At 46.6% G+C, this 144,179-nt stretch overlaps 2 protein-coding genes, 2 long non-coding RNA genes and 1 pseudogene across 5 annotated transcripts; 3 read left to right on the forward strand and 2 right to left on the reverse strand.

The window, feature by feature from the left end:
* The first annotated feature begins 7,930 nt into the window (after positions 1–7,930).
* Positions 7,931–8,982, forward strand: LOC140720271 (uncharacterized; annotated as a pseudogene).
* Positions 8,983–27,245: 18,263 nt separating this feature from the next.
* On the forward strand, positions 27,246–49,759 carry LOC140720285 (uncharacterized). Its single transcript, XM_073035152.1, has 3 exons — positions 27,246–27,274; positions 46,587–48,427; positions 49,641–49,759. Exons 2-3 carry the CDS (start codon positions 47,376–47,378, stop codon positions 49,675–49,677), a joined length of 1,089 nt encoding a protein of 362 aa, XP_072891253.1. The 5' UTR covers positions 27,246–27,274; positions 46,587–47,375; the 3' UTR covers positions 49,678–49,759.
* Positions 49,760–61,261: 11,502 nt separating this feature from the next.
* On the reverse strand, positions 61,262–66,175 carry LOC140720286 (uncharacterized). The gene is made up of 2 exons (XR_012097154.1): positions 65,987–66,175; positions 61,262–61,717 (listed from the first exon to the last, which is right to left on the reverse strand). It is a non-coding gene; the product is annotated as an uncharacterized lncRNA (long non-coding RNA).
* A 44,873-nt stretch (positions 66,176–111,048) lies between these two features.
* On the reverse strand, positions 111,049–120,299 carry LOC140720283 (uncharacterized). The gene is made up of 2 exons (XM_073035151.1): positions 120,275–120,299; positions 111,049–113,325 (listed from the first exon to the last, which is right to left on the reverse strand). Exon 2 carries the CDS (start codon positions 112,577–112,579, stop codon positions 111,404–111,406), a length of 1,176 nt encoding a protein of 391 aa, XP_072891252.1. The 5' UTR covers positions 112,580–113,325; positions 120,275–120,299; the 3' UTR covers positions 111,049–111,403.
* Positions 120,294–123,409, forward strand: LOC140720284 (uncharacterized). 2 transcript variants are annotated; one of them, XR_012097153.1, is made up of 3 exons: positions 120,303–120,505; positions 122,649–122,796; positions 122,895–123,409. It is a non-coding gene; the product is annotated as an uncharacterized lncRNA (long non-coding RNA). The 2 variants fall into 2 exon arrangements; XR_012097152.1 differs by having other exon boundaries at positions 120,294–120,505; positions 122,649–123,409.
* The last annotated feature ends 20,770 nt before the right edge of the window (positions 123,410–144,179 follow it).

The following is a 144,179-nucleotide window of genomic DNA, read 5'->3' on the forward strand; positions in this document are numbered from 1 at the left end:
AGCCGGAGAGACTACATCTGCTGACCCGTCTGACAGTGACCGCAGGTCAGGGTAGGAGACAGCCGGAGAGACTACATCTGCTGACCCGTCTGACAGTGACTGGTCAGGGTAGGAGACAGCCGGAGAGACTACATCTGCTGACCCGTCTGACAGTGACTGGTCAGGGTAGGAGACAGCCGGAGAGACTACACCTGCTGACCCGTCTGACAGTGACTGGTCAGGGTAGGAGACAGCCGGAGAGACTACACCTGCTGACCCGTCTGACAGTGACTGGTCAGGGTAGGAGACAGCCGGAGAGACTACACCTGCTGACCCGTCTGACAGTGACTGCAGGTCAGGGTAGGAGACAGCCGGAGAGACTACATCTGCTGACCCGTCTGACAGTGACTGCAGGTCAGGGTAGGAGACAGCCGGAGAGACTACATCTGCTGACCCGTCTGACAGTGACTTGTCAGGGTAGGAGACAGCCAGAGAGGCTACATCTGCTGACCCGTCAGACAGTGACCGCAGGTCAGGGTAGGAGACAGCCGGAGAGACTACATCTGCTGACCCGTCTGACAGTGACTGGTCAGGGTAGGAGACAGCCGGAGAGACTACACCTGCTGACCCGTCTGACAGTGACTGCAGGTCAGGGTAGGAGACAGCCAGAGAGGCTACATCTGCTGACCCGTCTGACAGTGACTGCAGGTCAGGGTAGGGGACAGCCGGAGAGACTACATCTGCTTACCCGTCCGACAGTGACTGCAGGTCAGGGTAGGGGACAGCCGGAGAGACTACACCTGCTGACCCGTCTGACAGTGACTGGTCAGGGTAGGAGACAGCCGGAGAGACTACACCTGCTGACCCGTCTGACAGTGACTGCAGGTCAGGGTAGGAGACAGCCGGAGAGACTACACCTGCTGACCCGTCTGACAGTGACTGGTCAGGGTAGGAGACAGCCGGAGAGACTACACCTGCTGACCCGTCTGACAGTGACTGCAGGTCAGGGTAGGAGACAGCCGGAGAGACTACATCTGCTGACCCGTCTGACAGTGACTGCAGGTCAGGGTAGGAGACAGCCGGAGAGACTACATCTGCTGACCCGTCTGACAGTGACTTGTCAGGGTAGGAGACAGCCAGAGAGGCTACATCTGCTGACCCGTCAGACAGTGACCGCAGGTCAGGGTAGGAGACAGCCGGAGAGACTACATCTGCTGACCCGTCTGACAGTGACTGGTCAGGGTAGGAGACAGCCGGAGAGACTACACCTGCTGACCCGTCTGACAGTGACTGCAGGTCAGGGTAGGAGACAGCCAGAGAGGCTACATCTGCTGACCCGTCTGACAGTGACTGCAGGTCAGGGTAGGGGACAGCCGGAGAGACTACATCTGCTTACCCGTCCGACAGTGACTGCAGGTCAGGGTAGGGGACAGCCGGAGAGACTACATCTGCTGTCCCGTCTGACAGTGACTGGTCAGGGTAGGAGACAGCCGGAGAGACTACATCTGCTGACCCGTCCGACAGTGACTGCAGGTCAGGGTAGGGGACAGCCGGAGAGACTACATCTGCTGACCCGTCTGACGGTCACTGCAGGTCAGGGTAGGAGACAGCCGGAGAGACTACATCTGCTGACCCGTCTGACGGTCACTGCAGGTCAGGGTAGGAGACAGCCGGAGAGACTACATCTGCTGACCCGTCCGACAGTGACTGCAGGTCAGGGTAGGGGACAGCCGGAGAGACTACATCTGCTGACCCGTCTGACGGTCACTGCAGGTCAGGGTAGGAGACAGCCGGAGAGACTACATCTGCTGACCCGTCTGACAGTGACTGGTCAGGATAGGAGACAGCCGGAGAGACTACATCTGCTGACCCGTCAGACAGCGACTGCAGGTCAGGGTAGGAGACAGCCGGAGAGACTACATCTGCTGACTCGTCTGACAGTGACCGCAGGTCAGGGTAGGAGACAGCCGGGGAGACTACATCTATTGACCCGTCTGACAGTGACTTCAGGTCAGGGTAGGAGACAGCCGGAGAGACTACATCTGCTGACCCGTCTGACAGTGACTTCAGGTCAGGGTAGGAGACAGCCGGAGAGACTACACCTGCTGACCCGTCTGACAGTGACTGCAGGTCAGGGTAGGAGACAGCCGGAGAGACTACACCTGCTGACCCGTCTGACAGTGATTGGTCAGGGTAGGAGACAGCCGGAGAGACTACATCTGCTGACCCGTCTGACAGTGACTGGTCAGGGTAGGAGACAGCCGGAGAGACTACATCTGCTGTCCCGTCTGACAGTGACTGGTCAGGGTAGGAGACAGCCGGAGAGACTACATCTGCTGTCCCGTCTGACAGTGACTGGTCAGGGTAGGAGACAGCCAGAGAGACTACATCTGCTGACCCGTCTGACAGTGACTGGTCAGGGTAGGAGACAGCCGGAGAGACTACATCTGCTGACCCGTCTGACAGTGACTGGTCAGGGTAGGAGACAGCCGGAGAGACTAAATCTGCTGACCCGTCTGACAGTGACTGCAGGTCAGGGTAGGAGACAGCCGGAGAGACTACATTTGCTGACCCGTCTGACAGTGACAGGTCAGGGTAGGAGACAGCCGGAGAGACTACATCTGCTGACCCGTCTGACAGTGACTGGTCAGGGTAGGAGACAGCCGGAGAGACTAAATCTGCTGACCCGTCAGACAGTGACTGCAGGTCAGGGTAGGAGACAGCCGGAGAGACTACATCTGCTGACCCGTCTGACAGTGACCGCAGGTCAGGGAAGAAGACAGCTGGAGAGACTACATCTGCAGACCCGTCTGACAGTGACTTGTCAGGGTAGGAGACAGCCGGAGAGACTACTTCTGCTGACCCATCTGACAGTGACTGCAGGTCAGGGTAGGAGACAGCCGGAGAGACTACATCTGCTGACCCGTCTGACAGTGACTGGTCAGGGTAGAAGACAGCCGGAGAGACTACATTTGCTTACCCGTCAGACAGTGACTGCAGGTCAGGGTAGGAGACAGCCGGAGAGACTACATCTGCTGACCCGTCTGACAGTGACTGCAGGTCAGGATAGGAGTCAGCCGGAGAGACTACATCTGCTGACCCGTCTGACAGTGACTGCAGATCAGGGTAGGAGACAGCCGGAGAGATCACATCTCCCGACCTGGGCGGTATCAGCCCCAGGGTACAGAGGGCCTGTGTGAGACTGCTCTCTGGTATTTTGTCGCACCTTTACAATCTCAGACCGAGTAATGGAAAGATGCCGGTGCTGTGTGCGACTTCCGGCCTGGTTCCTTTACCCTATTATGCGACTCCATCTGGACTCAATTACTACAGAACACTTGCCCTCACATCTCATGTGATGAAGGTGATGGAGAGGCTGGTCCTGACTTACTTTGAATCCTCTACAGTTTGCCTACCAACCTCATGAGATGTGAATGATGTCATCATCTACCTGTTGCAGCGAGCACACCACACGATCAAGTTTATCTGTGCTGCTCACGGTGTGTCTATGCCTGATGCGAGAGCCTACACACCAGATAGAAGCTTCCTTTACTGTGCTATCAGAATTTGGAACAGGCTTCCAGATGGTGTGGTTGGAAACATCTGAGACGATGGGGTCCAAGCCTTCAAGAGTCGAGTGCACAAACACGTATCATCTCTGGGAGGGGAGTCACATGCTTCTTCATAAGCTATCATGAAAGGGGCCAGGATGCCAATGCTTGGTTGTTGGTAGGTAGGGGTTAATACTTGACTTTCAAGAGCACTTGTGAGTTATGTTTCGGCTGGACTCAGTCCTGAAACTGCCGGAGAACAGTGCGGAAAGATCAGGTTCCCGGCAGGGATTGAGTAGTTTTTAGTTCCAAGTGCTCCTTCCACGTTTTGTCAGCCTGCAACCTTATCCTTCAATCTCTTTGAATTATGAAGGACAGCATGTGTATAAATATCTCTGTCCAGCAGACTTCATCATGGTCATCATGACTCCAGTATTTTTACTATTTTTTAATGTTTCTTAATTGTACATATGATTTTTTTTTTTATGTTCAATCGCCGAGCAGCAGTGAACCATCTGATTGGCCTATCAGAGTTCCCTTTGGGAACTAATTGACTTGATCAGCATTTCTGATCCAGCTATTGTTCACGACTGCACTTAAAAAAAAAGACAAATGCACTATCTGCTGGAGTACTGCCTTCCTGACAGACAGACCCCTGTTTGAACTGCTGGGTATTTTTCTGCCCGATGTGTTGGTGAGTGACCCTGAAGTCCCACCAGGGACTGTCCTGACTCCGTTTCTGTTCACACTGTACATCTCAGACTTTCAGTACCACTCTGAGTCTGGCCACTTGCAGAAGTTCTCTGATGACTCTGCGGTAGTTGGGTGCATCAGAGATGGGCAGGAGTTGGAGTACAGAGGACTGGTGGACAGGATTGTGGAATAGTGTGGGAGGAATCGCCTGCTCCTGAATGTGGCCGAAACCAGGGAAATGGTGATTGATATTTTAGGAGGAAGGGGATTGTGTAGGGGATTATTATTCTGTATTTTATTTTTTCTTAAAGTCTGCACACTGCTAAGTGTATTTTTCAATATTGCTGCGAATGAATTCCCCATTCGTGATCAATAAAGTAGTTGTTGTTATTATTATTATTATTATTATTATTATTATTATTATTATTATTATTATTATTATTATTATTATTATTATTATTGTTGTTGTTATTATTATCATCATCATCCTCCAGCCCTTTATCTCTCTCACCAATCAACTTCCCAGCTCTCCGTCACCCACTTGGTTTCACTTATCACCTCTCCCCCCACATTCCCCCCCCCCCCCCACAAAGATCTTGCTCCCTCCCTTCCTTTCCAGTCCTGAAGGACGGTCTTGGTCTGAAACGCCGACTGTTCACCGCTCTCGACAGTTGCTGCCGGACCCTCTGATTTTCCTGCAGCATTTTGTGTGTGCTGCTTCGGATTTCCGCAACTGAGATTTTCTCCCTTTTACCCCTTTTGACCCGTTTTGACATTTGACACCCTAAACGCCATTTTTAGCCGAAATGTGATGACTTTTCCTAAAGTGACCCAAGATGGCAAAAATGAAAATATTTAAAAATGTTATACTTTTCTACAGGTGCTAGAAATTTTTGTACATTGAGGCTGTTCCGGGTCAAATTTAACCCGCATCTATTGAAATAGATTTTAGATCTCTGAAACATTAATTAAAGATTAATCATCCATTTATTTCTGTGAGATAGGCTATTTATACATTCTAAATACTGTAGACTTGTGGTTCAAAATTTGGTACAGACACTTACTATGAGGGGATTCTTGGGGCGGGTCAAAATTGACCCGGACCATACTGCGAAGGTATAGCATATGAATAGTATGTAAGGGTTAAACAAATGCGCAGGCTTGGATATTGCCCCCTCCCCGGTCCCAAATATCGCGCATGCGCTCAGTGGACGTGACGCTCAGCAGGATCGGCCGCAGGTAGGAACTGGGTTCCGGGCGGGACTTTAATCACCGGCGTTTGAACCGCGACTGAAGATTGCTTTGAGATTGCTTTGAGCTCCGACATTGGAGATGCACCCGGACAATCGTTATCCTTTCACTCTCTCTCAGCCCCACGATCCGTACCCGGGCCTGAGAGAGCTTTTAGCTCATGTGCGAGGGCTCAGCCGCCTTTTCCGCGGTGCATGCGCATCGCTAGATTCTTGGATCGCGGATAGTTCGGTTTCTCCTCCGTGGGAACTTCTGGGTGAAGAGGTAGCCATAGATGATACTCCCGGCATTGTCCCTGTGTAGTGGAAGAAAACGGGAACGGGACGTATCTCCCAAACACTGCCGAGTTCCAGCTATGTAAATCCGAGAATTAGGAACTCGGAACAAAAATATAGTTCCTAGTTAATATCGGATGAAGAGTCTACCCTCCAGTCAGTAACAATATCAAAAAAAAAAACCTTATGACAGCTTTAGTTGTCTCTGGGTAAATTAACGATATGAAACAGTTTTGTCCTCAATGGCAAATGACTTGTGGCTTTCACATCACAAGAGTGCCGCCCTCCAATGAGAATAACCAGTGCCCTCCCCTTCATATTCATTGGCATTGCCATTGATGGGTTCAGCTGTGGGAAGGGAATCAGAGTAATTAGAAAATTTCCAGGATCATACTTGTAGTAACAAGTGCGCCTTGTAGTGTTGTGGAACATAGCCAGAACTTGAAATATTACCAAAAGACGGGAATAAATTAAGCCCAGTCACACGTTGAGTGAAGACAGAAATAGCCTGTTCTCATACAGACAGGAATACAGTCAGAGAATTTGGTGGCATTGTCAGAGGATGAGGAGTTCATATATAAACATAGAAATCTACAATACATTACAGTCCCTTCGGCCTACAGTGTTGTGCCAAACACGTAATCTGTTCTACAGAGCTGCCTCGGATCTCCCGACTGCACAGCCCTTGATTTTCCTGAGCACCATTTACATATCTAAGGGTCTCTTAAAAGACTATTGTATCTGCCTCTACCATCGTCACTGGCAGTGCATTCCATACACCTACCACCCTCTATGTGAAAAACGTACCTCTGACATCCCACCTTGTACCAACTTCCAAGCTATAGATGGTGCAAAGATCATCGCCAGGGGCTCAGCAATGCCCCTCACTTCCCACAGTATCCTGGGGTATATCTCAACTTGAGTACCTCCAACCTGTGTTGAACTTGGTAAAATTGTGATGCCAGAGCTCACATTGAGAAGAGATCTTATAGAAACATGTAAAATTATGAAAGGGATAGCTGAGATAGAGGCAGGAAAGTTGTTTTCTCTGGTAGGTGAGACTAGAACTAGAGAATATCACCTCAAGATTTGGGGCTTTTGGGATGGAGATGAGGAGGAACTGATTTTCCCAGAGGGTGGTGAATCTGTAGATTTCTCTGCCCAGTGTAAATGTAAAATACATTTACCTCAGTAAATGTATTTAAGACAAGGCTGGATAGATTTTTACATAGTAGGGGAATTAAAGGTTATGGGGAAAAGGCAGGTGGGTGGAGATGAGTCCATGGCCAGATCAGCCATGATCTTATTAAATGGCGGAGCAGGCTCAACGGGCTAGTTGCCGACTCCTGCTCCTACTTCTCATGTTCTTATGTTCTCACCTCAGGGTAAAATCTCACCTCAAATATTCTCCTTCACCCATTGATGTCTTTCACAAATATTTTTTCCAGGTTTGAAATGGCAGAACACTTGTGTACGGGAATCTCAAACACAACAGCATGTCAGTTTTGCTGTCTCTGTCTGGATATTTAAGGAGTGAGCAAGTATTTTCCTTGAAACACCAACACATCTGTTCTCGATAATTGGAGGTGAAGAAGTATCTCATCCCAGCTGGTAATGTATTCTGTGTCTGAAATGATGTTTCCTGCTGTATCTCAGTGTTATCTACTGGAACCAGAGTGCTGAGAACACACCAGCATTTATTCACTAGAGATCGGTTCTTCAACTGCATTGATTGTACAAGGGATTCAATACCTTTCTGAATTGCCAGACAATTGTTTGGAGCAAGATATTCTCCTTCTCTCAGTGTGGGAAGGGATTCACTCAAAGCTGAACCACAGACACACCAGTCAGTTCACAATGGAGAAAGACAATTCACCTTTTCTGTGTGTGAAAGGGGAACTATTTAGTCATCCAGCCTGAAGATACATCAGCAAGTTCACACCATCATGAGACGCTCCACCTGTTCTGACTGCAGGAAGCAATTAATTCTGTTATCAATGCTAACGATATTTCTGAAAATTCACCAGTGAGAGGACATTAACCTGCTCGGACACACTCAACCATGCCCAGTGACATCTGCGAGTTAACACTGGGGAGAAGCCGTTCAGTTGCTATGAATGTGGGAAAGGATTAACTTAATCATCTCAACTGTATGAACATCAGCGAGTTCACACTGAGACTATGCCATTGTACTGCTCAGAATGTGGGAAGGGATTCATTCACTCATCCACACTGCAGATACATCAGCAAATTCACACCGGGGAGAGGCCATTCACCTGCTCAGAGTGTGGGAAGGGATTCACCCAGTCATCTTCCCTATTGACACACCAGTTAGTTCACACCAAGGACAGGCCATTCACATGCTCTGAATGTGGGAAGGGATTCACTCAATCATCCACCCTTGTGACACACTCCAGAATTCACACTGTTGAGAGGCCATTCAAATGCTCCGAATGTGGGAAGGGATTCACTCAGTCAACTGAACTGAAGAAACATCGGATAATTCACACTGGGGAGTGGCCATTCACCTGCTGTGAATGTGGGAAGGGATTCACTTGATCATCGCAACTGAAGATGCATCAGAGAGTTCACACTGGGGAGTGGCCATTCACATGCTCTGAATGTGGGAAGGGATTCACTCAGTCATCCCACCTTGTGAAGCACTGCCAAGTTCTCAGTGGGGAGAGGCCGATTACATGCTCTGTGGGAAAGGATTTATGCAGTCATTTCAAATGAAGCTACATCAGCCAATTCACACTGGGGAGAAGCCATTCAGCTGCTCTGAATATGGGAAGGGATTCACTAAGTCAGACACCCTTGTTAAACACAACCGAATTCACACTGGGGAGAAGCCATTCATATTCTCTGAATGTGGGAAGCGATTCACTTGGTCATCTAACCTTGTGAACCACTGCCAAGTTCACACTGGGGAGAGGCCATTCACCTGCTCTGACTGTGGGAAGGGATTCACTGAGTCATCTCAACTGAAGGAACATCAGTTTGTTCACACTGGGGTGAAACCGTTCACCTGCTCAGACTGTGGGAACGAATTTACACGGTTATCTGTCCTTAATGTGCATCAGCGAGTTCACGCCGGGGACAAACCATACACCTGCTCAGTCTGTGGGAAGGAATTTGCACAGTCATCTACCTTGAAAATACATCATCAGGTTTACACTGGGGAGAGGCCTTTTGCTTTCTTAGATTGTGGGAAGAATTCACTCGGTCACTGAACTGAAATCACATCAGTTAGCCCTCATTGGGGCAAAACCATTCAGCTGCTCTGAATGTGGGAAGAGATTCACTCAGTCAAGCACCCTTGTGAAGCATTACCGAATTCACAGTGGGGAGAGGCTGTTCACTTGCTCAGATGGTGGGAAGGAATTCACTCAGTCACCTCAACTGAATGAACATCAGCAAGCTCACACTGTGTAGAAGCCCTTCATCTGTTCTGACTGCGGGAATGAATTCACACATTCATCTCACCGACCGACACACCAGACTGTTTTCGGCAGTGAGAGGATGTTGACCTGCTCAGACTGTGCGCAAGCATTCACACACTGATCCACACTGCAGAGACAGTGGTGGGTTCACACTGTGGGGAGGGTGGTCACCTGCTCTGACTGTGGGAAGGCATTCACACACTGATCCACACTGCAGAGACAGTGGTGGGTTCACACTGTGGTGAGGGTGGTCACCTGCTCAGACTGTGGGAAGGCATTCACACACTGATCCACACTGCAGAGACGGTGGTGGGTTCACACTGTGGGGAGGGTGGTCACCTGCTCAGACTGTGGGAAGGCATTCACACACTGATCCACACTGCAGAGACAGTGGTGGGTTCACACTGTGGGGAGGGTGGTCACCTGCTCAGACTGTGGGAAGGCATTCACACACTGATCCACACTGCAGAGACGGTGGTGGGTTCACAGTGTGGGGAGGGTGGTCACCTGCTCAGACTGTGGGATGGCATTCACACACTGATCCACACTGCAGAGACAGTGGTGGGTTCACACTGTGGGGAGGGTGGTCACCTGCTCAGACTGTGGGAAGGCATTCACACACTGATCCACACTGCAGAGACAGTGGTGGGTTCACACTGTGGGGAGGGTGGTCACCTGCTCAGACTGTGGGACGTCATTCACACACTGATCCACACTGCAGAGACAGTGGTGGGTTCACACTGTGGGGAGGATGGTCACCTGCTCAGACTGTGGGAAGGTATTCACACACTGATCCACACTGCAGAGACAGTGGTGGGTTCACACTGTGGGGAGGGTGGTCACCTGCTCAGACTGTGGGAAGGCATTCACACACTGATCCACACTGCAGAGACAGTGGTGGGTTCACACTGTGGGGAGGGTGGTCACCTGCTCAGACTGTGGGAAGGGATTCACACACTGATCCACACTGCAGAGACGGTGGTGGGTTCACACTGTGGGGAGGGTGGTCACCTGCTCAGACTGTGGGAAGGCATTCACACACTGATCCACACTGCAGAGACAGTGGTGGGTTCACACTGTGGGGAGGGTGGTCACCTGCTCAGACTGTGGGAAGGCATTCACACACTGATCCACACTGCAGAGACGGTGGTGGGTTCACAGTGTGGGGAGGGTGGTCACCTGCTCAGACTGTGGGATGGCATTCACACACTGATCCACACTGCAGAGACAGTGGTGGGTTCACACTGTGGGGAGGGTGGTCACCTGCTCAGACTGTGGGAAGGCATTCACACACTGATCCACACTGCAGAGACAGTGGTGGGTTCACACTGTGGGGAGGGTGGTCACCTGCTCAGACTGTGGGACGTCATTCACACACTGATCCACACTGCAGAGACAGTGGTGGGTTCACACTGTGGGGAGGATGGTCACCTGCTCAGACTGTGGGAAGGTATTCACACACTGATCCACACTGCAGAGACAGTGGTGGGTTCACACTGTGGGGAGGGTGGTCACCTGCTCAGACTGTGGGAAGGCATTCACACACTGATCCACACTGCAGAGACAGTGGTGGGTTCACACTGTGGGGAGGGTGGTCACCTGCTCAGACTGTGGGAAGGGATTCACACACTGATCCACACTGCAGAGACGGCGGTGGGTTCACACTGTGGGGAGAGTGGTCACCTGCTCAGACTGTGGGAAGGCATTCACACACTGATCCACACTGCAGAGACAGTGATGGGTTCACACTGTGGGGAGTGTGGTCACCTGCTCAGACTGTGGGAAGGCATTCACACACTGATCCACACTGCAGAGACAGTGGTGGGTTCACACTGTGGGGAGAGTGGTCACCTGCTCAGACTGTGGGATGGGTTTCAGTCAGTCATTCATCCTGTGGCACTCTACTGAGCTTTGACCCATTGCTAATCGGAGAGATCAGAAGTTTGAGAGAACGTAATTCACTTAGGTCCACCAATCCATTAACGGCAGTGGTTCAGAGCAGGTTATTTTTGAGCTTTCGGCAGTGGCCAATCAGCATTCAGGGTTGATTATCAAGAGAAACTTAGTCAGGTAGGAGCAGGTGGAGCGGTCATCATTGGAGTGGAGACATTGAGACTTTATCTCTTTGAGGTTTCAATGAGGAGAACCTTCAATCAGAGAATGCAAAATTATGCCAGAGGTATAATTTTATGTGCCCCCTTCTTTACATTTGCTCAGTTAGAACAGTCGAGATGCCAGGCAGGATAGTGGAAAGCGCCTCTTGCGGGATGTGGGAAGGCTGGGACCATCCTGTGTCCTTGATAACTACACCTGTGAGAAGGGCATCCAGCTGCGGGTCCAAACAATCCGCATTGAGTTGGACCTGGAACCTGATGAACTCCAGATCATCCGAGAGGCTGGAGTGGTGATAGGCAGGACATGTAGAGAGGTAGATGCACGGCACAGGAAACTGAGTGACAGTCAGAAAGGAGTAAGGGAGAAAGAGTCAGTGCAGTTCCATCCCCCGAAACAACAGGTATCACTTTAGGTACAGTCGGGGATGGTGGGATGACCTGGCAAAGGAAAGTCACAGCAACAGGGTCTCTGGCACTTAGTCTGGCTCTGAGACTGAGAAGGGAAGGGAGGAGACGAGGTGAGCTGTGATCAGAGGTGATTCAGCAACAGGGTCTCTGGCACTTAGTCTGGCTCTGAGACTGAGAAGGGAAGGGAGGAGAAGAGGTGAGCTGTGGTCAGAGGTGATTCAGCAACAGGGTCTCTGGCACTTAGTCTGGCTCCGAGACTGAGAAGGGAAGGGAGGAGACGAGGTGAGCTGTGGTCAGAGGTGATTCAGCAACAGGGTCTCTGACACTTAGTCTGGCTCTGAGACTGAGAAGGGAAGGGAGGAGACGAGGTGAGCTGTGGTCAGAGGTGATTCAGCAACAGGGTCTCTGGCACTTAGTCTGGCTCTGAGACTGAGAAGGGAAGGGAGGAGACGAGGTGAGCTGTGGTCAGAGGTGATTCAGCAACAGGGTCTCTGGCACTGAGACTGAGAAGGGAAGGGAGGAGACGAGGTGAGCTGTGGTCAGAGGTGATTCAGCAACAGGGTCTCTGGCACAGTCTGGCTCTGAGACTGAGAAGGGAAGGGAGGAGATGAGGTGAGCTGTGGTCAGAGGTGATTCAGCAACAGGGTCTCTGGCACTTAGTCTGGCTCAGACTGAGAAGGGAAGGGAGGAGACGAGGTGAGCTGTGGTCAGAGGTGATTCAGCAACAGGGTCTCTGGCACTTAGTCTGGCTCCGAGACTGAGAAGGGAAGGGAGGAGACGAGGTGAGCTGTGGTCAGAGGTGATTCAGCAACAGGGTCTCTGGCACTGAGACTGAGAAGGGAAGGGTGGAGATGAGGTGAGCTGTGGTCAGAGGTGATTCAGCAACAGGGTCTCTGGCACTTAGTCTGGCTCTGAGACTGAGAAGGGAAGGGAGGAGACGAGGTGAGCTGTGGTCAGAGGTGATTCAGCAACAGGGTCTCTGGCACTTAGTCTGGCTCTGAGACTGAGAAGGGAAGGGAGGAGACGAGGTGAGCTGTGGTCAGAGGTGATTCAGCAACAGGGTCTCTGGCACTTAGTCTGGCTCTGAGACTGAGAAGGGAAGGGAGGAGACGAGGTGAGCTGTGGTCAGAGGTGATTCAGCAACAGGGTCTCTGGCACTGAGACTGAGAAGGGAAGGGTGGAGATGAGGTGAGCTGTGGTCAGAGGTGATTCAGCAACAGGGTCTCTGGCACTTAGTCTGGCTCTGAGACTGAGAAGGGAAGGGAGGAGACGAGGTGAGCTGTGGTCAGAGGTGATTCAGCAACAGGGTCTCTGGCACTTAGTCTGGCTCTGAGACTGAGAAGGGAAGGGAGGAGACGAGGTGAGCTGTGGTCAGAGGTGATTCAGCAGCTCAGGGAACTGACTGGATGTTCTGTTGGTGAGAATGAGATTCAAGGAGGGTATGTTGACTCCTGCGTGCGAGGGTCTGGGACATCTCGGGTTGAGTGCTCAGCAGTCCTAAGGAGGGTAAACAGTAAAGGTCGTGGTCCATGGGGGTGACAATGATACGGGCTGGTACAGTAACGTGGTTCTACAAGGAGAGTGCAGGGATTGAGGTGATAAGTTAAAGGGCAGCTTATCCAGGGCCGCGATCTCAGGACTGTCATCTGTGCCATGTGCCAAGAATAGGAAGGATGAACTGTTGCACATGTGGCTAAGAAGTTGGCGCAGAGAGAGTGCATAACATTTTTGGATCATTTGAGCCCATGAGGATTGCTTTGTGCACAGGAGTATCTGTGCACTGGGGGAGAGGGGACATTGTTGTTGGAGGGTGAAGTGGGCAGACAGGTCTCTCTCACACACAAACACATGCAGTGGAGTGTGAGGGAGGGAACAAGAAGGGAAAATGGGAATGAGGAAGACAGAGTTAGAGCTCCTTCATAAGCTCCCAGACTCACCCATTCCCCCCTCCCTCTGGAAATTGTCCCATTCCCTACCCCAGGCTTGGGGTGAGCATTGAGTTGCCCTGTCAAGAAGAAAAGGATTTGCTTGATAGCATCTGGTTAACAAACTTCGGTAATAAATTTACGTTGAACTTGAACTTTGAAATGTATTGTTTGTAAAACATGTACTGATGAGAAATGGTCTCAGTGAAGGTCCGAGAGTGGGAAATGAACCGGTGTTCAGCCCCACTACTCCGTGCCCAAAAAAAACCCATCGAACTCTGTCCGATCTGTCTGTGGTTGACATGGCTCACTCTAGAGTTTCCTCTTTCTGTGCCTGTCCCAGTGTCTTTTATTTTCCTTCTCAACCCCATTCTCCTGCCTCTCCCCATAACCTTTGACGACTTTACTAATCAAGCACTGATCGACCTCTGGTTTAAATAAACCCGATGACTTCGTGTCTGAGCCATCTGTGGCAATGAATTCCACAGCTCCCTCATCTCTCCAAACCAGTGATTCCCAACCTTTTTTTGGCCATGCCCCACTTAATCACCTCTAAAATCCTGATGCCCCCTGAGATGATATATAATTCTTATTATTCAAAAAGTTAACTCCTATTCACCTGGAGGAAGCCCAAAAGACCATTAACTTGGTTTAAACAAGCTTCCAAAGAACATGGCATTCATGAAAGAGAAAAATAAAAGAACCAAAGGACTGTAAATTGTAAAAAAAAAGAACATTAAGTGATATTAAAATAATAATAATAATAATAAATAAATAAAACAATGCCGATTCGTTTCTACAGCATACAAAGACAGATACACCGTTTAAAAGAGATGATGCAATGTACACACCTTCACACCACCAAGAACCGAAAGCTCCTGCAAAAAGCAGCATTGGCGCGACCTCGTACGAGTTTCTTACGCGTTTGGACTTGTTCATTCGATGGTTGTAATGATGGTGATACACTATATATACAGTACATACGCAATTACACATGTACATACACACAAATATTTTTATGTATGCATACTGTATATACACATATGTATTAACTCGCACACACTCATACTCACACAGACTTACTAGAAAAAATTCACTGTTAATAACTCATTCTCGAATTGCCCCCCTTAAAAATCAAATTACCCCCCTGTGGGGCGTATGCCCCACATTGGGAACCATTGCTCTAAATGCATGCTGTCTGGTATTAGACAATGTGATCCGGAAGGTTAAAAATGGCAGCTATCTAGACTATCGAAATCTTTCATAAACTTATCAAGTTCTATCAGGTCACACTAATCCTTCTCCACTCCAGAGAAAACAGCCCAAGTTTGTCTGAACTCTCTTTACACAGCTCAAGCCTCTAATCCAGACAACATCCTGGTGAACCTCTTCGTTGCCCTAAACACCAGCGGCGTAACGGGCTTTAAGTAAGTAAGTGTGGGTTGTTGATTAATAAGCGTGTCAAAGGTGACGGGTGGAAGGCAGCAGTATGGATGCAAACACGAGGAAATCTGCAGATGCTGGAAATTCAAGCAACACACTCAAAATGCTGGTGGAACACAGCAGGCCAGGCAGCATCTATAGGAAGAAGCACAGTCGACGTTTCGGGCCGAGACCATTACAAGGATAAGTGCCAGGAGGGAAATCTCCAACGGGATCCCACTACCAAGCACATCTTTCCCTACTCCCCTTTATGCTTTCCACAGGGATCGCTCCCTACGCGACTCCCTTGTCCATTCATCCCACCCCCCCCCCCATCCCTTCCCACCGATCTCCCTCCTGGCACTTATCCTTGTAAGCGGAACAAGTGCTACACCTGCCCTTACACTTCCTCCCTCACCACCATTCAGGGCCCCAGACAGTCCAGCTAGTGTGCTATACTGCGTCCGTTACTCCCGGTGCAGCCTTTTATTTATTGGTGTGAACCGTCGCAGACTGGGAGACCATTTCACTGAACACCTACATTCTGTCCGCCAGAGAAAGCAGGATCTCCCAGTGGCCACACATTTTAATTCCATGTCCCATTCCCATTCCGACATGTCTATCCATGGCTTCCTCCACTGTCAAGATGAAGCCACACTCAGATTGGAGGAACAACACCGTATATTCCATCTGGGTAGCCTCCAACCTGATGGCATGAACATTGATTTCTCTAACTTAAGTTAATGCCCCTCCTCCCCTTCTTACCCCATCTTATTTGTTTATTTATTCCCTCCCCCTCCTTTTTTTCTGTCTCTCTGCCCCTCTCACAATCACTCCTTGCCTGCTCTCAATCTCCCTCCGGTGCTCCCCTCCCCCTTTCTCCCTGGGCCTGCCGTCCCATGATCCTTTCCCTTCTCCACCTCTGTATCCCTTTTGCCAATCAACTTTCCAGCTCTTATCTTCGCCCCTCCCCCTCCTGACTTCTATCATTTCGGATTTTCCCCTCCCCCTCCTACTTTCAAATCTCTCACTACCTTTTCTTTCAGTTAGTCCTGATGAGGTGTCTCGGCCTGAAACGTCGACTGTGTTTCTTCCTATAGATGTTGCCTGCCCACAGCATTTTGTGTGGGCAGCAGTATGGAATTTAGAGGTAAATCCAATAGCTATGATCGAATGGTGAAGTCTCAATGGACGGAGTGGGTCTTCTGGTTCCTATCACTAGTCATATAGTGGTGAGATGGAAAAGCAGTGGGGGGAGTAAGATGTGGGTGCAGGTAAGAGTGGGTGTCCGGGTAGGAGGTGGTTTCACACACCTTTTCACAACCGTCTCACAACCAACAATAATTTAATCAGAATTGATGAGTCATAAGAGCGTTTATCTTTGCTTGAAGCAAGGGAAGGATAACACTGTCCAAGAACTGGTAAGAACTTTGTCAAAAAGAAACAGTACTATCACCCCTTTAGACACAAGTTCAAGGACAGGATGCATTCTGTTTGTCTGCTGAATCAGTGTATTTGACATTCTTCCAGTAACACAGCTGCGGGTCTGCACTCAAGTTCTCAGGTACCATCAGCATCATGTTGCATGAACATTATTAGCAAAGCTCTCTGATACAACACAGGTTCCAGCTTCTTACAGACAGGAATGGTTTTCGGTACTACAAATGAAGTATATTTCCACAGTGGTGCAGAATCATTACACCTCGCCCTCTGTGCAAGCCCTTCTAGCCCCTGCACCACTCCCCATTTCTGTTCACACCTCCGATCCTTGCAGTGCCCACCATCTGTGAAAACTCTTCTAACCCTACACCCATCACCATTCTGCGCACCCGCCTTCCACTTTCTATATAAAACTCTCCACCATCCACCCAGGTGCATTCAGGTGACAGCTGACCCGAGAAAGGTCGACCGTGGTAGGTGGCAGGGCTCACAAAACACATTCAATCAAGCTGACATTTTTTATAAACCTACCGATTTGTACGGTTGTCTTGACTAAACCACTTCCTACTTTCCTATCTTTACCTCCCCATTCCCACCCTCAATATTCTGCTTTCCATTCCTACTAATCTCCGTCCTGGAACGTGTCCTTGCAAACGAGGGAAGCTCTACTACACGCTCCCATTTTCTTCCTCCCTCAGCTCCATTCGTCCTTCCAGGTGAGGCAACACTTCACCTGCGAGTCTGTCAGGTTGATTTCCTGTGTCTGAATGCCCAGTGCAGCCTCCTCTACATCAGTAAGACACAATGTAGATCAGGAGTCCACTTTCTCAATACATTCACTCCATCCATGACAAAACGGTATTTCCCGGTCATAAACAAGCATAAATCTGCAGAAGCTGGAAATCCAAAAAACACACACAAACTCATTACAATGATTCAAGTTCCCTTGCCCCAATCATCTTATTTTCACTGTGGATATTCAGTCCATATACACATCCATACACACCCATATACACATCCCCCTCCCACCAGGAAAGCCACAGAGCACTCCATTTCCCTCTGGACATCAAACCCAACGAGTTCCCCTCCACCACCACTCTCCTGTTCTTTGGTTCACTTGTCTTCTTGTTTGAGCTGAGCTCTACTGTCACTTCTTCCTGTCATCTTGCAGTAAATTAGTGTTGGTCACGTGTGTTAATACTTGGAGGAGAATGTAGGTCGAACTATTAGGAAGGGTGTGGATGACACCAAAATTGGTCTGTGGTGAAAGTGAGGGTTGTCCGAGGTTACAATGGGATGGAGACCAGCTGGGAACGTTGTCCAAGGGATGGCAGGTGTTACTCAAAACAGGTTTTCAGGAGCTCTAAAAAGACGATTATCCAGATGAAGAGACAGCATCCCTTGGGGCTCTGGATTCCAAAAACAAGACTGGTGCTATGGTCCAGCTCATCAGGTTGGACGGTACCAAGACCAGAATATAAGGTGTTGCCCCTCCATCCTGAGCGTGACGTCATCGATTAATGAAGCACTTTGTCGAGCAGCGTCACACCATCCGTCATGAATAGAACTTCACAGCACCAAACATTTTAATCCTGATTCCCATTCATTGTTGTCAGAGGTTACAGTGGGATCTCAGTAGCACACAGAACCAGGTTGAGAAGTAGCAAATGGAGTTCAACCCAGTTAAATGTCAATGGTTCATTTTGGTATGTCAAATTTGCAGACAAAACTTAGTATTAATGGTAAAATAGTGTGGAGAATCAGTGAGATCTTGGGGTCTGCATCCCAGGACACTCAAAGCTACAGCACGGGTTGACATGTTGCTAGGAAGGCATTTGGTGTGATGGCATTCATCAACCATGGGATTGAATTCAAGGGCCGTGAGGTAACATTAAATCTATATAGACATTGCTAAGAACCCACTTGGATTACTGTTTTCAGTTCTGGTCACCTCACTGCAGGAAGAACGTGGATGCTACAGACAGAGTGCAGAGGAGATTTACAAGGATGTTGCCTGTATCGGAGAACATGCCGGAAGAAAATAAGTTTAGTAAACTTGGCCTTTTCTCCGTAAAGCGACAGATAATGAAAGGTGTCCTGATCGACGTGTATAAGACAATGAGAGGCATTGATCGTATGGATAGCCAGAGGCTGTTTCCCAGGGCTGAAATGGCTATCGCAAGGGGCCATAGTTTTAAGGTGCTTGGAAGTAGGCTCATGGGGAATGTCAAAGGTAAATTTTCACACAGTGGTGGAGGTGTGGAATGTACTGCCAGCGACAGTGGTAGAGGCAGGTACAATAGGGTCCTTTAAGATACTCTTAGATAGGTACATGAGGCTTAGAAAAATAGTGGGCTATGCGGTTTGGAAATTTCTTGGAAGTTTCTAGAGTGGGTTAAATGGTCGGCAAAAGATTGTGGGCTCTTAAAAGACACCGCTGTATCAGCTTCCATAATCACTGCAGGATTTCCATTAGCAGGACACGTCTTTGGAATGTGACTACCTTCACATTTTCTGCATCTGCTGTTCAAATGTTTCCGTTTATTATCACCGGGTGTATACAGTGGGATAACTCGAAATACTTGTCCTCGCAGACATCTGCGAAAAACAGAACCCTAATAGAATGAACGAGAGAAAAACATGAGAACCACAAAGCTTCCTCTCTCCCCCTCCCCCGCGCAAGCAGCAGCGAGCATCAACGCGTCAGACTGTCCTCTCCTCCACCGCCCGTTTCGGCAAAAAGCGTCAGCGCCCCCCACCACCAAGCGACAGCAAACACCAGAGAGAGACCATAGCAACACACACAGAATGTCAGCTCCTCCCCACCACCAAGCAACAGCAAACACCAGAGAGAGACCATAGCAACACACACAGAATGTCAGCTCCCCCCACCACCAAGCGACAGCAAACACCAGAGAGAGACCATAGCAACACACTCGGAATGTCAGCTCCCCCCACCACCAAGCAACAGGAAACACCAGAGAGAAACCATAGCAACACACACAGAATGTCAGCGCCCCCCCACCACCAAGCAACAGGAAACACCAGAGAGAGACCATAGCAACACACACAGAATGTCAGCGCCCCCCACCACCAAGCAACAGGAAACACCAGAGAGAGACCACAGCAACACGCACAGAATGTCAGCGCCCCCCACCACCAAGCGACAGGAAACACCAGAGAGAGACCACAGCAACACACACAGAATGTCAGCGCCCCCCACCACCAAGAAACAGGAAACACCAGAGAGAGACCACAGCAACACGCACAGAATGTCAGCGCCCCCCACCACCAAGCAACAGGAAACACCAGAGAGAGACCACAGCAACACACACAGAATGTCAGCTCCCCCCACCACCAAGCAACAGGAAACACCAGAGAGAGACCACAGCAACACACACAGAATGTCAGCGCCCCCCACCACCAAGAAACAGGAAACACCAGAGAGAGACCACAGCAACACGCACAGAATGTCAGCGCCCCCCACCACCAAGCGACAGCAAACACCAGAGAGAGACCATAGCAACACACACAGAATGTCAGCTCCTCCCCACCACCAAGCAACAGGAAACACCAGAGAGAGACCATAGCAACACGCACAGAATGTCAGCGCCCCCCACCACCAAGCAACAGGAAACACCAGAGAGAGACCATAGCAACACGCACAGAATGTCAGCGCCCCCCACCACCAAGCGACAGCAAACACCAGAGAGTGACCATAGCAACACACTCAGAATGTCAGCTCCCCCCACCACCAAGCGACAGCAAACACCAGAGAGAGACCATAGCAACACACACAGAATGTCAGCTCCCCCCACCACCAAGCAACAGGAAACACCAGAGAGAGACCATAGCAACACACACAGAATGTCAGCGCCCCCCACCACCAAGCGACAGCAAACACCAGAGAGAGACCATAGCAACACGCACAGAATGTCAGCTCCCCCCACCACCAAGCAACAGGAAACACCAGAGAGAAACCATAGCAACACGCACAGAATGTCAGCGCCCCCCACCACCAAGCGACAGCAAACACCAGAGAGAGACCATAGCAACACGCACAGAATGTCAGCGCCCCCCACCACCAAGAAACAGGAAACACCAGAGAGAGACCACAGCAACACACACAGAATGTCAGCGCCCCCCACCACCAAGCGACAGGAAACACCAGAGAGAGACCACAGCAACACGCACAGAATGTCAGCGCCCCCCACCACCAAGCAACAGGAAACACCAGAGAGTGACCATAGCAACACGCACAGAATGTCAGCGCCCCCCACCACCAAGAAACAGGAAACACCAGAGAGAAACCATAGCAACACGCACAGAATGTCAGCGCCCCCCACCACCAAGCAACAGGAAACACCAGAGAGTGACCATAGCAACACGCACAGAATGTCAGCGCCCCCCACCACCAAGAAACAGGAAACACCAGAGAGAGACCACAGCAACACACACAGAATGTCAGCGCCCCCCACCACCAAGCAACAGGAAACACCAGAGAGAGACCACAGCAACACACACAGAATGTCAGCGCCCCCCACCACCAAGAAACAGGAAACACCAGAGAGAGACCACAGCAACACACACAGAATGTCAGCGCCCCCCACCACCAAGCGACAGGAAACACCAGAGAGAGACCACAGCAACACGCACAGAATGTCAGCGCCCCCCACCACCAAGCAACAGGAAACACCAGAGAGTGACCATAGCAACACGCACAGAATGTCAGCGCCCCCCACCACCAAGCGGCAGCAAACACCAGAGAGAGACCATAGCAACACGCACAGAATGTCAGCGCCCCCCACCACCAAGAAACAGGAAACACCAGAGAGAGACCACAGCAACACACACAGAATGTCAGCGCCCCCCACCACCAAGCAACAGGAAACACCAGAGAGAAACCATAGCAACACACACAGAATGTCAGCGCCCCCCACCACCAAGCAACAGCAAACACCAGAGAGAGACCATAGCAACACACACAGAATGTCAGCGCCCCCCACCACCAAGCGACAGCAAACACCAGAGAGAGACCATAGCAACACGCACAGAATGTCAGCGCCCCCCACCACCAAGCGACAGCAAACACCAGAGAGAGACCATAGCAACACACTCGGAATGTCAGCTCCCCCCACCACCAAGCAACAGGAAACACCAGAGAGAAACCATAGCAACACACACAGAATGTCAGCGCCCCCCACCACCAAGCAACAGGAAACACCAGAGAGAGACCATAGCAACACACACAGAATGTCAGCGCCCCCCACCACCAAGCAACAGGAAACACCAGAGAGAGACCACAGCAACACGCACAGAATGTCAGCGCCCCCCACCACCAAGCGACAGGAAACACCAGAGAGAGACCACAGCAACACACACAGAATGTCAGCGCCCCCCACCACCAAGAAACAGGAAACACCAGAGAGAGACCACAGCAACACGCACAGAATGTCAGCGCCCCCCACCACCAAGCAACAGGAAACACCAGAGAGAGACCACAGCAACACACACAGAATGTCAGCTCCCCCCACCACCAAGCAACAGGAAACACCAGAGAGAGACCACAGCAACACACACAGAATGTCAGCGCCCCCCACCACCAAGAAACAGGAAACACCAGAGAGAGACCACAGCAACACGCACAGAATGTCAGCGCCCCCCACCACCAAGCGACAGCAAACACCAGAGAGAGACCATAGCAACACGCACAGAATGTCAGCGCCCCCCACCACCAAGCAACAGGAAACACCAGAGAGAAACCATAGCAACACACACAGAATGTCAGCGCCCCCCACCACCAAGCAACAGGAATCACCAGAGAGAGACCATAGCAACACACACAGAATGTCAGCTCCCCCCCACCACCAAGCAACAGGAAACACCAGAGAGAGACCATAGCAACACGCACAGAATGTCAGCGCCCCCCACCACCAAGCGACAGCAAACACCAGAGAGAGACCATAGCAACACACACAGAATGTCAGCGCCCCCCACCACCAAGCGACAGCAAACACCAGAGAGAGACCATAGCAACACGCACAGAATGTCAGCGCCCCCCACCACCAAGCGACAGCAAACACCAGAGAGAGAGACCAAAGCAACACACACAGAATGTCAGCTCCCCCCACCACCAAGCAACAGGAAACACCAGAGAGAAACCATAGCAACACACACAGAATGTCAGTGCCCCCCACCACCAAGCAACAGGAAACACCAGAGAGTGACCATAGCAACACGCACAGAATGTCAGCGCCCACCACCACCAAGCAACAGGAAACACCAGAGAGAGACCACAGCAACACACACAGAATGTCAGCTCCCCCCACCACCAAGCAACAGGAAACACCAGAGAGAGACCACAGCAACACACACAGAATGTCAGCGCCCCCCACCACCAAGAAACAGGAAACACCAGAGAGAGACCACAGCAACACGCACAGAATGTCAGCGCCCCCCACCACCAAGCGACAGCAAACACCAGAGAGAGACCATAGCAACACACACAGAATGTCAGCGCCCACCACCACCAAGCGACAGGAAACACCAGAGAGAGACCACAGCAACACACACAGAATGTCAGCTCCCCCCACCACCAAGCAACAGGAAACACCAGAGAGAGACCATAGCAACACACACAGAATGTCAGCGCCCCCCACCACCAAGCAACAGGAAACACCAGAGAGAAACCATAGCAACACGCACAGAATGTCAGCGCCCCCCACCACCAAGCAACAGGAAACACCAGAGAGTGATCATAGCAACACACACAGAATGTCAGCGCCCCCCACCACCAAGCAACAGGAAACACCAGAGAGAGACCATAGCAACACACACAGAATGTCAGCGCCCCCCACCACCAAGCAACAGGAAACACCAGAGAGTGACCATAGCAACACACACAGAATGTCAGCGCCCCCCACCACCAAGCAACAGGAAACACCAGAGAGAGACCATAGCAACACACACAGAATGTCAGCGCCCCCCACCACCAAGCAACAGGAAACACCAGAGAGTGACCATAGCAACACACACAGAATGTCAGCGCCCCCCACCACCAAGCAACAGGAAACACCAGAGAGAGACCATAGCAACACACACAGAATGTCAGCGCCCACCACCACCAAGCAACAGGAAACACCAGAGAGAAACCATAGCAACACACACAGAATGTCAGCGCCCCCCACCACCAAGCAACAGGAAACACCAGAGAGACACCATAGCAACACACACAGAATGTCAGCGCCCACCACCACCAAGCGACAGGAAACACCAGAGAGAAACCATAGCAACACACACTAAATGCTGAAGGATCTCAGCAAGTCAGGCGGCAGTCATCTGCAGTCAACAAAAACTGTTGTTTACCCGACAGGTCGACATGTCAAAGGCTCCCTCTCTCACGAACAAGGCACAGAGAGATATCACACATTTTCACAGCGAATGGGAAACAGACAGTCGTTGTCACGATATTACAGTCTCCCGAGACAATTCTCCGTACATCCGCTGTAGCAAAATCCACAGGGCCACACCCCGGAAGCGCCAACTTCCCAGCCACGCCCGGAGAATGTCAAAAATCGGGCGGCCAACGAGCTCCAGAAACGGGAACTCATCCTGTAAAATCGACCACGATAAACCGGAGCCGCCCTGAAAAGGGAAAAGAGATATTAAAGAGAGGAATTAAGCTGTTTTCGCAGATGATCTCGAAGTGGCAGCCACTTGGCCCCATCTTAATGACGCCCTTTTTTTTCTCTTTTCTGCTGCTTTGGGAAACGCCGTGTGTCCTGTCCCCCTGCTTTCAGAGCATACACTGGTGTGTCGGCCTGTGCAGTGGACGGTGTCGGCCCCGGGATACTGAAGGGCCGTACGAGCCAGCTGTCTCGTACTTTGCAGCACATTCACAGTCTGAGTCTGAGTCAGGAAAAGATACCGGTGCGGTGGAAGACTTCCTGCTTGGTTCCTGTACCCAAGAAGGAGATTACTTTGGGACATAATGACTACAGACCAATTGCTCCAGCATCTCATGGGATGAAGGTGCTGGAGAGGCTGGTGCTGACCGACCTTGGACCGCATTTGAGATCTTCATTGGCCCCTCTGCAGTTGGCCAAGCAGCCTCTTGTGGGAGTGGATGACGTCATCGTCAGCGAGCTGACTCTCACCCGGATGACGCTGCTGGCAGAGTGAGCATCACACTTTTTAACTTCTCTGGTGCCTTCATTACGATTCAGCCGCTTCTTCTGAGCGAGAATCTGCAAAGGACGGGCGTAGAACATTCCACTAGCTCCTGGATTACTGACTACCTGACATATGGACCCGAGTTTGTAAAGCTGGGTGGTTCTCTGCCTGAGGTGGTGGTGAGTGGCAATGGAGCCCCACAAGGGACTGTCCTGTCACCGTTTCTGTTCACACTGTACACCTCAGACTTTCAGTGCAACTCTGACTCTCGTCTCTTGCAGAAGTTCTCTATGACTCTACGATAGTTGGGTGTATCTGAGATGGACAGGTTTGTGGGAGGAATCACCTGCTCCTGAACGTGGCCAAAACCAGGGAGGTGGTGATTGATTTTGGAGGAAGAGGACGGTGACGAGTCCTGTATATATTCTGGGAGAAGAAGTGGCGGAGGTGGAGGAGTACAACTACCTGGGTGTTCACCTCAACAACAGACCTGGCTGGAAAACCAAGACCAAGGCTGTTTATAAGAAGCGAATGAGCACAATCCATTTTCTAAGGAAGCCGTGATATTTGAATGTGTGCATCAGGATGATGGAAATCTTTTACCAGTCTGTTGCAGAGTCTGCAGTCTTCTTTACGCCTTTTTGTTGGGAGAGCAGGATCAGTGCTGGTGGTGGTGTTATGTACCCCTAGGGTTCATATTTTCTGTGGACAATCACTTTAAACTGTCGGGAGAATGAGACTGGCTTTTGGACACCGTTTGAGTTGTTATTAAGAGAGAGAGAGGCGAAGAATGCTCAGAAGATTGATGTTATGGTTTCTCGGTTGTTTGTTTACATTTCCACAAGGACTGCCTACTTGTGAGTTGAGAGAGCGAGAGAGAGAGAGAGAGAGAGAGAGAGAGAGAGAGAGAGAGAGAGAGAGAGAGAGAAGGGCGGAGCTGGTGTTCAGCATATGCTGAAATAAATACCAGGTCAGCTGCTGGACCCGGACACACAAGTTTTGGACACCGGATGAGCTTGTTGTGCCCACAGGAAGGTGAGGTTTTGGAAGATTGATTCGGGGAAATCGATCAGTGGCTCTCGCAGTGCAGAAAAGGTGTGACCGGTGGGGAGTTATTTGTGTGCCCAACCCTGGCCTGGGTTGATAATTCCACCACGGAAGAATGGTCGCCTTTGTTTTGTGGTCACATTCGGTGAGTTTAAAGGTAGAGAAAAGGGGAGAGGAAGGTTTGAAACAGAAGAAACCTAGTAACAAAGAGGTCACTGTTTGGACTCTCTCCTCTGTAGCCTGTAAGGGTGAGTTTGAGTTCTATTCGAATACGAGGGTGTGACCGTCACGTAGTCAATCCACAGGAGTGGGTTCTCTGATGAGGGGGAAACCTTTGTGATTACCACTTGTGCTTTTCCCTTGTTTGTTTGTGGTAGCTCACTGAAGAAAGGCACCCCTGTGGCAAATCACTGTAGGAGTTACTTCGTATGTCGTGGAACTGGATAAGTAACTATCACAGTTGTGTGTTTGGGGTAACCTTGTGTAGAAACTACCTGTGTGTGATAATCCTGGCCAGGTTTGGTAGTTTCACCACTTGAACACGGTACCTCAGTGATGAGCTACTGTTGGTGATAATCCATACGTGGATTCTGTTTAAGTATCCTGTAGCCACCACTTTGGGATGACCCGGAGCTGAATTTGGGTGTGGTACCACTTGTGTTGAAAGGATATTCGTTGAAGATCACTGTCGGTGATACTTGTGTATGGAGTGGAACAACTTCGGAAGATAAAACCCACTGTTGTTGTTATTTTGGAATATCGACATAATTGCTTTCTCACAACATACGCCTTTGGATTACAAAGCGCTCTCTCTCTCTCCAACGCGACTCAAATAACTACCTCGAACTGAACTGAATTCACTTAATCATCGTAAGACTCTATTCATTCACCCCTAGGTTTGAAAGAGTCTAGTCTTGTTCCTATTTCCACACTTATGTACAGATATATATCATTGCTAACCTGTTTGATATATTTGCATTTATTGTACTTGTAATGTGTAGTTTACTCTTAAACGTTATTAGTTTATAGCAATACCAGACTCCAATGCGTTTCCCATTTCTGCTGGTTCTTTAACCCGTCACGGGGTACGTGATAATGGAAAAGACTAAATAAACTCATCGAAAAGGCTGGATCCATTAGTAGCTACAACCCGGAGTTAGTGCCGGAGCATACCGTTTTCCATTACGGATAATCTGGCACATCCTCGATATGACCAACTGAATCAGCAACGGAGCGTCTTTTTGAGCAGACTACGCTGTCATAATGATCATTACAGAATAAGTGTATACAACAGTACATACACACATCACAGTACAATGGTCTCTGCTTTATTACTTCTTTTATTTCCTATATTATTATTGCAAATTGCTACATTATTATAGTTCTATATTTTATTTTTCGTAAAGTCTGCACACTTCTAAGTGAGTTTTTAAATATTGCTGCCGTCACGTATTTTCCTCTCGGGATCAAATGCGCATGCGTACAAGTCTGAGCTGATTCCCGGATATCGCGCATGCGCTCAGTAGACGAGAGGTTCAGAACGATCGGCCGCAGGTAGGACGGGGCTCTGGGCGGGACTTTAATCACCGTTGTTTGAACCGCGACTGAAGTACAATTACTTTGAGCTCCGGCTACACTGGTCCTACACCCCGGAGCAGCCCCGATGCTTTCCCTTTCTCAGCCCCTCCATCTGTACCCGGGCCCCAAGGACCTCTCGGCTGATGAGCGCTGGAGCCGCAGCCTGCTCTGCCGCGCGTGCGCATTACTGATCCTTGGACAGCGAGTAGATAGGTTTCTGAATCGTCGGGCATTCTGGGTAAAGAGGCAGCCATGGGTGCAACTGCCAGCCTTCTCCCTGTACTGTTGGAACAAATGGGGGGAGCGGATGCATCTCCCAAACACTGCTGAGCCCCAGCTGTGTAAATCCGAGGATTAGGAACTCGGAACTCAACAAGGCCTTTGACAAGGTTCCGCACGAAAGGTTAGTTAGGAAGGTCAAACACGAGGTAATCTGCAGATGCTAGAAATTGAAACAACACACACAAAATGCAGGCCAGGCAGCATCTTTAAGGAGAAGCACTGTCGACGTTCTGGGCTGACCTTCGTCAGGACTAACTGAAAGGAGAGATACTAAGAGATTTGAAAGTAGTGGGGGGAGGGGGAAATGCGAAATGATAGGAGAAGACGGGCGGGGGGGGGGGGGGGGATAAAGCCAAGAGCTGGAAAGGTGATTGGCGAAAGTGATACAGAGCTGGAGAAGGGAAAGGATCATGGGACGGGAGGCCTTGGGAGAAAGTAAGGGGGACGGGGGAGCACCAGAGGGAGATGGAGAACAGGCAGGGTGATGGGCAGAGAGAGAGAAAAAAAAGAACAAACAACTAAATGTGTCAGGGATGGGGGAGGAGGGGCATAAACGGAAGTTAGATAAATCAATATTCATGCCATCAGATTGGAAGCTACCCAGCCGGTATATAAGCTGTTATTCCTCCAACCTGAGTGTGGATTCATCTTTACAGTAGAGGAGGCCATGGATAGACATATCAGAATGGGAATGGGACTTGGAATTAAAATGTGTGGCCACTGGGAGATCCTGCTTTCTCTGGCAGACCGAGCGTAGGTGTTCAGCGAAACGGTCTCCCAGTCTGCGTCGGGTCTCACCAATATTTAAAAGGCCACACCAGGAGCACCGGACGCAGTGTACAACACCAGTATACTTCACAGGTGAAGTGTCGCCTCACCTGGAAGGACTGTCTGGGGCCCTGAATGTTAGTGAGGGAGGAAGTGTAAGGGCAGGTGTAGCACTTGTTCCGCTTACAAGGATAAGTGCCAGGAGGGAGATCGGTGGGAAGGGATGGGGGGGATGAGTGGACAAGAGAGTCGCGTAGGGAGCGATCCCTGTGGAAAGCAGAAGGGGGGGAGGGAAATGTGCTTGGTAGTGGGATCCCGTTGGAGGTGGTGGAAGTTACGGAGAATTATACGTTGGATCTGGAGGCTGGTGGGGTGGTAAGTGAGGACAAGGGGAACTCTATCCTGAGTGGGGTGGCGTGCGGATGGGGTGAGGGCAGATGTACGGGAAATGGGAGAGATGCATTTGAGAGCAGAGTTGATGGTGGAAGAAGGGAAGCCCCTTTGTTTAAAAAAGGAAGACATCTCCTTTGTCCTGGAATGAAAAGCCTCATCCTGCGAGCAGATGCGGCAGAGACAGAGGAATTTTGAGAAGGGGATAGCATTTTTGCAAGAGACAGGGTGGGAAGAGGAATAGTCCAGGTAGCTGTGAGAGTCTGTAGGCTTATAGTAGATATCAGTAGATAGGCCTTCTCCAGAGATGGAGACAGAAAGATCAAGAAAGGAGAGGGAGGTGTCAGAAATGGACCAGGTAAATTTGAGGGCAGGGTGAAAGTTGGAGGCAAAGTTAATGAAATCAACGAGCTCAGCATGCGTGCAGGAGGCAGCGCCAATGCAGTCGTCGATGTAGCGAAGGAAAAGAAGGGGACGGATACCCGTGTAGGCTTGGAACATGGACTGTTCCACAAAGCCAACAAAAAGGCAGGGAACATTCCCTAACATTCTTGCAGGGAAGTTTGCTAGTGCTTCTTGGGGGGGTTTAAACTAAATTTACATGGGGGTGGGGATCCAGAATGTGAGAGAGGATAGCAAGAGGAAGAATAAAGGACAGGTGGGGACTACACGGTTCCGGTATATTAAGTGTGTAGTCGAGGGGTGGAACAAGTGATAAGGAGGACTCGTGTACAGAGGGATGGTCTGACGAAACATGGAGTTAAATGTGTTGAAAGAATAAGTACATTTAGGAAGGACAACAAAATTCTAGGGGCGTATAGCCCAATGGGAGTTCGGGGAGCTGGGTTAAGCACAATAGGCAGCGATTCAAACAGAGAGAGGAGAAATGGGCTAAAAATTCTATTTCTGAATGCACGAAGTGTTAGAAATAAGGCGGATGAGCTTGAAGCTCAGGTGCAAATGGGTAACTATGATGTTGTTGGGATAACGGAGACATGGCTGCAGAGAGATCAGACCTGGGAAATGAATGTACAAGGGTATACGTGCTATCGTAGGGACAGAAATGTGGGCAGAGAGGGTGGGGTGGCCCTGTTGGTGAGGAATGAGATTCAGTCCTTTGCAAGGGGGGACATAGGGTCAGGAGAAGTAGAGTCTGTGTAGATAGAACTGAGGCACAGTGAGGGCAAAAGGACCCAAATGGGTGTTGTCTACAGGCCACCAAACAGTAGCATGGATATTGGGTGCAAGTTGAATAGGGAGTTAACATTGGCATGTGGCAAAGGTAATGTCGCAGTAGTTATGGGGGATTTCAACATGCAGGTAAACTGGGAGAATCAGGTTGGTGCTGGACCACAGGATAGGGAGTTTGTAGAGTGCCTACGGGATGCATTCTTGGAACAGCTTGTACGAGAGCCGACCAGGGACAAGACTATTTTGGATTTAGTGTTATGTAATGAACAGGAATTGATAAGCGATCTTGCAGTAAAGGAGCCATTAGGAGGTAGTGATCATAATATGATAAGCTTTTATCTGCAATTTGAGAAGGATAAGGGCAGCTCGGAGTTGTCAGTGTTGCAGTTGAACAGGGGAAACTATGGAGCCATGAGGGAGGAGCTGGCCAAAGTTGACTGGACGGATAGCCTAGCAGAAAAGACAGTGGAACAGCAATGGCAGGTATTCTTGGGAATAATGCGCAAGGTGCAAAATCAGTTCATCCCCCAGAGAAGGAAGGATTCAAAGCGGGGAAAGGGGCCACAGTGGTTGACAAAGGAAGTCAGAGATTGCATAGCATTAAAAAAAAAGGAAATATGACAGAGCTAAGGTGAGTGGGAGGACAGATGATTGGGAAGTGTTTAAGGAACAACAGAACTTAACTAAAAAGACAATACGGGGAGAAAAAAGGAGGTACGATCGCAAGCTAGCCAGGAATATAAAGGAAGATAGCAAAAGCTTTTTTAGGTATGTGAAGAGAAAGAAGATAGTTAAGAACAATGTTGGGCCCTTGAAGAATGAATTGGGTGAAATTGTTATGGGAAACAGAGAAATGGCAGAAGAATTTAATGAGTACTTTAGATCTGTTTTCACTAAGGAAGACACAAGCAATCTCCCAGATGTATGGATGGGCCAAGGACATAGGGTAACAGAGGAAATGAAACAGATTGACATTTGGAAGGAAACGGTGATGAGAAGACTGATGGGACTGAAAGCTGACAAATCCCCAGGTCCGGATGGTCTGCACCCTAGGGTACTAGAGGAGGTGGCCCTGGAAAGTGCGGATGCATTGATAATCATTTTCCAATGTTCCTTAGATTCAGGATCAGTTCCTGAGGATTGGAGAATGGCTAATGTTATCCCACTTTTTAAGAAAGGAGGGAGGGAGAAAACAGAGAACTATTGACCTGTCAGCCTGGCGTCGGTGGTGGGAAAGATGCTAGAGTCCATTATTAAGGATGAAATAGTGGCATATCTAGATAGCAGTGATAGGATTGGGCTGAGCCAGCATGGATTTACCAAGGGTAAATCATGCTTGACTAATCTGTTGGAGTTTTTCGAGGATGTAACCAGGAAGTTAGACGGGGGAGATCCAGTGGATGTAGTATACCTCAAATTTCAGAAGGCATTTGATAAGGTCCCACATAGAAGATTGGTGGGTAAAATCAAAGCTCAGGGCATTGGGGGGGGGGGGGGGGGAGGCATTGACATGGATAGAAAACTGGTTGGCAGATAGAAAGCAAAGGGTGTCGTGGTTTTTCGTGCCCCACAAATGACCAGGAGACGCAGAAGATTCTTCAAGAAGGGTTAAACTTTAATTTGCAAATCAAAGCTGAGACAGTCATTGAGCTAGTCGCTGATTGGCCACCGTTGGACACAGCATTTTTTATAGCAATCTCCTGGTCCAGTTGCATTAGCATATGTAATCGATCTATAGTTGCGTATTACGTACATCATTTTCCCTATTGTTTCTATCAATTGACTTAATTATGTTCTCTTAGCTACTTCTCATTAACACATTGTCTTCTACATTTTTAGGATATATGCATAGCAAATAGCAAGCTCTTTCTGTAGCTACCTCTCATTAACACACCACTGTCATCTTACGACTTCAGTCTCCTACCAAATTGGGTACATGCATAGCAAATAGCAAACTCAGAACTGAGCAATGTTCTAATCTACATTTCTTTAGCTTTAGCTACCTCTCATTAACACACCATTGTCTTCTACATTCCTAAGATTTCATTCTACTAAATTGAGTACATGCATAGCAAATAACTGACTTCATAGTTAAAATTTATACTTTTATACTCCAATATATCCCCCCTTTACAGAGAAAGAAGACGAAAAGTCTGTGCACAAAAGCCTCGGGTTAAACTATAATTTTCTGCGCCAAGACCTCAAAGTATTCTCTCCCTGTTACCCTGGGCCGCTGAGCTAAAAACCTGTCCCTTTGTAGCTGAGACAGGGAAAAAGACTCGGAAATGGCCAACTGGGTGAGTCCCCACCCGCATGAAACATTCATAATTCAGCTGGTCCTGCATTATAAGCTGTTGCAGTGTAGGTGTCTGGCTTCTTTTGTTTATAGCCCAGGGTCTGCTATAATTACAGTGATAGGCAAGCTTATTTTGGCCAAACTGCAAGGAAGCCTGATGTAACATACACCAATAGGGGCACATTGGTGCATTGTTCAGACAGTTTCGATAACAAGGATCCGTGTTAACACAAATCCTCTCGTGACAAGATAGATAGATAGATACTTTATTCATCCCCATGGGGAAATTCAACATTTTTTCCAATGTCCCATACACTTGTTGTAGCAAAACTAATTACATACAATACTTAACTCAGTAAAAATATGATATGCATCTAAATCACTCTCTCAAAAAGCATTAATAATAGCTTTTAAAAAGTTCTTAAGTAGTTTACTTAAATACATTAAATACAATCAACCCTGGCACTTTAACATATCTTACTCCTGGCGGTAGAATTGTAAAGCCTAATGGCATTGGGGAGTATTGACCTCTTCATCCTGTCTGAGGAGCATTGCATCGATAGTAACCTGTCGCTGAAACTGCTTCTCTGTCTCTGGATGGTGCTATGTAGAGGATGTTCAGGGTTTTCCATAATTGACCGTAGCCTACTCAGCGCCCTTCGCTCAGCTACCGATGTTATACTCTCCAGTACTTTGCCCACGACAGAGCCCGCCTTCCTTACCAGCTTATTAAGACGTGAGGCGTCCCTCTTCTTAATGCTGCCTCCCCAACACGCCGCCACAAAGAAGAAGGCGCTCTCCACAACTGACCTATAGAACATCTTCAGCATCTCCCTACAGACATTGAATGATGCCAACCTTCTAAGGAAGTACAGTCGACTCTGTGCCTTCCTGCACAAGGCATCTGTGTTGGCAGTCCAGTCTAGCTTCTCGTCTAACTGTACTCCCAGTTACTTGTAGGTCTTAACCTGCTCCACACATTCTCCATTAATGATCACTGGCTCCATATGAGGCCTAGATCTCCTAAAGTCCACCACCATCTCCTTGGTCTTGGTGATATTGAGACGCAGGTAGTTTGAGTTGCACCATATCACAAAGTCCTGTATCAGTTTCCTATACTCCTCCTCCTGTCCATTCCTGACACACCCCACTATGGCCGTGTCATCAGCGAACTTCTGCACATGGCAGGACTCCGAGTTATATTGGAAGTCTGATGTGTACAGGGTGAACAAGCCCTAACTGGAACTGAACATCGTTGCTCACATTGTTCCCTGTGCTCTCTTCGCCACCGCGTGGAAGTGGAGGAGTTATAAGGCCTGGGAACTACGTGCTGAGTGGGGCTTTCCCTTGAGCACAGATAACAACTTTGTCTCTTCATCATTCCTGCCGTGTAAGCTGCCCATTGATACCACTGATTAGTATGTGTCTTTAACCATGGCGAGGAGGTAATTGTTGTGCTCTTCTTACTTCTTTTCTGCAGGTTACCAGTCCCATTCCATATCTGCCCCACTAATGGTACCCAAGTCTGCACTGGAGTATGTGGGTGCTTTGTCCCCGGGGGCACAACTGGTCGTTCCCAGCTCATCCCCATTATCTGGAGAAGCCCTATTATCCACCACCACATCCTGAGGGTCTTGAGGCCCATCCTCAAAATCAAAAATTTCCCTTACCAATTGATCAAACTCCTGTGGTGCAGTGTCAGCTTCTTGTTCCCTGTCTGTCTCCTGCTAATTGCTCTTCCACATCACTTACCTCGGACACTTCACCTGATTGCCCTTGCAGGACTGCCCTCGTGCAATGGTTCAGGTGGTACCAGGTGGAGCGTCCTTCTACCTGAACTGCGGTGGGTGATGCCTTGGTCACCGTAAAGGGTCCCTCCCTTCTTGGCTCATTCCACTTTCTCCGAAAAACTCGCAGGTAAACCTGGTCTCCTGGTTTAATCGGTCCTTCCCCTTGTACGGTCTCCGGTTCTTTCTGTTTTTCCTGGGCATAAATAGACCTATGTATCATGGTTAGCTGCTGCATGTATTGTTTCAATTCTATTTCCAATTGTTCCAAGCTAGGTCCCTTATACGGCCCTCTCCACTGGGGCACTGGCATGGGCCTCCCAGTGAGCATCTCATGCGGTGTCAGGCATGTCATTCGATTAGTTTGCATGCGGTAACTCACCAATGCTAACGGTAAAGCATCGACCCAATTAAGTTTAGTGTCTGCACAAATTTTGTTTAGTTTGGCTTTCAGGGTTCCATTAATTCTCTCTACCATGCCCTGCGACTGAGGGTGGTATACACATCCAAATCTTTGCTTTATCCTCAGCGCCTGTAGTACCAGTTTGACCACTTTCTGGATAAAAGCTGAACCATTGTCTGAGCTAACTTCTGTAGGTATTCCAAACCTTGGGATCACTTCATTTGTCAGGAATTTTACCCCTGTCTTTGCCCCTTGATCTCTTGAAGGTACCGCCTCCACCCATCTGCTAAATCGATCAATTACTACCAGCATGTATCTTTTCCCTCTCACTGTCTTTATCATGTCTATGTAATCGATCACTAAATGTTTAAATGGTCCTTCAGGTACAGGAATGTGACCTATTGGGGTTGTAATTCCCTTCCGAACATTATTCTGTGCGCATACCTCGCACTGTGACAAGACAAAGTCCACCAAGTCTGTAAATAAGGTGACCAAAAACCATCCTTCTTTATTTTCCTTATCACTTCCCCCCTTGCACAATGGTCCATCCCATGCGCTTCAGAAATCAGAATCGTCAGTAGAGGGGTGGGTGCTACCAACAAACCGTCTTCCGTACTCCACAAGCCTTCCGGGTTCTGCTTGGCCCCCCTTTTTCTCCACATTGTCTGTTCTGCCAAAGTTGCCTTACCTTGTATTTCAATTAGGTCCTCTACGTCAGGTTCTGGAGTTAGGCTTACCTGGGGGGCAATGACAGCTGACGTACATCCAGACGCTTTTCTGGCTGCCTCGTCTGCAGCTTGATTTCCCTTTGTTATTACATCATTTCCCTTTTTGTGTGCCTGGCATTTTACTATAGCCAATGCTTTAGGTTTCATTAAGGCTTTTATTAAGTCTAGAATTTGCTGACAATGTTGTATGGGATCTCCATTGCCTTTTTTAAAACCTCTCTGCTTCCACACTGCCCTGAACAAAGGGCATACTCCGTGAGCATATGCTGAATCAGTATAGATGTCTACTTTCTCACCTTCCATCATTTCACACGCAACTGTCAGGGCTTTGAGTTCTGCTAGTTGGGCGGAACACGGTTGGGGACTGGACTCCATCCTAATAATCTTATAGCTCGACTGATCCTGCTGCACTACTGAGAATCCTGCGTGATTTCCATCATAATCCCTATAACAAGAGCCATCTACGAACAGAACCTTTTTATCTATCTCCTCCAGTGGTTCTGACCGTAAATCTGCTCTCAATTTGGCAAATGCCATCGTCTTCCCTACACAATCATGGGGTTCTCCTTCATAGTCTAAAGGGACAAAATCGGCTATATTACTGGTAGTGCATCTCTGTATAGTTATGTCAGGAAATGTCAATAGCATCTGATACGCTGCTATCCTGGCTGGCGTCAGCACAAATTTCCCTTTTTCCAGCAATTCTGCTACTTTGTGGTGTGTGTACAGAGTTACAGGATAGCCCAGGGTTACCGATGATGCCTTTTCATATGCATAGTACAGCGCCGCCAATCCCTGATAACAGGGTGGGTACCCCTGAGCCACCTCATCTAGTCTCGTACTGTAGTATGCTATCGGCTGCTTTGCTTTTCCTGTGCCCGTCTCTTGTGTTAGAATCGCTGTGACATAACCCTCCTGTCGATTGGATACATACAAATAAAAAACCTTCTCGTAGTCAGGCAAAGCTAATGCTGGTGCTGACTGCAATTCCTGCTTAATAGTATTGAAAGCTATCTCCGCCTCTCCATTCCACTGTAAGCCGTTCTTCAAATTTGTATGTCCTGCTTCTTTCATTATCTTTCTCAAAGGTGCCACAATCTCAGCATATTCTCCTATCCAATCTGAGCTGTACCCTGCCATTCCCAGAAACGTCATCATCTGCCCTACAGTCTGGGGTTTTGGGGCCTTAGTTATTGCCTCAATCTGATCTGGTGCTATCGCCTTCACTCCCTTGGATATTACCCTGCCTAAGTACTCCACTTGCTGCGTGCAGAATTGCAGTTTCTTTTTGGATACTTTATGTCCTCCGCGCGCTAATTTCTCTAACAGAGTTATAGTGTCCTGCTCACACTGTTCCTTACTGTGGGAGCAAATCAACAGGTCATCCACATACTGTAACAATGTACTTTCCAATGGTATGCCCTCTAGGTCTGCCTTCAATACCTGATTAAAAATGTGTGGTGAATGTTTAAATCCTTGCGGCATTCTGGTATAGGTATACTGAGCACCTCTGTAAGTAAATGCAAACAGATACTGACACAGGTCGGCCAGAGGGGTCACTGAAAAGTAACTTGCTTCTGGTGAAACATTAGTCAAAAGCGTGTGTGGGTTGGGGACTACCGCTGGCCAGTCCTCTACCACATCATTTACCGCTCGCAAATCATGCACCAATCTCCACTTAGATTTATCTGCTTTTAAGACCGGCAACAACGGGGTATTGCATGGACTGTTTGTTCTTTTAAGCACTCCTATTTCAAGCAACCCCTGCACTGTCAACGCTATTCCCTCTTCTGCTTCTGGTCTTAGTGGGTATTGTGGTCTCCTGGGTGGAATTGCTCCCCTTTTCAGCCTTATTTCCACCGGACTAGCTGTTTTTATTTTCCCTACGTCCGTGTCATGCTGTGACCACAGAATAGACGGCAACTCATCTAACCTTTTATCTTTCTGCTGGCCTCTTTCCTTTCCCAGCACGGGCAGGTGTGGTTGGGGATTTATTTCGACCTCTCTCACTGTCCCTACCATATCTACACTTACCATTACTTTAATACAATTGTTGTCTTCTGATATCCACACCTTTGGCGTAATTTTCCTCCACACTGTTACGGTTTCAGCACTCTTAACTAAAGGTCCTAAGTCTTTAGACTGATATCCCTTATTTACCAACAATGTTACGTGGGGCGCAGCCTCCGGTATCCTGTACCATTTTTCTAAAAAGGTGTTCCACTTAACTTGTAAAGCTGCCCCTTGCTTTCCAATTATCACAGCCTCCCCTTCCAGGTGCTGTTGGGTACATGCCTCCAGGTGCCATTTCTCCTCTAACTCCCTGTTCTGAGTCTCGTCAAAAATCACTGTACAATGTAGCTCAGATTTGGGCATTACAGCCCTGGGTAATATAGCCTGCACGCCCTTTTTCCATTTTTCCCAGGCTTCCTGAATCTGATCTGCGATGTCTCCTATCCAAAAGACATTAGCCTTCTTGTCTTCTCGCACTATCAATTGAGCCCCTGCTCTTTCCACACTCAGCCCATTTCTGGTGCATTCTACTTTTAATTCCAGTTTCAACAAAGCATCTCTGCCTAACAAATTAATCGGAGTTCCTTTAAATACTAGCACCAGCAAAACAATTTCTTTATTTCCCATTCTCAACCGCACTGGAGCCGTGTACTGTGTCAACTGTGTTTTCCCCGAGAACCCTACTGTCTTAATAAACTTTCCTGACATGGGAAGGTGAAGGGCATACCGTGGCTGTACACAAGTGTACGTGGCTCCAGTATCTATCATCATTGGTGTCAGTTGCCCTTCTAACATAACCTGAACAATGGGTTCCTCGTCTGCCTCCCTTGTTATCATTGGGTAATGTCCCTTCCCACTCAAGTTCTCGGGGCACCCCTAATACCTCGCATAGGGGTTCACAGGTCCGCTTGGGCCTGTGGGGGCTGGTCCTTGGCTAAACTCTGGTTCCCTTCTTATCGGTTCCTGCTGGTGTGTGACAGGCCATAGTATAAACGGACAATCTCTTCTCATGTGACCTGGCTGATTACATTCCCTGCACAATCTCTCTACCTCTCTTTCCCACTGTTTCCTCACTGGTCCCCTCTGCCCATAGCTCCTCTGTCCCCCTCCTTGGGACTTCCAGTCCTGTCTGGGCTGTTTGAATTTAGTCTGTTCCTGATAGAGCATTTGTGGGAATGCTCCCTCAAAGTCAATTATTGGCATGGGTTTTGCAGCCCTTGTCTTACAGTATGATCGGTCCCTCCATATAGCAGTGCTTTGTCCAGTTTGATGGCTGTACTCAGACCGGTGGTTGTTGGCAGCATCTTTTTGTTTTTCTCTTTTTCCTTCTTTTTGAGTTCTTCGAGCTGCATTTGTATTAACTTTCTTTGCACCTCTCCCTGCTGCTCAGCCAACCTTTGTTTGTCTTTCCAGTATTTCTCAACCGCATGGACTACGTGGTCTCTAAATTCTTGTGGGGTCTTTGACGTTAGCCCAACCACTTCCTCCAGTCTGGATTTTACTTGTGGTTGGCATTGCATCCAAAATGCTATGTCAGAACAGTGAGGTCATAAATAAGCTATTCTCCACCTCTTGCTCAGTCTCCAGTCTCCACCTTTTCAACTGGTTTTCTACGTAGGCTGCTGGGTTTTCAGTGTCTCCCAGTGGATCCCCTTTTAAAGCTTTGGGGTCCACTTTGGGTGGATAAAGCTTCCTGAGGGCCTGCCATACCCTCTGCCTCACTCTGTCAAACCCGTCTCCATCAGTTCTTGGGTCGTTCGAGTTTACTATGCCAGCCATTTCCATTAGTTTGTTAAATTTGGAGGTTCCCATCGACCTTATCAACAGTGCCTTCAAATCTCCCATAGCCAATAATCGTCCCGCTGTTTCTTCTTCAAAGGCTCTAATCCATTTCCCTGCTCCTTCATGTAAATTGGGCAGAGTGTTTTTCAGCCCTTCTAGGTCCTGGGATCCCCAAGGGATATACTGCACTTGTCCTGATCCTTTAACTAACGACGGCATCATTCTTCCTCCTCCTTCCCACCTGCCCTGGCTTTCCTCCTCACCTGACTCCCCATCTGTCTCAGGGTATGTCTTTACTGCCTCCCACACAAATGTCTCCGGGGTCCTCTTCTTCCCTCGGTCTCCCTGTGGAGTCCTTCCTTTCTGTCCTGATTCAATATTTGGTTGGCCCCTGGAGTATTTTTCGCATCTCCTCTGGCAATCCCCTCTCAGTAACTTATCTTGCTCTCTCTCTACTTCCGCAAGTCGCTTCCCTACCGCCTCCTTCTGCTCTTCTAGGCTTCTGCCTCCTACCTCTTCCCCACAAATTCTCGCATCCTCTCTCTCTCCACTGAACTCTTGCTCCTCCAATGAGTCACCTTCTCTTTCTTCCTGTCCGTGTCTGTACACCTGTGGCAGGGACTCCTCATGATCCTTACTCATGCTTGATTCCCTTCTCTCTTGTGTTTCTCCAAGACTCTCATCTCCTATCATGGGAATATGCACAAGGACTCCCATGTCCCTTTGCGTAAATGATTTTTGAATTATCTCATTTATAAAATAGTCCACGCCTTTATTCCTTATGCCAAAGTGCATGACCATGTATTTCCATACACTATATTCTATATTCTATATTCTATATTCTATCTGCCACTTCTTTGCCCGTTCCCCCAATCTGTCCAAGTCCTTCTGCAGACTCACTGTTTCCTCAACACTACCTGCCCCTCCACTTAACTTTCTATCGTCCACAAACTTGGCCACAAAGCCATCAATTCCTTCATCTAAATTATTGACAAATAACGGGAAAAGAAGCAATTCCAATGCCAAACCCTGCGGCACACCACTGGTCACGGGCAGCCAACCAGAAAAGTCACCCTTTATTCCCACTCTTTGCCTCCAGCCAGTCAGTCAACCTTCTATCCATGTTAGTATCTTTCCTGTAATACCATGGGCTCTTATCTTGTTAAGCAGCTTCAGTTGTGGCACCTTGTCAAAGGTCATCTGAAAATTCAAGTACACAACATTCACTGACTCTCCTTTGTCTATTCTGCCTGTTATTTCCTCAAAGAATTCCAATAGATGGGTCAGGGAAGTATCCACTCAGATATCCACTCTTGCCTCTCTTTTATTGTATCTGAAAAAAAAATTGCATCCTCTTTTATATTATTGGCTAGTTTACCTTCATATTTCATCTTTTTTCTATTTATGCTTTTTTAGTCGCCTTCTATTGGTTTTTAAAAGCTTCCCAGTCCTCTACCTTTCCACTAATCTTGTTTGTATATGCCCTCTCTTTAGCTTTTATGCTGTCTTTGACTTCCCTTGTCAGCCATAGTTGCCTCATTGCCCTTCCTTTAGGATACTTCTTCACCTTTGGGTTGCATCTTCCGAATTTCTCCCAGAAACACCAGCCATTGCTTTTCTGCCATCACCCCTTCTTGAATGCCTCATCTCTTCCTGCCCTGATGAGTCACCTTCTTTTCTAGTCTGTTTATGTCTATGGTATAACCGATACTCCTCATACTCCTTTACCTCTCTCACGTATTTCATCCGTTCAATCTCTTCTCCCATTTCTCTCTGTACCCGTTCTATCTTTATCCTTTCTGCCTGTATCTCCTTCCATATCGCCGCTTTTTCCTTCTCGTATTGTTTTTTCTCCTCCTCATTATCCCAAACTTGTACTTCTCCCTACATGTTTACTGTTCCCGTCAGCAGGGGGCACTGCTTAGGGGTTCCTTCCTCATTATAGGAAGGGGGTTTTTCTGTTTCTTTCGCATCCGGGTACGGAGCCGAAGCCAGCTTCTCACCGTACCCTCCTCTCTCTTTAACAGGCTGTTTCTCCAGCACCTTAGTGTCTTCCTCGCTTGTAATCAATATTCTACCTGTCCTCCTCAGCCTTTCCCCCTCTGTTCTGAAGAGTTTTAGCACTTCCATTTCTTGTTCTCTTTTTTGCCCTCTTCTTAGATTTATCTTTTGGTTTGTAATTTTTAATTAGTCCCTCCATTTCTTCACACAAACTTATATCAAACATTCCTTCTCTTGGCCACTTTGTGACCAGGTTGTTGGTTCTTTTTTCCCATTTTTCTGAAGTTTTTGTGATCTCATTTTGAATTAACGGGAATTTTTTGCTCGGAATCTCTACTGCCGTTCCTTTACCTGTCATGTTATTCTCTCTTTTAAGGTATTTCAGAGATTCACAGTTTGTTTACTGGATAATATTATTTACTCCAATTCTACACCTAGTCCGAGTCTAACACCACGTGGACTGTTTCTTCCTATAACACCACGTGGACTGTTTCTAACTAAACTTACTCTAATTCTACGCCTAGTCTAACACCTCGCCCGTTCAGACCCTTATCTCTCAAGGCGGTATCAACGAGGATTTTCTACTCTTTAATTCTATTCTACTTTCCCTGCCCGTTCAGCCCTTCGTTTCATACGAAGCGGTACCCACAGGGATTTACCAACACCACGTGGAATTTTTCTTAACGTCTTATTAACTTATTTGTACTTACCCTCACTGCAGTGTTCTTGAGCAATCCTTTGAGCCTCCTTTGTTAACCCCCAATTCTGCCAATTTCTTTGGACCGGAGAGGCTCAGTGGTTCCACACTCCTGAGACTCCAAGACCTCCCCAAAGCCAACAGAATTCTTAGTCCAAATTGTCGCAAAAAGCGCTTTCCTTTTGTTTGGGTGCACCCTTAATTCTGTTAGCCTTATGGGGGTCCCTAGAGGACTGGGAAGCATTCCCAAGCTGCCGTTTCCTTTCCGCAGGTCTCTATCCGGTCCTGCCGCGGTCGCCAATTTCGATTACATATGCTAATGCAACTGGACCAGGAGATTGCTATAAAAAATGCTGTGTCCGGGGATCGGTGGGCAATCAGTGACTAGCTGAATGACTGTTTCAGCTTTGATTTGCAAATTAAAGTTTAACCTTTCTTGAAGAATCTTCTGCGTCTCCTGGTCATTTGTGGGGCACGAAAAACCACGACAAGGGTAGAGGTGAATGGGTGTTTCTCGGAATGGCAGGTGGTGACTAGTGGGGTGCCACAGGGCTCGGTATTGGGACCACACCTGTTTACCATTTACGTTAACGATTTGGATGACGGCATTGAGATTAACATCAGCAAATTTGCTGATGATCCTAAGCTGGGTGGCAGTGTGACATGTGATGAGGATGTTGGGAGAATTCAGGGTGACTTGGATAGGCTGGGTGAGTGGGCAGATACTTGGCAGATGGTGTTTAATGTGAATAAGTGTGAGGTTATCCACTTTGGGAGTAAGAACAGGAAGGCAGATTATTATCTGAGCGGTGTAGTGTTAGGAAAGGGAGAAATACAAAGAGATCTACGAGTCCTTGTTCATCAGTCACTGAAGGTGAATGAGCAAGTGCAGCAGGCAGTGAAGAAGGCTAATGCAATGTTGGCCATTATTACAAAGGGAATTGTGTACAAGAGCAAGGAAATCCTTTTCCATTTGTACAGGGCCCTGGTGAGACCGCACCTGGAGTATTGTGTACAGTTTTGGTCTCCAGGGTTAAGGAAGGACATCCTGGCTGTAGAGGAAGTGCAGCGTAGATTCACGAGGTTAATTCCTGGGATGTCTGGACTGTCTTACGCAGAGAGGTTAGAGAGACTGGGCTTGTACACGCTGGAATTAAGGAGATTGAGAGGGGACCTGATTGAAACATATAAGATTATTAAGGGATTGGACAAGATAGAGGCAGGAAATATGTTCCAGATGCTGGGGGAGTCCAGTACCAGAGGGCATGGTTTGAGAATGAGGGGTAGGTCATTTAGGACAGAGTTAAGGAAAAACTTTTTCTCCCAGAGAGTTGTGGGGGTCTAGAATGCACTGCCTCGGAAGGTAGTGGAGGCCAATTCTCTGGATGCTTTCAAGAAGGAGCTAGATAGGTATCTTATGGATAGGGGAATCAAGGGATATGGGGACAAGGCAGGAACCGGGTATTGATAGTAATTGATCAGCCATGATCTCAAAATGGCGGTGCAGACTCGAAGGGCCGAATGGTCTACTTCTGCACCTATTGTCTATTGTCTATAACTGGGACCCATGCGGGTGCCCATGGCTGCACCCTTGGTTTGGAGGAAGTGGGAGGAGCCAAAGGAGAAATTATTGAGAGTAAGAACTAATTCCGCTAGACGGAGGAGAGTGGTGGTAGAGGGGAATTGGTTAGGTCTGGAATCCAAAAAGAAACGAAGAGCTTTGAGACCATCTCGGTGGGGGATGGAGGTATATAGGGACTGGACGTCCAGGGTGAAAATAAGGTGGTGGGGGCCAGGGAACTTAAAATCATTGAAAAAATTCAAAGCATGAGAAGTGTCACATAGGTGGGAAGAGATTGAACAAGGGGGGATAAGACAGTGTCAAGGTATGCAGAAATGAGTTCAGTGGGGCAGGAACAAGCTGAGACAATAGGTCTGCATGGAAAGGCAGGTTTGTGGATCTTGGGTAGGAGGTAGAAACGGGAAGTGCGGGGTGTGGGAACTATGAGGTTGGTGGCAGTGGATGGGAGATCCCCAGAGCTGATAAGGTTGGTGATGGTATAGGAGACAGTGGCCTGGTGCTCCTGGAGATCCACAGGAGGCAGAAGACCAGAGCGGGGTGTCCATGAAGAGAAGGAGGGTTGAAGACGGGAGAAGGGGTCATCGGTGGGGGTAGAGGAGTCCTTGACAAAGAAGTAAGCTCGGAGACGGAGCCGGCGGAAGATGAGTTCGGCGTCATGGCGTACGCGGAACTCGCTGAGGTGTGGGTGAAGAGGGATAAAGCTGAGGCCCTTACTGAGGACAGAGCGCTCTGCCTCAGAGAGCTGAAGGTCGGAGGGAATGGTAAAGACCCGGCACGGATGAGAGATGAGATCAGAGGAGGGAGGGAGGCTGGTAGTGTCAGTGGAGAGGGACGGGTTGGGGTGAGAGGAAGATGGAGCCTCTGACCTCCCTCCCCCCAGACAGTCCTTCCAGGTGAGGCGACACTTCACCTGTGAGTCGGCTGGTGTGGTATACTGCGTCCGGTGCTCCCGGTGCGGCCTTTTATATATTGGTGAGACCCGACGCAGACTGGGAGACCGTTTCACTGAACACCTATGCTTGGTCCGCCAGAGAAAGCAGGATCTCCTAGTGGCCACGCATTTTAATTCCAAGTCCCAGTCCCATTCTGATATGTCTATCCATGGCCTCCTCTACTATCAAGATGAATCCACACTCAGGTTGGAGGAACAACACCTTATATACCGGCTGGGTAGCCTCCAACCTGATGGCATGAACATTGACTTCTCTAACTTCTGTTAATGCCCCTCCTCCCCTTCTTACCCCATCCCTGACATATTTAGTTGTTTGTTCTTTTTTTTCTCTCTCTCTGCCCATCACTCTGCCTGTTCTCCATCTCCCTCTGGTGCTCCCCCCCCCCCTCCTTTCTTTCTCCTATGTCCCATGATCCTTTCCTTTCTCCAGCTCTGAATCACTTTCGCCAATCACCTTTCCAGCTCTTAGCTTCATCCCACCCCCCTGGTCTTCTCCTATCATTTCGCATTTCCCCCTCCCCCACTACTTTCAAATCTCTTAGTATCTCTCAGTTAGTCCTGACGAAGGGGCTCGGCCCGAAATGTCGACAGTGCTTCTCCTTATAGATGCTGCCTGGCCTGCTGTGTTCCACCAGCATTTTGTGTTAGTTAGGAAGGTTCAATCTTTATGTGTTAATATTGAAGTGGTAAAATGGATTCGACAGTGGCTGGATGGGAGATGTCAGAGAGTAGTGGTGGATAACTGTTTGTCAGGTTGGAGGCCGGTGACTAATGGTGTGCCTCGGGGATCTGTACTGGGTCCAATGTTGTTCGTCATATACATTAATGAACTGGATGATGGGGTGGTAAATTGGATTAGTAAGTATGCAGATGATACTAAGAAATGTGGCGTTGTGGATAATGAAGTAGGTTTTCAAAGCTTGCAGAGAGATTTAGGCCAGTTAATAGAGTGGGCTGAAAGATGACAGAAGGAGATTAATGCTGATAAGTGTGAGGTGTTACATTTTTGTAGGACTAATCAAAATAGGACATACATGGTAAATGGTAGGGCATTGAGAAATGCAGTAGAACAGAGTGATCTAGGAATAATGATGCATAGTTCCCTGAAGGTGGAATCTCATGTGGATAGGGTGGTGAAGAAAGCTTTTGGTATGCTGGCCTTTATAAATCAGAGCATTGAGTATAGGAGTTGGGATGTAATGTTAAAATTGTTCAAGGCATTGGTGAGGCCAAATTTGGAGTATTGTGTACAGTTCTGGTCACTGAATTATAGGAAAGATGTCAACAAAATAGAGTACAGAGAGATTTACTAGAATGTTACCTGGGTTTCAGCAGCTAAGTTAAAGAGAAAGGTTGAACAAGTTAGGTCTTTATTCTTTGGAGCATAGAAGGTTGAGGTGGGACTTAATAGAGGTATTTAAAAAGATGAGGGGGATAGATAGAGTTGACGTGGATAGGCTTTATCCATTGAGAGTAGGGGAGAATCAAACAAGTGGACATGAGTTGAGAATTAGGGGGCAAAAGTTTAGGGGTAACACGAGGGCGAATTTCTTTACTAAGAGAGTGGTAGCTGTGTGGAACGAGCTTCCAGTAGAAGTGGTAGAGGCAGGTTCGATATTGTCATTTAAAGTAAAATTGGATAGGTATATGGACAGGAAAGGAATGGAGGGTTATGGGCTGAGTCGGGTCGGTGGGACTAGGTGAGAGTAAGCGTTTGGCACGGACTAGAAGGGCCGAGATGCCTGTTTCCGTGCTGTAATTGTTATATGGTTATAATAAACAAAAATATAGTCCCCAGTTAATCTCGATGAAGAGTCTACCCTCGTCGGTGAAAATGTCATTTAGTGCTTTATGGAAATAAAACCTACCGTGGCTTTAGTTCTCTCTGAGTAAATAAGGAAATGAAACCCCTTTGTCCTCGATGACAAGTGACTTGTGGCTTTCACCTCACAAGAGTGCCAACCCGAATAACTGCAGCCCTCCCCTGGCGTTACCATCGATGGGTTCATCACAGCTCGGTAGAGGGGTTCCAGGAATTAGAAACCCTCCAGCATCAGACATGCAGCAACAAAGGCTCTTTGTCGTGTTGTGGAACATGACCAGAACTTGAAATAATTCCAAAGGACAGGGACAAATTGAGCAAAGTCACGTTGATTGAAGGCAGAAGTACCCCATTTCCATACAGACAGGAATACAGTCAGAGTATTTTCTGATCAGTTAGGATGCCTGATCCTTACCCGGTTAGAAGATGAGGAGTTCATAGATATACATAGGAATCTACAGTACATCACTAACCCTTCGGCTCCAACTTGAGATGAACTTTCTAACGTTGTGATGCCAGAGCTCATGACAGACTGAAATCTCACCTGAAATATTGTCCTTCACCCACTGATATCTTTTGCAAATATTTTTACAGGTTTAAAATGCCAGAACACTTGTGCACGGGAATCTCAAACACATCAGCACGTCAGTTTCACTGTCTCTGAACGGATATTTAAGGAGTGAGCATATATTCCCTTTGCAACAACAACACATCTATTGTCGATCCTTGGAGATGAAGAAGTATCTCATCCCAGCTGGAAATGTATTTTGTCTCTGAAGTGAAATTTTCTGCTGTAACTCAGTGTTATTTACTGGAAGCAGGGTGCTGAGAACACACCAGCATTTGTTCACTGGAGATCAGTTCTTCAACTGCATTGATCCTACAAGCGATTCAAATGTTTCACATTCACCTGCTCTGTGTGAGGGAAGGGAACTACTCAGTCATCCAACCTGAAGATACATCAGCAAGTTCACACCATAGTGAGATGCTCCACCTGTTCTGACTGTGAGAAGCAATTCATTCTGCAATTGATGCTAAAGATAGATCTGAAAATTCACCAGCTCAGATGGTGAGAAGACACTCACACACTCAACCACAGCACAGTGACATCAGCGAGTTCACACCGGGGAGAAGCCAGTCACCTGCTCTGAATAGGAGATCGGGTTCACACACTCAACCACAGCACAGTGACATCAGCGAGTTCACACCGGGGAGAAGCCAGTCACCTGCTCTGAATAGGGGGCCGGGTTCACACACTCAACCACAGCACAGTGACATCAGCGAGTTCACACCGGGGAGAAGCCAGTCACCTGCTCTGAATAGGGGGCAGGGTTCACACACTCATCTCAACTGAATGAACGCCAGCGAGTTCACACTGAGAAGATGCCGTTTATCTGCTCAGACTGTGGGAAGGGATTCACTCACTTTTCAACACTACAACGACACCAGCAAGTTCACACTGGGGAGAAGCCGTTCAGCTGCTCAGACTGTGGGGAGGGATTCACTCAGTCATCTCACATACTGACTCACAAGTTAGTTCACACCTGGAACAGGCCATTCACATGCTCTGAATTTGGAAAGGGATTCATTCGGTCAAATCAGCTACTGAGTCACCATTTTGTTCATACTGGGGAGTGGCCATTCACCTGCTCTAAATGTGGGAAGGGATTCACTCAATCACCTGCCCTTTTGAAGGACTACGGAATTCACACTGGGAAGAGGCCATTCACCTGCTCAGACTGTGGGAAGGGATTCACTCGGCCATCTCACCTACTGACACATCAGTTAGTTCACACTGGAGAGAAACCATTCACCTGCTCAGATTGTGGGAAAGAATTCACACGGTCATATAACTTGAAAGTTCATCAGCGAATTCACACTGGGGAGAAGCCGTACACCTGCTCAGACTGTGGGAAAGAATTCACGCGCTCATATGATTTAAAAATACATCAACGAGTTCACACGGGGGAGAAACCATTCACCTGCTCAGATTGTGGGAAGGAATTTGCACGGTCATCTGACTTGAAAGTTCATCAACGACTCCATCGCGGGGAGAAGCCATTTACCTGCTCCGAATGTGGGAAGAGATTCACTCGATCATCTCACCTACTGACACACCAGTTAGTTCACACTGGGGAGAAACCATTCACCTGCTCAGACTGTGGGAAGGAATTCATTTGGTCATCTGACTTGAAAGTTCATCAGCGAGTTCACACTGGGGAGAGGCCATTCATCTGTTTTGAATGTGGGAAGGGATTTACTCGGTCTTCTCAACTGAAGGAACATCGGCGAATTCACACTGGGGAGAAACCGTTCAAATGCTCAGACTGTGGGAAGGAATTCAGTCGGTCATCTCAACTGAACAAACATCAGCGAGTTCACACTGAGGAGAGGCCTTTCACGTCACCCTCCACCATCCACCCCAGCACATTCAGGTGACAGCTGACCCCAGAAAGACACCGACCGTGGCAGGTGGCGGGGCTCACAAAACCCTCCACAATCCACCTTGAGACATTCAGGTGACAGCTGACCCCAGAAAGACACCGACTGTGGCAGGTGGCGGGGCTCACAAAACACATTCACCCTGGCTGACTTTTCTTATAACCTCCCGATTTGCACAGTTATCTTGACTAAACCGCTTCCTACCTTCCTATCTTTACCCCCCCCCTCCCCATTAATCTCCCCCGTTTAATATTCCTTGCCAACAAGGGAAGTTCTACGAGCTCCCATTTACTTCCATCCTCAGCTCCATTCTGGATCACAAGTGAAGCAACACTTCACCTGGGAGTCTGTCAGGTTGATCTACTCTATCTGATGCTCCCAGTGCAGCCTCCTCTACATCAGGGAGACCCAATCCAGACCCGGAGTCCACTTTGCAATTACATTCGCTCTGTCTGCAACAAACGGTCACAGACGAGCGAAAGTCTGCAGATGCTGGAAATCCAGTCAACACTCACAAAAACTTCTCAATGATTTAAAGTTCCCTGCCCCAATCATCTTATTTTCACAGAGGGTACCCAGTCCATATACACATCCATATACACCTCCATATACCCAGTCCATGTACACCTCCCCCTCCCACCAGGAAAGTCACAGAGCTCTCCATTTCCCTCTGGACACCAGACCCAACGAGTTCCTCTCCACCACCACTCTCCTGCTCTTTGTTTCGCTTGTCTTCTTTGTTTGAGCTGAGCTGTACTGTCACTTCTTTCTGTCATCTTGCAGTGAACTGGTGTTAATCACATTAGTGAAAGATTTGGAGAGAACGTAGGTCGGGCAGTACGTGAGGTTGTGGCTGACACCGAAACAGGTGTGTGGGGAAAGTGAGGGCTGTCTACAATGGGACAGAGACCAGCTGGCAAAGTGGGCTCAGGAACGGCAGGTGGAACTTAACTGGGACAAGCAAAATGTGATTGACTTTGGGAAGTTATAACAGAGCAGAACACACAGAGTGAATGACAGGGCCCAGGGAGAGGGGCAGAGGGATACAAGTCCAGAGTTCCCTGAAAGTGGTGACACATGTGGACAGGGTGGTGACGAAGGTGTGGACGGGTTCTTGTGCTGTGTAAATCTGTGACTCTTAGTGTAAATGGTCTTGTCATTGTCCAGTTGTAAGCTGGTGAATTTACTTCCTCCTTCTTCTCTTAGAGAGACAAGAGTACTGGAAACCGTGCCATCTGGGTGAGCGCAGGGAAACGCAGCATTTCACTGTACGAGCCAGCGGTGAAGCTGTGAGTGACCAGTCCACAATACAAGCCCGAGACAGCAGATGGTATTGTGAAGGTCAAATGCTTACGGCAATTAGTCGACACTGATAAGGAAGCCCATTATGTCGCAGACCATAACTTGGGAGAGAAAATACAGCAGAGTAAAGCTGATTTTGACAGCAAACAAAACCTTGGAGGTTGGAAAGATGACAGAAGGTTATGTTCTCAATACATTAACCGGGGCCTATCACATCTCTGAGATTTGCAAGGGCATGTCATGGCAGGTCAGAGCCAGTCTATCAAATCCAGACTGCTCCAGAGTCTTTAGGTTGGCATCATACGAACCCACTTGTAGATAGTTAATGTCCTCTGGAAGCTGAGGTCCACAGGCACGTTGTCAATGGGAAGCTCTGGGTGGAGATAGCTGAGGTCCACAGGCACGTTGTCAATGGGATGCTCTGGGTGGAGATAGCTGAGGTCCACAGGCACATTGTCAATGGGAAGCTCTGGGTGGAGATAGCTGAGGTCCACAGGCACGTTGTCAATGGGATGCTGTGGGTGGAGATAGCTGAGGTCCACAGGCACGTTGTCAATGGGAAGCTCTGGGTGGAGATAGCTGAGGTCCACAGGCACGTTGTCAATGGGATGCTGTGGGTGGAGATAGCTGAGGTCCACAGGCACGTTGTCAATGGGATGCTGTGGGTGGAGATAGCTGAGGTCCACAGGCACGTTGTCAATGGGATGCTGTGGGTGGAGATAGCTGAGGTCCACAGGCACGTTGTCAATGGGATGCTGTGGGTGGAGATAGCTGAGGTCCACAGGCACGTTGTCAATGGGAAGCTCTGGGTGGAGATAGCTGAGGTCCACAGGCACGTTGTCAATGGGATGCTCTGGGTGGAGATAGCTGAGGTCCACAGGCACGTTGTCAATGGGAAGCTCTGGGTGGAGATGATGAACCTCTCAGATTTATCTCTCAGACAATCGACAATGGTGACGATGAAGGAGCATTTGACCCCTCAGTCAGTTGGGCAAACACTTTCACTTTGCACTCAGAGCTGAAGGGTAGTTCATTCATAGTCAGCATCCACGAGGGTGGGTTAAGGCAAGGCAATCTTTCCCATCCTCTCAGTCAAGGCAGAGACTGGGGGGAGAGAAACAGATACGTTCATCACCCAGTGTTCTGGGAATGAAGAGAGAGATAGAGAAGATGAATTTCGAGGAGGTATCTGGTAATCAGATAAGTACAGAAATTGCTCTTGCTGGTTTTACTAACAGATATTCGGAAATGATTGAATCTGAAATAATACCGATGAGTGTCCTCATAATGGTCAAATGCTAGATTGAAGGAGACGTTCTCCAATACAGTATATTATTTTCCAATTGTATATTCATTATTCATCAAGTCTATTGGTAGTTAACAGTGTCATTCCCCTGTCACTCAGTTAGCCACGCCCACATGGGAGGAGTACACACACCGTACAAGCAGGGTTGTCAATAAAGATCCTGCAAGCAGATGTCCTGGTGCGCCCTGCACTGTCCCTCAATAACACACACAACATGGTGTCAGAAGCGGTTCATCAATACAAAATCAATGGGTGAACTCCCATGGGTGACTCCCTGTGAACAAATGCGGGTGTGTTCTCAGCACCCCAGTTCCAGTGGATTTCACTAAGTTAGAACGGAAAATTTATTTTCAGACAAAACTTTTTGACGGTATTTCGGGAAGTGTGTCACCATGCAGTTCGTTATATCAAAAGCGCAGGCCACTTTCAAACATCTGAGTTGCAAAGACACTTGGGAGCCCTCGTGCTGAATTCCCTGAGGGTTAATTTGTCGGCTGAGTCGCTGGCAAGGAAGGCAAATACTATGTGTGCATTCATTTCAAGAGGACTAGAATATGCACGCAAGGATGGATTGTTCAATCTTTATAAAGCACAGGCGAGGGCTCACTTGGAATATTGGGTGATCGGCAAATAGCAGTGGGTCCAGGTGCTTGCTGAAGCAGGAGTTGATTTCAGCCACAACCCAAATCTTAAAGCATTTCAGCACTTAAGAGTACTAGTGAACAGTATTCATTAAGACAGCTCCCCCTGCTTGTAAACCCTGGTATAATTGTAAACCTTTTGAAGCAGATGAGAACTTCTGTAGCAATGATTGAAAATGTCATTTAATACCCCCGCTAATTAGTTAGCTCTGATTTTCAGAACATTACCTTTGTAGGAAGTAATGGTCTGCAAACCCGGCCAGAATTGACATTCATTCGATGTCGCCTGCAGCCTCGCTTGGAATTATTTCTTAGCTCTTGAATTATCCCTCAGCAAGTCATGCCTCGTTTATTTGTACGGACCTGGGTGGCCAGACTTAAATATCATAGTCCTAATGAGCCTCCTGTTCATCCACAGCTTTTGATCTGGGGTGTGTATAGTAAATTCTGGTTGGCACACACACACTCATCCACAGCTTTTGATCTGGGGTGTGTATAGTAAATTCTGGTTGGCACACACACACTCATCCACACAGGTTTTGATCTGGGGTGTGTATAGTAAATTCTGGTTGGCACACACACACTCATCCACACAGGTTTTGATCTGGGGTGTGTATAGTAAATTCTGGTTGGCACACACACACTCATCCACACAGGTTTTGATCTGGGGTGTGTATAGTAAATTCTGGTTGGCACACACACACTCATCCACACAGGTTTTAATGAAGTCTCTAATCTGTAGATAACTTTCTGAGTGCTTCTTTACCTACCTTTCCGATATCACATCCAATCAAAGTTACAGAAAAAAAATTTGGGTTTAAACCCCTTTCAGAAGGGGTTCTGATAAAATTAAGAATGAGTGGGAAAGAGAACTTCAAGTATCTTTATCTACAGAGGAATGGGAGAAAATTCTTAAACTAGTCAATACTCATCAATATGTACCAGACATGCTTTGATACAATTTAAGGTGGTTCATAGGGCTCATATATCCAAGGATAATTTAACACGTTTTTACGGTCATATAAACCCTGTTTGTGATAGATGTAATTCTGAAGTAGCTTCTTTGACACATATGTTCTGGTCGTGCCCTCTGTTAAGAAAATATTGGAAAGATACTTTTGATATTATTTCAGCAGTTCTGTGTGTTGATTTAAAACCTCATCCTATTACTGCAATCTTTGGACTACCAGTGATAGACTCCAGTCATTTATCCTCATCAGGTTGTCGTTTAATTGCTTTTGTGACATTAATAGCCAGAAGATCGATTTTATTTAAATGGAAAGATTCCAATCTTCCATGTTTTTTTCATCTTTCATGGTTTTCCCAAACGATTGCATGTTTAAATTTGGAAAAGATTAGGAGCAGTACGATGGAGCCCTCGGTTAAATTTGAAGAAACTTGGAAGCCATTTATTCAATATTTTCATATGATGTAAGTTGACCCTTTCTGAAGGCAACACGTGAATCTGCAGATGCTGGAAATAAATAAAAACACAAAATGCTGGCAGATCTCAGCAGGCCAGACAGCATCTATGGGAGGAGGTAGTGACGACGTTTTGGGCAGAAACCCTTCATCAGGAGGGTGATGAAGACTCCTGATGAAGGGTTTCGGCCCAAAACGTCGTCACTACCTCCTCCCATAGATGCTGTCTGGCCTGCTGAGTTCTGCCAGCATTTTGTGTTTTTATTGACCCTTTCTGAATCCTTTTTTCAGTATTTTTTTAATGGATAAAAGAGTGGAGTTAAATGACAAAATATAATTTTAACCGATGAATTATGGCAACCCAATCTTTGTTTTTTTTTAGGTTAGTTTGTTTTAGTTTGTTTTTTTTTCTCTTTTTTTATAATTATAATTATCTTTTTCATGGTTGGTTACTAAGCGAGTGGGAGGTTAGACTCCATTTTTTACTTGGAATATGTGTTTCTAGATGTTAACTGTTATTAATGTATTCCTGATCTCTATGTATTAGTATTAATATTGTTTATTGGAAACTTAATAAAAAGATTGAAAAAGAAAGGTTTTAATGAAGTCGGTGTCAGGCGTACTCATTCATACTCGAAGATGAGTCATTGAATACACCAAATCAAAGTTGTCCTGTAAGTGCTCCTGCACCTCACTTATCCATATCTTCTTGGTCCTCACTGCTGCTGTTGCAGTATTCGGTGTCTGCTGATCCTCCAGGAGAAGATGTACAACTAGGTGATGAAACATTCCAGACTGTGGACATGGGATAGCACGGTAAGCACCTTTAATGGTGGTGTAACAGTGGTCCAGTGTGTCGTTTAACATAGAACATAGAATAGTACAGCACATTACAGGCCCTTCAGCCCACAATGTTGTGCTAACCCTCAAACCCTGCCTCCCATATAACCCCCCCCCCCTTAAATTCCTCCATATACCTGTCTAGTAGTCTCTTAAACTTCACTAGTGTATCTGCCTCCACCACTGACTCGGGCAGTGCATTCCACACACCAACCACTCTCTGAGTATAAAATCTTCCTCTAATATCCCCCTTGAACTTCCCTCCCCTTACCTTAAAGTCATGTCCTCTTGTACTGAGCAGTGGTGCCCTGGGGAAGAGGTGCTGGCTGTCCACTCTGTCTATTCCTCTTAATATCTTGTACACCTCTATCAGGTCTCCTCTCATCCTCCTTCTCTCCAGAGAGTAAAGCCCTAGCTCCCTTAATCTCTGATCATAATCCATACTCTCTAAACCAGGCAGCATCCTGGTTCTGGTAAATCTCCTCTGTACCCTTTCCAATACTTCCACATCCTTCCTATACTGAGGCGACCAGAACCGGACACAGTACTCTAAGTGTGGCTTAACTAGAGTTTTATAGAGCTGCATCATTACATCGCGTCTCTTAAACTCTATCCCTCGACTTATGAAAGCTAACACCCCCAGATCCCTCTGCTCCTCCACACTACCAAGTATCCAGCCATTTACTTTATACTTTGCCTTGGAGTTTGTCCTTCCAAAGTGTACCACCTCACACTTAGGGTTGAACTCGATCTGCCACTTCTGCATCCTATCAATGTCTCTCTGCAATCTTTGACAATCCTCTACACTATCTACAACACCACCAACCTTTGTGTCGTCTGCAAACTTGCCAACCCACTCTTCTACCCCCACATACCGGTCGTTGATAAAAATCACAAAAAGTAGAGGTCCCAGAACAGATCCTTGTGGGACACCACTAGTCACAACCCTCCAATCTGAATGTACTCCCTCCACCACGACCCTCTGCATTCTGCAGGCAAGCCAATTCTGAATCTACCTGGCCAAACTTCCCTGGATCCCATGCCTTCTGACTTTCTGAATAAGCCTACCATGTGGAACCTTGTCAAATACATTGCTAAAATCCATGTAGATCACATCCACTGCACTACCCTCATCTATATGCTGGTCACCTCCTCAAATAACTCTATCAGGCTTGTTAGACAGAATCTGCCCTTCACAGAGCCATTCTGACTGTCACTGATCAGACCATGATTCTCTAAATGCCTATAGATCCTATCTCTAAGAATCTTTTCCAACAGCTTTCCCACCACAGACATAAGGCTCACTGGTCTATAATTACCTGGACTATCCCTACTACCTTTTTTGAACAAGGGCACAACATTCACCTCTCTCCGGTACCATTCCTGTGGACAATGAGGACATAAAGATCCGAGCCAGAGGCTCAGCAATCTCTTCCCTTGCCTCGTGGAGCAGCCTGGGAAATATTCCATCAGGCTCCGGGCACTTATACGTCCTAATGTATTTTAACAACTCCAACACCTCCTCTCCCTTAACATCAACATGCTCCAGAACATCAACCTCACTCATATTGTCCTCACCGTCATCAAGTTCCCTCTCAGTGGTGAATACCGAAGAGAAGTATTCATTGAGGACCTCGCTCACTTCCACAGCCTCCAGGCACATCTTCCCACTTTTATCTCTAATCGGTCCTACCTTCACTCCTGTCATCCTTTTGCTCTTCACATAATTGAAGAATGCCTTGGGGTTTCCCTTTACCCTACTCGCCAAGGCCTTCTCATGCCCCCTTCTTGCTCTTCTCAGCCCCTTCTTAAGCTCCTTTCTTGCTACCCTATATTCCTCAATAGACCCATCTGTTCCTTGCTTCCTAAACCTCATGTATGCTGCCCTCTTCCACCTGACTAGATTTTCCACCTCACTTGTCACCCATGGTTCCTTCACCCTACCATTCTTTATCTTCCTCACCGGGACAAATTTATCCCTAACGTCCTGCAAGAGATCCTTAAACATCCTTAAATGTCCATAGTACATTTCCCTGCAAAAACATCATCCCAATTCACACCCGCAAGTTCTAGCCTTATAGCCTCATAATTTGCCCTTCCCCAATTAAAAATTTTCCTGTCCTCTCTGATTCTATCCTTTTCCATGATAATGCTAAAGGTCAGAGAGCGGTGATCACTGTCCCCCAGATGCTCACCCACTGAGAGATCTGTGACCTGACCCAGTTTGTTACCTAATACTAGATCTAGTATGGCATTCCCCCTAGTCGGTCTGTCAACATACTGTGACAGGAATCCATCCTGGACACACTTAACAAACTCTGCCCCATCTAAACCCTTGGAACTAATCAAGTGCCAATCAATATTCGGGAAGTTTCCTCTGGTACTACAGGTGATTTGTTGGTAATAATTATTGTGAGGCTTTTTCCAAGCTGGCCTGGATCAAATCTCCCCGAGAATGATGGGAATGGCATCAGAGTGTACTATTCGTGCCTGTTGATCACATGGCAGAGTTCGTCTGGAGCCTGAGGTGGAATGTACACCTCCACCAAAATGATGGCTGAAATCTCCCGCGGCAGGTGAAATGGCCGGCGCTTCACCACGTGGTGTTCCGGGAGTGATCCGGAGTACCGTGCGCAGTTCTGGTTGCCTACCTGCAGGAAAGATGTGAATAAGGTTGGCAGAGCAGAGAGAAATTTGACAAGGATGTTGCCGGGTCTAGAGGACCTGAGGTCAGGGAAAGGATTGAAGAGGTTAGGACTTGATTCATGGAGGATTGAGAGGAGATTTGATGGAGGTGTACAAATTATGAGTGGTTCAGATCGGGTGAATGCAAGCAGGTTTTTTCAACTGAGATTAGGTGCGACTGAAAGCTGAGGTCGTGGGTTACGGGTGAAAGACAAAATCTTTCAGAGGAACGGTTGGGGGGGTGGGTGGGTGGGGGTTCTTCACTCAGAGGACCGTGAGAGTTTGGGAAGAGCAGCCAGCAGCGGTGGTTCGGATGATCTCGATTTCAATGTTTAAGCAAAGTTTGGACAGCCAGAGAGGACTATGGTCCGGAGCAGGTCGCTGAGATTGGGCTGTTTATATGGTTTTGGCTTGGACTAGATTGGGCCGAAGGGCCAGTTTTTGCGCTGTACTTTTCAAAGGCTCTGTGACTTCAATTAGATCCTCAAACACTCATCCTTTAGAAAAGCTTTTTTTTTAAATCCCTTGTATTGGTTTTCTTTTCACTGACTGTTTTCCACAATCTATCCCCCAGGGTCCCTGCCACTCCGCCCAATGCCCCAGTTGGAGCAGAAGTTGGATGCCCTGAGGATCATTTAGGAGGCTGAAAATATTATAGACGAGCCTTTTGAAGAGGCGGCTTCAGACAGTAGGTGGGAGACCAGCAGGAGAGGTGAAGAGATTGAGAAGTCAGTTCAGTATTCCCCTCAGCAACAAATATACCCCTCTCGATATTGCCGGTGGGGAATGACCGATCAGCTGACAGCAGCAGCAGCCAGGCCGGCTCTGAGCCTGACACGGAAGGGCGAAGGAGGCAGTGCAGTAGGTATAGGGGACACGGTAGTGCGGGGGAAAGAAAGGAGATTCTGAGGCCGCCAAAGAGTCACCAGGATGGTGTGCTACCGCCCGGGTGCTGGGATCCAAGATGGATAAAAGCAGCGGCAGGATAAGCCGCAAAATGGCTTCTTCCCCTCGGCCATCCGATTCCGAAATGGAATTTGAAGCTTTGGACACTACCTCATATTTTTAATATACAGCATTTCTGTCTTTGCACATTTTAAATAATCTATTCAATATACGTAATTTATTTACTTGCTTATCTAATAATACGCTTTATTTTATTAATTATTTAAAAGAGCTACTGCCAACCGGAGACCAGGGTCCTGGGGCTGGGTTACTGCCACTAGAGAGCATGATGTGTGCCCCCTTTGAATGACACACCAACCGCATCTGTCGACGATTCTGTTACGGATGGGCAGAGCCTGCTGGTGTCGGACAAGGAATCTTCCTTTACTCTGGGACGTCTCTGTACCAGTGTGTACCGGGGTTTAGCATGCCGTGGGGCCTGGAACGTCAGTGACTGGGTCCTCCCCAAGGTCAGTACAGTAACGCTCAGCTGGCCCACCCGGGGAAAACCCACTGGTCAGACCATACAATTTCAGACAGAACTGCTCCGGAAGACAAACACCCACCGGCACACAGAAATGGCAACTTTTAGAATTAGAAAGAAATCAATGTGAAAACAAATTTAGAGGTTGAATGGTGACCCCTCTGACCTCAGGATGGAAGGGATAGAAAGGGTCCTGAGGTGAGAGAGTTGGTTACACACCGTCTCCACGACTCAGTCGACCCATGAGGGGGAACAGGAGCATCTATTGTGTCAGCACCGAGAGGTGGATGGGACACAGACGGACTGACCTCGGGGTGGGGGGGGGGTCAGTTCGATTACATCTGGGATCTACTGTCTTGGGCTGGAGTTCTCGACTGGTCATCCATGGCTTCATGACTGGCTCATACAGTGAAAGCCCGCGATGGCACCGTTCCCGGCGGTCTTGTCCCCATGAAATTCATCGGCTTACAACTGGACAATGACGGCTGTTAATGACTTGGAGGAGAATGTAGGTCGGACAATTAGTGAAAGTTGTGGATGTCACCAAAGCTCGTGTGTTGTCTAAGGTTACAACGGGATGGAGACCAGCTGAGAAGGTGTGCAAAGGAATTGCACTCAACAACAGTTGCTCAGGAGCTGAAAGGCGACCGTTATTCAGATGAAGATGTAGCTTTCCTTGGGTCTCACTCTATTAAAATAGAGAAGACTGGTGCACGGTGGTTCAGTTCATCAGGTTGGAGGATCCCAAGAGGATTTCCTCCATCCTGATCGTGATCTCATCAATTAGGGGAACAGTTCATCGGGCAGAATTTCCCCGTCGGCCAGCATTTCAATACTGATTCCCATTCCCGTTCTGACACGTCAATCGATGGCCTCCTCTTGTGCCGCGATGAGATTCCTGTCAGGTTGGAACCCTATATTCGGTCTGAGTCCCCTCCAGCCTGATGGCATGAATAGTGATCTCTCCTTCCGATAAACAAGTCCCCCCAACCCGCCATCCTCCATTCCCCACTCTGACCCAACCCGGGTCCCCTCCTCCTTCCTCCTCTATTATGACCCACTCCCCTCTCCTATCAAATATTTATTCTACAACCCCAGACCTTTCCCACCCACCTGTCACATTCCAGCTAGCCTCTTTCCCCTCCCCATTTTTTTTATCCTGGCATCTTTCCCCCATCCTGCTCAGCGCAAGACGCAGACAGTTTTTTTTTCTTTTCTATAGACGCTGCCTGAGCTTCTCAGTTCCTGCAGCGTTTTGTGTGAGTTGCTTTGGATTTCCAGCATTTGCAGACTTTTGCGAGTCTGTTCCAGAAATCGCCGACCGTGACCAGTAAATTAAATACGCATGCGTGAAAGTCAGAACAGCGCATGCGCTCAGTGGTCAAAATCCTGGCGGATGCTCGGCGGCGGGTAGGGATGGGGATCGTATCGGCACCGGTGAACCGCGACTGAGGGACAGTTATTGTGAGCTCCGGAAATACCGTGGCTCCGCACCCTGGGACAGTCTCGGTCCTTTCCCTCTCTCTTGGCCCCACGACGCATGCGCATTGCTGTGACCGGAGCAGATAAAAAGGGTCTTTCGTTTGTAGGGGCTTTTAGGTAAAGAGTAAGCCATAGGTGACAGTACCTGACTAAAGACTTGTTTCGAAGTGCAGGTGTAGGGAATTGGAAGGGATGGGTTTTGTAAACATTGCTGAGGTTTAGCTATCTAATAATATTTTTTTAAATAATTTCTTACAACCAAAGGAGTGAAAGTCGTTATTCAGATTCAGTTTATTGTCATCTAGAAACCACAAATGCAATGCAGTTAAAAAATGAGACAACGCTCCTCCAGAATGATATCACAAAAACATATGACAAAACAGACTACACCAGAAAATCCACATAACGTTTGGCAATCCCCAATCCAGAGTCCGGAGAGGCTGCTGCGTATTAATATCGCGCTACCGTCTTAGCGCAATGTACATGCAATAAAGAGTGGAAATGTGGGAAGATATTGCCCAAACACTGAGATTGTATACATAATTGCTTTTATACATGTTTGTACCAGATAAACTCAGATCAAAGGATCCAAGGATTAGGATCTTGGAACAAAAATTTAAGTTCCCAGTTAAAACTTACCTTCCAGTCAGTGAAAATGCCAATTTGTGCTGTATGAAAGACAACATAAAATCCTTCCATCAACTTTAGTTCTACCTCCTCTTGTTCCAGAAATTTCTACCCGTGAGAACATGTTTTGTACTATTCTCACTGAGTACACAATGATATCAGACACCTTTGTTCTGGGTAACAAATGTCCTGTAGATTTCACATATCAAAATGTGACACAGCGCTGGAAAAAGCTACTGCCCTCCCCTTCATATTCATTGGCACTGTCATCGATGGGTTCACCAGCGTCAATCACCTGGGGGGTGGGTCAGAGTAATTGGAAAGTCTCAGGTAATATCACGGGCTCGTTGTAGCGCTGTTGGAGCAGCCATTGGTCTGAGCAGGAATGTTTTACACAGCGTTAAAGCTGCACGACACTTTCAATTAACATTATGTGAAAGAAAATTCTATCAGTGCAGCACCAAATGCGATCCGTCCGGGAGCTTTTCAGTTATTGTGCAGCCAGACACGTGCAGCTTAGAGAGAACAGTGAATTAAACCAATGGAGAGGGTCAAACTGAGCCAAGTCACGGGCTGTAGACGGGCGGAAATGTCCCATTTTTGGCCAGAGAGGAAGACTGTCAGAGAAGCTGATGATCAGTCCCGATGCCGGCACTGTGCCACTGTGCCCAGTTAGAGGTTGACTTCTTCTCCCAAGTCAGGCTGAATCTCACTGTAACCCTGTGATGTCAGAGCTTAAGAGAGAGACTAACACTACCTCATCTAAAATACAACCATAAGATAAATGGGCAGAATTAGGCCATTTGGTTCATCAAATTTTTGACTCGCCCACCACAGGAAACATCCTCTGCACATCCATTCTATTGAGACCTTTCAATACTTGATAGGTTTTCAATGAGGTCTCCCTGATTCTTCTGAATTCCAGTGAGAGAGGCCCAGAGCCATCGAATGCTCCTCATATGACAAGACTTTCATTCCTGGGATAATTTCTGTGAGCCTGCTCTGAGGCCTTTCCAATGTCAGTACATTCTTTCTGAAATATGGGGCTAAAAACTGCTCCCAGTATTGCAAGTGAGGTATTGCCAGTTAGATAGATAGATAGATACTTTATTCATCCCCATGGGGAAATTCAACTTTTTTTTTCCAATGTCCCATACACTTGTTGTAGCAAAACTAATTACATACAATATGATATGCATCAAAATCACTATCTCAAAAAGCATTTATAATAGCTTTTAAAAAGTTCTTAAGTCCTGGCGGTTGAATTGTAAAGCCTAATGGCATTGGGGAGTATTAACCTCTTCATCCTGTTCTTTGTAAAACATCAGCAATGTGTCCTTGTTTTATGTTTTCATCGTCTGGAAATGAATGCTAATCGGCCTTGCTCACCACCAACTCAACTTTCATGAGGATTCAGAAATCTCTGACATTTTTGAAATTTCTCTCCAGTTAGAAAATAGTCTACGCTTTTATTTCTTTTACCAATGTTCATGACATTACACTTCCGGAAATTCAGTCCTTCATCCATTGATTCCTTTTGTAAATCTTTCTACAGGTGAGAAACAGCAAAAATAATTTGTGTCCAGGAATCTCAAACACAGCGACATGTCACGTTTCTCTATCCAGATGTTTAAGGAGTGACCAGATATTCACATTGTGACACCAATATATCCGTCCTGATCCTTGAAGATGAAGAAATATCTCATCCCAGCTTGTCTCTGACATGACATTTTCTGTTTTAATTTGGTGAACTCCTGGGGAAACAAGGTACTGAGAACACACCAGCATTTATTCACGGGAGATCAATTCTTCAACAGGATAGAATTTACGGGGGATTCACTTTGTCTGACATCTGATTCGATGACAGAAAATTGATGAAGAAATGTCGGAAGTGACTCACTCATTCATCTCATCCCAGCTACAGACAGACCAGTGAGTTCACACGGGGAGATGCCGTTCACCTGCTCAGACTGTCGGAAGGGATTTACTGGGTCATCCAAACTAGGGAGACACCAACAAGCTCACACTGGGGCAAAGCCATTCACCTGCTCTGACTGTGGGAAGGGATTCACTTGGTTATCTAACCTGCCGAAACACCAGTCAGTTCACACTGGGGCAAAGCCATTCACCTGCTCAGACTGTGGGAAGGGATTCACTCGGTCATCTGAAATGAAGGTCCATCACCTGCTCAGACTGTGGCAAGGGTTTTACTCGGTCTTCTAATCTGAAAGTACATCAGCGAGTTCACACTGGACAGAGGCTGTTCACTGGTTTTGTATATGGAAAGGGACTCAATCATCTGACCTACTGCTACATCAGCGAGTTCACACTGGGAAAAGGCTTGCTTGGATTGTGGGAAGAAATTCACTCGCTCATCCAACCTACAGACACGCCAGCGAGTTTGTGCTGGCGGGAAAAGAAAGATGCAATCTTTTCAATAATTTCATGTTCTCTGGCCTCAACCATCTTATTTTCACCATCAATGTCAAGTCCCTACACACCTCCATCCCCCACCAAGATGGCCTCAAAGCTCTCCATTTCTTTCCGGACACGAGTTACCCTCCACCACCACTCTCCTCCACCTCACAGAATGTGTCACCTCTGTCAATTATTACTCCATGGCTCCTCCCACATCCTTCAAACAAAAGGTGTATCCATGGGTCCCAGCTATGCCCGCCTGTTTGTCGGCTGTAGGGAACAGTCTGTGTTCCAAGCCTAAACTGATGTCACTTCCCCACTTCTCCTATGCTACACTGAGGATTGCATTGATGCAAAACTAGTCAATTTCATGAACTTTACCTCCAACTTCCACCCTTCCCTTAAATTTACCTGGTCCATTCCTGACACATCCCTCCCCTTTTTCAATCTCTCTGTCTCTGGAGACAGTTTATCCATTGATGTCTATTACAAACCCAGTAGCTCTCACGGTTACCTGGACTAAACCTCTTCCCACTCTGTTACTTGTAAAATCAGCGTCCTTTTCTCTCAATTCCTCCGTCTCTGCCACATCTGCTGTCGAATGAGGCTTTTCATTCCAAAATGAAGGAGATTCCGCTCTCCTGTGGGACATCTCCCCGATGTGCCATGGATGTGGTGAGACGATCAGCCTCCCCTGTGAGATACCTCCCCACTGAACCTAGGTGGACTGGATCCACCACCCTCCCCTGTGAGATACCACCGCATTGAACCTAGGTGGACTAGATCCACCACCCTCCCCTGTGAGATTCCTCCCCATTGAACATAGGTGGACTGGATCCACCACCCTCCCCTGTGAGATACCACCGCATTGAACCTAGGTGGACTAGATCCACCACCCTCCCTGTGAGATACCTCCCCATTGAACCTAGGTGGACTGGATCCACCACCCTCCCCTGTGAGATACCTCCCCATTGAACATAGGTGGACTGGATCCACCACCCTCCCCTGTGAGATTCCTCCCCATTGAACCTGGGTGGACTGGATCCACCACCCTCCCCTGTGAGATACCTCCGCATTAAACCTAGGTGGACTGGATCCACCACCCTCCCCTGTGAGATACCTCCCCATTGAACCTAGGTGGACTGGATCCACCACCCTCCCCTGTGAGATACCTCCCCACTGAACCTAGGTGGACTGGATCCACCACCCTCCCCTGTGAGATACCTCCCCATTGAACATAGGTGGACTGGATCCACCACCCTCCCCTGTGAGATACCTCCGCATTGAACCTAGGTTGACCTAATCCACCACCCTCCCCTGTGAGATACCTCCCCATTGAACCTAGGTGGACTGGATCCACCACCCTCCCCTGTGAGATACCTCCCCATTGAACCTAGGTGGACTGGATCCACCACCCTCCCCTGTGAGATACCTCCCCATTGAACATAGGTGGACTTGATCCACCACCCTCCCCTGTGAGATACCTCCCCATTGAACCTAGGTGGACTGGATCCACCACCCTCCCCTGTGAGATACCTCCCCATTGAACCTAGGTGGACTGGATCCACCACCCTCCCCTGTGAGATACCTCCCCATTGAACATAGGTGGACTGGATCGACCACCCTCCCCTGTGAGATACCTCCCCATTGAACATAGGTGGACTGGATCCACCACCCTCCCGTGAGATACCTCCCCATTGAACCTGGGTGGACTGGATCCACCACCCTCCCCTGTGAGATACCTCCCCATTGAACCTGGGTGGACTGGATCCACCACCCTCCCCTGTGAGATTCCTCCCCATTGAACCTGGGTGAACTGGATCCACCACCCTCCCCTGTGAGATACCTCCCCATTGAACCTGGGTGGATTGGATCCACCACCCTCCCCTGTGAGATACCTCCCCATTGAACCTAGGTGGACTGGATCCACCACCCTCCCTTGTGAGATACCTCCCCATTGAACCTAGGTGGACTGGATCCACCACCCTCCCCTGTGAGATACCTCCCCATTGAACCTAGGTGGACTGGATCCACCACCCTCCCCTGTGAGATACCTCCCCATTGAACCTGGGTGGACTGGATCCACCACCCTCCCCTGTGAGATACCTGCCCATTGAACCTGGGTGGACTGGATCCACCACCCTCCCCTGTGAGATACCTCCCCACTGAACCTAGGTGGACTGGATCCACCACCCTCCCCTGTGAGATACCTCCCCACTGAACCTAGGTGGACTGGATCCACCACCCTCCCCTGTGAGATACCTCCCCACTGAACCTGGATGGACTGAATCCACCACCCTCCCCTGTGAGATACCTCCCCATTGAACCTAGGTGGACTGGATCCACCACCCTCCCCTGTGAGATACCTCCCCACTGAACCTAGGTGGACTGGATCCACCACCCTCCCCTGTGAGATACCTCCCCACTGAACCTGGATGGACTGAATCCACCACCCTCCCCTGTGAGATACCTCCCCATTGAACCTAGGTGGACTGGATCCACCACCCTCCCCTGTGAGATACCTCCCCACTGAACCTGGATGGACTGAATCCACCACCCTCCCCTGTGAGATACCTCCCCATTGAACCTAGGTGGACTGGATCCACCACCCTCCCCTGTGAGAAACCTCCCCACTGAACCTGGATGGACTGAATCCACCACCCTCCCCTGTGAGATACCTCCCCACTGAACCTAGGTGGACTGGATCCACCACCCTCCCCTGTGAGATACCTCTCCATTGAATATAGGTGGACTTGATCCACCACCCTCCCCTGTGAGATACCTCCCCACTGAGCCTAGGTGGACTGGATCCACAACCCTCCCCTGTGAGATACCTCCCCATTGAACCTAGGTGGACTGGATCCACCACCCTCCCCTGTGAGATACCTCCCCACTGAACCTGGGTGGACTGGATCCACCACCCTCCCGTGAGATACCTCCCCATTGAACCTAGGTGGACTGGATCCACCACCCTCCCCTGTGAGATACCTCCCCACTGAACCTGGATGGACTGGATCCACCACCCTCCCCTGTGAGATACCTCCCCACTGAACCTGGATGGACTGGATCCACCACCCTCCCCTGTGAGATACCTCCCCACTGAACCTGGATGGACTGAATCCACCACCCTCCCCTGTGAGATACCTCCCCATTGAACCTAGGTGGACTGGATCCACCACCCTCCCCTGTGAGATACCTCCCCACTGAACCTGGATGGACTGAATCTACCACCCTCCCCTGTGAGATACCTCCCCATTGAACCTAGGTGGACTGGATCCACCACCCTCCCCTGTGAGATACCTCCCCACTGAACCTGGATGGACTGAATCCACAAACATCTCCTGTGAGAAACCTCCCTCACTGACTGTACACGGGTAGTACATCCCCCACTGTACATCACCTTTCCCTCCACATCGGACATCCATGGGAGAAATGGGAACATTCTGGGAGGGACTGAGTGGGAACTGGAATCACATCGGAAAGGCTGTGGACCAGGCCATTCTGTCCCACCGTCCCAGGCTGGTAGCTGGAGCTTAGCCAGTCCTCCTGCTGAGCCACTCAGCTCCATCGATCAGCACTGGCTCTCTGAACCCACCCCGACCACATGTCCTGGTGAAATAAAAACAGAAAATGATGGGAAAATCAGCAGGGATGAGACCTGGGAGAGATTGGTGATGGGACATTCAATCTGGGAGAGACTGGGGATGGGACATTCAGTCAGGGTGAGACTAGGTCTGGGATCTTCAGTCCAGGAGAGACCCGGTGTGAGAACGTCAGTCTGGGAAAGACTGGGTGTGAGACCTTCAGTCTGGGAAAGACTGGGTGTGAGACCTTCAATCTAGCAGTGACTAAGGATGCGACTTTCAGACTGAGAGAGACCTGGTGTGAGACCTTCAGTCTGTCAGAGACTGGAGATGAGACCTTCAGTCCAGGAGAGACTGGGGATGACAGCTTCAGGTCTTGATGTAAGACCTTTAGTCCGACAGACACCAGCGATGAGCCCTTCAGCCTGGGAGAGATCGGGGATGAGACCATCAATGTCAGTGGTTTGCTTTCACACCCTGTCAACCCTGTAGCGACAGGTTACTATCGATGCAATGCTCCTCAGACAGGATGAAGAGGTCAATACTCCCCAATGCCATTAGGCTTTACAATTCTACCGCCAGGACTTAAGAACTTTTTAAAAGCTATTATTAATGCTTTTTGAGATAGTGATTTAGATGCATATCATATTTTTTACTGAGTTAAGTATTGTATGTAATTAGTTTTGCTACAACAAGTGTATGGGACATTGGAAAAAAAGTTGAATTTCCCCATGGAGATGAATAAAGTATCTATCTATCTATCTATCCTGCCAGATTGAAGATATCATCCCCTGTCTCTACTGGAATGAATTCTAATCCCGTCTCTATCAAACTGCTGCGATTCACTGGGTCATCTGATCTGCTGACTCACCAGCGAGTTCACACTGGGCAGACACCATTCACCTGCTCCGACTCTTGTAAGAGATTCACTCTCATCTGGCATACAGAGACACCAGTGAGTTTACACCAGAGAGAAGCCATTCACCCGTTCCACTCGTGCAAAGAGATTCACTTGATCATCTCACCAGTATTGGTACACCAGTCAGTTCACACCGGGGACAGGCCATTCACCTAGACAGACTGTGGGAAGGGATTCACTCAGTCATCCACCCTTGTGAGGCACTACCAAGCTCACACTGGCAAATAACTTTAAATAAGTTGCTGAGCATGATGAACAGCAGCAATATTTGCTGAGTTTGACATCAACAGTCAATTTTGAACTTGCCCCTGGATTCAGCGACTGCCAATGGAGAAATATCCAGCATGCAGCTGATTTAAAATGTTTCCCCCAGTGTGAACTCGGTTGTGCACAATAAGGTTGGATGACCAGGTGAATCTCTTCCCACATTCAGATCAGGTGAACAGCTTCTCCCTGGTGTGAACTGACTGGTGTGCCAGTAGGTTGTATGATTGAATGAATGCCTTCCAACAAATAGAACAGGTGAATGGTCTCTCTACAGTGTGAACTCACTGATGTTTCCTCAGACTGAATAAGTGTCTGAATCCCTTCCCACAGTGAGCAGATAAACAGCTTCTCCCCAGTGTGAACTCAATGATGTTCCTTCAGACGAGATGAAAGAACAATGTCCACTCAGGAATACATTGGGACAGTCAAACTCAGTGATGACCAAAACACAAGTTAAAGTTTCAGAAAAATAAAACTCATTGTAAAGGGCACAATAAGTTTTCTTAGCAACAGGATGATATCCATTCTGAAACTTTAATTGTGTCACTGGTGTTTAAGAATACTCTGGTTTTCTCGGAGACGATTGCCAAAGAGAAGGATGCAATCCCGGGGAGCATGGTAATATCACAGTTAACTTCACACTTCACAGCTCCAGCAATCGGAAGTCTGGGTTACAATTCATGCCGCTGTTCTCCCCGTGAGGACATGGGTTTCCTCTGGATGACCCGGTTTCCTCCCACATTCCAAAAGACAGACGGGTTCGGGTTAGTAAACTGTGGGCATGTTATGTTGGCGCTGGAAACATGGCAGCACTGGTTCGGTGCCCACAGCTCATCTACGGGCTGTGTCGGTCATTGACTCAAACGACGCGTTTCACTGTCATTCAATGTTCCGATGTACTTGTGACAAATGAAGCTCAGCTCCCTTTCATCATTCCTGTTACTGGTTTGGTAGGCTGTTGAATGGAATAGGCAGATTGTCTTATGGGGAATGCTGGACAATCCAGACTTGTATCTTTTGGATTTAGAAGAGCAAGAGGAGATGACAGAGTGTAAATGTAGAAATGACATGATATTCCACAAAGGTTACTGTATAAGGGTCAGTCGTTTGAAACAAATTAGTCAATGTTTTCTCTCTCAGAGAGTTGTTAGTCCTTGTGACTTCCTTCCTTCACGGGTGTTTGAAGCAGTCTTTGAATAACTTTAAGCCAAAATTAACATTCATAATAAGCAACAGAGCCATGGGGAACAGAATATTGAGTTTACGTCTGGAGCACTGTTTATGTTAATAACTGGCAGAGAAGACATCTCACCCCTGCTTCCAATTTGTATTTATGCTTCTACGTTATCAGGCAGTGGAGAAGTAAGCAGGAACTAAAGTCAATTCTTGTTCATTAAACTGAAAACAATGCAGTGAGATAAAAATGCATCAAAATCACAAATTAATTAGATGTTAGCAAATATATCTGAAAATATTAAGTCAGAGCTAGAAATGATAAAATAAGTTCATTTCTGAAGCCTTTAAAAACTATGAATATAATTTTATTGGGATAAAAAGAGTAAAGCTAAATTGGTGCTTGAAGGACATGGTTAATTATAGAAAGCATTGCTGTGAACTGACTGGTGTGCCAGTCGGTCAAATGATCCAAAGAATTGATCCCACAAATGGAACAGGTGAACGATCTCTCTCCAGTGTGAACTTTCTGGTGCCTCTGTAAGCCAGATGACCAAATAAACCCCTTCTCGCATTCTGATCAGGTGATTGGTCTCTCCACAGTGTGAACTCGGTAGTGCTTCACAAGGTTAGATGTCAGACATAGTCAATCCCTCATACAATAAATGCAGTTGAAGAACAGTCTCTGGTGAACAAATGCTGGTGTGTTCTCAGCACCCCGGTTCCAGTGGATTTCACTGAGTTACAACATTTCAGACACAAAGCACGTTTCCAGCTGGGATGAGCTACTTCTTCATCTCCAAGGATCAACTGCTGACATATTGGTGTCACAAAGGAAGTATCTGGTCACTCCTTAAATATCTAGACAGAGTCTCCATAGTGAGCGCTGACATCTCACCATTGTAGTGAATTTAAACCCATGTTGGAGAAACCGTGATCTTTGTGTTGTTCATGTGGGTGGTAGGGTGATGGGAACCGGAGTGATTGTGCTGAAGATGAGGTAGTTGGTTTACAATTAGAGGCAATGTGTAGTGAGATTCCGAGTGAGGGGAGGCCGATGACAGGGCAACACTGCAATCAACAGAAAGAACTGCCAATGTAAAAGCTGGACAAAATCAAAAAGGTGAATACAGGACTAAAGGTGTTATATTTGAATACACACAGTATACGGAGTGAGGCTGATTAACTTGTAGCACAGTTACAGATTGGCAGGTATCACTGAATCGTAACTGAAAGAAGATTATAGCTGAGAACTCAATGTCCAAGGATAATCATTGCATTAAGAGGACAGGCAGGAAGATGGAGAGGGTAGCGTGGCTCAGTCGGTAAAAATGAAATTAAATCATTGGAAAGAGGTGACAATGGATTGGAAGGTGTTGAATCATTGTGGAGAGAGCTGAGGCACTGAAAGGGTATAATAACCATAATGAGAGGTATGTCAGACCACCAAACAGTAGTAAGGATGTGGTCTACAAGTTCCAATGGGAAGCAGCTCTGCAGGTTGACTCTGGTTAAGAAGGCGTATGATGTATTGGCCTTCATCAATCGTGGAATTGAATTTAAGCTGAGAGGTAATGTTGCAGCTATATAGGACCCTGGTCAGACCCCACTTGGAGTACTGTGCTCTGTTATGGTCCAACTCACTACAGGAAAGATGTGGAAGCTATAGAAAGGGTTCAGAGGAGACTTATAAGGATGTTTCCTGGATTGGGGAGCATGCCTTATGAGAATAGGTTGAGTGAACACGGCCTTTTCTCCTTGGAGCGAAGAAGGATGAGTGTTGACCTGATAGAGGTGTACAAGATGATGAGAGGCATTGATCATGTGGATAGTCAGAGGCTTTTTCCCAGGGCTAAAATGGTTGCCACAAGAGGACACAGGTTTAAGGTGCTAGGGAGTAGGTACAGAGGAGATGTCAGGGTTAAGTTTTTTACTTAGAGTGTAGTGAGTGCGTGGAATGGGCTGCCGGCAACAGTGGTGGAGGCAGATACGATAGGGTCTTTTAAGAGGCTTTTAGATAGGTACATGGAACTAAGTAAAATAGAAGGCTATAGGTAAGCCTAATAATTTGTAAGGCAGGGTCATGTTTGGAACAACTTTGTGGGCCGAAGGGCCTGTATTGTGCTTTCTATGTTTCTATGTTTAAGTAGACAATGCATGCCAAAAGGGCAAAGTCACAATAGTCATGGGGGATTTTGATATGCATACAGATTGGGAAAATTAGGTTGCCGCTAGTTTCAAATAGAGAGAATTTCTAAAATGCCTACAAGATTTCTTATTGTGTTTGAGCCCACGAGAGGATCAGCTATTCTGCAATGAACCCTGGAATTGATTAGAGAGCTCGAGGTAAAAGAATCTTTAGGGTAAAGTGTGATTGAATTCACCCTGAAATTTGAGGGGGAGAAGCTAAAGTCTGATGTACACAGTGGTGTAAGGGAATGACAGAGGCATGAGACAGGATTTGGCCAGAATGGATTGGAAAAGAACACTGGCAGGGAGGATGGCAGAGCAGCAATGGCTGAATTTCTGGAAGCAATCTGGAAGGCACAGGATATATAAACATCAAAGAAGTATTCTAAAGGTGAGATGACACAACCATGGCTGTCAAGAGAAGCCAAATATAACATAAAAGCCAAAGAGAGGGTATACAATAGAGCAGAAATGATTGAGTTCGGAAGCGTTTAAACACCAACCGAAGGCAACTAAAATTATTAAAGAGGTAAAGATGGAATATAAAAGTAAACTAGCCAATAATATTCAAGAGGATACCGAAGTTTCTTCAGCTACATAAAGTATAAAAGACAGCTGAGAGGGAATATCAGAGCGCTGGAGAGCAATGCCGTAGAGTTAGTAATGGGGGACAAGGAACTGGCGGATGAACTGAATAAGTATTTTTCACTGTGGAAGACACTAACAGAATGGGAGAAGTTGCTTGTGTCAAGGGTCATGAATTGTGTAAAGTAACCATCAGTAGGAAGAGGGTTCTTGGGAAACTGAAGGTAGATAAGTCACCTGGACCAGATGGTGTACATCCCTGGTTTCTGAAAGAGGTGGCTAAAGTGAATTTGGAGACATTTGTAATGATCTTTCAAGAATCGCAAGATTGCAAATGTCACACCACTCTTTAAGAAGGAAGAAAGGCAGAAGAAATAAAATTAAATAGGCTATTTAATCTGTCCTCAGTAGATGGGAAGATGTTGGAGTTAATTGCTAAGGATGGGCTTTCAAGGTACTTGGAGGCACATATGATAAATTAAGTTGTAGTCAACATAGTTTCCTCAAGACAAAGTCTTGCTTGCCGAATTTGCTGGGGTGCTTTGAATAGATAGCAAGCAGAATAGAGAAAGGAAAATCAATTAATGTGTTGACAAGGAGCCAGACATGAGGATGCTTAACAAACTACGAGACCAATTCTACATATCCTACAGAGTATTACAGGAAAGATATGCCACGGTATTACATATCCTACAGAGTGTGACAGGAAAGATATGCCACGGTATTACATATCCTACAGAGTATTACAGGAAAGATATGCCACGGTGTTACAGGAAAGATCTGGATGATAGAATTGATGGCTTTGTAGCAGCATTTCCAGATGATACGAAGATAAGTATTGGGGCAAGAAGTTTAGAGGAAATGGGGGGAGCTACATAAGCATTTTGACTGATTAGGAGAATGAGCAATGAAGTGGCAGGTGGCATGCAGTGTCAGTGGAGAGAAATGAAAAAACTGAGATACAAAGTAATTTGGGAGTCCTTGTGCAGGATTCCCGAAAGGATAATTTGCAGGAGTCTGTGCTGAGGAAGGCAAATGTGATGTCAGCATTCATTTGAAGAGGACAAGACTGAAAACACAAACATGGAATGTTGAGTCATTATAAGGCACTGGTGAGGCCTCACATGGAGTTTTGAGAGCAGTTTGGGCCCCTTATCTTAGAAAGGATGTGCTGAAACGAAAGGGTTCAAAGGCAGTTCATGAAAATTATTTACAGGATTCTTTGTGGTGGCGTGTTGGGGAGGAAGCATTAAGAAGAGGGACGCCTCACATCTTAATAAGCTGGTAAGGAAGGCGGGCTCTGTCGTGGGCAGAGTAATGGAGAGTTTAACATCGGTAGCTGAGCGAAGGGCGCTGAGTAGACTACGGTCAATTATGGATAACTCTGAACATCCTCTACATAGCACCATCCAGAGACAGAGAAGCAGTTTCAGCGACAGGTTACTATCGATGCAATGCTCCTCAGACAGGATGAAGAGGTCAATACTCCCCAATGCCATTAGGCTTTACAATTCTACCGCCAGGACTTAAGAACTTTTTAAAAGCTATTATTAATGCTTTTTGAGATAGTGATTTAGATGCATATCATATTTTTTACGGAGTTAAGTATTGTATGTAATTAGTTTTGCTACAACAAGTGTATGGGACATTGGAAAAAAAGTTGAATTTCCCCATGGGGATGAATAAAGTATCTATCTATCTAAACGGCTTGTCATATGAACATTGTTTGATGGCTGTCGGCCTGTATTCACTGGAATTCAGAAAAATGAGGGGTGACAAGTGAAACTTATTGAATGCTGAAATACCTTGATAGAGTGAACGTGGAGAAAATGTTTCCTCTGGTGGGCGTGTCTAAGACCAGAGGACATCGCCTCAAAATAGAGGTGTGTCCTTTTGGAATGGAGATGTGGAGGAATTTCTGTAGCAGAGAGAACTGACTCTGTGGAAATTCTTGCCACAGGCAGCTGTGAGATCAATTCATTATGCATTTTTAAGACAGAGGTTGACAGATTCTTGATTGTTCAGGGCACGAAGGGATGGGGGGGGGGCAGCAGATAGCTTCAGAAAGGAAAAATGGATCAGCCATAACGAAATGGCTGAGCAGACATGATATGGAAAATGGTCTCATACTAGAATAAAGATCTCCTCTGTTATATGGGTCCGGGTGAGAGTGTACATGGAACAGTGTGCACTGGTCCGGTCTCCTTCCCAGAGACAGTCTATGGGATAAAGGGAATGAAGAGGTTTCCCAGATTGATTTTGGGGCTGTGGTAGTGTCCTCAGAGATATTACAATGACTGGGCCTGTCTCAAAACTAGAGAAGTAAGAGGTGGTCTGACTGAAAGACAGTTTCACAGGGTATTGACAGGGTAGGGGCAAAAATGATGTTTTCTCTGGCTGTGGGGGGGGGGGAACTGAAACCAGGGGTCACAGATTCAAAATCCGAGATCACCTCAGCAGGACTGAGATACGGAGCAATTTCTTTACCCAGATTGGCGTGAATATGTGGAATTTTCTTCATAAGGTTTCTAAATTCAAAAGTCAAATTTAGCGGCTCAGCGATGATGGGAACGCTGCAGGAAAGTTGCGATGATGTCGAGGGTCAGGCGTATTCTGAGGAGAGGGCAGAGGAGGCGCAAAGGACCGAATGGCCACGCATGCTCCTGTTCCTTATTTTCTAAAGCACGAGTTTACCTTTGTGCTTTGTTCTCCCTTGGTTTTCAGCCATTCGGATTGCACAGGGGAGCGGTGAGAGCTCCGGAGATCCATCGGCAGCCGCTGCGGGGCAGCTCCCGTCTCCCAGGGACGGGTCTGGGAGACAACAGGCCCCGATCCTCGGCGGGGAAAGGCCGGGCGCCCTCCGTGTAACTGAAACATCTCGCGGAATCTCGGCCAGTCTCTTCAGTTCAACCTTCAAAAGGATCAAGACACGGCGGGTATTGCAGCCGAAACCCGAGGTGCAGCTCCCAATCTCCGGCCCCTCCCGGGCTGCACTCGGTCCGGGTTACAGACTGCGGCCCGCTTCCAGCGCTCAGCGTCCCGCCCACTGACATCCCTCAGCCAATGAGAGCATGCTTCTGTAAACACTGGTCGCTGATTGGCTATGAGTGTGTCTAAGGCCGGACTGCTGATTGGAGCTGGATATATCAGTCTGAATTTGTTCGAATCAAAGGAAGTTCCCCGAAACTCAAATTTAAAAGTAAATTTTATTATCCGAGTACATATAAGTCACCACGTACAACCCCGAGAATCATTTTCCTACGGACATATTTAGAAAAAGTATAAAATAGTAACCATAACAGAAGCAGGCAGTGAAAGACCAGCCAGAGTGCAAATGCAAATATAAATAACGAGAGCATGAAATAACCGCAGCGGCTGCTGATGGATCTCCGGAGCTCTCACCGCTCCCCTGTGCAATCCGACAGGCTGAAGGCCAAGGGAGAACAAGGCGCAAAGGTCATTTCGTGATTTAGAAAATAAGAAACAGGAGCAAGCGTTGCCATTCGGCCCGTTGCGCTGTTCTGCCCCTCACTCTGAACATAGCTGATCTTTGACCTCAGCGCCACTTTCCTGCAAAGTTCCCAACATCGCCGAGCCCCAAAATATGTCCGTTTAATTTAGAAAACTAGTGAAGAAAACTCCAAATATTCACTGCACTGTGTTGGGGAAATTTCTCCTCATCTCAGTCCTGCTGAGGTGATCTCGGATTTTGAGTCTGTGATCTCTCGTTCCACTGCCCAGCCAGGAGAAACATCATTCCTGCCCCTACCCTGTAAATACCCTGTGAGACTGTGTCTGTCTCAATCAGGAAGCTTCTCCATGTGAACCTTGTGTTAATGAAATTGGTGACAGTTCTTTCAGACCAGCAGCTTTGACCACAAGAACACCAGACAGCACGGAATGTCCTGCAGTTACTGCAGGAGAAGGTCTGGATGGACACAGTGGAGTGGTTCCCTGAGCAGACAGTCCAGACCATCTGGCAGAATGCCTCAACACCAGATCTCACCAACAGGCAGCAAGACCTCACCTGTCTGGCGGCGAGAGGGCCCCTCCCAGTCTGATCCTTGCTGCATGCCCGGAGATCACTCTCACAGCGCGCTGCCCCGAGATTACTGCAGTGGAGACGAGAGGGCCCCTCCCAGTCTGATCCTTGCTGCATGCCCGGAGATCACTCCCACAGCGCGCTGCCCCGAGATTACTGCAGTGGAGACGAGAAGGCCCCTCCCAGTCTGATCCTTGCTGCATGTCCGGAGATCACTCCCACAGCGCGCTGCCCCGAGATTACTGCAGTGGAGACGAGAGGGCCCCTCCCAGTCTGATCCTTGCTGCATGTCCGGAGATCACTCCCACAGCGCGCTGCCCCGAGATTACTGCAGTGGAGACGAGAGGGTCCCTCCCAGTCTGATCCTTGCTGCATGCCCGGAGATCATTCCCACAGCGCGCTGCCCCGAGATTACTGCAGTGGAGACGAGAGGGCCCCTCCCAGTCTGATCCTTGCTGCATGCCCGGAGATCACTCCCACAGCGCGCTGCCCCGAGATTACTGCAGTGGAGACGAGACGGTCACTCGCCTCTTTGCGGACTGTGGGCTGGTGAAGATCTGTGGAGAAAGATGCAAGAGCCTGTGTCACAGCAGCTGCGTGACAGAAGGCTCACTGATCCTCGGGCTGATCCCAGGAAGCGCAGGAAAACGGACAGCGAGTGCTGCTGGAAGATCATCAACTCGGGGAAAGACGCCCGAAATTTGTTGGCCTGCCATCACATCGAGATGTCCGGAGTGCAGGGGTTACCATCCTGGGGTCGACGGTTACTGGTATTAATCCATGATATGAAAAAAGGTTGGGAACCCCTGTAGTACAGGAATTCTGCCTACTCGCACATTCCAGGCTACAGGGATACCATTGAAACTATAGGGATACTCTATAACTTGACAGAGAGGGACCGGGTTGGCTGAGGAAGTCTCTCAATTATTGTAGTAGTGAACCACCCCCGGGGGGGGGGCACATGAGCGACAACAGTCCTACCGGTTTTAACGAATGTAAAATAGCACTGAGTCCCCAATGACAACGAATGTAAATTCATTGGGTAAAGGCACTGTTCGGTTTATCCCTGTGAATATCTATATGGGCTTTAGTCACCATAATAATATTCAGCTTCTGGGCTGAGTGAAGAAGACTGGGCCTTCCATTGGAGCCGGGACGGACATGCGCTAAGTCATGAAGTTTTTCACACGAAACGCTGTTCAAATCAGGACGCCACCGAAAAAGTAATATTTTGCACCCCATGACGAAGAATATCCGGTACTGTGTGTTTTTTTTTTCTGTAGCCACAGATCGGTCATCACCACTGCATGTCTCCTCACAGCACAGTATTCTCTCCATATCCCCAGTTCCATGGCATGAACTAATTTGATAGTTGCTTTCAATATTTGCCACCGTTTTGCACCCAAGTCTTACCCTCTTAGTCCTGGAGAAAAATAAAAACGAGCTGCTGGAATTACTCATCGGGCCAGGCATTTCGGGTTGAGACAGTCCATATGAAGGATCTCGACCCGGAAAGTCGATTGTACATTCCTCTCCGCAGATGCTGCCTGACCCGCTCAGTTCCTCCGGTACCATGTTTCTAACTCGAGATTCCAGCATCTGCAGTCTCTTTTCAGAACTTGCCCCTTTCAGTCCTGCCTCAGACTGAACCAGGCTCTTCTCTCCGGCTTCAATTCTGTTCTGCTTCTTCCTTAGCCCATCACGCCTACTAGGGCACAGGCCGCAAGCAGCAGCTTGCCAGGGTCCCTGAAGTTTCTGTCGCACTGGGATTGCTAACCTCATGCCCACTATCCTCCTTCTGCAGCCGGGCTTGGGCAGGTCCGACCTGCTTAATGTGTTTCGGATCCCACCCTGGTGTGGAGTGAACGTAATGTTCATTCCCTGAGTCTGCAGCGCGCGTAGTGGACAATCGCGGTACTGCGGGGGATCAGCAGCTCCCCGAAAGCGAAAGCATTCTGAATCAGGAACCGCTGGGAGTTAAAATGGCTTCGAAAGGACCAGCTGAGAGTTTGAGCGAGGAGGCAATTTGTCCCATCTACTTGGATTTCTTCACCGATCCGGTGTCACTGGAGTGCGGACACAACTTCTGTCGCTCTTGTATCACACGGTGTTGGGAAAGGGAGGAGATTCCAGCCCGAAATGTAGAGAGGTGTTTGCTGACTACACCCTAGAGCCGGTCGGGCCTTAGCAAATCTGGCTGAAAAAGCTCGAAATTTAAACCTCAATCCGAAAGGGAAGGAAAGTAAACGTCACTGCGAGGAACATGAGGAAGAACTGAAGCTGTTTTGTGAAACGGACAAGACACTGATCTGTCTGATCTGTGCAGTGGCGGAGGAACACAGAGAGCACCGCTTCCTGCCGATTAAAGAAGCTGTTAAAATCTACAAGGTAAAACTAACTCAAATTCGATAATGATCCCATCGTCAACTGAATCTCCAAAGTGCTACCTACTACCGCACGAGTTTTCATATCCAACACATCATTCCCCGCATCTTTCACCATCTCCAACGGGATTCTACCAGCAAACACATCCCACCGCCACGTCATTTTCACAACCCTCCGCTCTCTGTAGACATCGCTCTCTACGTAACTCCCTGATCCACTCGCTCCTCCCCACTGATCTCCCTCCCGGCACCGACACCTGCAAGCGGGACAAGTGCTACACCTGACTCCTAACCTCCTCCCTCGTCACCATTCAGGGCCGCAAACAGCCCAGTTCCTCCCGTTTCTTCCATGGTCGATTGTCCTCTCGTATTAGATTCCTTCTTCTCCAGCCCTTTACCTCTTCCACCTGTCCCCTCTCAGCTTCTCACTTCATCACCCTCCCCCACGTTCCCCCTCACGTTGTCTCACCCGTCACCTGTCAGCTGGTTCTCATCCCCAACCTTTTTATTCTGGCTTCTGTCCCATTCCTTCCCAGTCCTAATGTTGACTGTTTCTTTGCCCTGCATAGAATCTGAGTTTCTCTGGCATTTTGTGTGTGATAATCGGGTTTGATCGCCTGTTTATTCTGATCCACCTTTTTCCCCCAATTTCCTTCGGTCTCTGACTTCTAGGATCAGCTAAAATCTTCCTTACAAGGAAGGAATCTTCCTTACAACTCTCTCACGAAAATGAAATCAGCCTTCCAGGAAAAGGAGCAACACCAGAAAGAGAGGATTTCCGGAGTTCGGGTGAGGCTTCCTGAGCGGATTTTCTGATATTACTGTCGAGTTTTGCTCCATTTAATGCAGAATAGCCGAGTATCGCAGCTCCAGTGACCCGGGTTCGATCCTGACCTCTGCTGTTGTCTGTGTGAAGGTTGCATGTTCTCCCTGTGACCACAACAGTTTCAGACACATCCCAAGGACATGCTGGATTAATGGTTAATTACAATTAACCCTGTGAAGGTGGGGGAGGTTGAATGTGAATCAGATGGGAGTTAAAGTGTCAATGGGGAGAATAGGTTTCAGGAAAACATGAGAGAATGGGGTTGACAGGAATGCTCTCAGAACTTTAATGGACCAAATGGTCTCCTTAATGTCATAAGGAAACACAATACAGCAAGACACTAAATTAATCTTCACCTTTCATTCAGCAGGAACAGTCACACAGCGTTCATTCCCACATCACATCCCAGTTTGCTGAACTGCGCCGGATTATCACTGAGAAAGAGCAGAGTTTACTCAGGGATCTCAGGGAAGAAGAGAAGAGGATTCTCAACCCACTGGAGAAAAATCTTCGGGAGATTCAAGAGAATATCAGGTTTATTCAGGAGGAAATCTCAAAGGAGCGGATGGATCAAAACGACAGTGTGATATTTCTCAGAGGGATTATATTTCAATTTGTTTCTGTCAAAGGGCACTAAATGAACAGTGGTACATTTGAAATAAACACAGCACAGTGGCCAATTCTAACAAATCAATTGTCGCTGCTAGCGACCTCACACAGATTGTTAGACTTGTGTGATGAGCCTCCAATCACACGAATAATGACCTTCCAAAATGTCGACGATCCTCTGTTGGCAACGTACAATCTAGAAGCGATGAATCGTCAGCAATATATATCGTGAATTAAGCTTCAACGTATCGGTCTACAAAGATACGATATCCTTCCGCCCCCCAGCTCAAAACTGTCGAGAACAAAGTTCGAATACATAACTAATTCCATTCGCTTTTACCACGTCCCACTCACGCGACGAGTTACCATAATAAACACCTAACACAGAATATAATGCAGACAGAAAACAGATGTGTTGCTCCTACACACAGCATTTGCAAATGGCAGTAAACTGTTTCTCACCAGACAATTGATACATCTATTCAAGGTTGTTGTTGCCCAGAACTGGACTTGCACAAATTCTGTTCATCCCAGGACAGAATGTAATCTGCTCTGAAATTATTTACTCTGAAAATAACACAGAGCTGCTGACTGTGTCCTGTTAAATATCCTCTAAAACTCCCATTAACACCAGTTCCAGTCACAGGCTGTGAGTGTGTCTGGTGCGGTGGGTGTGAGGGTCTCTCTGTCAGTCACTGAGAGCAAAGAATGTGATCCACACATCAGACTTACCCTCTATATCCGGTTTCCGTCAGTTTAGGGAAACTTTCACTGTTTCTTTACTCATTCAAATAAGTTTCACACGGGATTATATCCCATTCTCCATCATATTCAGGCCATTTGGTCCATTTTATCCTATAAATAAACCCTGCTTCACAAGCCTCCTCCCACCCACTCACCACACCCAGCAACAGTGCCCGAACTCCATGGTCCCTCGTGTGTTCATCCAGTTTCCCCATTGAATTCAGTCTCCGTTGTTCCGCTTAAATCCCTCATGCGGCAGTGAGTTCCACATCCTCTTCAGTAAATGAGATTTATCAAAATCCATCTGGAATGTCATTTGCCCATACATAGAGATACTTTTCCCACCACACTATCAAATCCATCGCTTATCTTAAATTGTTCCATCCTATCACACTGACGTCATATCCAGATGAAAATGCACAGCCTGTCCTGTCTTTCCTGTGTTTCATCCTCTCAGTAATCATCTAGTTTTCAGAAACATTACCTGCAATTTTCCCCGTGGTTCTGATTGTTCGTGTGTGTGAGTGACTGCGGGAATGGGAATTTTCAACACCTTGAAATGATTTGGATGAAATTCAGGATGTGGACAGTAGATCCAAGTCTAATCAGATTTGTTTTTTTTATTTATTTCAGGAGGAAGCTCGATGGAACAGGAGGTAGGACCTGCACTTCAGGATGGATTTGTAAAATAGTTTGTAATAGCAGTTTATAACCGTCAGTTTAAATATTTACAGGATTAATGATGATGTCCAGAAATTGACAGTGACAGATGAGACCCTACCGGTTGAAAAATTCGATCACCCCTATTTGTTGAACACAGTGCTGAGAGAAACACTTGATGCCATTAATTGGGGTAAAATTTACAAAGATTCATTTCTGCTTGTTTGTGAGATCACAATTAAGTTAGAATTTGAGGCAAGGATTGGCTGTAATAATGGTCTGAAGGGGAACTGAAGTTTATTCCACATCAGCCCCACTAACTGGGAGGCATCACTGTCACATGGTCAGCTGGAGATGTCAGACCCCTGAACACACCAGCACAGGGTCACAAAACAACCAATACACGGGACTGACAGATGAACCACTGTGTCCTGATCCCAGGCACACTGCACTAACACACCAGGACATGAGTTTGAATCCTACCACAGGAGCTGGGAAATTAATACTGACTTGATGATATTGTAGGGAATAAAAGCGGGTATCAGTGTGGTGACCGGGATTGTCAGGAAAATACACAAGTCCTCTGTCCGCTGTGAGTGCAGACTCTGATTGACACAGGTCTTCCCCCTTCTGGATCGGCATCTCTCACTGTTGTTAGAGGTAAAAGAGGGGAGTGGCAGTGATAGGGGACTCAATAGTCAGAAGAACAGACAAGACAATCTGTCGACATGGACGGGACACTCCGAGGTGCCAGGGTCAGGGACTAATTGGGTCTGATCACCTGAACCAGTGTCCGTGGATTTGCTGACGTGTGTTATCGAATTGAACTGCGCTGCAGAATTAATCCATTAAGGGAGCCGCTCAGCCTCAGGTTGCTAAGTTCCTGCTTTCCCTCAGAGACGCGTCGTAAATTGGGGCACCGCTTCCTCCTGTAGAAAAGTCTCGGTCCAAAACCAAAGTTTGTTCAATTCCATGGACGCTGCCTGACCTGCTGAGTCCCTCCAGTATTTTGTGTGTGTTGCTCCCCTCTGTATCCCTTCTCGGCCCCATCAGATGCTGAGTTTCCAGAGGCCGGGTCAGTCACGGTTAAATCAGTGAAACCGGCCACGTTAGTGACTGGAATCGGGATCAGCAGCGACCGATGTTGTTCATGCAGATGGCTCTTATCGCCGACGATTTTCCACACATTGTCTTATTTCCATACTGAAGATGGCAAGACAGAGACAGTGTGACCCGTGTCTGGTGTTAAGGCTGATACTCGTGCGGTCGGGCAACGCCGCAGCCTACGCCGTAGATTAGAAGCCGTCACAGACTGTAGCAATCCTGACCTTTAGCTGAAACCCGATCCCTTGAGGAATGGGTTCAGTAATTAATGCCCGGTGTCTTTTCTTTCTCTTTCTCTCTCTCTCTCTCTCTCTCTCTCTCTCTCTCTCTCTCTCTCTCTCTCTCTCTCTCTCTCTCTTTCTCTCTCTCTCTCTCTCTCTCTCCCCCCCCTCCCCTCCACCTGTCCCCCCTCCCCCACACGCAGAGAATCTAATGGCGATTGTGATCCTGTCCCGGGGAAAGTGCGGCCTCTCTACCTGCACCACTCGCTACCTGGTGGCCATGGCAGCGGCGGATCTGCTGACCTGTGTCACCGAGGTCATTTGTATCAAATGAATTATTATTACTTCCGGTGGAGTTTTCTGGGCATCACCCCTGTGTGCAGTGTTATCGATGTACTGAGGTTCACAGCCACACACTGTTCCGTCTGGTTCACCGTCACTTTCACCTTTGACCGGTTTGTCGCCATTTGCTGCCAGAAGCTGAAAACAAAATATTGCACCGGGAAAACTGCGGCTGTGGTTCTAACAGCAACTGGTGTACTGTTCTGTCTGAAAAACATTCCCCGATACTTCACACGGGTACTCAAGCTGATAATCGACAATATACCGTGGTTCTGTAATACCATTGACAGTTATTTCACTGGCTCCTGGTGGGTAGGATATGACTGGCTCGATACGGTTTTAACTCCGTTTCTCCCTTTCGCTGGGATCCTGCTGCTCAACGCTCTGACAGTCAGACACATTTTAGTGGCTAGTCGGGTCCGTAAGGGGCTGAAGGGTCAGAGCAAGGGGGAGAACCGCAGTGACCCGGAGATGGAGAGCAGGAGGAGGTCTGTGGTTTTACTCTTCACCCTCTCCGGCAGCTTCATCCTCCTGTGGATGACGGTGGTTGTAAATGTCATTTACTATCAGGTCTCAGGAAAGGGATTTGATTTCAATGATTCTGAATTGATCTTTCACTTGCTCGGGTATTTGCTGAGTGATTTCAGCTGCTGCACGAACATATTAATTTACGCGGTGATTCAGGGAGCAGGTGATGAGCGCGGTGAAATATCCGGTCACTGCGGTGCTTCAGTTCATTAATAAAGCCGCGACCTGAGCACAAGCCGGAGGCGGCTTCAATTTTTCCAGTCCGAGATCCAGCTCCCCACATTTACCGCCTGATCTCCCAGTTGTTATTGCGGGGTCAATTGTCCCATCGACCGGCAGGTCTGGGACATTAGGAGAGTGTGTTTCTGGGGAGGGGCAAAGCACCGTCCGGGACTCGCCGGATGTCTGTCAACGAACTACTCTGGAATGCTAGCCACCATGGGTCTGTGGATATGTCCATCTATTCCCATTCCCGCCCACCAATTTCACAGTCCGACTTTCCCACAACACCGCAGGGATCTAGTCTGATGCTGGTAGGCTAATCCAATGTCAAACACACCAGCTTCCACCTTCCCCTTGAATGATTGGCTAACATGAATAAAGAGGGCAGGCTCTGGATAAATGGCGGTCGACACTCCAATTTAAAGGCGCATTCCCGCCAATAACTGGACTGTGGAGAATTGGGAAATAAAACCCTCACTGCTTTTTTTTCCAACGAAAACTAAATTCCCGCCCCCCCCCATCCTATAGATTGTACGGAATGAAACCCAATGCAGTGAATTAAATTAAACTCATTCCCACAACTGAAATGTAAGATATCCACCCCAACGATTATAATAAAATTTGCATTTGATTTCTATCTATCGGATCAGCTTCACCCTGAAATAGTGTGCCTTCAAATGCATCAAAATCTACACGACCCAGTATGGAGTTTTCCAACACAACATAAAGAATAAATCATTATAGTGTGGCCAATTCAGGTCATATCAATATAATTCCTTGTTTTTGCCCTCTTCTCCCATGAACCCCACACTGTTAAGTATTCTGTGATGGTGTCCCTTCTGGCGCCAAGTATCCCACCAGATTTACAATAAGCCCCTAATTCTTAACTCTGCAAACCCCTTAGGTTCTGATTTGTTAAGTTTTTATCCACAGTTCAACTTTTAACAGCTTTTGTAATTAAACAGTCAACCCACTCAGTCCCCTCAATACCTCTGTGTGCAGGGAGCCATCAGAAGAAATCATATAAACCAATACTTCGTGAATGAAATAATGGTTGATGTGCTTCCAACAGTAAATCTTACCGACTGCTAGACTAACAAATGTCCTCCACCCACTATACACCTAAAATGATGGCAGTAGGTTCGGCTGTATATATTGATAAATGGTCGGTAAGTTTTTCTTTATCGTTATCTTTAATTCAGACAACTAACAGTCACAATTAAATTGTCCTTTGTTTCCTCTGCAGCCATTGTTAACATGTCATTATAATAGTCCTTAATATATTGATGAACCAACAGACACTCGGGCGGAACAAAATCTTTGCAGGTCTATTAATCCCGTTTGTAAAACACATAACTTGTGCATTTGCTACTGAAAGCTTAAATCTTCATATATTTGCCTATTGTTCAGATAGAGCATCATTGAAATTTCTACCTCGAATTACGGGAGCTAGGGCTTTACTCTCTGGAGAGAAGGAGAACGAGAGGAGACATGATAGAGGTGTACAAGATATTAAGAGGAATAGATAGAGTGAACAGCTAGCGCCCCTTCCCCAGGGCACCACTGCTCAGTACAAGAGGACATGGCTTTAAGGTAAGGGGAGGGAAGTTCAAGGGGGATATTAGAGGAAGGTTTTTCACTCAGAGAGTGGTTGGTGCGTGGAATGCACTGCCCGAGTCAGTGGTGGAGGCAGATACACTAGTGAAAAATTGAAGAGACTACTAGATGGAGGAATTTAAGGTGGAGGGTTATATGGTCGGCAGGGTTTAAGGGTCGGCACAATATTGTGGGCAGAAGGGCCTGTACTGTGCTGTATTGTTCTATGTTAAATTCATAAAGCCACATCATCTGCATATAGTGATTTACACACCCCGGTGCCTATCTCAGAGAAAATACCATTAATCATGAAAATATTAAATAACGAAGGGGACAAAAACTGCCTTGTGGTTTCCCAATCTCCGTCTCATTGAAACCCCAATGTAACTCCCACCTGTACTAGCACAGTCTGTCCAAATATAAAACTGAGATTTATGCAAACTCCCCCTCAACCCTTATCTCCATAATTCAATCAAGTCATTCCGTCCATAAACATCATGTGCCTTTTCAATATCAAAAATACTGCTATTACAACATCTTTATTTAACTGTGCTTTCCTAATGTTATCTTCCAAATGTAGTGCTATCAGTACCAGGAACTGTGGTGTTAACTGTTCATGCTAACAAAATGGCTTCTCTGCATTGTTATCATGAAATGGCTTCTGTGTAATGTTACTTAATGCAGTAATGGGTTTCTGTGTCTGGAATGTTGGGTCCTAACTGCAGATAAGTGGGGAACTAACCAATGGAGAATCGTTATGCTATCTTGTATGAGCTGAGCGGGAGTTCGCTGTCTTTTTCGGAAGGCGAGCGAGGAGGACGGACGTGTGAGGAGCGAACAACGGTTCCAGGGCGGCGGATACTGGACGTCGGCGGTTTGGACGGTGGCCGAAGGCTCGGAAGGTCGTTTTGGATGGAACCGGAGGCTTGAGCTGCAACGTATTAAAATATTATGTGCACAGACTGATAAACATACTGATTTGGCGCCTTTAGGTTGTCTGTTTCTACTAACCCATCACTAAGAAAATATCTATATAGTTGTAATTATTTTCTCTCCTTTAGTGTATTGTCTTATATTTGTATTGTGAGCGTCTACTGAGGGGCATTGAACCGTATTTACACTATGGGTGGGGGCGACAGCGGTTCACCCTAGGCGAACGGGGGTAAATTGGGGACACAGACGCTACAGTATAAAAACCCAAGGTTTATGCTACATAAACTGAATCCAATGCCATTCTACCCTTCCAAAATCGAGTCTGATATAATGACATATATCCAAAATATGTGGCAAACGCTCGATTATCCACTCCTGGAGATATTTCACCAGTATTAATAATAATCCAACCACAAACAGTCAGTAAAACCTGCAGATGCTGGAAATCCGAGCAAAACACTGACACACAAAATGCTGGAGGAAAACAGCAGGCCTGTGTTTTTTCCTTCCTGCCAGTCCTACTGAAGTGTTAATTGTCACAGCTACTCGCTGGCTTGCTGAGTTTCTCCAGCATTCTGTGTGTGTTTTCTGCATTAACAATAGCCTGCTTGAAGTCACAGAAAGAAAATTCTACATCAGTGATACTATCATCGCTACAGCTGACTTCCAACACCTCAGGGTATCAGCTGAGAACATTGTCCCTACTTTGTTTAATCTGTCAGTTCACTTAATTATCTTCATTACAGATCGCAGAATATGATTCAACTAGGAACTCAACCTTCCCAATTTCAGTGACAATCACTTTAAACTCATCAATCAAACTATTTTGTTGTACGTTTTCTATGTTTCTATGTTTTTAATCAATACTGGAATTGTATGATCCCCGTTAATCGCCCTGTTTTCTTAATCGTTCTCCGAAGAACTCCAAGCTTAATGTTCCTTCCAATATTATCACAAAGTAACTTTAATCTTCACCGCTTTCCTCACCATGGCCAACATTCAATCCTGACGGACGTTCATCACACAAAACCTTAACAACTATTCAAATTTACTTTACTAAAAGTTCTACCTCCTATAAGTGGCCTGTATTCCCGATATAAATCCAAACCTGAAAGGTTACATCACTCTCCAATGACCGATCATCCATCACATCCCATGCACTTACTACAGCTCTGAAATGATTTACAAACTACAGCTAAATCTATAACATTTTTATTATTATGAACATTAAATATCGTGTTAACAACCAGGTTTCCTGAACAATTTAATATCGGGAGGATTTGACAAATCGGAAAAAAAAACTATTTAAGGTCTTGAGCATGAGGTATCGGGCCTCTCGCATTCCACTGCAATATTTCTCAATTCCATCGTGTACATTCACAAGTAGACTCTTATACAGATACTTCACCCATCAGAGCTTCAATTACAGTTTCCCATATAACAGTAGTCATAGCAAAGTACCTTTCGGCAGACTTCATAATGAATTTAATTTCCTCAGTCGGACGAGAAGTCTGATCAGTACAATTCAGAACATCCGTTATAAACATTACAAACTTCATTTTAACCAGGAGTAAAGTATCTTTAGTGAGAAAATTGTGATAGCGATATATACCCACTGACAGCACAGTCTGTTCTCTGTCTGGGAGAACATTATCAGCATTCGCTTTAACTGTTTGCAAGTTTCATATTTACTAATCATCCTGTGAGTTATCGTTTGACCAACAGGCACGTCAGCCAATGACAGCTGGGGGCAAAGTTGGGTCTAAACTACGATAGGCCAGGTGGATATCTGCCCCACTCTCAGCTCCGACTCCTCTGCTCCATCGCCATCGTTCAGCGAGTTGCGAGTTCAGCGAGTTGCGAGTTCAGCGAGTTGCTGCTGTCCGTGGTCGCCTGCCTCGGTGTCCACACGTTCCCCTTTCGACGCCTCTTTGAGTCAGACCCGGAAATGTTTGTGGTGGTTGAAGATAAGAGCTTCTGCAGGGAGCGAGAGAGATGACAAGATTTGACTACAACTCCCAGAATGCATCGCGGCCCCACAAGTTCGGCAGTTACCGCCGGTTGAGCGCGGTGCCCGACGGGAGTTGTAGTTGATGGAAAGCGAGTGTTTGTGAATTATGTACAACCGCTCCCATCGTGAACAATTTGTGTCATTAGGCTGAAACATGGGAGCATAAGTTTGGAGCAGATGTCTTCAGGGAAATGCCCGGTAGGAGTGTGGCAAATGCTTATGGAACATTTGTATGACGTTCTGCATGGATATGTACCATTGAGACAGGTAAAGGATGGTAGAGTACTAGATCCATGGTGTACAAAGGATGTTGAAAATCTAGTTAAGAAGAAAAGAAAAAAACTTACGAAAAGTTCAAGGAACTCGGTACTGTTAGAGCTCCAGAAAATTACAACGGGGCAAGGAAGGAGCTCAAGAATGAAATTAGAGACAGTGGAAGCAACCTCTGTAAATATAGGTATGACAAGGTTGGATTGATTTGCATGGTACGGGAATTAAGGGTTATGGGAGAAAGGCAGGCAGGTGGAGATGAGTACATAGACAGACCAGCCATGATCATATTGAACGGCGGAGTAGCCTCAGCGAAGCAGATGGCCTCCTCCTGCTCCTATTTCTCACCTTCTTGTGGACCAAATGCTGCTCACCATTTGCAGGAAGGGAGTAGAGATAACCCAGGAAATTATAGACCAGTGAATCTTATTTCAGTGGTGGGCAAGTTGTTGGATAAGATCCTGAGAGGAAGGATTAATGGGCATCTGGAGAGAGATCTGATTAGTGATAGTTAGAACGGCTTTGTCAAGGGCAGGTAGTGCCTTACGAGTCTGACTGAATTCTTTGAGATGTGATAAAACACATTGATGAAGGTAGAGCAGTGGATCAGAATCAGATTTATTATCAACGGAATGTGCCGTGAAATTTGTTGAAATAGCAGCAGCGGTTCAATGTATATAATACAAGAACATTAGAAATAGGAGTATGAGTAGGCCATCTGGCCCATCGAACCTGCCCCGCCATTCAATAAGATCATGGCAGATCTGTCCGTAAATTCAGCTTCATCTACTTGCCTTTTCCCCATAACCCTTAATTCCCTTACAATGTAAAAACCTAAACCAATTACAGTATACGTATATCAAATATATTAAATATTGTGCAAAACAAGATATATATATTTTGTCACTCCGGTTCGGATAAGGCCCCAGAGCATAGTGAGAGACACTGACGCGGGTCGATAGTTCACAGAATTTAACTGCGAACAGTGTTACAAGAAAAACAAAACAATAAACAGTCAGCCAAACAGGGCCATTGAATAAAACTCTCAAAGTGGAAAACGAAGCATATACTGCGGCTGAAAAGAACAATTAGATATAAAATGAAAACTCTAGCCTTCAGAGTCAGTTGACTCGACTTGCCAAATGTAAACAGGCAGTGAAGAGTTTCTGTGTCCAAGACTTGACAAATACTACGACGGAATGAATGGAGTTAAATACCATCACAGTGAAATAATAATTAGCTGACACTTGCATATTCACAAGCGCAGTTGCCGTATCTACTGTGCTGCCAAACCCGTGGTTGTGACATATTTAAAAAGTGAGGAAGCATTCATAAGTTTAATGCCCATTTATGAATTCGATGGCAAAGGGGAAAAAGCTGTTGTTGAATCGCTGAGTGTGTGCCTTTAGGCTTCTGTACCTCCTACCTGATGGTAACAGTGAGAAAAGGGCATGTCCTGGGTGCAGGGTGCCTTTCTGAAACACCTTGCAGATGTCCTAGGTACTTTGTATCCTCGTACCCAAGATGGAGCAGACTAAATGTACGACCCTCTGCAGCTTGTTTCGGTCCTGTGCCGTAGACCACTTCCTCCACCCCCACTCCCCGCCATACTAGATAGCTTGTCAGAATACTCTTCGCGGTACAACTATGGAAGATTTTGAGTGCATTTGTTGATATACCTAATCTCTTCAAACTCCAAATGAAGCATAGTCGTTGTCTTGTCTTTTTTTAGAGCTGCATCGTTATGTTGGGATCAGGGACCCTCAGAGATCTTATTCAGTCCCAGAGATCCTGAAACTGCTCACTCTCTGCACTTCTGATCCACCTATGAAGACTGATATGTTGTCCTTCCTCTTACCCTTCCTGAAGTCCACAATCAGCTCTTTCGTCTTACTGACGTTGAATGCAAAGTTTCTGCTGCTATGCTACTCCACTAGTTGGTGTATCTCACTCCTGTGCGCCCTCTCACCTTCATCCGAGATTCGACCAACAATGGTTATTTCATCAGCAAACTTACAGCTGGTATTTGAGCTATGGCTAGCCATACAGTCATGGATTCAGAGAGAGTAGAGCCGTGGGCTAAGCACACACCCCTGAGGTGCAGCAGTGTTGATCGTCAGTGAGGAGGATCGTCAGCCAATCTCAATGGCTCCTCATACGGCTTTAGAGCACCTGGGCAATACAAACACCTATGTCAGGATGGTGTTCCTATAGCTCAACATTTAACACCATCATTCCTGATTGAGAAGTTACAGAACCTGGGCCTCTGTATCTCCCTCTGCAATTGGATCCTCGACTTCCTAACAGGAAGAGCACAATCTGTGCGGATGGGTGATAACATCTCCTCCTCGCTGACGATCAATACTGCTGCACCTCAGGGGTGTGTGCTTAGCCCACGGCTCTACTCTCTCTGAATCCATGACTGTATGGCTATAGCCATAGCTCAAATACCAGCTGTAAGTTTGCTGATGATATTATTGTCATTACAAAAATCCACATCGTCCTCAACATACAACTATGGCAGACGTTCATCCCATAAAACATTAAACCACTTTAATATCTATTGAAACGCTCTTATTTGCAGATGTTGGCAGATTTTCTTGGTGCCCACGGATGTGCTGATGTGGGCAGATTTATGGGCATGTGGTCGAAAGTGGCGGTGGACACCGATTTGGGGTTACACCCAGATTTGGATCTGTCGGCAAATTTGAAGTTGCAAGTGAATCTTGGGATGAGTGCGGATGTTCAGTATTGGGACCGGCATTATCTGAACTATTTGAAATGATTCTTTCTGATTTATGGTGTCGGAGAGAACAGACTGTGAAATCTGTGGATATATGTCATCGTCGCAGTTTTCTTGCCAAATATACTTTACTGGTGGACAAAATGAAGATTGTGATGTTTATAACGGATTTGATGAATTGCACTGATCAGATATCTAGTCATAGAGAGGAAATGAATATTATTGTGAAAGCTGCAGAAAGGTATCTTGGTGTAACTGGTGTTATGTGGGAAGCTGTAAGTGAAGTTCTGATGGGTGGGGTATCTGTATCACAGTCTACTTGTGAAGGTGCACAGTGGGATTAAGAATATTGCAGTGGCATGCGAGAAGCATCATTTCTAATGTTCAAGACTTTAAGAAGTTTGTTTCTCATTTGTCAAAGCTCTCGATGTGATGTGTATTCAGGAATCCTACTTGTTCACACATTTCAGTTTTTCTGTGCCGGGTTATATTGTTATTCAGCGTGATAATAGCTCAGCTCGTGGAGGCGGCGCTATTGCCAGTTTTGTAATGCGAGCAGCGGTGCAGAGAGTTGTGAATCTGAATGAAGTGTGTGAGGCACTTGTAGAAATATTTGTTTCAATGGGTATTAAAGTGGTTTAATGCTTCATGGGATGAACGTCTGCCATGGATGAATATTATAATATCCACATGGATATCCACATGGATGATGTGGATTTTTGTAATGACAGGTTATGTCACATTATTCAGCAAACTGCTTTGGCAGCGGTTCCTATTAAAACGGGCATTAAAATAGGAGAGAGTCTGTACTATGGTCAACTGAGGAGTTTGCAGAGGCAAATAGTGAGGGAAATAAAACATGTAAGAATTTTTAGAAGTATTGCTCTCCGACTGACCTTATTAAATGTAAAAGGGCAGAGACCGTGGTGAGGAAAGTGGTGAAGGCCCGACATAGATTACAGAGGAGGAGGAGGTGTTATTAGAGTGGATGATTCCCCAGGGCCTGATCAAAGTACACGTATGAATGATATACGTACATTTTCAAAGTCAATTTTCCCGTGGGCGCTCTCAGCAAATCTCCGAAATTGTATCTATAACGGGATCAATGAAAGATCAACCAGAGTGCAGAAGACAACAAACTGTGTAAATGATTATATACATAAATAGCAATAAATAACAAGACATGGGATAACGAGATAAATATTCCTAAGTGAGACAATTGGTTGTGAGAATATTGCAATGATGGGACAAGTGATGTTGAGTGTAGTTATCAATTTTATTCAAGAGCCTGATGCTTGAGGGGCAGAATCTGTTCTTAAACCTTGTGGTTTTCTGAGGCTTTTCTACCTTCTGCTGATGGCATCAGCATGACCTGGGAGGTGGGGATGTCTGGCGCTGGACGCTGCTTTCCTGCGGCAACGTTTCACGTAAATGTGTTCAACGGTTGGGATGGCTTTACCCTGGGAGGTGGGGATCTCTGGCGCTGGACGCTGCTTTCCTGCGGCAACGTTTCACGTAAATGTGTTCAACGGTTGGGATGGCTTTACCCATTATGGATTGGGCCAAATCCACTATTTTTACACAATTTTCAGTTCAAAGTCAATGTTTGCATACTAGACTGTGATGCAGCCAGTCAATATACTCTCCCCTACACATCTGTAGAAGTTCTTGTCATTGTATAAGGAACTGAAGGTTTGGAGGATGGCTAATGTTATTCCATTATTGAAGAAAGGCTCAAAATAAGTCATAAAATTATAGGGCAGTGAAACTGACATCAGAAATGGGTAAGATACGGGATGGTATTATAAGGTCCAGGATATATAAACGGCTTATTTGGGAGAATTCTCAAAGTACAGATTCTAAACCAGAAAATAGCTGGGAGTTTCTTTGTTTATTTGGGACACGATGCCACTTAATTGGGACAGAAAACTGTTCCCAAAAATTTTCTAACTGGTCACATGCACTTTCTTCGCCGTTAGAGCATACTGTTTTTAAAAGGCGTCATTTACCAAATTGAAAAACAATGATATTTGACACGACTTCAGTGATAGGGTACCCTAAGGTTAGAGGGTCAGACAGGCGATGCAGGAAAGAAACTCGAATGGTTGTTTGTTTCTCAGGTACCAGGGTCCAGGATGTTTCTAATCGCATCCACAGTATCCTGAAGTGGGAAGGAGAACAGCCAGATTGGTAGCAACGACATAGGTAGGAAAAGGGAGAAGGTCCTGAAATCAGATTACAGGAAGTTGAGAAGCAGGAGCTTAAAGGTAGCAATCTCAGGATTACTACTTGTGCCACGTGACTGTAAGTAAAGGAATAGAGTGAGGTGGATGATAAATGCGTGGCTGGGGAATTGGAGCAGTGGGCGGGGATTCAGGCAGGATTTAAGGATGGTGTGTTGCCTCCCTGGTGCCAGGATCCAGGACATCACAGACCGATTGCAGGGCATCCACAAGGGTGAGGGTGAACAGCCGGAAGTGATAGTGCATGTCGGCACAAATGACGTCGGGAAGAAGAGTAAAGAAATGCTTCAGCGTGACTTCAGAGAACTCAGAAGAAGGCTGGAAAGCAGGACCTCCAGGGTGGTTATCTCCAGTTCCCCGTGCTGGTGAGGGCAGGAACAGGGAGATATGGGATCTCAATGTGTGGCTGAGGAGCTGGTGCGGGAAGCAGGGTTTTAGATTCTTAGACCACTGGGATCTATTTTGGGGTAAGGATGAATTGTACAAAAGGGACGGGTTGCACCTTAACAGGCGGGGGACCAGCATTCTGGCAGGCAGGTTTGCCACTGCTACATGGGTGTATTTAAACTAATAAGTTGGTGTGGGGGGGGGGGGGGGGGGAGACGAACTGGAAATATAAAGATGAAGTTAAAGGGAAAGAGAGAATAAGAAAAGTTAAGAAAGACAACAGAATTAAAGGAGCAGAAAGCTCAGGAAGGGATCGGAGAGTATGGCCAAGTGCAGCAGGGATCGGTGTGAGAAGCTAGAGGAGTAATGGATTAAAAGTATTATATATGAATGCACAGAGTATAAGAAATAAAGTGGATGAGCTTGAGGCTCAGTTGGAAATTGGCAAGTATGATATTGTAAGAATAACAGAGACATGGCTGCAAGAGGGCCAGGGCTGGGAAATGAATATTCAAGGATATATGGCCTATCGAAAGGACAGATAGGTGGGTAGAGGGGGTGGGGTGGCTCTGTTGGTGAGGAATGAAATTCAGTCCCTTGCGAGGGGTGACATAGAATCAGGAGATGTAGGGTCAGTATGGATACAACTGAGAAACTGCAAGGGCAAAAAGACCCTAAAGGGAGTTATCTGCAGGCCCCCATATAGTAGCCTGGATGTAGGGTGCAAGTTGAATCAAGAGCTGAAATTAGCATGTCGCAAAGATAATGCTACGGTTGTAATGGGGGATTTCAACATGCAGGTAGACTGGGAAAATCGGGTTGGTACTGGACCCCAAGAAAGGGAGTTTGTGGTGTGCCTCCGAGATGGATTCTTAGAGCAGCTTGTACTGGAGCCTACCAGGGAGAAGGCCATTCTGGATCTACTGCTGTGTACTGAACCGGATTTGATAAGGGAACTGGAGGTAAAGGAGCCATTAGGAGGCAGTGACCATAATATGTTAAGTTTTAATCTACAATCTACAATTTGAGAGGGAGAAGGGAAAATCAGAACTGTCAGTATTATAGTTGAACAAAGGGGACTATGGAGCCATGAGGGAGGAACTAGCCAAAGTTGACTGGAAGGATACCCAAGTAGGGATGACAGTGGAACAACAATGGCAGGTATTTCTGGGAATAATACAGAAGGGGCAGGATCAGTTCATTCCAAAGAGGAAGAAAGATTCTAAGGGGAGTATGGGGCATCTGTGGCTAACAAGGGAAGTCAAGAATAGTATAAAAATAAAAGAGAAGAAGTATAACATAGCAAAGATGAGCGGGAAGCCAGAGGATTGGGAAACTTTTTAAAACGTATGAAGGTACGAAGGTAAGCTAGCCAAGAATATAAAGGAGGAAAGTAAAAGCTTCTTTAGGAATGTGAAGAGGAAAAAATTAGTTAAGACCAAAGTTGGGCCCTTGAAGGCAGAAACAGGTGAATTTATTATGGGGAACAAGGAAATGACAGACGAGTTGAACAGGTACTTTGGATCTGTCTTCACTAGGGAAGACACAGACAATCTCCCAGATGTAATAGTGGCCAGAGGACCTAAGGTAACGGAGGAACTGAAGGAAATTCACATTAGGCAGAAAATGGTGTTGGGTAGACTGAAGGGACTGAAAGATGATAAATCCCCAGGGCCTGATAGTCTGCATCCCAGGGTACTTAAGGAGGTGGCTCTAGAAATCGTGGATGCATTGGTAATCATTTTTTAATGTCCTGTAGATTCAGGATCAGTTCCCAAGGATTGGAGGGTAGCTAATGTTATCCCACTTTTTAAGAAAGGAGGGAGAGAGAAAACAGGGAATTATAGACCAGTTAGCCTGGCATTAGTGGTGGGGAAGATGCTGGAGTCAATTATAAAAGATTAGTGGGCAAAATTAGAGCACATGGTATTGGGGGTAGGGTACTAACATGGATAGAAAATTGGTTGGCAGACAGGAAACAAAGAGTAGGGAATAACGGGTCCTTTTCAGAATGGCAGGCAGTGACTAATGGGGTACCACAAGTCTCGGTGCTGGGACCGCAGCTATTTACAATATACATTAATGATTTAGTACAACATAGCAAAGATGAGCGGGAAGCCGGAGGACTGGGAAGTACAACCACGCCCGCCCCTTGCTCCCCTTAGTGAGGGATTTAGATGAAGGGATTAAAAGTAAAATTAGCAAATTTGCAGATGACACAAAGCTGGGTGGCAGTGTGAAATATGAGGAGGATGTTAGAAGAATCCAAGGTGACTTGGACAGGTTGGGTGAGTGGGTAGATACAAAGTAGATGCAGTTTAATGTGGATAACTGTGAGGTTATCCACTTTGGTGGCACGAACAGGAAGACAGATTACAATCTGAGTGGTGTCAAGTTAGGAAAAGGGGAAGTACAAAGAGATCTAGGTGTCTTTGTTCGTCAGTCACTGAAAGTAAGCATGCAGGTACAGGAGGTACTGAAGAAAGCTAATGGCGTGTGGCCTTCATAACAAGGAGAGTTGAGTATAGGAGCAAAGAGGTCCTTCTGCAGTTGTACAGGGCCCTGGTGAGACCACACCTGGAGTATCGTGTCCAGTTTTGGTCTCCAAATTTGAGGAAGGACATTCTTGCTATTGAGGGAGTGCAGCGTAGGTTCACGAGGTTAATTCTCCGGATGTCGGTACTGTCATATGTTGAAAGACTGGAGTGACTGGTCTTGTATACACTGGAATTTAGAAGGATGAGAGGGGATCTGAATGAAACATATAAGATTATCAAGGGATTGGACACGCTAGAGGCAGGAAACACATTCCCGATATTGGGGGGGGGGGGGTCCAGAACCAGAGGCCACAGTTTAAGAATAAGGGGTAGGCCATTTAATCCCAGGGGGACCAATATCCCGGTGGTGAGGTTTGCTAAAGCTACTGTGGAGAGTTTAATCTATAATTCCTGGGGAGTGGGAACCGAACTGAAGAGATGGAGGAAGAGGCGGTTGGCTCACAAAAAGAGAAAGCTTGTAGACAGTTCGAGAAGGGGGTAGGCAAGTGATAGAGAAGGGACGCGCTCAGACCAATGGTTTGAGATATGTCTGTTTGAATACATGGAGTACTATGAACAAAGTGGATGAGCTTAGAGCGTGGATCTGTTCTTGGAATTATGATGCTGTGCCCATTAGAGACTTGGATGGCTCAGGGGCAGGAATGGTTACTTCGGGTGCCAGGCTTTAGATGTTTCAGAAAGGACAGGGAATGGGGCAAATAGGTGGGGGAGTGGCACTGTCGATCAGAGATTGTGTCACGGCTGCAGAAAAGGAGGAAGTCATGGAGGGATTGTCTACAAAATCTCTGTGGGTGGAGGTTAGCAACAGGAAGGGGCCATTAACTCCACTAAGTGTTTTTATAGGCCACCCAAAACTAACAGGACATCGAGGAGCAAATAGGGAGACAGATTCTGGAAAGGTGTAATAATAACAGGGTTGTCGTGATGGGAGATTTTAATTTCCCAAATATCGACTGGCATCTCTCTGGAGCAATGGGTTTAGATGGGGTGGAGTTTGTTGGGTGTGTTCAAGAAGGCTTCTTTACACAGTATGTAGATAAGCCTACAAGAGGAGAGGCTGTATTAGTCAGGTGTCAGGTCTCTCATTGGGAGAGAATTTTGGAAGTAGTGATCACAATTCTATCTCCTTTACAGCAGCATTGGAGAGGGAGAGGAACAGACAAATCAGGAACGCTTTTAACTGGAGTAAGGGGAAATATGAGGATATCAGGCAAGAACTTGGAAGCATAAATTGGTAACAGATGTTCTCAGGGAAATCTACAGCAGAAATCTGGCAAATATTCAGGGGATATTTGTGTATAGTTCTGCATAGGTATGTTCCAATGAGAAAGGGAAAGGATGGCAAGGCATAGTGTACAAAGGCTGTTGTAAATCTAGTCAAGATGAAAAGAAAAGCTTACCAGAGCTTCAAAAATAGGTAGAGATAGAGATCTAGAAGTTTATAAGGCTAGCAGGAAAGAGTTTAAGAAGGAAATTAGGAGAGCCAGAGGGGGCCATCGGAAGCACTTGACGGTAAGTATTAAGGAGAACCCCAAGGCATTCTTCAAGTATGTGGAGAGCAAGAGGATAAGATGTCAGAGAATAGGACCAATCAAGTGTGACAGTTGAAAGTGTGTATGGAACCGGAGGAGATAGCAGAGGCAATTAATGAATACTTTGCTTTAGTATTCACTGCAGAGAAGGATCTTGGCAATTGTGGGGATGACTTGCAGTGGGCTGAAAAGAAAGAAGATGTGCAAGAGCACTTGGAAAGTATAAAGATGGATAACTCACCAGGACCGGAAGAGATGTACCCCAGCATCAATGGGGATGGGAGATGTTCCGGAGGATTGGAGGGTTGCAGATGTTGTTCCCTTATTCAAGAAAGGGAGTAGAGATAGCCCAGGAAATTTAGACCAGTGAGCCTTACTTCAGTGGTTGGCAAGTTGATGGAAAAGTTTCTGACAGCAGGATTATGAACATTTGGATGCATATAATATGATTCAGAATAGTCAGGCACGGTTTTGTCAAAGGCAGGTCATGCCTTACGAGCCTGATTGAATTTTTTGAGCATGTAACAAAACACATTGATGAAGGAAGGGCAGTAGATGTAGTGTATGTGCACTTTAGCAAGGCATTTGGTAAGGTAATCCATTCAAGACTTATTGAGAAAACAAGGAGGCATGGGATCCAAGGGGACATTGCTTTGTGGATCCAGAATTGGCTTGCCCACAGAAGGCAAAGAGCGGTTGTAGATGGGTCATTTTCTACATGGAGGCCGGTGACCAGTGTGTGCCTCAGAGATCTGTTCTGGGACCTATACTCTTCATGATTTTTATAAATGACCTGGATAAGGAAGCGGAGGATAGGGTTAGTAAATTTGCTGATGACACAAAGTTGAAGGTGTTGTAGATAGTGTGGAGGGCTGTCAGATGTTACAGTGGGACATCGATAGAGTGCGAAACTAGGCTGAAAAATGGAAGATGGAGTTTAACCCAGATAAGTGTGAGATGGATCATTTTGGTAGGTCAGATATGATGGCAGAATATAATATTAATGGCAACATGGAGGATCAGAGTCTCCAGTCTGGGCTCCACATCCTCAATTCATCAACTGATCTCCAATGTGTTTTTCCCGGGCTGATTATCCCATCGACCAGCAGCTCCAGAACATGAGGATATAGTGTGTGTGGGAGGGGCAAAGCACTGCCAGATGTCAGTCAAAGATTTACCTCAGAATGCCACACACACATTATCCTGTGCATATGTCCACCTACTCTCATTCCTGCCCAACCAAACTCAGAGCCCGACATTCCCAAAAGACAGGGGGGTCTAGTCTGATGCTGGTTGGCTAATCCAATGTCAACCTCACCAGTGTTTGCCTTCCCCTTGAATGACTGGATAACGTGAAGAATTTCTGTGGTGTTTGGATAAAAGGCAGTTGACACTTCAACTTAAAGGCACATTCCCACCACGAACTGAACTGGAGTGTGGTGTGGAGAATTGGGAAATAAAACCCTCACTGCTTCTTCTTTTACTAAAGCCGGATAGATTATGTGTAGTGGAACACAAGACCGTGAATTAAAGTCACTCCTATAAATTCAGAACGTTTTTAAATGAAAGCTATCAACCCCAAAGCATTGTAATGAAGCCTGCAATTGATTTCTTTCTACCTGATGTGCTTCGCCCTGAAATAGTATGTGTTCCACTGTTTCGAAATGACAAAAACTACACGACCCAGAATGATGTTTTCCAACACGACATGAGGGATAATTTAGCATAGTATGGCCAATTCTAAGTCGAGTCAATATTATTCCTTACCTTTTTGTTTTACCCCTTTCTCCCAAGTATTCTGTAAATGTGTCTCCCCACGTGCCCATTATCGCACCGGTCTTACCATAAGAACCTAATTGTTAACATTACAATCCCTTAGCTTCTGATTTGCTAAGTGGAATGTCTTTATCCACAGTTGAACTTTTAGCAGCTTTTGTAACTAAATAGTCTCCCACTCATTCCACTCTTCAGCTCTGTCTACAGGGTCCCATAAGACGAAGACATAACATATCAGTTGAGATCTGAAATAATGTTTGATGAGTTGCTGACAGTAAATCTGACCAGCTGCTAGAATTACCTCTTTGAAGACTCATGCAAACCGAAAAGTAATATGAACAAATTAAAACTTTACATCAACAAAAATCTTCCACCCACTGTAAGCCTAAAATAATGACAAGTAATTCTGCTGAATATACTGACAATATACTGGTCAGTTGTTTCTTTTTTGTTACCTGTAATTCAGGCAGAAAAACAGCCACACCAGCATCCCAGTTATCTTTTAATTCCTCTGCAACACTGGTTAACCCATCATAATAATTTTCCTAAATATACTAATGAACCAAGAGACTCTCAGGCATAATGGAATTCTTGGACTTTATTAAAATGTGAGACCTAAAATCTACTAGTCATAGGCAGAACAACATTCCCATCTTCACAGCGTGATAAGATCCCAGCCACCTAAACCTAAGCCTAAAAGCACTCTTATTGTGACATTTCCGATAGTCCTCTAACAAAACTTTAAAAGCATGATCATTTATTTGCCCCATCAAATTAATCTAATATGTCAACATGAACTTCATTCTCCGCAATTGTACTTGTCCCATTTCATCCAGTAAAGTCGAAACATAGGACGACCTTACTGCAACCTTAAAGTCTGCGCTTGTATCACATCCGAACAGATTAATGTTGAAGATGAAGCTGATCTATAAGCCACACAACCATAATCAAGAACAGATATTATTAAACAAATCTAACTGATCAAGAATAAAAAAAAGTCCTGCAGCACCCCAAAATCCCCACATAGACACCTGAGAATATTTATTGCCCTTTTATATTTATCAATTATTTTACTGATCTGATGCTTTAATGTCAGTTTATTATCCATGCTCAAGCCTGGAAATCTTAGCACTGACACGTCTTCAAGAGTGTGGTCATATAATTTCAATTCGAGTACAGGTTTATTAATCCTATCTGCAAAATACATAACTTGTCTTTTAAATACTGGAAACCTAAATCCCATCTATTTGCTGACGTTCAATCTTATTAAGTGCTAATTGCATCCGAGATACAGTAAAATTGAAACTTCCACTTCTAATCTACAGCGCTCCATCATCTGGTAATTTCTATAGTAAGCTTTGTGGGCCGAAGGGCCTGTATTGTGCTGTAGCTTTTCTATTTTCTATGTTCTATCTGCATGTTGTGGTTTACACATCCCAGAAACTATCTCAGAGAAAATGCTATTAATCATAATATCAAAAAATAAATACTGCCTTGTGAGAAACCAATCTGTCTCTCACAGAAACCCAAATATAACTTGCCCACCCAAACCTGATACAAGACGTCCAATTACTAACTCAGAAAAATATACAATTCCCCCCATCGCCATTACATCAAGTCTCCTTCCATAAATACCATCTTTTCAATATTAAAAAAATGTATACTGTATTCAACTGTGCTTTCCTAATATCATCCTCCAACCATAAAACAGAATCCAATGTCATTCTACACTTCCTAAATTCCCCCTGATAAAACACGAAATCACCTCTTTTATGGAAGTACTATTCAAACTCTCAATTACCAGACATTCCTTCAGTTTACATAAATGAGACCTTAACGATATAGGCACATAACCAGAAGGATCAAGCAGGGAGCTCCCAGGCTTTAGAATAGGCACTACTACAACCATTTTTCAAGAGGAAGGAAGATAGTCAAACCTCCAAATAGAATTCAGAAATTTTAATATTACCTCAAGAGAATTGTCAGTCATATAATCATATAATTACATATCCTTTCCTGGAGAAGTCTGACCTGTCAATCCTTTCCAATATTATCACAATAGATAGATAGATAGATAGATACTTTATTCATCCCCATGGGGAAATTCAACTTTTTTTCCAATGTCCCATACACTTGTTGTAGCAAAACTAATTACATACAATACTTAACTCAGTAAAAAAAATATGATATGCATCTAAATCACTATCTCAAAAAGCATTAAAATAGCTTTTAAAAAGTTCTTAAGTCCTGGCGGTAGAATTGTAAAGCCTAATGGCATTGGGGAGTATTGACCTCTTCATCCTGTCCGAGGAGCATTGCATCGATAGTAACCTGTCGCTGAAACTGCTTCTCTGTCTCTGGATGGTGCTATGTAGAGGATGTTCAGAGTTATCCATAATTGACCGTAGCCTACTCAGCGCCCTTCGCTCAGCTACCGATGTTAAACTCTCCAGTACTTTGCCCACTACAGAGCCCGCCTTCCTTACCAGCTTATTAAGACGTGAGGCGTCCCTCTTCTTAATGCTTCCTCCCCAACACGCCACCACAAAGAAGAGGGCGCTCTCCACAACTGACCTATAGAACATCTTCAGCATCTCACTACAGACATTGAATGACGCCAACCTTCTTAGGAAGTACATATTCTTAGGAATATGACCTATAGAAAAACTTTTTCACAATCTTCATCACTTTCCTCACCACTCCTGTGCCCTTTTATACTTAATAAAGTCACTTGGAGACTGATACTTCTTAACTTTCATAAACGCCTCATTTCTCTACCTAATTGCCTCTTCACGCTCCTCAGTCCACCATGGACTATTAATTTCTCCTACTAATTCCGTTTGTAATGGGAATCACTCCCAATGCAATTTGCTGAATAACGTGACATAACCTTTCACAGCAAAAATACACATCTTCCTCAACATTCTGTAGCAGTTCCAGAATTACTATGAACATTAAACCTCGTACCCATTTAGAAACACAAGTTGAAAAACTCTTCCACAATCAAACCATGACCATCATTAGGCAAACAACCTCACAATGAACTATGTGCGATAAAATCCCCACACCATACAACCCTTAGTGAGCAAGATCTAAGGCAATGTACAAGTTGAAAAATCTAAGAAAAGAAGTTAAACAGAATGCAGGGTCCGGACATCAGTTATTTGACTGGTTAGAAAGTAGACTTGGAGGATGGGGAGCATGGCTGACTAAAATGGCAATAACTGTCAGTATTGTATTGTTGAGCGGTGCGCTTGTGCTGTGCTGTTTTCTTCCTTGTCTCAAGTCTCTTGTAGTGCGTGCTGCAACCAAACAATTTCCGATGCTCGTGGCAATTACTGAAGCAAGCTTAGTGGAGAAAGAAACACCGAAAATGTATCGTTACAGCCTACAACACCTGCAGGATGAACAGGAGCAAAACGACAGTGTGGGAGTAGATTGTAAGGGCTGATGAGTCTTTTTCCCTGTCTCAGGTACAAAGGGACAGGTTTTTGGCTCAGCGGCCCAGGGTAACAGGGAGAGAATACTTTGAGGTCTTGGCGCAGAAAATTATAGTTTAACCCGAGATTTGGGAATAAGTGCTTGAGTTTATTGGGGCTTTTGTGCGCGGACTCTTAGTCTTCTTTCTCTGTGTGAGACCCTATGGGTCTCAAAGGGGGGATAAATTGGAGTATAAAAGTTGCATTGTTTGCTGTGTAACCAAAACTATGTAGTCAGCTTTGAGCTTGCTATTTGCTATGCATGTATCCAATTTAGTAGGAGAATGAAATCTTAAGAATGTAGAAGATAATGGGGTGTTAATGAGAGGCAGCTAAGAGATGTAGATGAGAACGTGATTAAGTCAATGGGTAGAAACAATAGTGGCGGATGTACTTGTGATACGCAACTGTAGACCGATTGGATATACTAATATAACTAAACCAGGAGATTGCTATAAAAAATGCGATGTCCAAGGATCGGTGGGCAATCAGCGACCAGCTCAATGACTGTCTCAGCTTTGATTTGCAAATTAAAGTTTAATACTTCTTGAAGAATCTTCTGCGTCTCCTGGTCATTTGTGGGGCATGAAAAACCACGACACTATCCACACGAACAATGCCTCTCATCATCTTATACAAGTCGATCAGGTCAACTCTTTATCATCCGTCCCTTCACGAAGAAAAGGCCAAGCTTACTCAACCTATACTCATAAGGCATGTTCTCCAACATCCTTGTAAATCTCCTCTGCACACTCTAAATCTAAATTCTTCCTGTAGTGAGGTGACCAGAACTGAAAACAGTAATCCAAGTAGGTTCTCAAAAATATCTATATAGATTTAACGTTACCTCACGGCTTTTGAACTCAATTCCACAGCTGATGAATGCCATCACACCATACACCTTCCTAGCAACATGTCAACCCCCGCTGTAGCTTTGAGTGTCCTATGGACACAGACCCCAAGATCTCATTGATTCTACACATTGCCAAGAGTCTTAACATTAATACTGTGATTTGTCTGCAGATTTGACATATCAAAATGAATCATTCACACATAATTGTGTTGAACACTTCCTGCCACCTCTCAGCCTGATTCTGCCTCCTAATGATGTCCCGCTTTAACCTGAGGCAACCCTGAATGGAGATCAGGATTAAAATAGAATCAGGAATAAAATGTTTGGCGCTGTGAAGTTCTACTTGTGGCAGATAGTGCAAAGCAGCTCAGCGAACTACTCCGCCAAGTGATGAGGTTACGCTCAGGATGGAGGAGCAACACGCTATTTTCTGTCTAAGTACCCTCCAAACTGTTGAGCTGAACCATAACACCAGTCTCGTTTTTTGAATCCAAAGGGAAACAAGTACCAGCTTTTACTGCAAGGTGACAGAAAGAAGTGACAGTAGAGTTCAGCTCAAACAAAGAGCAGGAGAGTGGTGGTGGAGGGGAACTCGTTGGGTCTGGTGTCCAGAGGGAAATGGAGAGCTCTGTGACTTTCCTGGTGGGAGGTGAAGGGGTATATGGACAGGGTGTATGGGTGTATATGGATGTGTATATGGACGGGGTATATGGATGTGTATATGGACGGGGTATATGGATGTGTATATGGACGGGGTATATGGATGTGTATCCACAGTGAAAATAAGATGATTGGGGCCAGGGAACTTGAAATTATTGTAAAGAGTTTGTATGTGGTGCTCGGATACAGTAGATCAACCTGGCAGACTCGCAGATGAAGTGTTGCCTCACCTGGAAGGACTGTTTGTGATCCAGATTGGGACTGAGGGAGGAAGTAAATGGGAGCGCGTAAAATTTTCCTCACTTGCAAGGATATGTTCCAGCGGGAGATTAGTGGGAAGAGACGGATGGAATCCTTGTGGAAAGTAGAAAGTTGGGGGTGGGGCTGGAGAGGTAAAGACAGGAAAGTAGGAAGTGGTTTAGTCAATTGGTAGGTTTATAAAAAAATCAGCTCCTGTGAATGTGTTTGGTGAGCCCTGCCATGGTCGGTGTCTTTCTCGGGTCCACAGTCATCTGAATCTGCTGCCAGGGTGGATGGTGGAGGGTTTTACAGTGATAGCAAGTGGTGTAGGTGTCAGACGGGTTCACAGAATAGTGATGATGTAGGTTTAGAAGGGTTTTCACAAATTGTGGAGGCTGCAATGATTGGAGGTGTTAACTGAGATGAAGGGAGGTGTAGGTGTTGGAGGGATTTTCACAGAGGTTGAGGGGTGTAGGAATGCTTCTCCACCACTGTGGAAATGTACTTCACTTGTCACACCAAAATGGCCTGTAACCAGCTGGAACCTGTGTTGTATCAGAGTGCTTTGCTAATAATGTTTGTGCAATATGATGCTGATGGTACCTGAGAACTTGAGTGCAGACCCGCAGCTGTGTCACTGGAACAATGTCAAATACACTGATTCAGCAGACAAACAGAATGCACCCTGTCCTTGAACTTGTGTCCAAAGGGGTGAACTTACCGTCTTGTGTTTTTTTTTGGAGAACAGCTAATACCAGCTCTTGTGCAATGCTAGTCTTCCCTTGCTTCAAGTAAAAATAAACACTCATGATTGACACATTTTGAGTTAATTGTTGGTAATAAGACAAAGTGAAAAGATGCTTGGCACAATCTCACCTGCAGCTGAACCTTACTCCCCTGGCTTCGCCATCTCACCACTACACCACAAGTCATAGGAACTGAAATACCAGTTCCATCCATTGAGTTTTCTCCACCAATCTATCATGGCTATTGGATTTTCCCTCTAAACTCCATACTGCTGCCTTCTACCCTTCACCTTTGACACCCTTATTAATTAATAACCCACCATTTACATACTTAAAGCCAGTTATGCCGCTGGTGTCTGTGGCAGGAATGAACAGGTTCACCAGGAGGTGTCTAGATCAGAGGCATGAACTACTGTGTAATGAGAGTTCGGACAAATTTGGGCTGTTTTCTCCGGAGTTGAGGGGGCTCAAGGTGACCTGACAGAGTTTGATCAGATTATGATAAGTATAGATAGAGTGAAAAATACTTAAGAAAGAAATGAGGAGGGCTAAAAGAAGACATGAGGTGGCTTTGGCAGTCAAGGTGAAGGATAATCCAAAGAGCTTCTACAGGTGTATTAAGAGCAAAAGGATAGTAAGGGATAAAATTGGTCCTCTTGAAGATCAGAGTGGTGGACTATGTATGGAAACAAAAGAAATGGGGGGGAGATCTTAAATGGTTTTTTTGCATCCGTATTTACTAAGGAAACTGGCATGGAGTCAATGGAAATAAGGCAAACAAGTAGTGAGGTCATGGAACCTATACAGATGAAGAGGAGGAGGTGCTTGCTATTTTGAGGAAAATCAGAGTAGATAAATCCCCAGGACCTGACAGGGTATTCCCTCGCACCTTAAAGGAGACTAGTGTTGAAATTGCAGGGGCCCTGGCAGATATATTTAAAATGTCAGTATCTATGGGTGAGGTGCCAGAGGATTGGAGGATAGCTCATGTTGTTCTGTTGTTTAAAAAAGTCTCTAAAAGTAATCCTGGAAATTATAGGCCGGTAAATTTGACGTCGGCAGTAGGTAAATTATTGGAATGAATACTAAGAGATAGGATCTACAAGTATTTAGATAGACAGGGACTTATTAGGGAGAGTCAACACGGCTTTGTGTGTGGTAGGTTACAAGGAAAATGGATGAAGGGAAGGCAGTGGATGTTGTCTACATGGACTTCAGTCAGGCCTTTGACAAGGTCCCGCACGGGAGGTTAGTTAGGAAAATTCAGTCGCTAGGTATACATGGTGAGGTAGTAAATTGGATTAGACTCAATGGGAGAAGTCAGAGAGTGATAGTGGAGGATTGCTTCTCTGAGTGGAGGCCTGTGACTAGTGGTGTGCCAAAGGGATCAGTGTTGGGTCCATTGTTATTTGTCATCTATATCAATGATCTGGATGATAATGTGGTAAATTGGATCAGCAAATTTGCTGAAGATACAAAAGTTGGAGCTGAAGTGGACAGGGAGGGAGGTTTTCAAAGCTTGCAGAGGGATCTGGACCAGCTGGAAAAATGGGCTGAAAAATGACAGATGGAGTTTAATACAGACAAGTGTGAAGTATTGCACTTTGGAAGGAAAAACCAAGGTAGAACATACAAGGTAAATGGTAGGACACTGATGAGTGCAGTAGAATACAGGGATCTGGGAATACAGATACAAAATTCCCTATAGGTGGTGTCACAGGCAGATAGGGTAGTAAAGTGAGCTTTTGGTACATTGGTCTTCATAAATCAAAGTATTGAGTATTAGAGTTGGAATGTTATGGTGAGGTTGCATAAGGCATAGGTGACGCTGTATTTGGAGTATTGTGTGCAGTTTTGATCACCTAATTACAGGAAGGATATTAATAAGGTTGAAAGAGTGAGAAGGTTTAAAAGATGTTGCCGGGAATTGAGAAACTGAGTTATAGAGAAAGGTTGAATCGGTTATGACTTTATTGCCTGGAGCGTAGAAGAATGAGGGGAGACAATAGAGGTATATAAAATCATGGTGGGTATAGAGAGAGTGAATGCAAGCAGGCTTTTTCCACTGAGGCCAGGGGAGAAAAAAAACAAGAGGACATGGGTTAAGGGTGAAGAGGGAAAAGTTTAAAGGGAACATTAATGGGGGGAGGGGTCTTCTTCACACAGAGAGTTGTGGGAGTGTAGAATGAGCTGCCAGATGAAGTGGTAAATGTGGGCTCACTTTTAACATTTAAGAAAATCTTGGACAGGTACATGGATGAGAGGTGTTTGGAGGGATACGGGTCAGGTGCAGGTCAGTGGGACTAGGCAGAAAAATGGTTCGGCACAGCCAAGAATGACCAAAAGGCCTGTTTCTGTGTTGTAATGTTCTATGGTTCTAGTGGACAGCTGCCATTTATAACCTTCTGGTCACAATGTCCAATATCAGAGAGCATGCACTTAGAGAGATGAGGGAGCTGTGGAATTCATTGCCACGGACGGCTCAGAGGACAAGTCATCGGGTTTATTTAAAACAGAGGCTGATCAGTGCTTGATCAGTAAAGGCGTCGAATGTCACGGGGAGAGGCAGGAGAATGGGGTTGAGAAGGAAAATAAAAGACACAGGGACAGGTAGAGAGAGAGAGGAAACTTTAGAGTGCGACAAGTCAAGCACAGACAGATGGGACAGACTCCGATAGGGGTTCTTGTCTGGCACGGAGCAGTGGGGCTGAACACCGGTTCATTTTCCACTCTCGGACCTTCACTGAGACCATTTCTCATCAGTACATGTTTTACAAACAATACATTTCAATGTTCAAGTTCAACGTAAATTTATTATCAAAGTATGTTAACCAGATGTTATCAAAGAATTCATTTTCTTCTTGACAAGGCAACTCAATGCCCACCCCCAGCCTGGGGTAGGGAATGGGACAAGTTCCAGAGGGGAGGAAAGGCTGAGTCTGGGACTTTGTGAAGGAGCCCTATCTCAGTCCCCTCCCTCCCACTCCACTGATGTGTTTGTGTATGAGAGAGAGATAGAGAGACCTGTGTGCCCAGTCACACTCAATCTACAATGTGCTCTCCCCCTCAACACACTCACACTCCTCTGTACACATCAATCCTCACCAGCACAAATGATCCAAAAATCTTATACACTCCTTCCTGCACCAACTCGTAAGCCACATGTTAAACTGTATAATCTTGCAATTCCTGGCAATTGGCACAGATGGCAGTCCTGAGATCACAGCCCTGGATGAGCTGCAATTTAACTCAGCACCTCACTCCCTGAACTCCCTTTGCAGAACCTCATTGTTCTACCAGCCCATCTCATTGTCAGCCCCATGGACCACCTCACTCCCTGAACTCCCTTTGCAGAACCTCGTTGTTCTACCGGCCCATATCATTGTCAGCCCCATGGACCACCTCACTCCCTGAACTCCCTTTGCAGAACCTCGTTGTTCTACCGGCCCATATCATTGTCAGTCCCATGGACCATGGCCTTCACTGTCCACCCTCCTCAGCAAAACTAAGCACTCAACCCGAGATGTCACAGATGCCAGCATGCAGGAGGCAACATGCCATCCTGGAACCTCATTCTCCCCACAGAGAATCCACAGTAGTTCCCTGAACTACTGAATCACCTCTGACCACAGCTCACCTCGTCTCCTCCCATCCCTTCTCAGTCTCAGAGCCAGACTAAGTGCCAGAGACCCTGTTGCTGAATCACCTCTGACCACAGCTCACCTCGTCTCCTCCCTTCCCTTCTCAGTCTCGGAGCCAGACTAAGTGCCAGAGACCCTGTTGCTGAATCACCTCTGACCATAGCTCACCTCGTCTCCTCCCTTCCCTTCTCAGTCTCGGAGCCAGACTAAGTGCCAGAGACCCTGTTGCTGAATCACCTCTGACCACAGCTCACCTCGTCTCCTCCCTTCCCTTCTCAGTCTCAGAGCCAGACTAAGTGCCAGAGACCCTGTTGCTGTGACTTTCCTTTGCCAGGTCATCCCACCATCCCCGACTGTACCTAAAGTGATACCTGTGTTGTTCAGAGGGATGGACACAGGGGTAAACTGCACTCTCTGATTCCCCCTTCCCCTTCCTCACTGTCACCCAGTTTCCTGTGCCGTGCCCCTTGGGTGCAACTACCTCTCAAATGTCCTACCTATCACCCCTTCAGCCTCCCGAATGATCTGGAGTTCATCCAGTTCCAGCTCCAACTCCGTAATGTGGATTGTTCGGAGCTGAAGCTAGATGCCCTTCTCGCAGGTGTAGTTATCAGGGACACAGGAGGGTCCCCTGCCTTCCCACATCCCACAAAGCAGCTTTCCACTATCCCGCCTGGCATCTCCACTGTTCCAACTGAGCAAATGTGAAGATAAAAATTCTAGTTCCATCATGAACTTCTGTGACTAAATGCTCTCCTCACTGAAACCTCAAAGCCTCAAAGTCTCCACTCCGACACTGTCCGCTCCGACACTGTCCGCTCCGACACTGCCCGTTCCGACATTGCCCGCTCCGTCACTGCCCGCTCCGTCACTGCCCGCTCCGTCACTGCCCGCTCCGACACTGCCCGCTCCGACACCGTCCGCTCCGTCACCGTCCGCTCCGACACCGTCCGCTCCGTCACCGTCCGCTCCGACACCGTCCGCTCCGACACCGTCCACTCCGACACTGTCCACTCCGACACTGTCCACTCCCACACTGTCCACTACGACACTGCCCGCTCCGACACTGCCCGCTCCAACACTGTCCGCTCCAACACTGTCCGCTCCGTCACTGTCCACTCCAACACTGTCCACTCCAACACTGTCCACTCCGACACTGTCCGCCCCATTTGCTCCTCTGCCTGACTTGATAGTCAATCCTGAATGCTGATTGGCCACTGCTGAAAGCTCAACAATAACCTGCCCTGAACCACTGCCGTTAATACACAATCAGCGAAACTGAGTGAATTACGTCTTCTCAAGCTTCTCATCCCTCTGATTAACGACGAGTCAAAGCTCGGTAGGGGGACACAAGGATGAATGACAGACTGAAACCCATCCCACTGTCTCAGCAGGTGACCACCCTCCCCACCGTGTGAACCCACCACTGTCTCTGCAGTGTGGATCAGTGTGTGAATCCCTTCCCACAGTCTGAGCAGGTGACCACCCTCCCCACAGTGTGAACCCACCACTGTCTCTGCAGTGTGGATCAGTGTGTGAATGCCTTCCCACAGTCAGAGCAGGATACCACCCTCCCCACAGTGTGAACCCACCACTGTCTCTGCAGTGTGGATCAGTGTGTGAATGCCTTCCCACAGTCAGAGCAGGATACCACCCTCCCCACAGTGTGAACCCACCACGGTCTCTGCAGTGTGGATCAGTGTGTGAATGCCTTCCCACAGTCTGAGCAGGTGACCACCCTCCCCACAGTGTGAACCCACCACTGTCTCTGCAGTGTGGATCAGTGTGTGAATACCTTCCCACAGTCTGAGCAGGTGACCACCCTCCCCACAGTGTGAACCCACCACTGTCTCTGCAGTGTGGATCAGTGTGTGAATGCCTTCCCACAGTCAGAGCAGGTGACCACCCTCCCCACAGTGTGAACCCACCACTGTCTCTGCAGTGTGGATCAGTGTGTGAATGCCTTCCCACAGTCTGAGCAGGTGACCACCCTCCCCACGGTGTGAACCCACCACTGTCTCTGCAGTGTGGATCAGTGTGTGAATCCCTTCCCACAGTCTGAGCAGGTGACCACCCTCCCCACAGTGTGAACCCACCACTGTCTCTGCAGTGTGGATCAGTGTGTGAATGCCTTCCCACAGTCTGAGCAGGTGACCACCCTCCCCACAGTGTGAACCCACCACTGTCTCTGCAGTGTGGATCAGTGTGTGAATGCCTTCCCACAGTCTGAGCAGGTGACCAGCCTCCCCACGGTGTGAACCCACCACTGTCTCTGCAGTGTGGATCAGTGTGTGAATACCTTCCCACAGTCTGAGCAGGTGACCACCCTCCCCACAGTGTGAACCCACCACTGTCTCTGCAGTGTGGATCAGTGTGTGAATGCCTTCCCACAGTCAGAGCAGGTGACCACCCTCCCCACAGTGTGAACCCACCACTGTCTCTGCAGTGTGGATCAGTGTGTGAATACCTTCCCACAGTCTGAGCAGGTGACCACCCTCCCCACAGTGTGAACCCACCACTGTCTCTGCAGTGTGGATCAGTGTGTGAATACCTTCCCACAGTCTGAGCAGGTGACCATCCTCTCACTGCTGAAAACAGTCTGGTGTGTCGGTTGGTGAGATGTCTGAGTGAATACCTTCCCACAGTCTGAGCAGTTGAACAGTTTCTCACCCAGTGTGAACTCGCTGATGTTCATTCAATTGAGATTTCCAACCAAATCCTTTCCCACATTTAGAACAGGTGAGTAGCGTCACCCAGTGTGAATTCGTTGATGTACTTTAAAGTCTGATGACCGAGTGAATTCCTTCCCACAATCTGAGCAGGTGAACGATTTCTCCCTAGTGTGAATTTGAGAGTGCTGCACAAGGTTGGATGACTGAGTGAATCCCTTCCCACATTCAGAGCAAGTGAATGGTTTCTCCCCAGTGTGAATTCGTTCATGTGCCTTTAGATGTGATGACTGAGTGAATCCTTTCCCGCATTCAGAGCACGTGAATGGCTTCTCCCCAGTGTGAATTCGGTAGTGCTTCACAAGGGTGTCTGACTTTGTGAATCCCTTTCCACATTCAAAGCAGCTGAACGGTTTCTCCCCAGTGTGAACTCGCTGATGTTCAATCAGTCGAGATGACCGAGCGAATCCCTTCCCACATTCAGAGCAGCTGAACGGTTTCTCCCCAGTGTGAACTCGCTGATGAGCCTTCAGATTAGATCCCTGAGTGAATCCCTTTCCGCATTCAGAGCAGGTGAATGGTTTCTCCCCATTATGAATTCGCTGATGTACCTTCAGTTGAGATGACTCGGTGAATCCTCTCCCACATTCAGAGCATGTGAATGGCTTCTCCCCAGTGTGAATTTGGCAGTGCTTCACAAGAGAGTATGAATCAGCGAATCCCTTCCCACATTCAGAGCAGGTGAATGGCTTCTCCCCAGTGTGAATTCGGCAGTGTCTCACAAGGAGGGATGAGTCAGTGAATCCCTTTCCACATTCAGAGCATGTGAATGGCTTCTCCCCAGTGTGAATTCGGCAGTGCTTAAGAAGGCAGTATGAATCAGCGAATCCCTTTCCGCATTCAGAGCATGTGAACGGCCTCTCCCCAGTGTGGACTCGCTGATGTACCTTCAGATTAGATGACTGAGTGAATCCCTTCCCACATTCAGAGCACGTGAATGGCTTCTCCCCAGTGTGAATTTGGTAGTGCTTCACAAGGGAGCACGACTCAGTGAATCCCTTCCCACATTCAGAGCATGTGAACGGCCTCTCCCCAGTGTGAACTCGCTGATGTACCTTCAGGTGAGATGAATCAGTGAATCCCTTCCCACATTCAGAGCAAATGAACGGCTTCTCCCCAGTGTGGACTCGCTGGTGTCTATGTAGTGTGGATGAACGAGTGAATCGCTTCCCACAGTCTGAGCAGGTGAACGGCATCTTTTCAGTGTGAACTCACTGGTGTTCATTCAGTTGAAATGACTGAGTGAACCCTGTCCCAAACAGAGCAGGTGATTGGCTCCTCCCCCGTGTGAATTCACAGGTGTCACTGTGGCGTGGTTGAGTGTGTGAAAGCCTTCCCACCATCTAAGCAGGTTACCGTCCTCTCACTGGTGAATTTTCGGATATGCTTAGCATTGAAGACAGAATGAATTGTTTCCCACAGTCAGAACAGGTGGAGCATCCCACTATGGTGTGAATCTGCTGATGAACCTTCAGGCTGGCTGACTGGGTAGTTCCCCTCCCACACACAGCACAGGTGAATGGCCTCTCCCCACTGTGAACTGTCTGGCTTGTCCACAGGGAGGGTGTAAGAGAATCCCTTCCCACATGGAGAGAAGGAGAATGATGTCTCACTGCAATCAATTCTCTGGCAATTCAGAAAGTCAGATGTTTGAATCTCTTGTACAATCAATGCAGTTGAAGAACTGATCTCCAGTGAACAAATGCTGGTGTGTTCTCAGCACCCTGCTTCCAGTCAATAACACTGAGTTACAGCAGAAAACTTCACTTCAGAGACAAAATACATTTCCAGCTAGGATGAGATACTTCTTCATCTCCAAGGATGAACAACAGATGTGTTGGTCTTGCAAAGAAAATATTTGGTCACTCCTTATATATCCGGACAGAGACGGCAAATCTGACATGTTGAGATTCCCATGTACAAGTGTTCTGCCATTTCAAACCTGTAAGAATATTTGAAAGGACATCAATGGGTGAAGAACAATTTTTCAGGTGAGATTTTAGTCTGTGGTGAGAACATAAGAAATAGGAGAATGAGAATGTCAGCTAGCCCATGTCCACCAACCTGCTTTTTCCCCACCGCTCTTAATGTCCCTACTTTGCAAAAATCTATCCAACCTTGTCTCAAACACATTTACTAAGGTAGTCTCCACTGCTTCATGGGGTAGAGAAATCCACAGATTCACCACTGTCAGGGTAAAGCAGTTCCTCCTCATCTCCATCCCAAAAGCCCCGAACCTTAAGGTGATATCCTCTAGATCTAGTCTCACCTACCAGTGGAAGCAACTTTCCTGCCTCCATCTTCTCAACCCCTTTCATAAATTTACGTTTCTAGAAGTCAAGTCAAGTCACTTTTATCTTCTCTCAAAGTGAGCATTGGCATCATAATATTACCGAGTTCAACTCAAGTTGAAATATACCGCAGGTGACTGTGGGAAGCGAGGGAGGAGATTGCTGAGCATCTGGTGATGATCTTTGTCTCATCAATAGGGATGGGAGAAGCACCCGAGGATTGTTCAAGAAAGGGAGTAGAGGTAACCCAGGAAATTATAGACCAATGAGTCTTGCATCAGTCGTGGGCAATTTGTTGGAGAAAATCCGAAGCGGGAGGACTTATGAGCATCAGGTTAGGGGTCGTCAGCATTGCTTTGTCAAGGGCAGGTCATGCCTTACGAGCCAGACTGAACTCTTTGGGGATGTAACACTGATGAAGGTATAACATTGGATGTAGTGTACGTGGTTTTCAGTGAGACTTTTGATAAGGTTCCCCATACAAGGCTCATTGAGAAAGTAATGAGGAAGGATCCAAGGAGAGCTGCTTTGTGGATCCAGAACTGGCTTGTCCACAGAAGGCAAAGGGTGGTTGTCGATGGTTTGTATTCTGCATGGAGGATGTGACCAGTGAGATTCTGCAGCTATCTGTTCTGGGACCACTGTGATTTTAAAAAATGACCTTGATGAGTAAGTATAAGGGTGGGTTTATAAGTCTGACGATGACACAAATGTAGGGGGTGTTGTAGATAGTCTGAATGGTTGTCACAGTGCAGCGCGACATCGATAGGATGCAGAACTGGGCTGAGAAGTGGCAGATGGAGATCAACCAGTGGTTCATTTTGGTGGGTCCAATTTGAAGACAGAATACAATATTAATGATAGGCCTCTTGGCAGTTTGGAGGATAAGCGAGATCTTGCGGTCCGTATCAATAGTACATGCAAAGCTGCTGTGCAGGTTGACAATATTGTTAAGAAGGCCTTCATCAACCAGGGGACTCAGTTCAAAAGCCATGAGCTATTAAAAACCAAAAGCTATTACAGATATATAAGGCCTTCGTTAGACCCCACTTTTAGTACTGTGTTCAATTCTGATCTCCTCACTACAGGATGTATGTGGATACTCTAGAAAGGTTGCAGAGGAGATTCACAAGGATGTTGCTTAGATTGGAGAGCATGCCTTACAATAATAGGCTGAGTAAACTTTGGAGTGATGGATGAGAGGTGACCTGACAGCAAACACGAGGAAGTCTGCAGATGCTGGAAATTCAAACAAAATGCTGGTGGAACGCAGCAGAACAGACAGCATCTATAAGGAGAAGCACTGTCCACGTTTCGGGCCGAGACCCTTTGTCAGGACTAACTGAAAGGAAAGATAGTAAGAGATTTGAAAGTAGTGGGGGGAGGGGGAAGTGCGAAATGATAGGAGAAGACCGGAGGGGGTCGGATGAAGCTAAGAGCTGGAAAGGTGATTGGCGAAAGTGATACCGAGCTGGAGAAGGGAAAGGATCATGGGACGGGAGGCCTCGGGAGAAAGAAAGGTGGGGGGACGCACCAGAGGGGATGGAGAACAGGCAAACAACTAAATATGTCAGGGATGGGGTAAGAAGGGAAGGAGGGGCATTAACAGAAGTTAGAGAAGTCAATGTTCATGCCATCAGGTTGGAGGCTACCCAGCCAGTATATAAGGTGTTGTTCCTCCAACCTGAGTGTGGATTCATTTTGACAGTAGAGGAGGCCATGGATAGACATATCAGATTGGGAATGGGACGTCGAATTAAAATGTGTGGCCACTGGGAGATCCTGCTTTCTCTGGCGGACCAAGCGTAGGTGTTCAGTGAAACGGTGTTGCCTCACCTGGAAGGACTGTCTGGGGCCCTGAATGGTAGTGAGGAAGGAAGTGTAAGGGCAGGTGTAGCACTTGTTCCGCTTACAAGGATAAGTGCCAGGAGGGAGATCGGTGCAAAGGGATGGGGGGGGGGGGAACGAGTGGACAAGGGAGTCGCGTAGGAAGCTCTGGGGATCTCCCATCCACTGCCACCAACCTCATAGTTCCCACACCCCGCACTTCCCGTTTCTACCTCCTACCCAAGATCCACGAACCTGCCTGTCGAGGTCAACCTATTGTCTCAGCTGGCTCCTGCCCCACTGATCTCATTTCTGCATACCTTGACACTGTCTTAACCCCCCTTGTTCAATCTCTTCCCACCTATGTTCGTGACACTTCTCACGTTTTGAATTTTTTCAATGATTTTAAGTTCCCTGGCCCCCACCGCTTTATTTTCACCATGGACGTCCAGTCCCTATATACCTCCATCCCCCACCAGGCGGTCTCAAAGCTCTTCGATTCTTTTTGGATTCCAGACCTGACCATTTCCCCTCTACCACCAATCTCCTCCGACTGGCAGAATTAGTTCTTACTCTCAATAATTTCTCCTTTGGCTCCTCCCACTTCCTCCAAACCAAGGGTGTAGCAATGGGCACCCGCATGGGTCCCAGCTATGCCTGCCTTTTTGTTGGCTTGGTGGACCAGTCCATGTTCCAACTCTATACGGGTATCCGTCCCCCTCTTTTCCTTCGCTACATCGACGACTGCATTGGCGCTGCCTCCTGCACGCAGGCTGAGCTCGATGACTTCATTAACTTTGCCTCCAACTTTCACCCTGCCCTCAAATTTACCTGCTCCATTTCCAACACCTCCCTCCCCTTTCTTGATCTTTCTGTCTCCATCTCTGGAGATGGCTTATCTACTGATATCTACTGATACTGTGCAGAAGTTCGCTGATGACACGGCCATAGTGGGGTGTGTCAGGAATGGACAGGAGGAGGAGTATAGGAAACTGATACAGGACTTTGTGATATGGTGCAACTCAAACTACCTGCGTCTCAATATCACCAAGACCAAGGAGATGGTGGTGGACTTTAGGAGATCTAGGCCTCATATGGAGCCAGTGATCATTAATGGAGAATGTGTGGAGCAGGTTAAGACCTACAAGTATCTGGGAGTACAGTTAGACGAGAAGCTAGACTGGACTGCCAACACAGATGCCTTGTGCAGGAAGGCACAGAGTCGACTGTACTTCCTTAGAAAGTTGGCGTCATTCAATGTCTGTAGTGAGATGCTGAAGATGTTCTATAGGTCAGTTGTGGAGAGCGCCCTCTTCTTTGTGGTGGCGTGTTGGGGAGGAAGCATTAAGAAGAGGGACGCCTCACGTCTTAATAAGCTGGTAAGGAAGGCGGGCTCTGTCATGGGCAAAGTACTGGAGAGTTTAACATCGGTAGCTGAGCGAAGGGCGCTGAGTAGGCTACGGTCAATTATGGAAAACTCTGAACATCCTCTACATAGCACCATCCAGAGACAGAGAAGCAGTTTCAGCGACAGGTTACTATCGATGCAATGCTCCTCAGACAGGATGAAGAGGTCAATACTCCCCAATGCCATTAGGCTTTACAATTCAACCGCCAGGACTTAAGAACTTTTTAAAAGCTATTATTAATGCTTTTTGAGATGGTGATTTAGATGCATATCATATTTTTTTACTGAGTTAAGTATTGTATGTTATTAGTTTTGCTTCAACAAGTGTATGGGACATTGGAAAAAAAGTTGAATTTCCCCATGGGGATGAATAAAGTATCTATCTATCATCTATCTATCTACTATAAGCCTACAGACTCTCACAGCTACCTGGACTATTCCTCTTCCCACCCTGACTCTTGCAAAAAGGCTATCCCCTTCTCACAATTCCTCCGTCTCTGCCGCATCTGCTCTCAGGATGAGGCTTTTCATTCCAGGACGAAGGAGATGTCTTCCTTTTTTAAACAAAGGGGCTTCCCTTCTTCCATCATCAACACCATCAGTTCTCAAACGCATCTCTCCCATTTCCCGCACATCGGTCCTCACCCCATCCGCCCGCCACCCCACTCGGGATAGGGTTCTCCGTGTCCTCACTTACCACCCCACCAGCCTCCAGGTCCAACGTATAATTCTCCATAACTTCCGCCACCTCCAACGGGATCCTACTACCAAGCACATCTTTCCCTCCCCCCTCTTTCTGCTTTCCGCAGGGATCTCTCCCTACGCGACTCCCTTGTCCACTCTTCACCCCCATCCCTTCCCACCGATCTCCCTCCTGGCACTTATCCTTGTAAGCGTAACAAGTGCTACACCTGCCCTTACACTTCCTTCCTCACCACCATTCAGGGCCCCAGACAGTCCTTCCAGGTGAGGCGACACTTCACCTGCGAGTCGGCTGTTGTGGTATACTGCGTCCGGTGCTCCTGGTGTGGCCTTTTATATATTAGTGAGACCCGACGCAGACTGGGAGACCGTTTCGCTGAACACCTACGCACGGTCTGCCAGAGAAAGCAGGATCTCCCAGTGGCCACACATTTTAATTCCACGTCCCATTCTGATTCTGAAATGTCTATCCATGGCCTCCTCTACTGTCAAGATGAAGCCACACTCAGGTTGGAGGAACAACACCTTATATACTGGCTGGGTAGCCTCCAACCTGATGGCATGAACATTGACTTCTCTAACTTCTGTTAATGCCCCTCCTGCCCTTCTTACCCCATCCCTGACATATTTAGTTGTTCTTTTCTCTCTCTCTCTGCCCATCACTCTACCTGTTTTCCATCTCCCTCTGGTGCTTCCCCCCCTCCCCCTCTCTTTCTCCCGAGGCCTCCCGTCCCATGATCATTTCCCTTCTCCAGCTCTGTATCACTTTCACCAATCACCTTTCCAGGTTTTAGCTTCATCCCACCCCCTCCAGTTTTCTCCTATCACTTCGTATTTCCCCCTCCCCCCACTACTTTCAATCTCTTACTATCTTTCCTTTCAGTTAGTCCTGATGAAGGGTCTCGGCCCGAAACATCGATAGTGCTTCTCCTTGTAGATGCTGCCTGGCCTGCTGTGTTCCACCAGCATTTTTTGTGTGGTGACCTGAGAGAGTTGTATAAGATGACGAGAGGCATTGATCGTGTGGATAGCCAGAGGTTTTTTCCCAGGGCTGAACTAGCTAACATGCGGGGGCAGAGTTTAAAGGTCCTTGGAAGTAGGTACCAGGGGGATACCAGAGGTAAGATTTTCGCACAGAGAGTGGCAGGTGAACTGCCAGCGACAGTGGTAGAGGCGGATACAATAAGGGTCTTTTCAGACACTGTTAGGTAGGTACGTGGAGCTGGGAATAATAGAGGGCTATTTGGTAGTGAAACTCCAGGCAGATTCTAGTGTAGGTTATATGGTTGGCATGAGGTTGTCGTCCGAAGGGCCCGTAATGAATTGCAGACTTATGTTTCTATGTTTATATATGAACTCCTCATCTTCTAACAAGGCACGGATCAGGCATCCTGACTGACCAGCAAAATCTCTGACTGTATTCCTGTCTGTATGAGACTGGGCTATTTCTGCCTTCAATCAACTTGGCTCAATCTGTCTCTGTCCTTTGGTACTGTTTCAAGTTCAGGTCATGTTCCACAACACTACAAAGAGGACTTGTTACTACATATCTGATCCTGGAGATTTTCCCTTCCCACCCCCAGCTGATTGACAGTGATGAACCCATCAATGGCAATGCCAATGACTATGAAGGGGTGGGTAGTAGTTATTCTCATTGGAGTGTGGCACTTTTATGATGTGAAAGCTACAAGTCACCTGTCATCGAGGGCAAAGGTGTTTCATATTGTTAGTTACCCAGACAGAACTAAAGCTGACGGGCAGATTTTTTTAAAATACGCTGTACAGTACTAATTGATGCTACCTGGTTTAGAGAGTATGGATTATGATCAGAGATTAAGGGAGCTAGGGTTTTACTCTTTGGAGAGGAGGAGGATGAGAGGAGACATGATAGAGATGTACAAGATATTAAGAGGAATAGATAGAGTGGATAGCCAGAGCCACTTCCCCAGGGCACCACTGCTCAGCACAAGAGGACGTGGCTTTAAGGAAAGGGGAAGGAAGTTCAAGGGGGAATAGTAAAGGAAGGTTTTTTACTCAGAGAGTGGTTGGTGTGTGGAATTCACTGCCTGATTCAGTGGTGGAGGCAGATACGCTAGTGAAGTTTAAGAGACTACTAGACAGGTATATGGAGGAATTTAAGGTGGGGGGATTATATGGAAGGCATGGTTTGAGGGTCGGCACAACATTGTGGGCCGAAGGGCCTGTAATGTGCTATACTATTCTATGTTCTATGACATTTTCACTGACTGGAAGGTAGATTCTTCATCCAAGAGTAACTGGACACTATATTTTTGTTCCGAGGTACTGATCCTCGGATTTACATGGCTGGAGGTAGCAGCGTTAGGGACATTCTCTGTGGGGACAACGCCGGCGTGTCACCCATGGCTGCCTCCTTACCCAGAAAACACCACGAACAAGAAACCTGTCTATCCGCCAGCGAAGGACCCAACGATGCGCATGCGCAGCAACATGGCGGAGGCGCCAGCTCTCATCCGCGGTTAACTCCCCCGTGGATCGGGTAAATCGCGGGGCTGAGAGAGGAAGAAAGGACAGGGACCTGTCCTGGGGTGCAGGACCAGTGTGGACAGAGCTCACAGTAATTTTCCTAAAATCGCGGTTCATAAGCCGGTGACCAAAGGTCCCACCCGCGGCCCAGCTCTTACCTGCGTCCGATCCCTGAGAGCCTCTCGTCTGCTGAGCGCATGCGCGATATTCGGGATTGGCTGCGCCGCCCACGCATGCGCATTTGCTTAAGCAGGAGAAATCTGCAGATGCGGAAATTCAAAAGCAAAACGCACAAAATGCTGGAGGAGCTCAGGGGGAGCAGACAGCAACTATGGAGAGGAGAGAACAGTCGCCGTTTTAGACTGAGACCCTTCTTCAGGACTGGAAAGGTAGGGAGGGAGTCAGAATGTGTGGGGGGCGTGTTGGGGAGAGGAGGTGATAGGTCAGATCGGTCAGCAGTGAAGTAAAGAGCTGGGAAGTTGATTGCTGAAAGATATAAAGGGCTGGATAGTAACAATGATGATGATAATGATAAATACTTTAATGATCCCGAGTGGGGAATTCTTTCGTTACAGTAGTAACATTTAAAAACACAAATAGCAGCGTGCAGGGTTAACTAAAAAGAAAATCGAGAATAATAATATAAACAATAATAGGGTTCGGGTGAGGGCTCTCCCCAGTGCGAACTAACTGGTGTGACAGTAGGTGAGTGGACGCTTCCCAGGTGCCGAGCATGTGAACGGCCACTGGTGATCCAGGCAGGGCTTGTTGTGGAAACAGCTTACAACCCTGACTGGCAAGATGGTGTTGTCACAGAATTTGATGTAGTCCAGAGGGAATTTCTTTGGAATATTACAAGAGCATTGTTGGTTTTGGGGGTCTGGGTTCTCATCACTCTAGCAATTTGAGTCTGTTTGATTATGCAATGTATTCCACGGTCGTTTTCTCGGTAACCCCACCTCGGTTGTTCCAAAGCCTTTGGTGTTATGGTCCAGTCTAGATCCCGCATTCCGGGTCTTGATCTGGTCCACGGACTCCGGACTCCGGGTCCTTCACCCTTAAGCCCAAATAGGATCAGCTTGGATTAAGGAGGCGCACCTGATGCCTATCGGCTGGTAGGTGTATATAAGGGGCTCTGGGACTGAGTCTAGTTGGGGGGGGGGTTGTCCTGTTCCTCTGTTTGTCTTGTATGTGTTGGTCCCGCTCTTCTGTCCGGTTCACCTTGTTTTCACTGTCGCGCTGTTCGCCCGTCTATCCCGTCTCGACCCTGCCTTGGAGTACTCACCGTTAATCATCTAGTCTGTAAGTCCATTCTCGTACTCACCGTTAATCATCTAGTCTGTAAGTCCATTCTCGTACTCACCGTTAATCATCTAGTCTGTAAGTCCATTCTCGTACTCACCGTTAATCATCTAGTCTGTAAGTCCATTCTCATAGTCACCCTGGACCGAGCTCCCTTCTGATCCCTTGCCTCCATCGGGTAAGCAGGCCGGACTGGGACTCCGACCCTTTCCTACCCCTCTCTTCCGACGGGTTGTGCCCCGCACCTGCCCAAGTGCCCCGCGACCTGCCCAGGCCCCTGTGTTCCTACCTGCAAGGCTGGGCCCTGCCCAGGAATTTTGCGGCCCGCCCAGAGGACTCCGACCCTTTCCTACCCCTCGCTTCCGACGGGTTGTGCTCTTCATCCTGCCCAGGTGCCCTGCAACCTGCCCAGGCCTTTGTGTTCCTGCCTGGGAGGCCGGGCCATGCCCAGAAGTAATGCGGCCCACCCAGGGGGCTATCCTCTCAGCATTCCTTGTCCGATAGACCCATCCTTTAGCCTAGCCAGGGTCCTGCCTTCGCCAGGAACTCTCTCTGAACCCCAGGAACACCTTTGCATGCCACGGTCTCCCCATCTTGTTCTATCCTTTAGTTGTTCCTGTCCTGTCCCTCGTACTTCAATGACAACGTCCTGCACTTGGGTCCAGCCTCCTTGTCCCCTTGTGACATTTGGCTAATTTTGGCAAAGATGCTTTGGATATCTGAAACAACTTTCAAATTGAGGGCACAGCCTTTACAGAATTTGAGATATATTTTGTTCCAACTAAAAGCATCATGATTGAGAGATATAACCTTTTTTTTCTGTGACCAGAAACAAGTTGTTAGCTGAGACCAATACTCAGCCGAGCTTCACACACTGAATGAGTCCTGTGATTTTGGAGATTTGGACAGACTTACTAGATGGGAACAAAATAGTTAGTGGAATCACAGATAATGGGCTCAAAGAAAGATTGCTCTGTGAAAACAAAAGACTTGACATTGCTAAAGTCTGAGGATATGGGTCGGACAGCAGAGACGACACGAGCACAAACTGTGGAACTGCACAGGCTGATGTAATAGTGCACGCTATGAAAACAGGGGTACAGAACTCCAGATGCTTCCCAAAGCAACATCAAAGCAAAAAAAAGACTGGAATTAAGATGGCGCCTCTTCGTGTTCATCTGAGAAAACAGCTTAATTCCTCCGTTTAATATCTCATTTTCCCCTTTCCAGGGTGGTTCGGGTTCTATCGAGGTCCAATAGTGGAGAAGTTCTATTCAAAAGGTTCAAAGGAACATCTAAACAAACCAGATGGATTTTGGAAGCAAGTCCTGTGGACAGATGAAGTTAAAATATAAATTGTTGGCCGCATTGAGCAAAGGTATGTTTAGAGAAAAAAGGGTGTAGAATTTCATGAAAAGAACCTCTCTCCGACTGTTAAGCACGGGGGTGACTCAATCAATCAATCTTGTGTTGCAGCCAGTGGCACAGGGAACATTTACTGATAGAGGGAAGAATGAATTCAATTAAAAAGCAACAAATTCTGAAAACAAACATCACACCGTCGGTAAAAAGGCTGAAGATGAAAAGAGGATGGCTTCTACAACAGGATAATGATCCTAAACACAGCTCAGAATTCACAATGGACTACCTCAAGAGGCGCAAGCTGAAGATTTTGCCCTGGCCCGCACAGTCCCCTGACCTAAACATCATCGAGAATCTGCGGATTGACCTCAAAAGAGTAGTGCATGAAAGATGGCCCAAGAATCTCAGAGAAGCCTTTTGCAAATAAGATTGGGCAAAAATCCTACGAACAAGAATTGAAAGACTCTTAGCTGGCTAGAACAAGTGTTTACAAGCTGTGATACTTGTCAAAGAGGGATGTTACTAAGTACAGGGTGCCCAAACTTTTGCTTCAGGCCCTTTTCCTCTTTTGTTATTTTGAAACTGTATAAGATGGAAATAAAAGTTTTCATGCTTAAAATATTAAAGAAATGTGTCATCTTTAACTTTATGCCTTTTGGAAATCAGTTCATCTTTTACTCGCTTATATATTCACAATAACAGAAATTTTGACCGGGGTGCCCAAACTTTTGCATGTCACTGTATTTGCTACTGATGCATTGTCTCAAGGAGATAACAAGAAATCAAAGACTTAACAAGAGATTAATGCTGATATATAGGCCGATGTGGACATGATTGTTACCTCCATTCCAATATCTCCTGACAGAAAATAGATGATTAGGACTCAAGCAGGGATGGCTGAATCAATGAAGGTACACAAAGAGACAATTCAGAAAGGATGGTCTGCAACTACGAATAGATGTTCAATATTTATTTGGGATTATTGGGCAGACAGAGCTGAACTGTCAGCAGTGGAAGATATGGTCCTCAAAGGGAGCAGGTTTACGTGTCCTGACAAAGGGTCTCGGCCCCCAATGTTGACTGTTTGTTTCCACAGGTGCTGCCCAACTTGCTGAGTTTCTCCAGCGTGTTGTGCGTGTTGCTTTGACCCGAGCATCTGCAGAATATTTTGTGTTTACGTTTTCAGTGTCGTTACACAAGGAAATGCCCGGAAGGTGCATGAAGAGCATCCTAATGAGGAAAAAATGTAAAGAACGAGCTCATGAAGTGATGTACTGTCCAAGAATGAACTGAGATGTCAGACAGACCACTGATTCATGACCGATATGTTTACGTACAGACCAAAGCAGCAGGCAAGACCCCGTACTCTGCACCCTGTACCAGACAAGCCATCCTTCAGATTAGGGGAGTAGTTGTCTGATTGTTACCCAGAGTTTGCAACAACACAATCAATATCCAGGAAAGCAATCATCACCTTCTCAAAACCTGTGTTTGCGCAGCATGAAGTCCCATTGAATCATAGAAAACTACAGCTCTTTATAGGCCCTTCAGCCCACAATGCTGTGCTGACCGTGTAACCCACTCTGGAAGCTGCCGAGAATTTCCCCAGGGCCCACTATTTTGCTAAGCTCCATGCACCTGTCTAAGAATCTCTTAAGAGACCCTATTGTACCCACCTTTACCACCGCCCCGTCAGTGCATTCCACACACACACCACTCTCTGTAAAAACTTACCTCCGACATCTCCCTTGAAGCTACTTCCAAGCACCTTAAAACTATGCCCCCTTGTGTTAACCATTCCAGCCCTGGGAAATAGCCTCTGGCTATCCACTCGAAACAATGCCTCTCATCATCTTATACATGTCAATCAGGTCACCTGTCATCATCTGTCACGGAGAAAAGGCTAAGTTTACTCAACCTATACTCATAAGGCATGTTCTCCAACATCCTTGTAAATTTCTTCTGCACTCTCTCTATATCTACATTCTTCCTGTAGTGAGGTGACCAGAACTGAAAACAGTACTCCAAGTGGGTTCTTGACAAGGCCTATATAGATTTAACATTATTTCAAAGCTCTTGAACTCAATCCCACAGTTGATGAAGGCCATCACACCACACACCTTCATAGCAACATGTCAACCCTCACTGTAGCTTTGAGTGCCCTATGGACACAGACCCCAAGATCTCGATGATTCTCCACACTTCAAGAGTTTTAACATTAGTACTGTGATTTATCTGCAAATTTGACATACCAAAATGAATCATTTACGCATAACTGCTTTGAACACCCCCTGCCACTTCTCAGCCTGTTTCTGCCTCCTAGTGATGTTCCGTTTTAACCTCTGTCAACACTAAATGGGAATCAGGAATAAAATGTTTGGCGCTGTGAAGTTCTACTTGTGGCAGATGGTAAGAAGCTGCTCAGAGAACTACTCCGCTAAGTGATGAGGTTACGCTCAGGATGGAGGAGCAACACGTTATTTTCCAACCTCCAACCTGATCAGCTGAACCATAACACCAGTCTCGTCTTTTGAATCCAGAGCCTCAAGGGGAAAAAAGCACCAGTTCACTGCAAGATGACAGAAAGAAGTGACAGTACAGCTCAGCTCAAACAAAGAAGACAAGCGAAACAAAGAGCAGGAGAGTGGTGGTGGAGGGGAACTCGTTGGGTCTGGTGTCCAGAGGGAAATGGAGAGCTCTGTGACTTTCCTGGTGGGAGGGGGAGGTGTATATGGACTGGGATCGGGACCAGGGAACTTGAATCATTGTAATGAGTTTGTGTGTGTTGCTTGGATTTCCAGCATCTGCAGATTTTCGCTTGTTTGTAACTGGGAAATTCCGTTTGTTGTGGACAGAGCAAATCTACTTGCCAAAGTGGAGTCCCGATCCACATTGGGTCTCACTGCCAGAGAGGAGGCCTCAATGGGATCATCAGATACAGTAGATCAACCTGGCAGACTCGCAGATGAAGTGTTGCCTCACCTGGAAGGACTGTTTGTGATCCAGATTGGGACTGAGGGAGGAAGTAAATGGGAGCACGTAGCACTACCCGCACTTGCAAGGATTTGTTCCAGGGGCAGATTAGTGGGAAGGGGCGAATGGAATCCTTGTGGAAAGCAGGAAGTGGGGAGGGGCAGAGCTGTGGAGGTAAAGATAGGAAGGCAGGAAGTAGTTTTGTCAAGACAACCGTACAGATCGGTAGGTTTATAAAAAATGTCAGTTCCTGTGACAGATCCTTATCCTATTCTGCGAATGGGTGACTGTATTGATAAAGTGGGAAAGGCTAAGCTAACCTTTCAAAAATCGACTTATTAAAAGGATACTGGTGTGTTCCTTTGAGAGAAAGAGCTAAAGAACTCTCTGCATTTGTTACACCGTCTGGACTGTATGAGTTTAATGGGATCCAGGGACATCCCAAAGGATGATAAATACAGTAATTCAAGGTTCAGAAAACACAGGGGCTTATAGTGATGATTTGGTTAATGACACGTGGGAAGAACGTATCTCAGCAGTAGAGAAACTGGTTGAAAGGCTGTCGAAGACAAATCTTACTGTAAACCTCGCTGAAAGTGAATTTGGCCACGCCGCTGTTACACAGTTTGGATATGGCAGGCCTTCAGGATATTGCTGAGGTTACCATTCCGACGGGCAAGAAAGCGTTAAGAAGGTTTCTAGGAATGGTTGGGTATTACCGGAAGTCTTGTAAAAACTTGGTGGACATCGCTCTCCCTCTAACGAAACTATTAAAGAAGAGTGAAAGATTTGTATAGAGTGACCTTTGTCAGGAGGCATTTGGACGCCTGAAAACCATTGTGTGTTATCATCCTGTGCTCAAAGCATCTGATTTTAATAAACTATTTTCAGTCACGGTAGACGCTAGTGACGAAACTGCCGGGGCAGATTTGTGGCAAAAGGGTAATGATGACGACATTGAGCATCCAGTAGCTTACTTTTCAAAGAAATTTAATGCGCCCCAGAAAAATCATTCTACCGTTGAAAAGGAATTGTTATCACTCATTTTAGCATTACAATATTCTGAAGTTCATGTATATCCTGCACAGAAACCACTTGTGGTTTACACTGACCATAATCCATTAGTGTTTCTCAATAAAATGAAGGATAAGAATAGAAGGTTTCTTAACTGGAGTCTGATTTTGCAAGAATTTGACATGAAAATAAGACACGTGAAAGGTACTGAAAATATTACAGCAGACTGTTTGTCCAGATGGTAAGTTCAAGTTTGTATACGTTTTTGCTATGTTACCTGATAAGTACGCGTGTGGTGCTTCAATTTTGCTCCTTGATCATTTTTTTTCCTAAAAGGAGGGAGGTGTGAAGGTTTATTCAATATGGACTGTTTAAAAAGAGAGACTGAGTGTGTGCTGATTGAGAGAGAGGGAGGGAGGGAGGGAGGGAGGGAGGGAGAGAGAGAGAGAGAGAGAGAGAGAGAGAAAGGAAGAGAGAGAGAGAGAGCAACGAACAGCCTCTGAGTTGTTATGGAAACTGAAGGGTGGAGCTATATGATAGATAGCTGTTCAGCATGTTGGAATATATGCAAGGTCAACTGGCTTTTGAGTCAGGCACACAGGCACACAGAGACACACGGAATAAATGCAGAGACACAGACACTGGATGAGCTTTTTATGCCCACGACAAGGGTGGGTTTTTTTCACAGTGTGGAAAAGGGGTGACCGGAGTGTTTAACCCCCGCCTTTGTTAATAGCTTTACCGGGAGAAAACGGCACTCTCTTTTGTGTGGTCACAGTCGGTGACTTCAACGGGGACTTCAGAGAACAACCTGGAAAGAATCTACGACATCGTTTTATCTAGAAGACAAACCACCTCTCTCTCTCCACAATTCTACTCAACTCAATATCACGAACTGGACGGTCTTCATTCCTACACCATCGTTAGATAGATAGATAGATAGATAGATAGATAGATAGATAGATAGATAGATAGATAGATACTTTATTCATCCCCATGGGGAAATTCAACTTTTTTTCCAATGTCCCATACACTTGTTGTAGCAAAACTAATTACATACAATACTTAACTCAGTAAAAAAAAATATGATATGCATCTAAATCACTATCTCAAAAAGCATTAATAATAGCTTTTAAAAAGTTCTTAAGTCCTGGCGGTAGAATTGTAAAGCCTAATGGCATTGGGGAGTATTGACCTCTTCATCCTGTCTGAGGAGCATTGCATCGATAGTAACCTGAAACTGCTTCTCTGTCTCTGGATGGTGCTATGTAGAGGATGTTCAGAGTTATCCATAATTGACCGTAGCCTACTCAGCGCCCTTCGCTCAGCTACCGATGTAATACTCTCCAGTACTTTACCCACGACAGAGCCCGCCTTCCTTACCAGCTTATTAAGACGTGAGGCGTCCCTCTTCTTAATGCTTCCTCCCCAACACGCCACCCCAAAGAAGAGGGCGCTCTCCACAACTGACCTATAGAACATCTTCAGCATCTCACTACAGACATTGAATGACGCCAACCTTCTAAGGAAGTACAGTCGACTCTGTGCCTTCCTGCACAAGGCATCTGTGTTGGCAGTCCAGTCTAGCTTCTCGTCTAACTGTACTCCCAGATACTTGTAGGTCTTAACCTGCTCCACACATTCTCCATTAATGATCACTGGCTCCATATGAGGCCGTTAAGACTATCATTTACCACAAAAGCTTGAAGAAGTTTGGGGATTTATATTTACACATCTATATATGCATAAACTCTGCTAACCCGTTTCATTTATCTGCTTTTATTTCAGATACTGATAAAATAGAGTTTGTAACAGAGAGGACTCAGACTCCAGGTCTGTTTCTATTTCTGCTGGTTCTTTTAACCCTTTACGGGGTAGGTAACGGTACAGTTCAGCTGCAGATGTGGGCTGAGAAATGCCCGATAGTGTTTTACTCGCAAGTCTGAGCTGTTGCTTCTCGAGAGGGCACATGCAAGGAGACAGTATTCTGTTAAGGGCGAGATCCTTAACAGTGTTGCTGAGCAGAAGGTTCATGGGATCCTTTCCTGAGTTCCTCTGCAGTAGAAACTTAGTCTGATTATTGTCCTTTCCATGAGAATCAGACTTCATTCGATGTTAGCACACTTCCTCCACCAGACATTCTTGTGCACCGGCCTTTCATGTGACACTTTGCCTTCTGATACCCCAAACATATCACAGCCACACGTTCTGTCCAGCAACACTGCTGGTTACATCTTGGAAGAACTTCATTGGGTTTGTCAAACATGAGTTGCCTTTCACCAACCATGTTGATATGGTTTTTATCGTCAATATTATTTTCTGCTACTCATTATAGTTTTCTAAATGATTTGTTATTTTTGCATTGATGACAGATTCCAGAATCTTGCCAACAGCAGTTGTGAAATGAACAGATTGATAGTTAACTGAATTTTCTCTCCCAGTCCTGAACAATAAAATGACATCTGAGATTTTTGATTGTACGGGGACCTGACTGGGACATGGTGTATTTTGACAAACTTCAATGATTTCACTTTTGTTCCAGGCAGTTCCTTTCAACAACACATACCCCACCCTCACTCCACACTCCCATGGACTGCATTATGTTGGGACCTGATCATGTTTGCTTTTGGTCACATTAGATTTTCTGTTGCGGTGGTGACTCAGAATATACTACAGTATGACATGGGAACAGGCCCTTCAGCCCACAAGTATCTACTGAAGAAATTAAGACTCTAAGTAAAGGTTCAGTTAAGCTAACTCCTTTTGTCTACACAACGTCCATATAGCTGCTATATGCACACATTCATGTGTCTATCTAAGACCCTCTTAATTGCCTCGATTACGATTGTCTTTTACAGCATGCTGGCAGCATATTTCAATCATCAACCACTCCCTCGATATGACAACAACACCTCCCGTGAACATTGCTCTGTTGCATTAAGTTCATCCCCTTTATTATCGGTGACTTCTATCATGGAGAAAAGATACCTACTATTTATCCACTACTTTCAAAGCTATAACCTTCCATTCCATCTCTCATCACTGCTGCAGAGAATACAGTACAGGTTTGTCCAACTGTCCACCTAGAATATGCCTTCTATTTTGGTGAGCATCCTTGTAAACCTCTTCTGCACACTTTCAAACGCTCGATATTATTCCTACAACGTAGATTTCGTATCTGAATGCAATATTTTAAATGCAGACTAAACAGTTTTATAAAGCTGCATCATAAGTGACTGATTATTGCACTCAGTGTCTCCACTAATAAACGCGTATCCACACACTTCATAAACTTCATATTAATTGGTGTGACCACTTTCATGGTGCTAGAATTTGGATCTCACGATCCCTTTGTAGCGGAACACTGTTAAGCATCTTGCTACTGACAGTGTTATGCAGACTTATGTTTGTTCTCCCAAGTGCAATACCTCACTCCTGGCCTTGATAAACTCCATTTTCTACTTGTCTCTCCATATTTGTTATTTCACTGTTAACTTCTCTTTTGCGTCTCTGGCTACTGGTTCATGAAAGTTTTCTAATCCTTTGGTCTACCAGCATCTCTGGTCACTTATTGGATACATTGATAAATTTGATTTATTTTCCTTTATTTCGTTTGTGAACCACAGATGGTTCATCTTTCCCCTGATCACCCTGTGTAATTGGGGTAAATGTCGTCCTAGTTAAATGCCCGCCGCTGCTCATCCACTGACCTATTTACCCTGTCCAACCCAGACAACTTCATCTGTGTAACTGCCCTTACTTTGGTTGAGGACATTGATTCTGAACCTGGGTATTCACCATCAAACTGTATCTGGAAATCCCCGAAGTTATGTTTCCCTCCTCCTTGGCATCCTTCACCATAAGGTATCTTATTAATTGCACAAATGCATTGTACAATCCACATCAAAAACGGTCTGTTCCTGGATCGGCTCAGTAACACACCACCAGGAGAAACAGTCCCTGACCTTTTCACAGATTCCTCTACCACTGTAACTCGACACTTTGATTAATTTAATCAATGATCAGATCAAATTACCCACGACAAACATTGTTCCCCTCTGACCTCACTTTGACATTCCCCAGCTGTACTTTGTCCCATTGAGTGGGAACGTCCGGTGTCCTGGAGACCACTCGCATCCAGGTCTTCTTTTCCGTGCATTTCTTTATTTCCAAACAGCCCCATTCCCCAACACCGTCCCTACATTCCTATCCATCCCTCTCCACTGCGCAGTGAACAAGGACATCCTCCTCCTTCCTCTTTTGCTGAACATTTTCCCAGTGCTGCTCGCCCCACAATAACTGTTAAATCAAACAGTTACTATTTGTGCTGTCAACTCCACTATCCTGTTACAAATGTCCATGTGTTCAGATAAGAAGCCCCAATCTTTGATATTTTTAAACTTTTTCTTCACCCAGTTCACTTTCTGACATCAAATTTGCTGATTTTCTGCCACTTTTTGTTACTTTGATTTTCGTTTCCCATCAATGACTGATGGAGCAGAGGAGCAGGTTGTTCAGCCCGAGATCTCTGTACTGAGCATGAAGTCAAATTCAACAGCGATTTGGGATAAGCAGTCAGAGACCTGCTCTTCCTTCCCCACCTTCATCTCAGAAATAACTAAGACGTTTGACCATCCCGTCCGCGGTAAAGATGCCGCTAAGCGTCTACTCGCCTTCCGTCAAGGCTCACGCAGTGTTGCGGAATACTCCATGGAGTTCCGGACACTCGCGGCCGACTCGGGCTGGAATGATGAGGCACTCCAGGAGGTATTCCGGCAAGGATTCTGTGACAAGGTAAAGGACGAATTGGCGGCTAGGGATGACACTAACAGCCTGGATTCAGTGATCTCCCTCGCTACCAGGCTGGACCCCCCCCCCCCCCCGGTCCACCTTCCCTTCTTCAACCTGCCCTAACCTCTCTCCCCCTTCCGTTCCTCGGGCCATCCCACGGTCCACCTTCCCTTCTCCAACCAGCATAACCTCTCTCCCCCTTCCGTTCCTCAGGCCATCCCACGGTCCACCTTCCCTTCTCCACCAGCATAACCTCTCTCCCCCTTCCGTTCCTCGGGCCATCCCACGGTCCACCTTCCCTTCTTCCACCAGCATAACCTCTCTCCCCCTTCCGTTCCTCACAGAGCTCCCGCTCCTACTGTTCCGGTGAGTCCGACAACACTCCCTTCAGTACCCAGATTCGGATGCAGATCCCGGCTACCGTGAATTACCAATGACACTCTCTGTCCCTTTCCGTTTTGGTGGATTCTGGTGCCGAGGGCAATCTGCTGGACGAGGACATAGCCTCCTAGGCTAGAATACCTCTCAAGCCGCTAACTACACCCCTGGAGACCCGGGCCCTGGACGGAAGACTGCTGGCTCGGGTGACCCACTGTACGTCTCCCCTGACCTTGATCGTAGCCGGCAACCATCGGGAGGAGGTACAGTGCAGTCTCATTCGTTCAGCTGAAGCCCGGGTATTGAAGGATACCAATGTCTGACCCAACACAATCCCCACATCGACTGGTCTTCCGAGAGGATTGCCAAATGGAGCCAGTCTTCATTTGATGCCACGTCATCTCCCAGGGAAACTACCGCGACCCCGCCTGTCCCGGAACCCATCGATTTGTCCCTAGTCCCCACAGAGTACCATGATCTGCGACCAGTATTCAGTAAACAACGAGCTCTTTCCCTGCTTCCGCACCGCCCATATGATTGTGCCATCGACCTTCTCCCCGGGGCCTCGCTACTCACCAGTCGCCTTTTTAACCTATCCCGACCGGAGAGAGAGGCCATGGAGAAGTACATCAGCGAGTCCCTCGTGGCGGGCATTATCAGACCTTCATCTCCCACGGTAGGCGCAGGTTTCTTCTTTGTGGAAAAGAAGGATGATTCGCTTCGACCTTGTATTGATTACAGAGGCCTAAGCAGTGTAACAGTTAAGAATAAGTACACTTTACCCCTCATTAGTTCGGCTTTTGAACCGCTGCATGGAGCCACCATTTTCTCAAAGCTGGACCTTCGAAACGCCTACCATCTAGTCAGGGTGAGGGAGGGGGACGAGTGGAAGACGGCCTTTAATACACCTCTGGGTCACTTCGAATATTTGGTCCTGCCGTTTGGCCTCACCAATGCTCCCGCCGTTTCTCAAGCCCTCATTAATGACGTACTGAGGGACTTTATTAATCGCTTCGTATTCATTTCCCTCGATGATATCCTGATATTTTCTAGCACCCCCAAGAACACTTTCACCATGTCCATCAAGACCTCCAGAGACTATGGGAAAACCAATTATTTGTGATGGCGGAGAAATGTGAGTTCCACGTCCCTTCGATCAGCTTCCTACGTTATATCATCGAGAGCGGGCAGGTGAGAGCAGATCCCGAGAAGATCCGGGCAGTGGAAGAATGGCCCAGGCCCAACTTCAACGATTCCTGGGGTTTGACAATTTCTGCCGCTGATTTATCAGAGACTACATTCGAGTGGCGCCTCCCCCCTTACCCGGCTTACCTCGCCTGCTACCCTCTTCTGTTGTGACTCCGAAGTTGACTCGGCGTTCACCGGCCTGAAGAGGCATTTCTCCACCGCTCCCATCCTGGTCCATCTGGACCCAGCCCGTCAATTCATTGTCGAGGTGGACGCCTCAGACTCCGGGATAGGAGCAGTCCTGTCCCAACGAACAAGTTCGGACGAAACGCTTCACATCTGCGCCTTCTATTCTCGCCGACTGTCCCCCGCCCAGCGGAATTACGACGTGAAGAATCGGGAACTCATGGCGGTCAAACTAGAATTGGAAGAATGGAAGCACTGGCTGGTGGGGGCAGAACAACCATTTGTGGTATGGACTGATCATAAAAACCTGGGGTATATTCAGATCACCAAACGTTTGAACTCCCGCCAAGCCCGTTGGGCGTTATTTTTCGGACAGTTCCAGTTTTCCCTCACTGACTGTCCGGGGTCCAAGAACGGGAAGCCGGACGCGCTCTCCCGCCAATACGACTCCAAGGGACTGTCCTCCCACCACCCTGCGTGGTTGCCACCCTCACTTGGGAGATCGAGTCGAAAGTAAATGAAGCCCAGCGGGATGACCCCGACCCCGGCAATGGACCCGGCGATCGCCTGTATGTGCCCGTTTCCGTCAGGTCCCAGGTTCTTCAAAGGGGGCACACGTCTCGGGAGTGATCGGGCCCTAGCGCTCCTGAAAAAACACTTCTGGTGGCCGTCCATGGAGGCGGATACCTGTTCCTATGTTCCATCTGTGCCCGAGGAAAAACCACTCATTGGCCACCTGCGGGTTTACTTCGTCCTCTACCTGTCCCTGGTCGTCCATGGTCACACATCGGCCTAGACTTCGTCACCGGTCTACCCCCTTCCCGCGGAAACGCCACTGACCTCACCGTGGCAGACCGATTCTCAAAGGCGGTGCATTTTGTCGCCCTCCCGAAACTCCCTTCCTCTCATGAAACCGCAGATCTTACCGTCCGCCACGTCTTCCGCCTCCACGGAATCCCCGCGGACATCGTCTCCGATCGAGGTCCCCAGTTCGTCTCACAGGTCTGGGCCTTCTGTCAAGCCTCAGGTGCATCGGTCAGCCTGTCATCCGGCTTCCACCCCCAGACGAACGGGCAGGCGGAACGGGTTAAACAAGACCTGGAGGCGACGCTACGTTGTGTAACGGCAAACAACCCGTCGGCCTGGAGCGGCCACCTCCCGTGGGTTGAGTCCGCCCACAACTCTCTGGTGAGCTCTGCCATTGGAAGGTCTCCATTCGAGTGCTCTCTGGGATACCAACCCCCGCTGTTCCCCGCGCAGGAAGAGGAGATTGCGGTACCGTCGGTTCAGGACCATATCGATCGGTGGCTTAAGGTGTGGGAGGAGACACGCACGGTCCTACTCAGATCAGCAAAACGCAACAAGAAGACGGCCGACCGACACCGGACTCCAACCGGGGCAGATGGTGTGGTTTTCATCCAAGGACATCCCGCTGAAGAACGAGCATAGGAATCTCTCCCCTCACTTCCTGGGACCATTCAAGGTCAAAAGTGTTATCAGTCCCGCAACGGTCCGCCTAAAATTGCCAAGATCCATGCGCATTCACGCAACTTTTCATGTTTCCCAGTTAAAGCCAGTCCCCGTCAGCCCCTTGTGTCCCCCAGCTGAGGCTCCCCCTTAAACATTTCACCTTTCACCCTTAAACTGCGACCTCTTGTTTCATTCTTATCGAATCTCAGAGTAAAAATCCTGACCGCATCTACCCTTTCTACAAAACTTATAATTTTGTATAACTCTTCTAACCTCCCAGCATTTTCTTAAGTTCCAGGGAATAAAACATCAAGATGGCGGCGCGACGACGCAGGGCGCAGCGGCCACTCCAGTAAGGAATATCCGTTATCTGTAAGTAGGGGCCGTGCACAATCCTGATTTGATTGAGACGGATGTGTGAAGCACGGAGGAACATCTGGCGAAACTTCTGACATGCCTGTGCTGCTGACGCTGCTACTGAGCGATCGAAGAGATCTCCAGAGAGGAAGGCCCCGAATCCTCGGCTTTGCCTGTTGCTTGGTGGCCGGAGCCGGGGTTGAAGCACTCGGCAGAGATGGTGCTCGGTGCTCGGTGTCGGAGGGCTGGTCGGAGGCACGAAGTTGTCGGAAGTTTTCGGACGGACTCACAGTTGGCTGTGCTCGGGTGCTTCCAGAGGCTGCATCGGGAAGTTTTGCCACGTTGGAGGTTTCTTCCTTCTGCCATCTGCGTGAGATGATGGGCTATCTGGGACTTTGAGACTTTTTTTTACCGTGCCCATGGTCTGCTCTTATCAAATTATGGTATTGCTTTGCACTGTTGTAACTGTATGTTATAATTATGTGGTTTTTTTGGTCAGTTAGTCTTGGTCTGTCTTGTGTTTATGTGATATCATACTGGAGGAACATTGAATTTCCCCTTGGGGATGAATAAAGTATCTATCTATCTATCTATCTATCTAAAATCCAAACCTATTCAACCTTTGCGGATAACTGAGATCCTCAAGTCTCTGCAAACGCACTGTAACTTTTCCCTGCATTCTGTCAATTTTATTGTCATTTTTCCTGTAGGCAAGTAGCAAAAACTGCATACAATACTCCAAATTAGGCCTCACCAACATCTTATAACATTTCAACATATCATCTCATCTTCTGTAATCTAGACTTTGATTTATGAAGGCCAATGGAACAGAAGTTCTCCAAACGACCCTATCTACCAATGACGCCACATTCAAGTAATTAAGACCTGTTCACAGATCCCTCTCTTCATGCACCCCATATCTGCGTGCACCTCTACATTGGTGCCCATCTCAACCCGCTGATATCCTCACATGCAAATTAGATTATCCCAGAGTAAGAATCATATCACAAAATTCACACATTGCTGCTTGAACCAAAGAACAGCAAGAACTCAGCTCAAAGTTCAAATTGCATTTTCCTCACATACTTATGAACCACTAGACTCTCAAGAATAACAGAACCCTGAATATCATCGGGAAAAAAAAACAATGTGGGGTTACCGAGAAGGCCACAGTGGGATTAAATGCATAATCCAACAAACCCATTATCCCAGCATGACAATAACCAAGCGTCCGAAAATTAAAACACTGTTCTTCAGAAGTTCTCAACAGTCCACAACACATCATAAACAGCATGATCATGTCTTTGCTCCATCAAGTTAATCCAGTAATCTAACATCATTTACACCCTTCACAATTTCAGGGTAATTGTCCAATTCTGAGCAGTAAACCTCAGTTATTTTTGTGTAGTACCCCAGAATACCCACATATACACCTGAGAATATTAATTGCACCTTTATATTTATCAATTATGGCATGAGAGAGGAACTGGCCAAATTTGACTGGAAAGGGACACTAGCGGGAGGACGGCAGAGCAGCAGTGGCTGGAGTTTATGCGAGAAGTGAGGAAGGTGCAAGACTGATATATTCCAAAAAAGAAGAAATTTTCGAATGGAAAAAGGATGCGACCGTGGCTGACAAGAGAAGTCACAGCTAAAGTAAAAGCAAAGAAGAGGGCATTCAAGGATGCAAAAATTAGTGGGAAGACAGAGGATTGGGAAGTCTTTAAGTGCTTACAAAAGGTAACTAAGAAGGTCATTAAGAGGGAAAAGATGAACTATGAAAGGAAGCTAGCAAATAATATCAAACAAGATAAAGCTTTTTCAAGTACATAAAGAGTAAAAGACAGGTGAGAGTAGATATAGGACCGATAGTAAAAGATGCTGAAGAAATTGTAATGGGAGATAAGGAGATTGTAGAGGAACTGAACGAGTATTTTGCATCAGTCCTCACTGAGGAAGATATCAGCAGTATACCGGACACTCAAGGGTGTCAGGGAAGAGAAGTGTGCGCAGTCACAATTACGACAGAGAAAGTACTCAGGAAGCTGAGTAGTCTAAGGGTAGATAAATCTCCAGGACCAGATGGAATGCACCCTTGTGTTTTGAAAGAAGTAGCAGTGGAGATCGCGGAGGCATTAGCAATGATCTTTCAAAAGTCGGTAGATTCTGACCTGGTTCCGGAGGACTGGAAGATTGCAAATGTCACACCGCTATTTAAAAAGGGGGCAAGGAAGCAAAAAAGGAAATTATAGACCTTTTAGCTTGACATCAGTGGTTGAGAAGTTGTTGAAATCGATTGTCAAGGATGAGGTTACGGAGTACCTGGAGGCATATGACGAGAGGGTTAACCCTAAGGGTTAACGAGAGGGTTAGAACCCTAACCCTAACCCTAACTCAGCATGGTTTCCTTAAAGTAAACCATGCCTGTCAGTAATCCTGCCTGACAAACCTAGTGCAATTTTTTGAGGAAATCACAAGCAGGCTAGACAAGGGAGATGCAGTGGATGTTGTGTATTTGGATTTTCAGAAGGCCTTTGACAAGGTGCCGTACATGAGGCCGCGAAACAAGATAAGAGCCCATGGAATTACGGGAAAGTTACATACGTGGATAGAGCGTTGGTTGATTGGCAGGAAACAGAGAGTGGCAGGAAATAAAGGGATCCCATTCTGGAATAGATGGCTTTGTGGCTAAGTTTGCTGATGATACAAAGATAGGTGGAGGGGCCGGTAGTGCTGAGGAAACAGAGAGTCTGCAGAGAGACTTGGATAGATTGGGGGAATGGGCAAAGAAGTGGCAAATGAATTACAATGTCGGAAAGTGTACGGTCATGCGCTTTGCTAGAAGAAATAAACGGGCAGACTATTATTTAAATGGGGAGATAATTCAAAGTTCTGTGATGTAACGGGACTTGGAAGTCCTCGTGCAGGCTAACCTTAAAGTTAACCTCCAGGTTGAGTTGGTGGTGAAGAAGGCGAATGCAATGTTGGCATTCATTTCTAGAGGAATAGAGTATAGGAGCAGGGATGTGATGTTGAGTCTCTATAAGGTAAGACCTCACTTGGAATACTGTGTGCTGTTTTGGGCTCCTTATTTAAGAAAGGATGTTCTGACATTGAAGAGGGTTCAGCGAATATTCACTAGAATGATTCTGGGAATGAGAGGGTTAACATATGAGGAACGTTTGACCGCTTTTGGACTGTACTCCTTGGAGTTGAGAAGAATGAGGGGGGAACCTCATGGAAACATTTCGAATGTTGAAAGGCATGGACAGAGTGGACGTGGCAAAGTTGTTTCCCATGGTGGGGGCGTCTAGTACGAGAGGACATGACTTGAGGATTGCAAGGCGCCCATTCAGAACAGAGATGTGAATTTTTTTCTTTTAGCCAGAGGGTGGTGAATCTATGGAATTTGTTGCCACGGGCAGTAGTGGAGGCCCAGTCATTGGGTGTACTTAAGGCAGAGATTGATAGGTTATCTGAGTAGTCAGGGCATCAAAGGTTATGGTGAGAAGGCGGGGGAGTGGGACTAAAGGGGAGATTGGATCAGCTCATGATGAAATGGCGGAGCAGACTCGATGGGCCAAATGGCCGACTTCTGCTCCTTTGTCTTATGGTCTAATTATTTTACTAATATGGTGCTTTCATGTCAGATTATCATCCATTCACATTCCTGGACATCCGACGTCGTCAAGATTTAGTCCGTATAATTTCAAATCAACTGCTGGTCTATCAATCCTATTTGTAAAAAATAATAACATTAATTTCAACCTCGACAATTTCAACCAGTAATACCACAAGAAATTCTTAAAGCCTGTGTTTGTATCACACCCAAACATTTTGAAGTTGAAGATGAAGCTAATCCTTAAGCCATACAACCGTAATGAAGAACAAATTAAATTAAACAAATAAAATTGTCAAAAGAGATTTTCCTGTACTCCCCTAAGGATGCCCACATATATACCTGCGAAAGTTTATTTCTTCTTTCCATTAATCAGTTCATTTACTGATATGATGCTTCCATGTCAGTTATTATCCATCCACATGGCTAGAAATCTAACCACTGGCAGGTCTTCAAGAGTTTGACAGATAATTTTAACTCAAGTGTGGGACTATTCATCCTATTTGTGAAACACGCAACTAGTGTTTTAGCTGCTGAAAGCTTAAACCTTCCTCTATTTGCCTACTGTTCGACCTAGGTAATTGCAAATGACCTCTTATACACACTAAAATGAAACTTATTTATATCTCTAATCCATCATCTACTTATGGTGATTTACACACCTAGTGCCTCTCTCAGAGCAAAATTCATTAGTCATAACATTAAGTAATGAACGGATGCAAATATTGCCTTGTGGGGTCCCGTTTTCTCTCTCATTGGATAACGTGAAAGGTGCCTTTTAGAGGCTGAACATCACATCCCTGCTCTTATATTCTATACCTCTAGAAACAAATGCCAACGTTGCATTCACTTTCTTCACAACCGACTCAACCTGGAGGTTAACCTTGAGGGTATCTTGCACAAGGACTCCCAAGTCCCTTTGCATCTCGGCATTTTGAACTCTCTACCCATCTAAATAATAGTCTAGTCGTTTATTGCTTCCATCAAAGTACATGACATGCACTTTCCAACATTGTTTTTCATCTGCTACTGCTTTGCCCATTCTCCTAAACAATCTAAGTCTCTCTGCAGGCTCCACGGCTCTTCAACACTCCCCGTTCCTCCACCTATCTTTGTATCATCTGCAAATTTAGTCACAAATCCATTAATTTTAATGCGCTTCGCCCATTGTTACAATTGATAAGTATCTGACTGTGATATTGCACATTGTAAAAATAGTGAGACAAAGGATAATTTTATTTGAAACTCACGAACTCTGTCATAGAGAAATAATGTTCTAGTTTGAAGGTGTGAATAAACAAAATTTAAAATAATTGTTATTTTGTAATTCTTCCGAGGGAAGGATTTTCATTGCACGATGAAGCAATTCTGATAAATAAAAACAAACCTGAAGTGTTTGTTCAGTGGACTGTCACTGATGTGGCTAACTACGTGATATGATTAATTGTCAGAGTCGACTTTCTTCTCCTGTATAAGAGCTTGCAAAACGACCACCAGTCGATATCGGCTGTTGGACTTTTTACAATTGATCACCCATCCACACAGAAAATGAGATATCCAGCAATTTACTACATCGCGAGTATTTACTATCCTGTGCTGGCAGCGATTGGTGTCCCTGGTAAGTAAAAGCACTCTATGTATGTGTTTTGTTCTTGTAGAATTTGTTACAGATCGTGCCTCATTTGATGAGTGTTTTAAACCTGTTCACGTTTAAGTATATATTTTATTTTATTCTTCTATTGTTACTCGTTTTTTCGGTCAGATCGTGTTGTCAATGTTAACCATGGTTTGAGTGTTAATATTGTTACTATTCCAGCATTTTACCTTATTCGACCTTACAGCATTACCAGCACGTATTGTTCTAAATCTGATTCTGCATCAACATAGAAACTCAAACGTTTACTGAAAGGAAAATTAAACCTTCAGCATCGCTGCAACTCTCTCTGCGGGTCCCCCTGTTGTTCGGCAACACACGGTTTTTCTTTCCTCTCCACTTAATGCATGAAAAGCTTTTTAACTCTGTTTGTCTAAATGTCTTTGAAATTGTGACAATAACGTGCAAAGCTCTTTCAATTTACAGCGCCCACCTTCTTTGAGCGGAATTACTTTGGATAAGATCAGACACGATTTATTGTATTTCTTACATCCATCGCACAACATGGGAGAGTAAAATCATTATTGTGCGTCTCCATCGCTATGTATAAGATTCAATTGTATTCGCCACCTGTACCTCCAAATATGCATTTAGCTCTGCCGCCCCTCCACTTCAAAGAAACGGTTCCCCTGAGTCCATGTTATTCCCGCGGTATATAAAACTTTCAACATTCTCAGCTGCAATGATAGTTCTGTCTAGATGAGTAGGTCGACAAGCCGCCCACCGGAAAGTCGGCTGACAACTGGAAAACTGTTACTCGGGTCCGTCGTTATCATGCAACCGAAGGACAGTGACGGAGCACGTACGAAAAAAAAACACATTTTCACTCTCCGAATCGAAGCCTGCCTGATCCGGTATAGGATCAGATGTCTGAGGGTCACTCAATCCGATTCAACATATTTTATGCATGCATATCAATTAGAAATGATTCGGCATGAACCTAACTCTTCTTTGCTTCCTTGCAGTTAATTTAGTGGCGATTGTGATCCTGTCTCTGGGAAACTGCGGACTCTCTAAATGCATCTCCCGGTACCTGGTGGGAATGGCAGCAGCTGATTTACTGGGTGTTATTTTTGCTATTATTTTCGATCAGATCAATAATATTTACGTTTATGCCCCCCCTTTGCTCATTACACCGATTTGTGCCCTGACGCTTGTCCTGAGACACGCAACCATGGACTGTTCTATTTGGCTCACGGTGGTTTTCACGTTCGATCGCTGTGTTGCAATCTGCAATCAAAAGCTGGCCGAACGATACTGCACCGAGAGGACGGCGACTATTGTGATTGTAATTGTCTGTTTAGGAAGCTGCGCGAAATGTGTTCCATCATACTTTCTGGTAGATCCTTACCTTATCATTGACAACATACCCTGGCGATGCGTTTTCGGAAAGGATTTCCTTACTTTACCAGGATGGAGAGCATACCAGTTGTTTAACACGATCACTACACCTTTATTGCCGATCGGTTTGATTCTACTTTTTAATGCTTTAACAGTCAGTCATATTATCGCGGCAAACAGAGTTCGCCGGGGGCTCAGGAACGGCAGCGAGAAAAAGAATGATCCAGAGGTGGCGAACCGGAGAAAGTCAATAATTTTGTTGTTTGCTCTGTCAGCCAATTTCATATTGTTGTGGATCCCCTATACTGTATATACTATGAACTGGCAAGTCCAGAATTACTTTTACACAGACAGATATTTGAACACCCCGACGTATATCCTGCAACAGTTTGGGTTCATGTTGCAGTTTCTCTGTACCTGCACCAACACGTGTATCTACACTCTGGCACAGAGGAAATTCAGGGCGGAGCTGAAGGGTGGAGTCAAACGTCTGGTTACGTTCAATGGTCGGCTCTGTAGGTGAAATGCAAATCGAATTCTAAGCGTTGACAGAATTTCAAATGCATTTCTAAGTTATTTATGTGTCCAGTACATGTATTCCTGCAGCCAGGTGAACGAATGTTAGGAGTTTGCCGGTTCCAGGTAAAGTCAGCATAATTGATTCAATTATGTGGGACAAGAAACAATAAAAAGGCGCAGATGAGATTGCTACGTTAACAGAAACTGTATTCAAAATTTTGGTTAATGCCAGAAACTGGGTCGGCGACTATGTAAAGCCAGTATGATTTTTCTTACATTGGTAGAATTATATTCTAATCCACCGGATTATGGATCATCCCAGGGATTTCTATGACAACTGGAGAAATATTCCTAAAACATGGAAAACTGGTGTCAGTTAAAGTGAGCTAGGATACGTACAATTTCCATTGTACCAGTGTAAAATAAGTGAGTACTGACTTTTCTTCCAGAAATCGCACGGCCCCTTCCAAAGCGAAAGTCTATAACGTCACTCCGCCGCAGTCTGACACATAAATGACCATGTGTAGAGTGTCACTGAGAGGGCGTGGTTTGGGAAATGTAGCCGTGGCGTGAAAAACAATGCTTCCCATCCCCTCTCGAGTAAGGTTGTCAAAGGTCACAGAGAGAATACGGTACAATGGGGCTGACAGAGACAATAAACGAAACACGATGGAATTATGCAAGGATGTATTGTTAAAGCTTTAAAAACAGCGGTGTGGCATCACTTGGAGAATTGTGATCAGGTTTGGACATCTTATGTCAGAAAGAATGTTCTGAAACGGGAGAGTTTTTGAGGGAGGATCACGCAAATTATTCCAGGATTTAAAGGCTTGTCATATGAAAAGCCTTTGATGTATTCACTAGAATTCAGAAGAATGAGGGGTGACTTGAATGAAACCTATCGAATGGTGAAAGACCTTGATAGTCGATGTGGAAAGGATGTTTTCTATATAGTGAGATAGTCTAAGACTAGAGGAGACAGACTCAGAATAGAGGGACATCCTTTTACAACGGGGATAAGGAGGAATTTCTTTAGCAAGAGAATGGTGAATCAATGGAACTCTTTCCTACAGAAAGCTGTGAAAGCCAGGTTTTATCTGTAGTATATTTAATACTGAAGGGGTACGGGGAGAGGCCAATAGATTGATTCAGATAGGAAAAGTAGATCCGTCAGGGGCTCTGACAGAAATATTTCAAATTTCATTAGAAACGGGGATGGTGCCGGAGGATTGGCGAATTGCTCATGTGGTTCCATTGTTTTAAAAGGGTTCTAAGAGTAAACCAAGCAATTATAGGCCTATCAGTTTGACGTCAGTGGTGGATAAATTAATGGAAAGTATTCTTAGAGATTGTATATATAATTATCTGGATAGACAGGGTCTGATTAGGAACAGTCAGCATGGATTTGTGTGTGGAAGGTCATGTTTGACAAACATTGAATTTTTTGAAGAGGTTACGAGGAAAGCTGAAAAGGGTAAAGCAGTGGATGTTGTCTATATGGTCTTCAGTAAGGCCTTTGACAAGATTCCGCACGGAAGGTTAGTTAGGAAGGTTCAATCTTTAGGTATTAATATTGAAGTAGTAAAATGGATTCAACAGTGGCTGGATGGGAGATGTCAGAGAGTAGTGGTGGATAACTGTTTGTCAGGTTGGAGACTGGTGTCTAGTGGTGTGCCTCAGGGATCACACTTCAGGACCTCATGTGGTACCAACATGTATCACGACTTCTGGTTGCTTTCCCTCTCGTACCAAGATGTCTTGCACCCGGTCAGGGACATCCCGGACCCTGGAACCCGGGAGGCAACAAACCATGCGGGTGTCCTTCTCACGTCCACAAATTCTCCTGTCTGATCCCCTGACTATAGAGTCTCCAATGACAAAAGCTCTCCTCTTCTCCGTCCCATCCTTC

Source organism: Hemitrygon akajei, unplaced genomic scaffold (assembly GCF_048418815.1).
Source record: "Hemitrygon akajei unplaced genomic scaffold, sHemAka1.3 Scf000039, whole genome shotgun sequence".
Taxonomy (NCBI): domain Eukaryota; kingdom Metazoa; phylum Chordata; class Chondrichthyes; order Myliobatiformes; family Dasyatidae; genus Hemitrygon; species Hemitrygon akajei.

Bases quoted from the DNA above. Each gene is read 5' to 3' on its own strand.
- LOC140720285 (XM_073035152.1), top strand. From the start codon at position 47,376: ATGCCGTTTATCTGCTCAGACTGTGGGAAGGGATTCACTCACTTTTCA. The intron at 48,428-49,640 runs GTGACAGCTGAC...TTCTTCTCTTAG, and splicing joins ATCCACCCCAGCACATTCAG to AGAGACAAGAGTACTGGAAA.
- LOC140720283 (XM_073035151.1), bottom strand. From the start codon at position 112,579: ATGCCGTTCACCTGCTCAGACTGTGGGAAGCGATTCACTCGTTCATCC.